The sequence below is a fragment of the Oncorhynchus keta genome, chromosome 20 (genome assembly GCF_023373465.1).
Source record: "Oncorhynchus keta strain PuntledgeMale-10-30-2019 chromosome 20, Oket_V2, whole genome shotgun sequence".
Lineage (NCBI taxonomy): Eukaryota > Metazoa > Chordata > Actinopteri > Salmoniformes > Salmonidae > Oncorhynchus > Oncorhynchus keta.
Window position 1 is genome coordinate 2,645,277 of NC_068440.1, and position 123,172 is coordinate 2,768,448.

Here is a 123,172-nt window from a genome sequence, read left to right on the forward strand (position 1 = left end):
CCAACGCTCTAGCCACTAGGCTACCTGCAACTATTCCTATATGGAAGATGTACTGTTTCTGTGTGTTTATACGTAAGTGTGTGTGTTTTTTTTTTTTTTCAAAACGTTCCCTTGAGACATAAAAAAAAAAGATGGGGAGGAAATTGTGTTGGGGAGAGTTGAGATATTAGACTGGTGGGGGTCTGGCGTGCAGGCGGCTCGGGCTGGCTGGGCAGGCTGGCTGAAATTTGATATAGAGGATGTCTTAATAAAGACAATCAAGAAATTTGATATAGAGGATGTCTTAATAAAGACAATCAAAAGTTATGTCTTTGAATTTTATTTGTAGGAGTTGTTCATTTGTTATGCTACTGGTTAAAGGTGCAACACAATATTGATTATTGAATTATCATTGATCTAGTTCAGTCTTATCAATCACGTAAACCAACACAATCTCACACTAAATTTGTGCAAATATGTACAAAATGTATTTTCAGCAGATTTTGTCCAGCTTAATTTACGTGAAAATACAAACATTTTTGTGCAACTTCATTCGTAGGAAAAAACTTCTGAACAATCTGTTGGGCAATGGTGTTCTACACTGCCTTTTTTTGTGTCCCACCTTTATACAAAAAAATAAAAAATATTGTTAATCTACCAGGTTGTCACCGAAATACTAATAATAGTAGCCTTACATTGTTTTTTTATTTGTATTAATGCCAATGCTGTTTTCTATGCTTGTTTTCGCTTAATACTTTGGGATACTGGTGCTATGCTCGGATGTTATAAGGGTTGCCAGATTGGAGTAAAAATCTGTATTTGTCTTTTTTTGTGGTATTGATGACGGTATTTGATTGGCGAATGGGGATACATTTTCATGATGGAAAATTCATTCACCAATAAATGTGCGGAAACAGAAGACCTGCAAAAAAATATATGTTTGGTTTAAATTCCCCTGGTACAGTTGCATGGTATTTGCAACTATAATGCGTCTGGACCATGATGAACTAAGCCATATCAATGCAGTTGAACAGGTTCATGTAAAATAATGAATTATGCCCCCCCCCCGAGTGGCGCAGTGATCTAAGGCCCTGCAGCACAGTGCTAGCTGTACCACTAGAGATTCTGGGTTTGAGGGTTTGGCTGGCAGTGATGCCCTTGCCCCATCACGCCCTAGCGAATCCTGTGGCGGACCGGGCGCAGTGCACGGTCACCAGGTGCATGCGTTTCCTCCGACACATTGGTGCGGCTTGCTTCCGGGTTAAGTGTGGCATTGTGTCAAGAAGCTGTGCGGCTTGGTTGGGTTGTGTTTCGGAGGATGTACGACTCTTGACCTTTGCCTCTCCTGAGTCTGTATGGGAGTTGCAGCAATGAGACAAAACTGTAACTTCAAATTGGATACCATGAAATTGGGGAGAAAAAGGTGTTTTAAAAACAATTATACTAATAATGATGAATTTAGTTGGCTTACATTTATGGCACTTCCAATGCTGCTTCATGATGATTATTACGGCCGTGTCAATCATGTAATATACTTAGGCTATTGTAACAAGGTATATGCCAGCATTTTAGGCCTACTGCCTCTGCACAGAGGCCTACTAGGCTTTCATGACAACGGCTGTTAGAGCTCACTCACTTCGCCGCATATGAGCCCTGGTTAGAGTTCCTGTTGCAGCTTTCACTTTCTTCCACAACATTGGTGGCAGAGTTGGAATCGCGTCCAGCTCACGTCTCGTTATGTGATCTAGTGGTGGGAATCATTCTGTTTTTGTGTTGGGTGTAATTACGTTGCTATATCTAGTGAACAATGGATAAGCAACAGTGGGTGTGACTGATAGAAGTAGTCACTACAGGTGTGATCAAGCCTTACATCAAAGTTGCCTGAAGCTGAATGGAAAGTATTATGAAGCTTATATATCTAATAACCTGACAGTGATCCACATCATATGGGTAGACAAATGATGTGTGTTATGCAGAAAAACACAACTATCCTTTTTTTAGGATGCAAACCAGTAATATGAATCACTGTTGATCCGTCCTGTTCTGATCTAATGAGATGGATGTAGGATTTTCTACTTTGTCGGGTTCACCTAGGGGTCATGAAAAGGGTTGTACCCAAATGTTTAATGTATTAGAAAAAAAGTATGATGCTTATGTTTTATTAATCGAAGGGGAGGGGTTAAAATGACCCCTCCCTCCTTACATTTATAGGGCTTTAGACTACTAATCAGTAGATATATTCATTGTAGAAGTTTAGTATTGTTCTACATTTTTATCTTAGTTTAATCTCTCTCTTTTTCTGACTCATTAATAAAGAGGCCCTTAGACAGAACTGCAGGGGAGTGAAGGTGATAAGACTAGGTAAACATTCCACAATAAATCTACTTTGTGGGAAGGGGACATTTACTGCTAAGTGTTTAGCTAACAATCCAGGTGCGCAAAGCTCTTAGGGACTTACCCAGACAGACTCACAGCTGTAATCACTGCCAAGGGTGAATATAACATGTATTGACTCAGGGGTGTGAATATTTTTGTAAAAAAATATGTATTTATGTGTTTAATTTTCAATATATATTCTAAAATGTATTAAAACATGTTTCCACTGTTATTATTGGGTATTATGAGTAGATACAGTACATAAGATTATTATTATTTTTTAACCCATTTTGAATTCAGGCTGTAACACAACAAAATGTGGAATAAGTCAAGGGGTATGAAAACTTTCTGAAGGCACTGAATGTTTTCATAGCCTGCTGGTGACCGGTCTTCTCTGTCTAAAGGCATGTCGTCGCAATCATCATTCTCAGTCACTACAAAAGTAGCACGTGGTTCTATGACGCATCCCAGCAGTATACAATGTGACCAATGTGTCCACCATGTAAAACTTTAAAGGTCATACACATTCCCTTGAGCCAGTAGATTCCAGGATCTTCACATGGTTTTGTGCTACATGTTTCCCTCAGGCGATACTCCTTCCCCACTAACATAACGCCAATCCATTCGATTAAGCCCAGTGTCGGTTCAGATTTATTGCATCCCAAAGCTATGCACTTACTGTCAGAGGCCACAGTACATCGGTCTGGAGAGCAGATGTATCACAAGTAATGAGGGCAGGGGCTCTCCTAAATATCCTCCTGAAAGCCTGCTGTTTATGCCCTAAACTAGTCTGAAAATATCACTAGCTGTTCAAATCCTTGCTTCCTCCGTCCTAGTTTCTCCAATACCTGTCAAAGCACTTTGGAGGAGAGGATCTAAGGTCCCTCTTAAGATCCTTAGGACAGAGGATGCAAGGATTTGGCAGCAAGTCACATTATCAGATACAACCTATACAGTACATTAAACATTTGACATTTTAGTAAGTTAGCAGACGCTCTAATCCACAGCGACTTGCAGTTAGTGCATTCATCTTAAGATAGCTAGGTGTGACAACCACATATCATAGGCATAGTAAGCACATTTTCCTCAAAATAGTTATCAGTAATATCAAAGCTACTCGGGAAGTGGGGAATCACTAGCTCAGTGCTTCCCCCTCTGATTGAGTAACTCAACTTGAAGGCCGACCATGGTACCATTAGCATCTAAATGATCCTTATAACTTCTTCTGTGTGCGATTCAAAAATAGTACATCTGTTGTATTGGAAGCAATTATTGGTACGATGATTTTCTTCAAGTGTTTTATTTATTTACACAAAGATTGGCCAAGAAGAGAAGGAGTGGAGAGGAGCTTTTCATTTCATTTGCCACCTCTCCTCGATTACCTTTGACCTTTTTCAAAAGGAGGCGAGAAAAGATGGAGTTGGGAGGACGCAGGAGTTGAGCAAATCTAATTGAGAAACGGCCCTAGTCTCTTCATGGAAGAAAAAGAGATCTGAATACCTTCCTTAGCAACCCATTTTACATGTGAATTATTTATTCATAGCTCTAATGGCCAACTAAGCATTTACCGAATGATACATATAGTGAATCCTTACGTATATGTAAACTGTATATGAAAAACATAATTTTATATGCAAAGTCTAATATGCTACTTCCGATATGACATTTTGGAGGCAGTACATCTGAAGTTCTCTCAGAGAAATTGGCCATCGATCAGAGGTAGAGAGGTAGAGAGAGAGAGAATTCATCAGAGTCCTCTCTTCTACTGTCTACTCCTCTCAGAGTATCAGTAAACACAAACAGTAAGCTCCAAAAGTATTGGGACAGGGAATTGTGTTTGTTTGTTTCGGCCCTGTAGTCCAGCGCTTTGGATTTGAATTGATACAAAGAGTTTAACAGTGCAGACTGTCAGCCTTATTTGAAGGCTATTTAAGGGTATCATCCATATTGAGTGAACCGTTAAGAAATGACAGCACTTTTTGTACATAGTTCACCATTTTAGGGGACAAAAATTATTGAGACAAATTCACTTATTATGTGTATTAAAGTCGTCAAAAGTTTAGTATTCGGTCCCATATTTCCTAGCACATAATGATTACATGAAGATTGTGACACTACAAACTTGTTGGATGCATTTGCTTTTAGTTTTGGTTGTGTTTCAGATTATTTTGTGTCCAATGGAAATGAATGGTAAATAATGTATTGTGTCATATTGGAATCACTTTTATTGTAAATAAGAATATAATGTGTTTTTAAACACTTAATGTGGATTCTACCATGATTACGGATAGTCCTGAATGAATCGTGAATAATAATGAGTGAGAAAGTTACAGACGCACAAATATCATACCCTCAAAAAATGCTAACATCTCACCATTACAATAACAAACGGCAAATGCATCCAACAAATTTGCAGTCACAAGCTTGATGCATCCTATGAATATGGGACCAAATACTTTACTTTTTACTACTTTAATACACGTACAAACCCACAGTTTCATCAGCTGCCCGGTGGCTGGTCTCAGACGATTCAGTAGGTGAAGAAGCCAGATGTGGAGGTGGCTGGGCTGGCGTGGCTACACGTGGTCTGAGCTTGTGAGGCCGGTTGGACGTACTGCAGAATTCTCTAAAATGACTTTGGAGGCGGCTTATGGTAGAGAAATTAACATTCAATTCTCTGGCAACGGCTCTGGTGGACATTTCTGCAGTCAGCATGCAAATTGCATGCTCCTGCAAAACTTGAGACATCTGTGGCATCGTGTTGTGACAAAACTGCACTTTTTGTGGCCTTTTATTGTCCCCAGAACAAGGTGCACCTGTGTAATGATCATGCTGTTCAATCAGCTTTTTGATATGCCACACCTGTCAGGTGGATGGGTTATCTTGGCAAAGGAGAAATACTCACTAACAGGAATGTAAAGAAATTTGTGCACAAGCTTTTTTTTTGCTAAGTATGCATATTTGTTTCATGGAAATTAGTCATACTGGGAAATAAAGTCCAAGAGATCCAAACATGGTAACTGGATTTATAGTTGCCACCTGTAACATTGTCTATTGTATAGTAATACTCAACATGCTAAGATGAAAGGAGTTATCTGCCATTAGTTGAGTTACAAACACTTAGGTAGACACAAATTATCTCTAAAAAGGAACATTGGTGTATAAAAGGTCTTCTGTCTCTGAAAAACATGATCATAAAATGATGATCTCTAACCTTCAACCTTACAATTTATTTAATTAAATATGTTACCGTATCATTTTGTAGCCATTAGTTCAGTGTCTGGTTTACAAATGATGTAATGGGTGATTAGAAAAAAATCCAGCCTTTTAGCAATTGGACCAGTGCTGAAACCCCTCAACAGCCATCAACCAATGTATAGTTCAATAGGCCAATATACTTCAATATACTATTTTTCCATAACTTATTCTTCCATAACCTAATGCTTTAATACTTCACCAGCTATGTACATCGGTGCCCTCATCATCAGGCAGTTTGTTTGAATGTTATGTTGGAATGAAGTGTTGACAGGATTCAATCAGCCTGGTCTCCTGACGAGCTGTAACATTATACATGTAAAACCGGAACACTAAAATTAGTATGATATGTTACGTTTGGTATGGTTACATACGACAGAAGGTTACTTAACAAGGCAATAACAAAAGTAAGATGGTTGGTCGGGGTGGATTATTAGGCGTATAAGCGAACATCTAGCAACACAAAGGTTGAGTGTACGAATCTCATCACGTGAAAACTTTAGCATTTTAGTTCATTAGCAACTTTGCACCTACATACTCCTTTTTAGCTACTTTGCAATACTAGCATGTTATAGCTGACCCATGTTAGCTGACCCTAACATATTGTATGAATTGCAATTTGTAACATATCATACGAATTGTTATTCATAACATAGGATACGAAATGGATGATGTACATCCACAAATTAATACATTCCATATGAAATGTATCATACTAATTGGAGTGTCCTGGATTTACATTTACTATGTTAGGTCTAACCTTGATTCCAGGTTGATTCTAAACATAGATTTAATATTTAACAATATGGCATAATATTGTATATCATTATAATCACTATTAACCAGTGAAAAATCCCTTTCGGAATATTATAGGTCTTTTATTTATTTGTAATTTTGTGATATCCAATTGCGATCTTGTCTCATCGCTGCAACTCCCCAGCGTGCTCGGGAGAGGCGAGGGTCGAGTCATGCGTCTTCCAAAACATGACCCGCTAAGCTGTGCTGCTTCTTAACACCCACTCGTTTAACCCGGAAGCCAGCCGCACCACTGTGTGTCAGAGGAAACACCATTCAACTGATGACTGAAGTCAGCTTGCAGGTGCCCTGCCCGCTACAAGGAGTTGCTAGAGCACGATGAGCCAAGGAAAGCACCCCGGGCCAAACCATCCCCTAACCCGGACGGCACTGGTCCAATTGAGCGCCGCCCTATGGGACTCCCAGTCAAGGCCGGTTGTGACACAGCCCGGGATCGAACCCCAGGCTGTAGTGACGCTTCAACACTGCGATGCAGTGCCTTAGAGTGCTGTCCACACTCGCGAGGCCCTAGTTCAATTTTATTGTTTGAAAATCAAATGTAGCAATTAGAGATACAAATAGCCTACTGAACATAAACAATTAAATGAAATTGAGTTTTTGGTTAAAAAAAAACAATTATGCTAATATTTTACAAAGATGATATATTTTGCAAACCAGGCTAAATTGCTAGTGATATCTCCACAACTATAATCAATTTTGAGTTATCATTAGGCATATTGTAACGTCTGTCCTTAAATGAAGACCAAGGTGCAGCGTGGTAGGCATATATTTTCTTTAATATTGAATGTTCCACCAAAAAACAATAAACAACTCAACGAAGGTAAAGCTAGGAGTGCACCACATGCAACACACAAAGACAAGATCCCACAACAGAAGGTGGGAAAAAGGGCTGCCTAAGTATGATCCCCAATCAGAGACAACGATAGACAGCTGCCTCTGATTGGGAACCAATCAACAAAGAAATATAAACATAGATTTCCCACCCTAGTCACACCCTGACCTACCAAATAGAGAATTTAAAGGATCTCTATGGTCAGGGCGTGCCACATATTCCACCTATTATTGAAAGAGTTGTGCCCATGTCAGACCAATCCCATTTAAACCAAAGTAGCTGGTTGGCGTCCATACTGGAAAATGGTTAAATCATTAATAGCTAGGCATCATTGTTTAGACTTTCCCTACCTTTTTGCATTACGATGGCATTTTGCGATAATGGGTATGTACGTCTTTGTTGGACGCAATCATTCCTATGGGATTTAATTTAGGGTGAAATGTACGGAACAGGTTTCACGTCACATTTATTAATGTTCACGCAATTTATAGAATCATATTGCATGTCATTTTAATCAATAGACATCAGTGAATGCTTCTCTGACATTTCCTAAGTGTTTTAATGTAATATATTTGAAACGGCTACAAAACTCAACAATTCGGACAGCATGTTTGGCTAAATACATATATATAAATATATATATATATATATATATATATAATACATCTCATTAGTTTTAGAAGATTGTTTCCTGACAAGAAAAAATAAATTTTATACCCTTAATCCTTTTGGCCCAACTAACCACATAGGGGTCATATTAATGCCAGAGATAACTACATTTAGCTACCTCTTATACCTAAATATAACCCACAGACATGGACCTTAATTAAAATCATAATAGACTTTGCCACCCCAAAGTGGACAAATATGTTACATTTGGCCCTCTGCCCATGGAATATATGGGCCATTCTGGAGTGGCATCTACTGTCTGAACATTTCATTTCAGTGACTGGAAGGTCTCTTGTTTGTTGGCAAGGTCTGTTCTAATAAAGAAGTTATATGGTGTCCTGACACTGGCAGCAACTGAGACAACCTCAAGGTCTCTGCTGGTTTGCAAACCTGCAAAAGTGCCATGTAAGTACTCTTCATTGTATTTCCATTTCTTAACAACATCAATATATTTTCTGTATATACAACAGCCAAATAGAAAAGGAACAAGGATAACATTTATAAGGCTCAGCAAGTGTTCCGCACATATCCAGGAATGTAGCTTCATGAAGTTTATATGAACTCCTGTGAGAGTCATTTAACAGAATCCCAGTCAATGTGATCACATTTCAGACACCTTGCTGATGCTGTCCCTGTCCTTGTCTGCCTGATAGGTATGTTCGCTGCTTGAGAAATCTCTCTCTCGCTCTCTCTCTCTCTGACTAGTGGGAACAGACAGATGGTCGGAACACAGTGCCAGTTCATGAAACAAAAAGACAACTAACCGTGTCCTCTGCTCGGTGCCTATGACATTGCATTTGCAGAGAACAGTAGGATCAGATTAGCATGTCACCTGATCTAATTGCTTTTGGCATTGATGTCAGAGATAATCTACAGTTTGTTTTTTTGGGGGTACATTTTTATCCGTCTGTTTTGCTGCAAAAAATGTCTATAATTTGAATAATGACTTTTCCTAAGCAGGGTAAGAGGTTCCTCTATCAATATTCCCAATTTTTGGGGGTAAATAGAACAAGAAATCCAGACCACAGTTAATGTAATACTGTGATTTAATCATTGCTAATCATTTTAATGTGGCAAATGGAAGCATGGTTGTTCATTTGTTATTATTAGAAAGACATGACATCTGGTCATCAGAGGCCTGCCAGAGCTTATGGATGTTTGCACTCAATAGGCTAGAGGGGGCTGTTGACCATGCATACTCACAAGGTGTATGTGTATTGTGTGCATGTGTGTGCATATTATCGTGGAGAAATTATAAGATTATGTTAATAATACTGTTATTGCATCAAGTGGTTGTTTTATGTAACATAGTAGGGTTCTTAGAACTCTACTGTGTCTGCGTGAACTGAGAGGAGCTTCTGAGATTTAACTCTAGCAACTGATTTATGATGGTCTTGTCCTCTCCCAGAGACCGCATTCCATAGATGAGTTGGTGTTAGTGTACTGGGAGGTACCAGGGTGGAGATGGCTCCGGTATGGATAATGATGAGGGGAACTTTGTTTTGGGGGCCAGACCCTGGTTTCTACACAATGAGAACAGTCTTTACAGCAGATACTGTCTGCTGTGAATTGTTAGTATCTTTCATACAAATCCTAACCTTGTGACCCATTCCATACATCTGTTGTTTATCATGAACATTCAGGGGGATGTACTTTGCTATAAAATTCTGTGGCTCAAATCCCTCGTTGGGCTCTCAACTAATCACCTACGGGTGGGTCATCGACCAGCTTCATTATTGCAATAATTAATCGATGTTATTAATACATTTTGAATAAAGTAATATCCTGATTGGTGATTGAACTTGTCTGTCCTCATTATTGATTAGAATTTCCACGACAATATGTGTGTGTGCCTGATGTGTGTGTACTTCCTGCCTCCATGTATGCATGCCTATACGGGTGAAGGGTGGAACCATGCATATAGATTACAACTGCTAGAAGACGAATTAAGGGTTTCATGAATGTAGGGTATGGACAGGGAGACAGAGCAATTCATGTACCCAGTCCTCTTGTACCCATGTACCCACGGTAAATCAAAGGTCTGAAGGCCAGCATGCCATTGCATCTTCCACAGGGAGACAGGATCTGTGTCCCAAATGGCACCCTATTCCCTATATAGTGCACTACTTTTGACCAGGGCCCATGGGGCTCTGGTCAAAAGTAGTGCACCATATAGGGAATAGGTGCCACACCCTGATCTGTTTCCCCTGTCTTTGTGTTTGTCTCCACCCCCCTCCAAGTGTCGCCCATCTTCCCCATTATCCCCAGTGTATTTATACCTGTGTTCTCTGTTTGTCTGTTGCCAGTTTGTTTTGTTCGTCAAGCCTACCGGCGTTTTTCCCTTCGCTCCTGTCTGTTTCTAGTTCCTGTTTTCTATTTTTCCCAGTTTTGACCATTCTGCTCGCCCTGAGCCTGCCTGCCGTTCTGTACCTTATGGACTCTGATCTGAATTACTGACCTCTGCCTGCTCTTGACCTGTCATTTTTCCTGTCATTTTTTAAAGTGATTTAACATTAATTTAACTGGGCAAGTCAGTTAAGAACAAATTCTTATTTACAATGACGGCCTGCCAGGAGGCAAATGGTGGTCCTGTAGCTCAGTTGGTAGAGCATGGCGCTTGTAACGCCAGGGTAGTGGGTTCGATCCCCGGGACCACCCATACGTAGAATGTATGCACACATGACTGTAAGTCGCTTTGGATAAAAGCGTCTGCTAAATGGCATATATTATATTATTATTATATTATGATCCAACTCATCAGTATGGTGAAGGGGACATTTATTCTGAGGGCCCGGGCCCCAATCTGAGGGACCCACTGTCTGGATCAGGATTGGGGCTAGTGTGAGAGTAGTCCTGCCTTGACCCACTCAAAGACATCACATTAGCATCCAGGATATGAAATTAACACCCGCCACCCACCAAATGCTGGTTGATTTAGGCATTGGCAGGTAAGAATGTCTATTTCACCCGCCACGTTGGCGTTTGCAGGACTCTACAGTGTGAGCATTACATGTGCGAATAAAAGTAGTCTAAATTCAAGTATGAGAATGTGTGATTTTGTGTTAGAAAAATACACCAGTAAGCTGTTTTCAAAGTATTTATGCTGTTTTGTTTCATAGCTGCTAATTGAACAAAGAAATACAAATCCTATATCCCATTGTTGTATTTACATTGTTTTGTTCACAAGCTTGGTTATTTTTCAACATTAATTTGAGTCTGCTGCTTCAACTGATAAGAGAAGAGATGCCCTAGTCCAGTGGTCACCAACCTTTTCTGATTCAAGATCACCTTCGAAGTCAAAATGCAAGCCAAGATCTACCACTCCGATTGTTTTCAAAACATGACTTAAAAATTAAACCTATGCAACATAAACCAATTAAAAACAGTTATGTAGCGATGAGGTTTGTGCAGTAGACTATAGGCCCAATATTATCACTACATATTGGCTATGCTTGAATTGCCCTGCAAATGTTGTTCTTCTCAGAGCAGTTAGAAATTATATTTAAAAAAGGTAGGTATATGATCATACTGGCAACAGATTTGTTGTATTACTTGTGAGGCACAGCTGAGTGAGCATAATAATTAGCTTTTTTAAATTATTTTTATTATGGACTGATGGCCTGCATCTGATGGTGAGTCTGATGGGAGGGAGGGTAGCAGTGGAGGCTCCTCAGAGGAGGAAGGGGAGGACCATCCTCCTCAGTGAATTTCAGAAGAAAGAAAAATATTGAAACATTAAAAAAAATGTTTTAGATAAAACTATACTAAATATATTAATGTCACGTCACCAAATAATTGATTAAAACACAATGTTTTGCAATGAAGGTCTACAGTAGCTTCAACAGCACTCTATAGGGTAGCTGCTTTACTGCTTCTTAGACTTGCTTTCGATGAGAATGACATTTCTATGTATATTTGGTCAGGTTTCTCAAAAAGTTACATATTGCAACTTTAATATAGAGCAGATTAACAAAGTAGTAGGCTATAAGACTAACCTCGCCCATTGCCTAATGTATGATTATTTTTTGTGATTAAAATAGAACGTCTGGCTATTAATTTAATATAAAAAAATATGAATCAGACTAATTAAAGGCCTATTATGATTCATTAATTGGGTCTTGCCTTTGAGAGACTAGAACTCACTCATAAACCTATTGATTCCTGAAAGAAATTCTTATCCAATATCCACATAATTCCTGAACACGTGATGCCGCTGAAGAAACTACTCATCCCACAATGCTCCACAGCCGTGGAGTTCGAATCACTTTCTGCACCTACCCGCTGAGCAAGTATTTTGATTGGTGTGGCTATTTCCGGGCGGTTATTGTTAGGAAGTAGCCTGTAGATTAGATTTTACTCACACATTCAACTCAATACCGCCGTAGGAATGTGATGGATTAGAAAAATATGTGCCTTGGTTGTCAACATGTTTCCCGGCGTTTTCTATGCGCTCCTGGCGGGGTTTCTCGGGGCTGTCGCATCTTCATCTGCAAAGCTGTCACTTGGAGCCGATTACCTTAAAGGTGTATGTGAAACGGGGCTACGAACATGGGGAGAGCAGCGGAAATTTAGACAACCGGATGAAACTACCGCGTGTGACTGGGTGAGGAATCGCCCCCGTTTAAGTGCCTGAATTATTAACGCGATGGGATTCGGGTGGCTTTGAATAATGTAAATGTCAATGTGTTAGCATAGCAATACGTCCGCGAGAAGGGAAATTGTGGTTTTCCAGTGATGAGTTTAAGGCTCCCGATTCCAGCTCGTGCGCTCAGCATCAGCACCATCGGCGGCTCGCTCAGCTGGACAGGCGATGCTGTGTATCAAGCTCCTGTCGTACCCGCGTGCTTGAACGACATTGCAGCTCGTGCGACCTACAGTAGTGCAGTATTACATCGTTTATTTTTGTGTTAAAGCAATATATTTGCTTATGTTGAGTATCATTTTATTCTAGTGGCCCAATGTGATCCTAGTTTAACATATGGGCAATTGTCCATTCAATGTCAATACCATATTGAAATTGGGCTGCTTGAAACGACCTTCATAATGTGGTGTTATGATTTTACGTTTGAGTTATTATCTATATTATTTATTTATAAAGCCGTCAGATATTTTTTTTTTTTACATACATTTACATATCAAGACACATAACTAAAATAGGCTCCAAATCCCTGAAATGGAGCTAAACTATTTGATGTGATTCAATTGCCACATAACATTGTATTCCTTCATATAGACCACATTCCAGTACACGACACACTGACGTCACGTACAAGTGCGTGCTACTATTGGCAGCAGTAAAAAGCCATCACCATCTAATTCCCTTTCAACATAGCCTAGATTTACGTTTTTATTACTTATAAACAAAGTCACTTTTTGGGGGGGTTCTCCTATGCTTACAATGATGTTTAGACTCTTGCTTGAATAGTCACAAAGATTATATTTGGTTATCTTTGCAAAATAACTATTTTGGATTCAGCCGTTGTTAGCTAGAATTCTACCGCTCATTGAAATAGACTGTTTAAAAAAAAAAAAGTATAATGCAGTTGATTTGCGATGATGACACAAACATTATATTAAACAGGACATACATACTAGCCTTAAAATATGATTATAATCCAAAAGTAGTGTGCAATGCACTTATAAGCAACGTGTAAATAGAGGCTTTTTTTACCCTTGTTCTCCCACCAACTTGTGTACAGTCGCCCTAGCAATGTTTGCAAACACAGAAAGGGGTCTATTGTGTTTGTGTGTGTTTGTTTCAGTTACACATCCCCCTGAGGCTGCTTTGTGGGGGGCTGCTCTTCACTTGTAATGCTGTGATGTGGACATTCCTCGCTAAGGCTCTCAGGTACTCTTCCTCCTCCACCCGAACCACTGTGACCACCACCGCTTCCAACTTCATATCTTCCGTAAGTACATGTTTCCCTGTGGAAAAGACACACTTATTTATAAATAATGTATAAGACTAAAAGTGCGTGGTTTGAATTAATACATGACACAGATTTTCCGTTTTGAGTGCTGTCAGAGAAAAAAGTGTAATGACTGGTGCACTAAATTTAAATACCTGTATTTTGCCACAGGCCTTTTTGGGGCAGCTTATTTTCGGGGAGGCCCAGATTGCATTGTGGTGGGTGGGAATCTCCCTCACGTTCTCTGGCCTCCTGGTACTTCAGAGGGCAGCCCCCAACGACCGAGCCAGGAAGGACGAATGACAATGACAACCTGTCGAAAGGCACAACTAATTAACTGATATAGAAAGAAACCAGTAATGCAACGTATAGCCTACTATCTGTGACAAAAAATTGCATTTCTTGGGTGAAAGGCAACTTTGGAAGGTAAAGAACTGTCAAAACATACCATGTAAGGAATATACAGTGATTTTTGTTTTGTTTTAAACACTTTGACATCATCAGCAATGTGTGCATGACATCAATACTTGAGAACACAAAAGCTGTTTTGCTCACATATCCTAAGATGACACTCACTGTAAACTTCCACACCAACATTGCATTATTGCATGTTCAAGGTGATGTGTGAATGAATCATGTATATAGCCTCATATCTTGAGGACTTGACCCTTAAGAGTTTTGACATGTTTTGTGAATTCTGAGGAGGTTTGGCCTTGCCTGCCTTTATAGCAAATGTCTAATAGAAAGTTCCTCACAAGGTCTAAACCCAATTAAGTCATACCAAAGTACCCAAATATGTTGATCCTGCCTTTTACCCACTAACCACAGCAGTGGCTCTGTCAATGCATTGTGAAGTCAAACTGCTAAGTGGCCCAAAAAAAAAAAAAATCGTAGTGACCTCAACTGCCTGTAAAGTGATAGTGTCTAGTTCACTCAAAAATCAAAGTTTGTCAGACATATTCAAACCTCAAAAGTGGCCTAATGTCGAGATGAGACAAACTCCAATGAATGGAAAGGATAGGCAAAGTCTAATTTAATCTTCTTTAGAGGGTGCCTGTCTTTCCAATTCATTTGGAGTTGAGGCACAGAGCTGGATCTACACAGCAGACAGTCTGGACCTCTTGACATTAGCCCACATCTGACCTCAACTACAATTTTGGAGTGAACTATCCCTTATTCCCTTTGGAAGAAGAGACTCATTTAATTCTGACCTAACGGGGTGTCTATACAACAGTTACTCCAATGTCTGGCCTTTTAATTGAGTGTCACCAGCTGTTTGTCTTCCAGCTATAGGCCTGTCTCATCAACAATGTATATCTTAGTTTTCCAATGCAATTCAAATCAGTTTGAGGTTATCCTTGGGGTAAGAGAGGCATTCGGTAGCACAGTCCCTCCCTCTGCATCTTCCAAGACTCCCAAAAGGTCAAATGTTGCTGTGGGGTTTCTAACCCAACTACTGAAAGTAGTGTTTATTACTAGCATGCTTGTCCTCCAACGGTGTACTTCTCTGATATTCCTTAACACTGTGATGTGCTATTGTGGAAATGGGCTTTTTGCGTAATACTGACAACGTTACCATACACTGGAGTTTGACTTGACAACTTTACTATACGATCACACTTTGCTGTTTTTTTTTTTAAATATACGTATCATATGCATGCAACAACCAACGGTAGCTACCTGTATTCTGACTGTATCTATTAGACAATGATATGTCTGTATAAATGCAGAGGAATACACACTATGAAATCGGTTCTCCATCCAGTTGCAGTACATTACAGGCTGCAGGTTTTGTATGTAATGTTATCTACTTCCCTGGCAATGTGACTATCTATGCTATTGAATCAGGATGGGAGACATTGGTGCTGACATTTCTCCTGTGTTCTTCAGTCTAAACTGAGGATAAACATTTACCTGTGAAGCCAGTGTCACTAAGGGCAAGAGAAATCAATGCATTAGTGCAGTGGTTTCATGAAATGTTTGATTTATAGCCAGCACCTGAATGGGACATATTTGTTGTAACCATTATACTGTAGATATGGATATCATGTTATAAACTGTAGATATTAGTTTGGGAGGTGCATATGACTGACCTGTTAAGATGTGTGTTCCAGATTAGTGCAGCACTGGGGCCCTACTAGGGGGATAAAGAAAGGCAATGTATTATATACAAAAATGCATTATTAAAAGAGTCCTTACTTGGACAAGACACCTCCCCATCCTTTGAATATGTTGCTTGGCTCTTAGTAAATGGTGTATGATAAGGGAGGAAGTCTCAGAAAATGTCTGTTAGCCAATAGAATCTGATTGCACATACTGATGCTGTGTCTGTCAAACTGTTAGTCATCACTTCTTGGAAAACGGGGAGAGAAAAAAGGTGTTTGGGCAGCCTGCAAACTGTCTGCACTGGTAAGAAATATGAACCATTCATATCTAGTCTAATATAACTTATATTAAACTAACATTTAAGTGTAAATATTTCCTATTTACAGAAAATATTACGGACATGTTTAACCACTCATCCAAATATGAGATGGTGCACAATGTGAAATAAACCTCATCTAGGAAAGTGAACTGTTATTTGTTCATTCTATCACGTTAAGGTATGACCCAGGTGCAGACAGTGTAAAAGGAACAAATGTTTATTCTTTAAAACGGGCAGTCAAACGACAGGTTAAGGCAGGCAGGGGTCAAAAATCCAAGACACCGGAAGACACCGGAACAGCAGGCGGAGTCAGGTCAGGCAGAGGTCGGAAATCCAGAGAGGGTGTAAGACACCGGAACAGCAGGCGGAGTCAGGTCAGGCAGAGGTCGGAAATCCAGAGAGGGTGTAAGACACCGGAACAGCAGGCGGAGTCAGGTCAGGCAGAGGTCGGAAATCCAGAGAGGGTGTAAGACACCGGAACAGCAGGCGGAGTCAGGTCAGGCAGAGGTCGGAAATCCAGAGAGGGTGTAAGACACCGGAACAGCAGGTGGAGTCAGGTCAGTCAGGTCAGGCAGCAGGTGGAGTCAGGTCAAATCCAGAGAGGGTGTAAGACACCGGAACAGCAGGCAGCAGGTGGAGTCAGGTCAGTCAGGCACCGGAACAGCAGGCGGAGTCAGGTCAGGCAGAGGTCGGAAATCCAGAGAGGGTGTAAGACACCGGAACAGCAGGCGGAGTCAGGTCAGGCAGAGGTCGGAAATCCAGAGAGGGTGTAAGACACCGGAACAGCAGGCGGAGTCAGGTCAGGCAGAGGTCGGAAATCCAGAGAGGGTGTAAGACACCGGAACAGCAGGCGGAGTCAGGTCAGGCAGAGGTCGGAAATCCAGAGAGGGTGTAAGACACCGGAACAGCAGGCGGAGTCAGGTCAGGCAGAGGTCAAATCCAGAGAGGGTGTAAGACACCGGAACAGCAGAGGTCAGGTCAAATCCAGAGAGGGTGTAAGACACCGGAACAGCAGGCGGACAGGTCAGGCAGAGGTCGGAAATCCAGAGAGGGTGTAAGACAGGTCAGGCAGAGGGGTCGGAAAACAGCAGGCGGAGTCAGGTCAGAGAGGTCGTGTAAGACACCGGAACAGCAGGGTGGCAGTCAGGTCAGGCAGAGGTCAGGCAGAGGTCGGAAATCCAGAAGACAGTCAGGTCAGGCAGAAAATCCAGAGAGGGTAAGACACCGGCAGGCGGAGTCAGGTCAGGCAGAGGTCTGAAATCCAGGGGGTGTAAGACACCGGAATGGTCAAAACCCGAACAGCAGGTGGAGTCAGGTCAAGAGGTAGAAAACAGGGACTATAGCAAAGACACCGGAACAGCAGGTGGAGTCAGGTCAGGCAGAGGTTGGCAGAGGTCTGAAACAGAGAGGTGTAAGACAAACAGCGAACACAAGGATAAATAAACGGGATAATGGGGAAGATGGGTGACACCTGGAGGGGGTGGAGACAATCACAAAGACAGGTGAAACAGATCAGTGTGTGACACATTCATTCTAAATGACTCATCTAAAACTCCAAGAGACAAATTAACTATAGTCAATGGAATGAGATGCACATACAGGCAGAATTTACAAGGTTACAAGTCCAGTAAAATTGCTCAGATTACCTAATTAAATGATTGTCAAATCAAATTGTATTTGTCAAATCCAGAGAGGGTGTGACACCGGAATACCAGGCAGGTGTAGAGCAGTGTAAAAGTCAGGACGACAGGCAGGCTGGAAATGGTCAAAACTTACTATACAAGCCCTTAACCAAACAAACATGCAAACAGTTCAATAATGGGGAAGATGGGGGACACCTAGAGTCAAAAGAAAATATTTAAATGACTAAATAAACTAAAGGAAAAGGGGGTTAAAAAAAATTGTAACAATTAAATGATTGTCAAATAAAATAACAATAATGAAATACTATGTTCATAATAGAGTCAGGGGGGGAAAAAGTAACACAATAAAATAACAATAATGAGGCTATACAGGGGGTAGTCAATGTGTGGGGGTACAGGTTAGTCTAGGTGATTTGTACATGTAGGTAGGGGTAAAGTGACTATGCATAGATAATAAACAGCGAGTAGCAGCAGTGTAAAAACAAGAGGGGGGTCAATATAAATTGTCCGGGTGGCCATTTGATTAATTGTTCAGCAGTGTTATGTCTTGGGGTTAGAAGCTGTTAAGGAGCCTTTTGGACCTATGCGGTAGCAGGGAGAACAGTCTATGACTTGGGTGACTGGAGTCTTTGACAATTTTTGGGCCTTCCTCTGACACCGCCTACAATATAGGTCCTGGATGGCAGGAAGCTTGGCCCCAGTGATGTACTGGGCCGTACGCACTACCCTTTATAGCTCCTTACGGTTGCCGTACCAGGCATTGATGCAACTGGTCAGGATGTCCTCGATGGTGCAGCTGTAGAACTTTTTGAGGATCTCGGGACCCATGCCCAATCTTTTCAGTCTCCTGAGGGGAAAAGGTGTTGTCGAGCCCTCTTCACGACTGTCTTGGTGTGTTTGGACCATGATAGTTTGTTGGTGATGTGGACACCAAGGAATTTGAAACTCTCGACCCGCTCCTCTACAGCCCTATCGATGTGAATGGGGGCGTGTTCGGCCCTCCTTTCAGACAAAGTCCAGTGTGCTATTAACATAACAAGTAAGGCATATGATAAATTGAAACTGTATATGAAAACATGATGGTCATTCACGGGTACAGTATATTGTCTACCTGGAAATAATCTTAAAGGGATAGTTAATTGAAAACTAACTATCTATTTAAATACGTTTTTGAGTGAACAATCCCTTTAATAAGACAAAAATGTTGACAGACGGACGACCAATTAAAAAAAACAATACATTTATTGTCATTAATTTCCATATAACTCCAGTAACTTAAACTTTTGCATTCGGATAAACATTGAAAGAGAAGCACTTCGTGAAACATTTATTTATAGCGGTGTGTTTGAAAAATGTATAAAGAGACAGATATGAAAGATTACTAGTCCCTTTGTCCAGTGGCATAAAAAGCGTAAGTAAAAATGCTTTAAAGTACTACTTAAGTAGTTATTTGGGGTATCTTTACTTTACTATTTTAATTCACTACATTTCTCAAGAAAAATAAAAAACTTTTTACTCCATACATTTTCCCTAACACCCAAAAGTACTCGTTACATTTTGAATGCTTAGCAGGTCAGGAAAATGGTCTAATTCATACACACAAAGAGAACATCCCTGGTCATCCCTACTGCCTCTGATCTGGCCAACCCACTTCCAGAGGTAGTTTGGATCTCAGTAGTGAGTTTTGCAATTGAGGACAGACAATTTTTACACGTTACGTGCTTTAGCACTCGGTGGTCCCGTTCTGTGAGTTTGTGTGGCCTACCACTTTGCAGCTGAGCCGTTGTTGCTCCTAGATGTTTTCACTTCACCATATGAGCAAGTACAGTTGACCGGGGCAGCTCTATCAGGACAAAACTTTGACTAACTGACTTGTTGGAAGCTAACTGACAATGGAGATTGCATGGCAGTGTGCTCGATTTTATACACCTGTCAGCAAAGGGTGTGGCCGAAATAACCAAATCCACAAATTTGAAGGGGTGTCCACATCCGTTTGCATATAGCGTGCATTCGGAAAGTATTCAGACCCCTTGACTTTTCTCCACATTTTGTCATGTTACAGCCTTATTCTAAAATGTATTTAAAATGTAAAAAAAAAATTATTTCATCAATTGACACACAATACCCCATAATGACAAAGCAAAAACAGGTTGTTGTTTTTTTGGTGCAAAAACCTCCAGAAATATCACATTAACATAAGACCCTTTAACTTGGTATTTTGTTGAAGCGCCTTTGGGAACGATTACAGCCCCGAGTCTAATTGGGCATGATGCTACAAGCTTGGCACACCTGTATTTGGGGAGTTTCTCCCATTCTTCTCTGCAGATCATTTCAAGCTCTGTCAGGTTGGATAGTGAGCATCGCTGCACAGCTATTTTCAGGTCTCTGTTTGATCGGGTTCAAGTCCAGGCTCTGGCTGGGCCACTAAAGGACATTCATAGACTTGTCCCGAAGCCACTCTTGCGTTATCTTGGCTGTGTGCTTAGGGTCGTTGTCCTGTTGGAAGGTGAACCTTCTCCCCAGTCTGAGGTCCAGAGCGCTCTGGAGCAGGTTTTCATCAAGGATCTCTCTGTACTTTGGAAGGTGAACCTTCTCCCCAGTCTGAGGTCCAGAGCGCTCTGGAGCAGGTTTTCATCAAGGATCTCTCTGTACTTTGCTCCTTTCATCTTTCCTTCGAACCTGACTTAGTCTTCCACTCTCTTCCGCTGAAAAACATCCCACAGCATGATGCTGCCACAACCATGCTTCACCGTAGGGATGGTGCCAGGTTTCCTCCAGATGTGACGCTTGGCATTCAGGCCAAAGAGAGAGTCCTTTTGGTGCCTTTTGGCAAACTCCTAGCGGGCTGTCATGTATCTTTTACAAAGGAGTGGCTTCCGTCTGGCCACTCTACCATAAAGGTCTGATTGGCGGAGAGCTGCAGAGATGGTTGTCCTTCTGAAAGGCCCTCCCATCTCCACAGATGAACTCTGGAACTCTGTCAGAGTGACCATCTGATTCTTGGTTTGTTGGGCAGCCAGCTCTAGGAAAAGTCTTGGTGGTTCCAAACTTCTTCCATTTAAGAGTGATGGAGGCCCCTGTGTTCTTGCGGATCTTCAATGCTGCAGACATGTTTTGGTACCATTCCCCAGATCTGTGCCTCGACACAATGCTGTCTCGGAGCTCTACGTTCAAATCCTATGACCTCCTGGCTTGTTTTTTGTCTCTAACATGTCCAAACAATTGAATTTACCACAGGTGAACTCCAATCAAGGTAGAGAAACTTCTCAAGGATGATCAATTGAAACAGGATGCACCTGAGCTCAATGTTGATTCTCATAGCAAAGGGTCTGAATACTTACAGTACCAGTCAAAAGTTTAGACACACCTACTCATTCAAGGGTTTGTCTTTATTTTGACTATTTTCTACATTGTAGAATAATAGTGAAGACATCAACACTATGAAATAACACATGGAATCATGTAGTAACTAAAAAAGTGTTAAAGAAATGTGAGATTCTTCTAAGTAGCCACACTTTGTCTTGACGACAGCTTTGCACACTCTCTCAACCAGCATTCTGGCATTCTCTCAACCATCTTCATGAGGTAGTCACCTGAAGCACATTTTATTTAAGAAGTGTACCTTGTTAAAAGTTAATTTGTGGAATTCCTTTCCTTCTTAATTCGTTTTAGCCAATAAGTTGTGTTGTGACAAGGTTGGGGTGGTATACAGAAGATAGCACTATTTGACAAAAGTCCAGGTCCATATAATGGCAAGAACAGCTCAAATAAGCAAGGAGAAATGACAGTCCATCATTGTTTTAAGACATTATGGTAAGTCAATGCAGAACATTTCAAGAACTTTGTATGTTTCTTCAAGTGCAGTCGCAAAAACCATCAAGTGTTATGATGAAACTGGCTCACATGAGGACCGCCACAGGAAAGGAAGACCCAGAGTTACCTCTGCTGCAGAGGATAAGTTCATTAGAGTTACCAGCCTCAGAAATTGCAGCCCAAATAAATGCTTCACAGAGTTCAAGTAACAGACACATCTCAACACCAACTGTTCAGAGGAGACTGCGTGAATCAGGCCTTTATGTTCAAATAGCTGCAAAGAAACCACTACTAAAGGACACCAATAATAAGAAGAGACTTGCTCGGGCCAAGAAACACGAGCAATGGACGTTAGACCGGTAGAAATCTGTCGGATGGTCTCCGCATGTGTGGTTCCTACAGTGAAGCATGGAGGAGGAGGTATGATAGTGTGGGGGTTCTTTGCTGTTGACATGGTCTGTGATTTATTTAGAATTCAAGGCACACTTTACCAGTATGGCTACCACAGCATTCTGCAGTGATTCGCCATCCCATCTGGTTTGCGCTCAGTGGGACTATCATTTGTTTTTCAACTCGACAATGACCCAACTCACCTCCAGGCTGTGTAAGGGCTATTTGACCAAGAAGGAGAGATGGAGTGCTGCATCAGATGACCTGGCCTCCACAATCACCCGACCTCAACCCAATTAAGATGGTTTGGGATGAGTTGGACCTTCAAGACTGTTGGAAAAGCATTCCAGGTGAAGCTGGTTGAGAGAATGCCAAGAGTGTGCAAAGCTGTCATCAAGGCAAAGGGTGGCTACTTTAAAATATAACAAATATTTTGATTTGTTTAATACTTTTTTGATTACTACATGATTCCATATGTGTTATTTCATAACAAAATAGTAAAAAATAAAGGAAAACCCTTGAATGAGTAGGTGTGTCCAAACATTTGACTGGTACTGTATGTAAATAAGGTATTCTGTTTTTTTTTTTTTTTAACAATTTTTGCTTTGTCATTATGGGGTATTTTTATTTATTTAACTAGGCAAATCAGTTAAGAACAAATTCTTATTTACAATGACGGCCTACACTGGCCAAACCCGGACGACGCTGGGCCAATTGAGCTCTGCCCTATGGGACTCCCAATCACGGCCTAATGTGATGCAGCCTGGATTTGAACCAGGGACTGCAGTGATGCCTCTTGCATTGAGATGCAGTGCCTTAGACTGCTGCGCCACTCGGGAGATTGATGAGAAAAATTTAGAATAAGGCTGTAGCGTAACATGTTCAAACAGTAAAAGGGTCTGAATATTTTCCAAATGCACTGTATAGTTTATTTTGAGTAGATACATATTCAACCTCCTGTTAGAAACACTGTTGGCGATTACAACTGTGAGTTTTTCTGGGTAAGTCTAAGAGCTTTCCACACCTGGATTGTGTAACATTTGTACATTATTTATTTTTTTAATTCAAACTCTGTCAAATTGGTTGTTGGTCATCACTAGACAACCATTTTCAGGTCTGCCACAGATTTTCAAGACGATTTAAGTCCAAACTTGAACTGGGCCACTCTGGAACACTCACGGTCTTCTTGGAAAGCAACTCCAGTGTAGATTTGGCCTTGTGTTTTAGCTTACTGTCCTGCTGAAAATGTATTCATCTCCCAGTGTCTGGTGGAAAGCAGACTGACTGAACCAGGTTTCCCTCTAGGATTTTGCTTAGCTCCATTACTTTAATTTTTTATCCAGAAAAACTCCCCAGTCCAAATATGCCCATAACATGATGCAGCCACCACTATGCTTGAAAATATGGAGTGCTACTTCAGTATTGTGTTGTATTGAATATGCCCCAAACATAACACTTTGTATTCAGGACAAAAAGTGAATTGCTTTGCCAAACTGTTTTTGCAGTATTGTTTGTTCCTTGTTGTAAACTGGATGCATGTTTTGGAATATTTGTTATACTGTACAGGCTTCTTTCTTTTCAAGTTAGAAATGTGGAGTTACTACAATGTTGTTGATCCATTCTCAATTTTCTACTATCACAGCCATTAAACTCTGGCCTCATGGCAACTGAGTTAGGAAGGATGCCCGTACTGTATCTTTGTAGTAATTGGCTATATTGATACACCATCCATAGTGTAATTAATAGCTTCAACATGCTCAAAGGGATATTCAATGTATGCTTTTTTTAAAATCCATTTACCAATAGGTGCCCTTCTTTGCAAGGCATTGGAAAACCTCCCTGGTGTTTGTGGTTGAAATTCACTGGTCAACTGAGGGCCCTAACAGATAATTGTATGTGTGGTGTACAGAGATAAGGTTGTCATTCAAAAATCATTGCACACCGAGTGAGTCCATGCAACTTATTATCTGACTCGTTTAGCACACTTTTACTCCTGAACTTATGTAGGCTTGCCATAACAAAAATGGGTTGAATACTTATTGACTTAAGATATTTCAGCTTTTCATTTTGAATTAATTTGTAAACATTTTCCACTTTAATTTTGTGGTATTGTGTGAAGACCAGTGATTAAAAAATCTATATTGAATCCATTTTAAATGCAGGCTGTAACACGATAAAATGTGGAAAAAGTCAAGGGGTGTGAATACTTTCTGGTGTCACTGTACGTCATGTAGCTGAGTCAACCATTAATGTACTGAAAGGGAGTAACATGAGCCTTGAACCAGCCTCTTTCTAAGGAACCTCATACCCCATTACTTCTGATGTCTCTCCTCTAAGTGACTCTGACACAGACAGACATTAATCAGATTCAGGAACTTCTACATCTACAAAGAATGAATACATGCCTGTGAGGCATGTACATGATGAGCAGATAATTAGTTGAAGTTATTTGGTTAAAGATCAAACTGGAATGAGCTGGAACAGGAAGCACCTTTTAAAGATAAAATAAAGAATGTATTTTTGGAGAGCATTTAGTCTGATATGATAGTCAACTTTAGTCACAGTATTTGATAGTTGGGTCATTCTACGAAAATGGTGGGTTTCCTGTCCCGGCCTTATTCACCAGGAAAAACACTTAAAGTGTGAGATAATGACACAAAAATATTGTTTCAGGAGTCATGGTTTAGTGACATATTTTTAGTTTTTCTCCCTATTTAAATGCCATAATACAAAGACAAGTATTATAGTTATTTAGTGTACTACTTAAGAACTAAAATATCAAATAAATATTACAAATAATTTACAAGTAATAGCTGCTCCTCAATTTTATGTCACTGGTGTGAAAATGTATAAAAACCACCACTTTGAAAAAAATGCAACATCGTTGCCAACTTTTTCCTGAGTCAAAAGGTTCATTGGAGACGGGACTGTTTTGAAAAGCACATGGTGAGTGTGCACTCTCTTCAATTTGATTATTAACTTGGTAATTTCATGCGAGGACTTAAGATTTCACATAGTTTATAGTAAGGGGAAAGGAAATTGGATTAAAATGATTAAAATTCCACAATTAAGTGATTTATTTACAATTTAAGAAGTGTGGTTTGAGCTACAGTGGCTGCAGTCTTAGATATTCCATCTTGTCTGCAGATGTCACTGGTGTTACTGTTCTTGCTGGTAACGCCAGTGACAATCAATAACACTTTTTTCTCAACCTAATGTTTTATAAAACCCTCAACAATTATATATATAAAAAAATTACTTATTAGCATTTTATTACCGTTTCAATATTGTAATCACATAATTAAAGACTGAAATTACGTTCTAGAAAGCCTGAATTGTCATCTAAAATATAGGTAATACCAGTGACAAAAAGGCAGCACAAGCATTTTTGTTTATGTAAAGTAGTAAAAATATAGAAAATATGTTAAGCTGTCATTTATCTTGATTTATAACATTAAGGGGTTAACGATTATCTGACTATGTTTTGATAAAAAATAAAAATAATTAACATTTGTAAAAGTTTGCTGTTCAAAAAGCCACCATTTTCATAGAATGACCCAGTTCTATGAGTCACTACAGAGCTTAAAAAGGTCGATCAGTTCAAGTAAGAGTTAGCAGTATTGAGATTTAGGTAGTTGTGCGTTCTGCTTTAAAATAAAAAAGGTGCACCAAATCAGAAAGATATGGTAACGTAAACTCACGTGAACTCGTACATCGCCTTGGTCCGTACAATTGCCCTTATTTTAGCGCCCCAAAAACGTAATACTTCCAGATCAACTGTAATGTCAATACCATTGTAAAGCACAATTTCTCCCCTTTCCAACAAAATCAATTACATGACCTAAACGCTGCCCGTTTCTGCATAATTCAGCAAGGCGATGAGCCCCGTCGGGTCTTTTTAAAAATGGCGGGTGGGGAAGCTAAACTCATGCGTGGTAGTGAGATCTGTCCAACTTATCGCCTCTAGAATGTAAATAAAACACTATAAAGAGTTTATATAATGTGTCAATACTTATTTGAAGGTTTGTGTCGAATTAGAGTCGGGTTTTTAGGGCGGTGCTAAAGTGATCTTAGAAGTAAACAGAGGCTTTGGGAATGATGATCGCATGCAATGATGACGCAAAAAATTACTAGGTATCCCTCCGCCTTACCCCCGTCACTGTCCATTTCTTGTTTCTAAAGGATGAGAGAAGTGCTACACCTGGTTACACCTGGTGAAGAGAGATTGTAAGACAGAAATAGTTGCTTTAACGCGTGCTGTACGTAACGCGTGACACTTCACGATGTAAAGGAGGGTCCGTTTTTTCTCCAATACTATAGATCCATTACCATGTCGATCAACGCTTGAATAGAAACCTCGTTCACACCTCCGATTGACGTCAACACAGTCCCATTAGCTTTCTTTGTAGCCTCGTTTGAATGTTGTGGTTGCGCACATTTGTACGGAATGGGGTGAGGTTACGTTAGTAGATTTGATTGAAGCATCTTTAACTTTAAAGTCACCTATTCAATAAAAAAATTAACTGCTTAGAAAAAGTGACTGTCCGGCCTCTCGAGTGGAGCATCGCAGTACTTGAGGCATCACTACAGATCCGGGTTCGATCCCGGGCTGTGAAACAGCCGTCTGGGAGATCCATGAGGCGGCGCACAATTGGCCCAGCATTGTCTGGGTTGGGGGAGGGTTTGGCCGGCCAGAATTTCCTTGTCCCATCGCGCTCCAGCGATTCCTGTGGCGGGCCGGGCGCCTGCACACTGACTTCGGTCGCCAATTGTATGGCGTTTCCTCCGCCACATTGGTGTGGCTGGCTTCCGAGTTTAGCGTGCAGTGTGTCAAGAAGCAGTGCTGCTTGGCAGGGTCGTGTTTTGGAGGTCGTGTCGCGCTCTCCCTTCTCCTCTCCCGAGTCAGTACGGGAGTTGCAGCGATGGGACAAGACTAACTACCAATTGGGGAGAAAAAGGGGTCAAAACCAACAGAAAAAAGTTGACTGTCGTGATAGTGTCATGCTGCTTTAGTGACTTCAAAGTTGATTTTATTCTTCATAATACATTTTTTAAATCTATAAAATGTGGTCCATACACATTTCAAATTACACCCATGCTGTGCAAATGCACTCTGCATTCTCAATTAAGAGAGAAACATTTTTGTTTGATGAATACATAACCATTGTGTTCATTCAGCATGGCTTTGACAGTCTGTAAAATGCATTTTCATAAAAGGAATATGTTTCTGAAAGTTTCCCTGTGGCCTCAATGGTACATTCCACCATAAGCTGTACAAAATGATATGCAGGGAGGGTGAAAGAGTTCAGAGATTCCTCATTCATAAACCAGAAAATATGGCACCAAATATATTCTACAAGAGTTCGGTGGTGCCCCAAATGGCACTCTATTCCCTACACAGTACACAACTTTTGACTAGAGCCCCGTGGGAATAGAGCCCCATTTGGGATGTAGCCATTCTGTTCATCACCAACAGCAAATACTCTTTCTATAGTAAGGCTTCTGAACACACAATTGATTGTGTGATCATTTTCTCCTCACAGACAAAGGCATTTTCACTGAAGTATCTGCTTTGAATGAAGCTTGTTTGTTTGCAATTGGCCTAGAGCCAATCTAGACTGTCTCTGGGAGACCGGTCTGTGCCTTTACATAATGTGTGAACTAGTTAGTATGGTCCACAACGTTCTTTCGGGTTTCAGTGCACGTTTCACTGGCCTAAATGTCATCACCAATGTTTGTTCCTCAAAGCTTAGCTCGGTCAGATTCGTAACCACAAATGTCAAGCCAATAGCCTGTTTTGATATGACATTTAACAAATTCCATTTAGTGAACACAGGGGAATTACACATAGCTGCAGGCTTCTGTTCCAGTTGTATAGTTATTCAGTGATCAAATGAAAAATCTCAGAGGGCATTACAGTACTTTTTCTATAGAAACAGTTGCCACATACACCAGCCAGTAAGACATCCTGCTACAACAGACAACCATCCACCACTGTCACCAGCCGCTGCCGCAGTTGCACTTTCAATCATCCTGTCATGACCTTAGGACGGGACCCATCCTGCACATGGACATGACTGACAGCCTGTGAGAGGAAGCAGATACCCTATTCAACTGAAACTCAAGGTTACAGAGCTACAAAAATATCTTTACCCAACTGCCATTGTGTACTGTCCTATAAGTAAACATTTGGGGGGCTGAGCAAATTTGAGGTGTTGTGAGCGGAAACTTGAACATTGTGAGAATTCTGTGCAAGTTCCGACACGCGATTACAGGGAATACTGAGGTGGAACCCTTAGTTTTAGACCGTAACCAATAGGCTATTGTGGCTATTTGAGCATAATGTAGTCCTACCAACAAAACCAATGAAGCAAATCCCATAACATTTTCAGATAGAAATCAAAAGCAATTTCTATGATATAGCCTACAGTAGTCTATATGTGGTGTTCAATGCAGGCCTACATTGCCTGATACCTTTAAACATGTTTACATTATGAAGGGTTTGACATTAATTAATGACTTTTTACTTGGTCTGTAACACCATGGGCCAAATAGGTACATTGCATTGTATGATGCAAGAAACCACTTTTCAAATAATTAATTATTATCATTCAGAGAATTAGACAATGAAGACTACCCCTCTGCCTATTGGCTCATTTCCATATTCAAGACCGTCTCAAAATACAACCTGCCCCTTTAATTAAAACACACACGCTTTTTACCTGACTAGTTTTTCAAAAACAGCTTAAAGGGGCTGATATAATTAAGCAATAAGGCGCGAGGGGGTGTGGTATATGGCCAATATACCACGGCTACGGGCTGTTTTTATGCACGACGCAACGTGGAGTGCCTGGATACAGCCCTTAGCGGTGGTGTATTGGTCATATACCACAAACCCCTGTGGTGCCCCATTTCTATTATAAACTGGTTACCAACGTAATTAGAGCAGTAAAAATACATGTTTTGTCAATCCCGTGGTATACGGTCTGATATAGCTGTCAGCTAATCAGCATTCAGGGCTCGAACATCCCAGTTTATAATGTTGATTCGATCACAGAAAAAACGTCGATCTATGTAGTGCAACCTAATGGGGTGAACTCGGTGAAGTTCAATCTCTGGAGTCTGCGCGGCCTGGCATTTCTCCTGTGCGGCAGTCCTGCGGGAGGTGAGCAGCCGCGCATGCCTATAAGGCAAAGACTCTGCAGCTTGCAGCAACAGATTTGGCTGTTCGAAACAGCAAATTGTAATGCCTTGTGGGTCGGTAGCACATCAACAGCGTGGCCTGGCACCAAAGGCTATAGCTTATACCATAAAGCATACTTTATGGAAAGGCTGAGGTACTGCAACATTGGAAGAGAAAATATGCCTATTGGAACTGATCTGAATTCAGGTCATGCGTTTGCTTTGTTTAGGCCTAGTCCTCAAACGGGACATGAACAAATACAGGAAATACTGTACGTTGGGATTAAGAGTGTCTAACCTTTCTATCCCAAAGGTAGAGCCTAGTTTATAGCCACGTCAGATTCAGTCTCTGGCTAGGTTACATCAGTAAGTGCTCTCTTTCATGTTAAACGTGAGAGAAGCAAGAGACTCATTTTACAGTTGATGGTTTTGCAGGGCCTTGGCTGTGATTGTGAACAGAAGGGAAAAGAACTTGTTTTTCATACAGGTATCAAAATCAGCACCAGGCAAAGAAAACTAAAATAAGTGACAAGTATTAAAAACAGGCAGAGAGATGTTTTTCACAAAGAAGACCCTGATATTTTAAAAAAATGATCAAAAACAGAAAAGGAGAAGAAGTGTCAAGAGTTAATGCTCAGTGAAGTCCGGCGGTGGGAACACCTTCGCCTGTACGCATCATCAGTCCGCACCCTGAAAGACAGGCTGGTAGCACGGGTGCTGGAGCTTGGCTTCTTCTTCTCAGACAACGTACTGGTAATAGTCTGCCTTCCCGTGGTCGGGGGTTGCAAAGGGACTTAGCCAGGCTATGGAGAACGGATGGCCAAATACCACCCTCATGTTCATCCACTTTGTCCTTTTAACCCATCTTCTCTCCTCCTTTTTCAACTGCTCTATGCCCTGTAGATAAGATCCAACGGGCAAAACATCAGCAGGAGACCAAAATAATCCTGGCTACTTATACATCTTGGGGACGGTTCCATCAAGAGCCTGAATAAAGCTATGTGCAATCTGGATCTAGTAACTAAGCAGCATGGTTGGGGCCAATTCCATTTCAATTCAGGAAGCAAACTGGAATTCTAATTCCAATTGTCCTCAATGCTTTTCTATGACAAAAAAAAATGGAATTGGAATTCCAGTTGACTTCCTAAATGTTAAAATGGAATCAACCCCAAACCTGCTGAGCAGCGATGGTTAAGAAGGAAGAGAGGCGCATTGGGTGGGGGAGTAAATGGGAGCTGGTGGCGTGTTCTGTTCACTTACCGTCTCATCGGTACAGATGGAATGGACCTGGGTCCCAAACATCACTGAGGTGAAAATGAGGAAGAGGAGTCCCTCAAAGCAGAGGAAGATGAGGAGGATGACGGTCGCAGGAGGAGAGAATGTACTGCACTCTGGGGAGGGGCCGAGGGAAGAGAGGAGAAGGGAGAGAAGAGGTTTAAACTGGAGGGCACTGATAGTCTGGAAGCTGAGGAGAGGGGTGCTGGGTTCCTTCTCATCAGGTAAGTATTATCTTAGGGGGCAGGAAAGGAGAGACAAAAGGTTGATATCCTGTATGTGGCATTGACCAATTAAGTCATGCTTTAACAAAGAGAGAGTCAAGGGAGAACAATCAGGGTACTGGAAAGGAAAACAACATGATACTTATGAAGTAGTGGAAATAAATCATTGCAAAATATAAACCACAACACCAAATCCATTAAATGTGTTTCTCTGTTGCGGAAGAACCACGCAAAGTTAAAAACAGTATGGTGGATTTGACAGAGAAGGCTAACATAGCCGAACAGCATGGTACTCACTCGTCCAGTCTGACTCGAAGCAGAAGATAAAATGGAAGGCAACCATGACCAGGGCATGGAGGGATATCAGTGCAATGTACATCTGAAGGGAGACAAAAATGACATCGCATCAGCTAACACAGTAGTAACACTACATCAGTTAACCACGCAGTGCTCTTATTTTGAAAAAGTACTTATCAGAATTCTGTCAAGATTGTGTACATTGTTATGGATACACGTATCCTATGTGCATTTGTTTTCTCTCCTTCAGCCCTAATCACAGGTTTCACTCATCAGTCGCCAATCAGAAGACACACCTGCTCCTTTCCCCTTACCCAATCACATCCCCCTTGGTTTAAAAACCCACTCGGTTGTTTTCCCAAACACTCTCTGTCCGTCTCTCCCTCCAGATAGAGATCATCTCGCTTTTGTTTTTGCACCTACATGTCACATTTGCCCGTTATTATGTATTGTAATATTGTGTATGACTGTTTGTTTGTTGGTGGGAAAAGGGGATACCAAGACAAGTCGCCCATGGGCATACATTACCCGTAGGAAAACATTGTCTAAGAACCATAGTTAGAACTGGGCGGACCACCTACTGTATTTCATTGGTCAGTTAGCTAGCTGTGCTTGAGGAAGGTAAGACTAGATTAGTTTTTTTTGGGGATATTTATTAGTTCTTTCCTTGGGTCCTTGTGTTTGACGGTAGATTTAGGTTGTCTGTTGTTATTAGTTCTCACTGTTATGATTTGCATGACATTTGTTACGGGTCTCTTTTCTCCCCCTAGACTGCAGGGCCAAAGGGGTTCGTAACATCCATAATGGAATAACGTGTTGTCTTCATGAATGTGGGCGAGAGTTTGCAGGTCTGTAGGAGGACATTAGTCAGCATTAACTGTAAGGTAGGAGGAACACATTAGTCAGCAATAACTGAAAGGTATGATTGCTGAGACAAGTAGCAACATCGCATGTGAGGGAGTCAATAACAGCTTGTTGTGAATTTATGTTTGCGTAATAGCCGAGTAGCTCGAGGCTAAAAAAAAACACTCACTGTGAAAAGCACAAAGAATTTCTGGTTCTTCTCTCCTACGCAGTTGTTTACCCATGGGCAATGGTGGTCCATCTTCTTGATACAGCGTTTACACACACTGAGAGGGGCACACACAAGGACATGACAGCATGGAACAGCCACATAGAGAAAGAGGCCTGGAAATATGAGCCAAACCGTGACCTACACAAGCTGCTCCTTCTGGAAGCATGAAGACCAGCCACAACGCCTAGTTAATTAAATCCGGCAATTCAGAACACGCACACCAACACAGCAGAGTGAGTGGAGAGATACTCCACTCCTTCTAGCCACCTTCAGCTGCATGTCTGCGCCCCAAAGGGCACTCTACTCCCTATAAATGGTGCACTATATAGGGAATAAGGTTACATTTGAAACAAACATGTTGACATTTATGGAGGTGAGAGATGGGAATAACCAGCTGAACTGGACTCTCCCATCACACAGGGGAGTCACAGCGGAGACATATTACTTAAGGTAGCAGACTGACAACTCAACTCTCTGCCATATGGAGCTGCAATATGCTCAGAGGTGTTCTGATACCATGGTATTCTCTGAAGGTGGAACCAGTGTTACAGTATGGGGTCATGATATTTATACTATATGCTTGAGAGGGGTTGTTGCTTTGTACTTTTTTCCAATTCCTACTTCAACTAATCCCTTTTTGTTTTAGCCATTTCCGTCCCCTTGAAACTATGTTAAAGCACTTCAAAGTCTGGGGAACAACTCCTTAGCCATCCAGTAAGTACCAGTGGGTATAAGTAATGCAGCCAGGCTGAGGCTAAACAACATTGTCAGGAGAGAACATTAGAAGAAAATAAGTGGAACGGGACAGACTAGACTGCAGCAGTCCTGTACTGTACCTGCAGTGGTGAGCTCTGTCAGGCTTTAGACTGCAGCAGTCCTGTACAGTACCTGCAGTGGTGAGCTCTGTCAGGCTTTATACTGCAGCAGTCCTGTACTGTACCTGCAGTGGTGAGCTCTGTCAGGCTTTATACTGCAGCAGTCCTGTACAGTACCTGCAGTGGTGAGCTCTGTCAGGCTTTATACTGCAGCAGTCCTGTACTGTACCTGCAGTGGTGAGCTCTGTCAGGCGTTATACTGCAGCAGTCCTGTACTGTACTGTACCTGCAGTGGTGAGCTCTGTCAGGCTTTAGACTGCCGCAGTCCTGTACTGTACCTGCAGTGGGGAGCTCTGTCAGGCTTTATACTGCAGCAGTCCTGTACAGTACCTGCAGTGGTGAGCTCTGTCAGGCTTTAGACTGCAGCAGTCCTGTACTGTACCTGCAGTGGTGAGCTCTGTCAGGCTTTAGACTGCAGCAGTCCTGTACAGTACCTGCAGTGGTGAGCTCTGTCAGGCTTTAGACTGCAGCAGTCCTGTACTGTACCTGCAGTGGTGAGCTCTGTCAGGCTTTATACTGCAGCAGTCCTGTACAGTACCTGCAGTGGTGAGCTCTGTCAGGCTTTATACTGCAGCAGTCCTGTACAGTACCTGCAGTGGTGAGCTCTGTCAGGCTTTATACTGCAGCAGTCCTGTACTGTACCTGCAGTGGTGAGCTCTGTCAGGCTTTAGACTGCAGCAGTCCTGTACAGTACCTGCAGTGGTGAGCTCTGTCAGGCTTTATACTGCAGCAGTCCTGTACTGTACCTGCAGTGGTGAGCTCTGTCAGGCTTTATACTGCAGCAGTCCTGTACAGTACCTGCAGTGGTGAGCTCTGTCAGGCTTTATACTGCAGCAGTCCTGTACTGTACCTGCAGTGGTGAGCTCTGTCAGGCTTTAGACTGCAGCAGTCCTGTACTGTACCTGCAGTGGTGAGCTCTGTCAGGCTTTATACTGCAGCAGTCCTGTACTGTACCTGCAGTGGTGAGCTCTGTCAGGCTTTAGACTGCAGCAGTCCTGTACTGTACCTGCAGTGGTGAGCTCTGTCAGGCTTTATACTGCAGCACTTGGGACATTTGTAGACCATCTGACCGGGCTTGAGCTGCAGGCTCTCGATAAACTCCTTGGTCGCGTTCCCTTTAGGCACCGCACCCTGGGAGAGAGGCACGGGTTAGGACAGGAGCATTCATTCATATCCGAAACCTATCTGAAAACAAGAGTTCTCTACAAGCAGGTTTTCTAGTGAAGACAACTTATTTCTAGACTGAAAGCACTGCATTCGACAGTTTCGCCTGAGAGTCCAGTCACTGACTCACTGGGTGCGTCCCAATAGTATCTCCTTTCTCCTGAAGTGTGTACTCATTCACCACTGCCCACAAATCAAATAGCATTAGATTGGTGGAGGCATGGGCTAGTAAGAATATCCACCATATTTTTGATTCCAGTCATTTCCTTTAAAATCAGTGAAGGAAAATGATCATGTGCATGCTGGGGGGGCTAATTGGAACAAAGCCACAGAATCACTGAGAGAGACAGACAAAGCCAGCCAGACTAACCGGGTCTGTGCACATGGCCCGGGCGTGCGAAGCCAGAGCGAGGAAGGCGAGGGTACTGAACAGTGCCCCGTTGACTAGACTATAGAGCAGGTTCTTGGCGGGCAGCAGCATGACGAAGAGCACCACGAACTCGGCGTAGAACACCAGGCACCAGGTGATGACGCCGCACGCGATGCCGCAGCAGTCGCGGATGAACCACATGGCGTCGGAACTGGGGCGGGTCGGGGGAGGGGCGCAGTGCTCGGGCTGCAGGTAACCGGCTTGCCTCTCGATGTCCCTGCAGCGGTGCGCCGGGCTCTTCTTCATTCTAGAGCGGATGCAGCTCTCTCCGCATGCTGCTGAGAGAAGGGTTTGGATGGTTAGGAATAGGCTACAGATGTAGGTGTCAATGTTGCAATGCATTTTCTATGTTGTTGGAATGCGCGGTTGTTGTAGTGTAAATGAGAAACTGCAGGTGTATACAGAAGTGATTAGGAAGTGAAGTGTCAATGTTGCATTGACTGTACAGACACTATTGTTGGAATGTGGTCCGTTTCTGTTATTTGTTGGAACGTGGCGTTGTAGCCTGAAAACAAATGTTTGACTGAAAAGGCTAGAGACCTGTGTGTTGCATAATCTAAACTTATCTGAACTACGGTGATGGAGCAACGTTGACATGCAATTCAATCATCTGTGCAAACAGACAGTAACGGACAAAGGGAGTGAGAGGAGACGGCGCAGGAGCGTTTCAAGTTCCTGTTAGTCTGTTTAACGATTCTAAAGCAAGTCAATTAACCTGGTCAAAATGTCTCTGTGGTCAGTTTTGGCCCACGTTTAGTAGAAACAGAATGTCAGGGTACTAAATATAGGCATATATGTCAAAACATACGAAGAAAAGTTCACAAAAGCTGAGTATTCACTGCCTTTTCAAATGTACTTATCAAATCAAACGTATTTTATAAAGCCATTTTTACAAAAGCAGTTGCTACAAGGTGCTTATACAGATACCCAACATAAATCCCCAATGAGCAAGCGATGCAGATGTAGAAGCACAGTGGCTAGGAAAAACTTCCCCCTCTGAAATCTGGCCTACACGAGATCAGAATTACATCCATTGATGTGGCCAATTCAATCTCACTTTTATGATTAGCCACACAAGCTTAATTGAGCTTTAGCCTATCAGCTTTGAGGGGAACCCTGGTCCAACTGACATTCCTGCCAAAACTGTTTTCATATCATGTTTTTAAAAGCCCACTATTCAAGCATCCCTAACAGCCAGGGATATAGGCCAGTGAATAAGTAGCCTCATAGTGTCAATCAACCTGAGATAAACACATTACTGCACACACAAATGCACAAGCCTACACAGTGCCCTCCCCCATCCTCTGGTTGTCTCCAATATGCACTACAGACGACAGTATTGTAGCCTGGGTAGTGCCTAGCGACAGACTCTGGACAGTCTGCCTACAGACAACAGGATTAGAGCCCACCTGCTGTGTTAGTGGGCATGATGTCCAGTCTGGCCATGGCTATCACTTTCCCCACTCAGCCCAGACATTACCATCTGCTGCTGATAGCCTGAATGTGCTAGCATAGCAGTAACGGCATCTAGCCAATTCACTGGGTCAGTGTGTCACTCTCTCTCTCACAGACACACACGCACAAATTACAACACTCCCATCCTGCAAATTGGGCGTAGCTAATAGCCAGAATGCAAGGATCCCTCTGTGGATTTGATAAGCGCAGGTGTAGAATGTTTGTGTTAGCCTAGTTAATCATAAAATCATGATGCATATAATTTGTTTTGTCAAACAGCCAACAAATGGAAGGCCTTTGCTGTTATCCATCAAATGAAATATTCAGTTTGAGTCATTTCTGGTAGAACTTGCTTTAGACAAAGGAAGTGGAATGCTAATATCTCCCAGGGGTTGTTCCACGTCATTTCAGCAAGCCGTGACACCCACCATCTCATTGTTCTGAAATCATTTCTATAGTCAGAAACATGTAAGGTTAGCATTCCTGAAACATTATTTTGCTGAAATATAATGATTAAGTAGATTGAATTAAGTAGATTGATTGCCCCCAAATTGGCCATTTTAACTTATAGGATTCATAACAGTCAATAAATATAGTACCTAACATCTGATTTAGACCAAAACATTTTTTAACAATGAGTAAAACATGAGGAATCCAAATAAAGTCAACATCCACCCACCACTCCAATCCCACCCCAACGAGTATACAGTATCAGTTCTCCATGTCTGACAAGTAGTATGGAGCTGTGGCTCTGAGTATTGTTTCCTCGTCTTATTTTATGTATTCTCAGTTAATTTGGTGATGTTTCCCCCATGTTCAAAGAAACGAGTCATTGAAGTGGTTAGGTTTATGTTCCGTCATACATACTGATATTACAAGGTTCTGACCACTAGATGGAGGAGGACCAGCTAGTGGTCAGAACCGGGTAATATCAGGACGCAGGATGGGGCACAAACCTAACAACTTTAACGACTCATTTCTCTGAACAGGGGGGAATGAGTATTTCCTAAATATTGGTGCATTACGGTAAATGATAAGCAGGTTTCGGTAATGAGTGTTTCAGTTTGCCATTGAAAAACTGTACTGAGATCTATTAGAGATTGAGTAACCCAATACATCATCAAACTGTGTCACTTGTTAATCCCAAATTATTTGCATAAAACAAAATCTGATCTTAATGCAATTGACTAAAAATATCCCTTATTTTATCATAAGTACTGTAATTGTGCATGTATTATCAAATGTCAAAAGTGGAAAAAAAGCCTATTTTTAGACAAAGTAATTTCTCAAGTCTTTCAAATGTATGTAAAATGAGACTGTGCCATAAACTAGGCATCTTAGTATTCAGAATAATAGTTGATTGTTGCCGATGCATAATGGTTTTCTAATTCAATTTACTACTGCTATGGTTAACTGGTTTCTGAGAATCACCCGGTGGGTGTTGAAATCCTCTTTCTTGTGCTTTTTGAGGTGGAACAACCCACAAGTGAATCCATGTTGAGAGATGACTGAGCGTCACTCTCGTAGAGTGAACAAAGCTAACAGTATCTCTTGTACAACATCATAAATACTGTTTCATAGAAACCCAATAAGTCAGGAACGTCACAGAAACGTTGCACTATATCATCTCTTAATGCTTCATAAATCCAGTGACACAATCTGTTACCAAGGACAATGGTACTAATGAAGTCACTATAGCTACTATGGCATTTGTACACATAAGCCAAAGCACTGTCAAGAAAAACACTTCCAAGCAAAAGCGTCGATGATCTATTATCTGCTAAATCAATGCTCTTTTGTGGTTGACTGGAAGGGGGAGTGAATAAACTACCGTTTCACTGAATGACACGCTGCTGTTACTCTGAATGAACTGATTTGACTTTAGTATCATCTTTGTCTTACAGCAGAAAGTACTTTTACAAAACTGCCATTCTATTCTGCCGTTCGAGGCAGCAATAGTTTTTTTATTTGTATTTTATTTAACTAGGCAAGTCAGTTAAGAACAAATTATTATTTACAATGAGGGACTACCCCGGCCAAACCCAGACGACGCTGGGCCAATTGTTCACCGCCCTATGGAACTCAACCATTAATAAACATAATGGCACATAATGTCTAACAGATGACTTCACTGGACCATTTACAGAAAACTGGAGGGTGATCACTGTATGAGCGCTATACCGCTGAATGAGACATCCGTTTTAATACATTATTTCTAGGGATGCAGGACGAGCTGCTGCTGGGATGCCTCCAAACAGTACAACTGAGGAATGATGGTAGACACCGAGGAAGAGACCACGGGAGGATGGGAGTGGAGATGTGTCTCAATAGGTCGAAACAGCAGTTAACAGGCTGATGAGACTTCCGTTTATAACCTCTGCTGGCAGTCGCTGTCTGTGACATGAGATACTGCTGGCAGCTGAAAAGATACTGCTAACCTAGCCGAAAGGCCGGCAGATGGCGATATTGATCTGGTATTGATAGTCCTAACTATCTATTTATTTTGACATTTCATAACAAACACCTTACACCGAGTGTAATAGTAAGATGACAAATGGAATGAAACTGGGATTTTGATCAGTTGACCCTCTAAGTCACAATCACTGTTATTGAGCTAGAATAATATGGTTCATTAGCTAATGCAACAAATCTCGATTCTTCTGTCAGATTCAGAATATAATGCGAGCTAGCTTGGTAGCTCCAATGATTAGCATGGTTTCACCGGTTTTATGACTTTACTTACTTAGTTAGTTAGCCAATTTGGTTAGTTTAGCTAGGCAACGGTAGAAACAACCATGCTGATTTCAACTCACCTCTTTCCTGGTTGAGGAAATACCTTTCAGAGAAGAGAAACGTTACTCGGTTTGACAGTCTGGCACGCAAACGTCAGCTTGGTAACGTTTCACCATTCACAACAGTAAATCGTAGCTGATTGTACCAAGTTAGCTAGCGTACGTTCACTAGCTGGTTATCCTTGCTAGCGTGGAGGTAGTTAGCAGTACCCCTTGTTGGGTCTCACTATTCACGCTTGACGTATCGAGTCCATCGTTAAACTACAAAACCACTTAGTTTCAATATTTCCTGTGATTCATTTGTCCATAAGTGCAGACCTAACGTTACTAGTTCGGTGGGTGGATGCCTGGGGAACCATTACTCAATATAGAAAGCGCTCTCTGGTAAGCAAGAAAAGATCTGAGGAAAAACAGGAAGTGCGCTGCCTTCCATGCGCAAGACTTCAGTGCGCTCCAAAGGTTATCTGGCGTTCCAAGCACCTGAAGATGCCCCAGTATATTTGTTGCCTCTGCAAGCAGATCTAGGAACAGATTTGCCTACCCGATCCCAAACTCAATCCCAAAGAACTGCATCTGAAAACCGATGTAGGATATTAGTGTAGCTAATGGCCCAAAAGCCGGCAGATGGTGATATTGAGTCATTTTAGTGTACTGCTGGCCTTAGGGCTATTCATCTAACTCAATTTAAACTCCAACTGCACTACAAAGTAGTCTTTTGCTAAATATCATCCCTCGCCTACTTTTATGTAATAACTATAGCTATTTGTTAAAACAGCAGTAATCAAAGAAATATCGATCTTAAAATAGTCTGAGTTTGAATGCATAACAAGCTAAATCATTGACATGTTATCTCAAAGGCTATAAAGTACAAATTCAAACAGTCCAAAAACACACACAATTCCGTGCATTTGAATCGAATGGTAGCGCTGTGTTGATTTGTACACTGATCCAGCAACAATCTGGATAGTTTCTGCCACTGAGGTACAATAAGAAGCTGAGTTTTATCTGTGCCTTTTTGCCGCTCTTTGATGACGTACACAGCGGAAGAACACATGCGGTATTTTAGTGCAACGCATCATGGCTACTGTACAAGTCAGTGAGGCTGAAAAGGTGTATATTTTGCATGGTGTACGGGTAGGTGGTATTCTGAAAGATATTGCTACATGCTCTTGTTCAGTTGACCTTTTTGCGTGAATTCATTGTTTTATGGCTAGCTGTCTTTCTTTACCACAGCGAAAGGCATCCTCTTGGCATAGCAAGCTAACAAGCTAACGTTAATGCCAGAATGTGACAAGATGTTGTCCTTCTGTTCTATGGTAATTTTTTTCACCAGGATGATTTACGGGTTGATGGACGAGGATGCGAGGACTACAGACACATGGAGATTGAGACAGACATGGTGTCAAATACAGATGGCTCAGCCAAAGTGACACTGGTAATTTCAATGCTCCTTGCAAAACAACCCACATCAAAAAGCTAACACCGTGGGATCTGACATGTCAAGACAGTGAGATACATGTATCATATCCCTGCATTCAATATATGTCTTGTCTCTTGCAGGGGCATACAGACGTGCTAGTGGGAGTCAAAGCTGAAATGGGAAAGCCAAGGCCCATGGTCCCAGATGAAGGCTACCTGGAGTTTTTTGTTGATTGGTGAGTGCATTGTTGTTTTGCTTGGAGTACAGTATAATTCTAATATGTCGGACACTGGTGGTAGTGTTGTAACAAGTCATTTATGATGAATCGCCCTCTTCTTGTACCGCTCCTAGCTCTGCCAATGCCACACCAGAATTTGAGGGTCGGGGTGGTGATGACCTGGGCATGGAGTTGAGCAACACCCTGTACAAAGTGTTCAACAATAGATACAGTGTGGACCTGAAAAGCCTCTGCATCAGCCCAGGGGAACACTGCTGGGTGCTCTATGTGGACGTGCTGGTGAGTGACTGACACGGCTACCATCCTCAAAGTAGAGGTCTTAACAGGTTCTCAAATGGATCTGTGGCTTTCCCACCCGACGTGATGTGCATCGATTTAATTATAAAACAAAACGTTCTGAATGGACCCAAGGACAGTCAGACCCGTTCCGAAAAGGCCTGTGTACAAAACACACCCGTGCCCGTTCAGATCTGAGTAGAAAGAGAGAGAAAGAAACCTCCGACCTGGTGCTACCATCACCCTCAACAAAAGAACGGTATTGGCCAAATGATCCACAGTTACATGTCCTTAACTGCCTATAACAAATGACCAAAAAACAATTTGTTTTGACGTGTAGCATATTCTTAACTTCATAGCCTGTTTTATTGGTTTTTACTTTCCTAAAACAATAATTGTCGACCTCACGGTTCAGATGTTGGAGATTTGAGCGCTTATGCTTTAGGGCATTGCTTGCATTTAGGATATTGATATATATATATTTTTTTTAAATATGAAAGAAGAGAAGCTTAGGCCTCAGAGACCGATAGAGAGAAATTGGCTCCGTTTTCCCAACACCACTGCATTCTTTATCCTTGTCAGACAGGCTACTACTGCTATACAGATAAAGGTGTACAGGAGGCAAATTAGTTAATTTTCAATCAGATTTTTATGTATTTTTTTTATAAAGATAAACATTACATTGTTTGATGAATAAAGGGGGAACTCAGGCAAGCCTAAAATATTCTTCCTCACTGCAAGTTCAACAGCAGGTGTCAATTGAAGCTCTGGTGCCAGGGGCGGACTTAGTGATTTGGAGGCCCCATGCGAGGGCCAGTCTGATTGTCCAACAAATCACTTAAAAAAAATAGGTCACCTTTACATGTTCATCCAAAATAATTCCAGCATCCGAACAGTGCACTGTGCACCTGCCAGCTTCTCTTCAAATCGCAAGTGGCTGAAACTACTGTATCTCACCGGAGAAAGCACCTGAGCGAGCGAAACGGCGCCAATCTCTCTGTCTTACTATATGTAGCCCATCGATACATGGGCTACACATGCTTATCATTTGCCTTGACGATGGTGGCAGTATTATCAGCAGCACCTGTCTTTTTACAAAAGAAAGGCTGGGTTTCTCCTAAGCTAGCCTCTTTGACAACCAGGCTTCCTTAATACGGGTACGCCTGGGGAGCTTTATGGCAGAAAAATTGCTAAAAAGGGTGGAGATGCAGTGTAAATCAGAGACCCCCCGCTACATGTCAAACCAATGCAATGCTTGCTTGGGCGGAGCTCCAATAGTGCTCACTAGATTAGTGTCGTAGGTGCAACAGTGTGTGCAGATTATTTTTTACAGTCTATGACGGGAAATCGATGATTTAAAACCTCAGCAAATGTTGGCGCATGTCGGTTTTGTGTATAGAGCACACTTCTGACAAGACAGATTCATATTTTCCCTCCGGGTGTTCTTTCATTTTCTACAATGTTGCAAACCAGCGTACTGAATAACTCCGCAAAATGTCCCTCCCGGTCTGAAAACAGTGTCGAACCTAACACGTAGCACAAACAGGCATGTGTTTGTGGGAGGGGGGGGGTTAAAATGTAACATCCAATCAAAATCTTGCTGCTGGGAGCCAACGGACCATTCAAACCGTTTTTGCAATTCTACAGACCTCCCAACGGAGGTGTGACAGCGATGTGATTGGAGGTATTGCAATGCAACGCTTCTACTAAGCTAAAATATGGAATTGTTTTAAGATGTCCATATCAAGGATAAGTTGGCTATCTGACTTAGAATTTTAGGACTCTTGTAGGTATACTTTTTTTTAAAGGAAACATTGAATTTGGCCTAACTGCCATTAGCCCATAGAAGTACATTGAATAACAGATTCATACATGGGGGGGGGGCAATCACAAATTTAATCAAAAGGAAGAATGTTTTGAAGTGTCTGTCCTATATCTGAGAGAGATATGGGGCAAAAATGTAACCAGTTTATAATAGCAGTAAGGCACCTCGGGGGTTTGTGGTATATGGCCGCTGTATCCAGGCACTCCACGTTGCGTTGTGCTTAAGAACAGCCCTTAGCCGTGGTATATTGGCCATATACCATAGCCCCTCAGAGGCCTTATTGCTTAAGTAGTAGACCTTAAGTAGACCGTTCGGACACTACAGACGATTTCATGACGACTGAATTTCGAGATGTCGCCTGGTCTGACAAACACAGCTGTAGTTCTGCCACCTTCCGCTGCAGATGTGGAATGCCGACATCAGCAGATGCGGTGGATTGAAGTGCAACCATGTAAAAATAAAACAAACTCCCTAGCTTTAACAGACAGATTTTGAGTGTGATTGTTTTGGTCATTTATTGTCTCGAGGAGCATGGGGGTCCACCAAGCGGATAAATTATATATAAAGCAGCAGTCCAGTTTGGACACCTACTCATTTAAGGGTTTCTCTTTTGTTTTGACTATTTTCTACATTATAGATTAATAGTGAAGACTTTAACTATGAAATAACACATGGAATCATGTAGTAACCAAAAAAGTGTTACACAAGGTTTTTCCTAGTCATGGTTTGAGTGTGAGTAGCCCCTATAACAGGCCTACCAGTAATTCTATTTTTATTGCTACAAATACAGCATTACAGTTGGAACTTAATTAGGCTGAAGAAAATGTCTTCTCAGAATGAAATAAAAACACTTATTGCATAGTTAAAGACCTGGTTTAAACCTTCACAAAAGTTTTGAACATGCTAGGCCTATATTGCAGCAATTACCAACAAAGGCGAGTTCCCACTGTAGGCCTACAAATGACAGCAAAAGGCTAATGATATTTATTTTACAACAGGTCTACTTGAGTAGCGATGCGTGGGTAAAGTCGAGCCAGAAAATGTAAAGGCATATTACAATATGTGTTATGATAATTGCATTGTTTGCTCTATAACCTGTTAGTTCATATACTGTACCTTGCGACCGTGATATATAGGCCTAAAAAGACAGTGGCAGAATACATTCAACCATACCTTTGATTTATCACACAACCTGGAGAGCGACCTCTGTCTAGTGAAGTCCACAAAACAGGAAAGAGTTGACTGAGCTGAGCGGGAGCTGCCCTCCGTAGGGCTGGGTGGGCCAAGAGACCAGAGGTGGCAGGAGTGTTCGGGTTGGGATGTAGGGTTTGCGCATAGCCTGAAGGTAGGGAGGGACAGTTCCCCTTGCAAAGTGTAATTGGTCTCTTTTATTTGTGTGTGAAGTCATCACTTTTTATTTTGTTTCTCAGCTCCTGCAGTGTGATGGAAATCTTTTTGATGCCATCTCTGTTGCAATTAAAGCAGCTCTCTTCAATACAAAGTAAGGTGCTAAGCTTCAGTTACCACTTTGCTCATTAAATTGCAATAAATAGATGCTGTCATTTCATAGTCTGTCCTACAGAGCTCAAACAATAGAACATCTAGTCCTGAGTCAAACACTTTCTTCACCTTCCCTCTCTCCCAACAGAATTCCCAAAGTGCACATCTCTGAGGATGAGGAAGGAGGGAAGGAAATAGAGCTGTCAGACGACCCCTACGACTGCATGCGACTCAATGTGGAGAACGTTCCCTGCGTCGTGACCTTGTGCAAGGTGGGTTCTGTCATTCACATGGCAACACCTGCTGAGATGGTATTAGTGTATCAAATCACATCATTTACATGGGTTTAGTTTAGACAAAGGATAGTAAAGCTGGACGGTTTTGTCCACAAATGATGCTTATTCACATATTATTTGTGTGTCCTCGTCTCACTCCAGGTGGGCCATAGGCACGTGGTGGACGCCACGCTGCAGGAGAAGGCGTGTTCAGTGGCCAGCCTGATCATCTCCGTCACACACAAGGGGGCGGTCACCTGTGTCAGGAAGGTGGGGGGGGGCAGCCTGGACCCAGAGAGCATCTTTGAGATGACCGAGGTGAAATGGGATGCCTGTGCTCTTTTTCATACCATCTGTCCTCACCCAGGCAAACTTATTAGCATAGAATGTTCAGTTGTATCAAATTTTAACCTTATCGGCACATCACAAAGTTGGTTACACAATTATACCTTTTGTGTAGAGGAAATTCATTAAGTGTGTGAATGTACAGTTTATTTTGTTTGTGAATGCATTGTGCAATTTTTTTTTTGCAATTGCAATGCAGAGTGCATTCGCAAAGTATTCAGACCCCTTCCGTTTTTCCACATTTTGTTACGTTACAGCCTTATTCTAAAATAGATTTTTTTTTAAATCAGCAATCTACACACAGCACTCCATAATGACAAAGCGAAAACAGGTTTTTAGACATTCTTGCAAAAAATTAAAATAAGACAAGTATTCAGCCCCTTGCTTGTTCACATAATTATTAAGATCCTTTGCTTTGAGCACTGAAATTGAGCCCAGGTGCATCCATTGATCATCCTTGAGATGTTTCAACAACTTGATTGGACATGATTTGGAAAGGCACACACTTGTCTATATAAGGTCCCACAGTTGACAGTGCATGTCAGAGCAAAAACCAAGCCATGATGTCAAAGGATTTGTCAGTAGATCTCAAGAGACAGGATTGTGTTGATGCACAGATCTGGGGAACGGTACCAAAACATTTCTGCAGCATTGAAGGTCGCCAAGAACACAGTGGCCTCCATCATTCTTAAATGGAGGAAGTTTGGAACCACCAAGACTCTTCCTAAACGTGGGCACCTGGCCAAACTGAGCAATCGGGGGAGAAGGGCCTTGGTCAGGGAGGTGGCCAAGAACCCAATGGTCACTCTGACAGAGCTCCAGAGTTCCTCTGTGGAGATGGGAGAACCTTCCAGAAAGACAACCATTTCTGTAGCACTCCACCAATCAGGCCTTTATGTTAGTGGCCAGATGGAACTTCTCCTCAGTAAAAGGTACATGACAGCCCACTTGGAGTTTGATAAAAGGCACATAAAGACTCTCAGACCATGAGAAATTAGATTCTCTGGTCTGATGAAACCAAGATTGAACTTTTTGGCCTGAATGCCAAGCGTCACATCTGGAGGAAACCTGGCACCATCCCTATGGTGAAGCGTGGTTGCAGCATCATGCCGTGGGGTTGTTTTTCAGCGGCAGGGACTCTGGGACTAGTCAGGATTGAGGGAAAGATTAACGTAGCAAAGTACAGAGATCCTTGATGAAAACCTGCTCCAGAGTGCTTAGGACCTCAGACTGGGGCAACAGTTCACTTTCCAACAGGACAATGACCATAAGCACACAGCCAAGACAACGAAGGAGTGGCTTCCGGACAAGTCTCTGAATGTCCTTGAGTGGCCTAGTCATAACCCGGATTTGAACTTGATCTAACATCTCTGGAGAGATGTGAAAATAGCGGTGCAGCGACGTTCCCCATCCAACCTGACAGAGCTTGAGAGGATCTGAAGATAAGAATGGGAGAAACTCCCCAAATACTGGTGTGCCAAGCTTGTAGCGTCATACGCAAGAAGACTTGAAGCTGTAATCGCTGCTAAAGGTGCTTCAACAAAGTACTGAGTAAATGGTCTGAATACTTATGTAAATATGATATTTAATTGTTTTAAAGTTTCATGTACTAAAGATTTATGCGTGCATACACACACACACACACTACCATTCAAAAGTTTGGGGTCACTTTGAAATGTCCTTGTTTTTGGAAGGAAATTACTTTTTTTGTCCGTTTTAAAATAACATCAAATTGATCCGAAATACAGTGTAGACATTGTTAATGTTGTAAATGACCATTGCAGCTGGAAACAGCTTTTTTTTTTATACATAAAAAAAAAATATATATATATATATACGGACAGAAGCCCATTATCATCCATCACTCCCGTGTTCCAATGGCACGTTGTTGGCTAATCCAAGTTTATCATTTTAAAAAATCATTCGCATAAGGCTTTTCCGATTTTATGTTAGCACAGCTGAAAACTGATTAAAGAAGCAATTAAACTGGCCTTCTTTAGACTAGTTCAGTATCCGGATCATCAGCATTTGTGCGTTCGATTATAGGCTAAAAATGGCCAGAAACGAATAACTTTCTTCTGAAACTCGTCAGTCTATTTCTTGTTCTGAGAAAGGCTATTCCATGCGGGAAATTGCCAAAAACTGTAGATCTCATACAACGCTGTGTACTACTCCCTTCACAAAACAGTGCAAACTGGCTCGAAACAGAATATAAAGAGTGGGAGGCCCCGGTGCACAACTGAGCAAGAGGACAAGTACATTAGTGTCTAGTTTGAGAAACAGATGCCTCCCAAGTCAACTGGCAGCTTCATTAAATTGTACCCGCAAAACACCAGTCTCAACATCCACAGTGAAGAGGCGACTCCGGGATGCTGGCCTTCTAGGCATATCTCAGACTAGCCAATAAAAGAGGCAAATGAACACAAACACTGGACTGAGGAACTCTGCCTAGAAGGCCAGCATCCCGGAGTCGCCTCTTCACTGTTGATGTTGAGACTGGTGTTTTGCGGGTACTATTTAATGAAGCCTCCAGTCATTTACAACATGAACAATGTCTACACTATTTCTGATCAATTTTATGTTATTTTAATGGACAAAAACAAGAATTTCTAAGTGACCGCAAACTTTTGAACAAACAGTACCAGTCAAAGGTTTGGACACATCAACTCATTCTAGGGTTTTTCTTTATTTTTCCTAATTTTTGTAGAGTAGTGTTGAAGACATCAAAACTTTGAAATAACACGTATAGAATCATGTAGTAACCAAAAAAGTGTTAAACAAATCAAAATATATTTTGTATTTGAGTTTTGTCAAAGTAGCCACCCTTTGCATTCTCTCAACCAGCTTTACCTGGAATGTTTTTCCAACTGTCTTGAAGGAGTTCTCCAACTCATCCCAAACCATCTCAATTGGGTTGAGGTCAGGTGATTGTGGAGGCCAGGACATCTGATGCAGCAATCATCACTCTCCTTGTTCAAATAGCCATTACACAGCCTGGAGGTGTGTTGGGTCATTGTCCTGTTGAAAAACAAATGATAACGCAAATCAGATGGGATGGCATATTGCCGCAGAATGCTGTGGTAGCCATGCTGGTTAAGTCTGCCTTGAATTCTAAATTAATCACTGACAGTGTCAACAGCAAAGCACCATCACACCTCCTCCTCCTTGCTTTACGGTGGATGTCCTCTCACCTACTCTGCCTCCACAAAGACACAGCGGTTGGCACCAAAAATCTCAAATTTGGACTTCTCAGACCAAAGGATAGATTTCCACTGGTTTAATGTCAATTGCTTGTGTTTCTTGGCCCAAGCAAGTCTCTTCTTATTGGTGACGTTTAGTGGTGGTTTCTTTGCAGCAGTTTGACCATGAAGGCCTGATTTCACGCAGTCTCCTCTGAAGAGTTGATGTTGAGATGTCTGTTACTTGAACTCTGAGGCATTTTTATGGGCTGCAATTTTTGAGGCTGATAACTCCTAATGAACTTGTCCTCTGCAGTAGAGTTAACTCTGGGTCTTCCATTCCTGTGGCGGTCCTCATGAGAGCCAGTTTCATCATAGCGCTTTATGGTTTTTGTGGTTTTCTGGTTTGACTGACCTTCATGTCTTAAAGTAATGGACTGTCGTTTCTCTTTGCTTATTATGGTTATTCTTGCCATAATATGGACTTGGTCTTTTACCAAATAGGGCTATCTTCCGTATTCCCCCTACCTGGTCACAACACAACTGATTGGCTCAAACGCATTAAGGAAGTTAATGTAGTTAAGAAGGAGCACATGTTCATTGAAATGCATTCCAGGTGACTACCTCAAAGCTGGTTGAGGGAATGCCAAGAGTGTGCAAAGTTGTCATCAAGGCAAAGGGTGGCTGCTTTGAAGAATCTAATTCAAAATACATTTTGATATTTTTAACACTTTGGTTACTACATGATTCTATATGTGTAATTTCATAGTTTTGATGTTTTCACTATTCTACAATGTGTTTTTTTTTTATGAAGAAAAACCCTTGTGTGTGTATATCTATCCAACACTAACATATTCTGATGCTCTGTTGTGTATCTCTACAGACAGGGAAACGGGTAGGGAAAGCCCTCCACGCCCCCCTCATGGAGCTTCTGCAGGAGGAGGAGAGTCTGGGAAAGAAGAGACAGAAAGTGGGCTTTCTTGGTTAGCATCACTGTTTTTATAAATGTTTACTATTCTAATAAAGCATTTTATTTGTACAGTCTTTTTCCTTGTCTGTTTTCAGAGAAAAGTATGAAAGGTATTTATTTAGACTCATGTAAGGAAGACATTGCGTGTCAAAGCAGGGAAATTCTGAATCACCAATACAAATGAGTATTTTGAACAGGGTCTTCTTGGCATTCAAATGGCTCCAATAAAAACTAAAGCCCCTTACCTTTTGAGTCTTCTAGGTTGGCCAGGATTTCAAATGTTCAGCATTAAGTGAAGTTAATATATTTTCTGTAATTGAGTAGATACAACTCTGAAAGTCCTGTTGTCCTTGCCATGTGTTAGTGTCATCAGAAAAGCACAAAGTGCACAGCTGAAAGAGATGTGAGACTTGACCATTTCCACTGCGTAAGAACCATGGCCTGGGGCGTCTGCGCTGCCTGAACCTCTGTGGAAGAGCTACCACACAGCCTCTTGGGTGTAATCAGTACCCCCTTCTCCAAGGACTAGAACAACCATCTCAGCGACTACATCCACCAGCACATTGGCCCATATGAGCTGATCTGGCTGGACATCAGCGACATTGTGACTGAAGGCAAATGGATGGACCGGGCAGGCAACAGCATCCTCTACAAGAACTGGAACTCTGATTCCAGATCCCCAAAGTTAAATAGTTCCCAGAACTGTGCCATCCTCTGAGACCATTGGTGGGAAATGGTTGGACAAGACCTGTCATGAGGAGAAGGCCTCTGTCTACGAGTATAATTTATTTTATCTGCATTTCCCCTGCTTGAGTTATATTTTTTGCCTACCAGAAAAAACACATTGCTTTAAACACCTGAATTTTGGACCTTTTCTAGAGCCAGACAAAAAGAACAGGTGAAACACTGGTACATGGAGAATTCTTTGTAAAGTATAATGGAGTGGTTTCCTGGACACAGATTAAGGATGATCCAGGACTAGGATTAATCTGCATCCAGGAAACTGCCTCAATGACACATTTTCATGTGAATTTGCATATTGTTTTGTACATGTATGAAATCCTTTTTGTAAATTCCTATCTAATTTACAATTGTTATTTCAGAGAGCCAGAGAGCTAGCCTTTGAATACTTATTTGTTTTATCACAATGTCTACTGATATTAACTGAAAAATATATGAAAACCGAACTACACTACTGAACAAAAAGTGTTTTAGGGAATGTTCATTGAATAGTGGTTAATATACACTGCTCAAAAAAAAGGGAACACTAAAATAACACATCCTAGATCTGAATGAATGAAATATTCTTATTAAATACTTTTTTCTTTACATAGTTGAATGTGCTGACAAAATCACAAAAGTTATTAATGGAAGTCAAATTGATCAACCCATGGAGGTCTGGATTTAGAGTCACACTCAAAATTAAAAAGTGGAAAACCACTCTACAGGCTGATCCAACTTTGATGTAATGTCCTAAAACAAGTCAAAATTAGGCTCAGTAGTGTGTGTGGCCTCCACGTGCCTGTATGACCTCCCTACAACGCCTGGGCATGCTCCTGATGAGGTGGCGGATGGGCTCCTGAGGGATCTCCTCCCAGACCTGGACTAAAGCATCCACCAACTCCTGGACAGTCTGTGGTGCAACGTGGCATGGTGGATGGAGTGAGACATGATGTCCCAGATGTGCTCAATTAGATTCAGGTCTGGGGAACGGGCGGGCCAGTCCATAGCATCAATGCCTTCCTCTTGCAGGAACTGCTGACACACTCCAGCCACATGCGGTCTAGCATTGTCTTGCATTAGGAGGAACCCAGGGCCAACCGCACCAGCATATGGTCTCACAAGGGGTCTGAGGATCTCATCTCGGTACCTAATGGCAGTCAGGCTACCTCTGGCGAGCACATGGAGGGCTGTGCGGCCCCCCAAAGAAATGCCACCCCACACCATGACTGCCCCACCGCCAAACCGGTCATCCTGGATGATGTTGCAGGCAGCAGAACTTTCTCCACGGCATCTCCAGACTCTGTCACGTCTGTCACATGTGCTCAGTGTGAACCTGCTTTCATCTGTGAAGAGCACAGGGCGTCAGTGGCGAATTTGCCAATCTTGGTGTTCTCTGGCAAATGCCAAACGTCCTGCACGGTGTTGGGCTGTAAGCACAACACCCACCTGTGGACGTCGGGCCCTCATACCACCCTCATGGAGTCTTTTTCTGACCATTTGAGCAGACACATGCACATTTGTGGACTGCTGGAGGTCATTTTGCAGGGCTCTGGCAGTGCTCCTCCTGCTCCTTCTTGCACAAAGGCAGAGGTAGCGGTCCTGCTGCTGGGTTGTTGCCCTCCTACGGCCTCCTCCACATCTCCTGATGTACTGGCCTGTCTCCTGGTAGCGCCTCCATGCTCTGGACACTATGCTGACAGACACAGCAAACCTTGCCACAGCTCACATTGATGTGCCATCCTGGATGAGCTGCACTAACTGAGCCACTTGTGTGGGTTGTAGACTCCGTCTCATGCTACCACTAGAGTGAAAGCACCACCAGCATTCAAAAGTTACCAAAACATCAGCCAGGAAGCATAAGAACCCAGAAGTGGTCTGTGGTCACCACCTGCAGAACCACTCCTTTATTGGGGGTGTCTTGCTAATTGCCTATAATTTCCACCTGTTGTCTATTCCTTTTGCACAACAGCATGTGAAATTTATTGTCAATCAGTGTTGCTTCCTAAGTGGACAGTTTGATTTCACAGAAGTGTGATTGACTTGGAGTTACATTGTGTTGTTTAAGTGTTCCCTTTATTTTTTTGAGCAGTGTATATTAAAAAAAAAAAAAAAAAAAGTGATTATAATATTTTCTTACTGAGGACAAGATTTTAAACCAAAGTTTATTGCCACAATCTGATGACCCTTGGCTTCTGGCTAAAGGTTTGGTTGTTTCCTGTAAAAGTCCTTCAACAAATACTCAATGGTAACCACTCCAACCTTCCAAACAATCGGTCTTCCGTGGTTCAAGGTTATAACAAGCTACAAGATGGGATTTAAAAAGGTCACAGGTTTTAGCCAAAGGATTAATAATGTCACTTTTCCCCATAACAACAAGGAAGCCTTTTGTCTTTTCTTTGTAAGTGTTAGTGTTTTGGATTGATTACCTTGTCTATCCTAAAAAAAAAATATTACTCACAATATCACACTGTACACTTTCACAGACCACTCAAAATGTCTAATTAATTAATTAAAATAATTGGCAGAGAAAAAGTTTGGTAATGTCTAAAAATACATTTACAGAGAAAAACCTTTGGCAAACAGCATCAACAATGCAAAAAAGCTCAACTCAAGGTTACTCATTAGATGCAACCCTGCTCCTAAATCCATGGCACACCAGTGGCCCAGGGCAACATTCATTCTATTAAGTACATACTAGCATATAAAACAAAGATAAAATACAATCAAGAAATATACACAAAAACCAAGTCCACTAGTATTGTAAAATCAGAAGAGCAGCACCATGTGCTGTAAGGAAGCGTAGACTCAGAGGCTGGAATGAAATGTAGTACCAGTGTTGTCTGATGGTCTTATGCAGTAGACAACACACCACTAATACAGATGCCCGGATTGTTATGCAAAGGCACATTTCCGCTCCATTTCTACACTGCAGTGAACTTGCAACAATGTGAAATAATTAACAGTAGTCCATCTCACAGTACGCTAAATGGATTCTTCCCCATCCGAGCCGATGAAGATCTCCGGTTCTAGGATTTGGTCTGCACCCGACAGTCGAATCGTATTTATATCCCCAGTGCTCTTGAACGTGCACAGCTCATTGTCCACCATCCTGCGGTCCATGAAGCCCATGCTGTTGTGACGGTTTATGGGCGTGCGAGGTCTTGATGGCATGAAGGATTCCGACGGGTCCAGGAAAGGTCTGTGCATGTCTTTCTCAGGCACCAGTTCAGGCTCGTGGTCTGCAGCAGTCTCTGTGATCTCTGGCACTCCGTCCTGGAGCGGCATGAATGTCCGGTAGGTGTCGACCGGCTGTCCTTGGAAGTGGGCCTGGACGGTACCCACATAGCTGGGTTCGCGGAGCAGGTGGCCATACACCATGGTGTCTTCGATGGAGGCGTAGACATGAGACTCATTGTCCGACCGGGTTTTGGGGAACATGCCGTCGCCTGGGATGAAGATATTCCCTTTCCTTACGAAGATGGAAGCCTCATTGACCATCGTTCTTTTCTTCTTCCTGTAAAGCACGAAAGAGGAATACAAATGGTTTTGAGTCAGACAAACTACAGCAGGGGAAACAGCCAAGTCATGAATTGACCTTAACATCAAAGCTATACAGATTGTTTTGGTGAGGCAGGTGTTCTCACCTGATCACCAAGCAGACGACTGCCAGCACAATGAGCATAAGGAGCAGCACTGCTCCCACAGCCCACAGAATGGAGCTCTGGAGCAGCACTATAGAGACACACACAAGAAGATAATCATGATTAGATATGGTAAGAATTAGACAAATATAGCAGCATGTACTGTAGCAATGAAATGGGGTGCTGGTTTATGAGCAGGCTGAAAGACAGTTGCATGGAAGCATTAAACTGTACATCCTCCCTTGTAACAAATCTACTCCCATGTAACAATTCAAAACACTATGGCAAGTTTCAAGTTGATTGAGCAAAGAGAAGTGAAGTTACAAGGGTTTCATTTAGGATGTAAATAATGTTTTACAAAGGTTCCATTTTCTCATCTTTTGACGGATTGCTTAGATTTTCTCAAATCGTAGAGACAGTATGTTAAGAGTTAAGGTTCACAACTGAATTGCATGCTGTTAATTTATACTTTATTTTTTTTATCAACACCTGCTTTGGCATGCACCTTTCTATCCTCAAGAACATCAATCAGTTTCAAGTTGATAGAGCAAAGAAAAGTTGAATTAGGGTTTGAATGAGAGCGCAATATTATTTTGTAGAAAGTTGCGGTTCTCTTCCATCTTTTGACATATCGCTGAGCTTTTTTCATACTTAGTAGAGGGATGAACATATATTCTGAGTTGAGTCAAGCTTCACTGCCAGCACGCCTAAATACAGTGTTGATGATTATGAGACCACCATGTATCCCTAATAAGTGCCCTACGTGTATTGATGTCATTTAAGAAATATAAATTAAAATTGAAATATAAATTGTTTTCATTTTCCCTCTAATTTAAGATCTCTTAAAGAGTTATTGAAATAACCAGAAAAATTATAGAATTATGCAGATATCTTATCACAACCATAATTCAGTCACAACTCCATAATAACATTACAAACAGGTCCTTACTGCTAGTATTCTGTAGGGTGACCTTGCTGAGCACACTGAAGTGTCTGTCCTCCGGCAAACAGTTGGACATGTTGAGGTAGAAGCTCTCAGGGACCATCAGCTTGTCCTCTGCCACTTCATCCTCCCTTTGACTCAATAGCTCCTCCGGAGAGCCCAGGGTCTGCACCTTGATACACGTGTGCCCCTGGCCACACTTGGGCTGGCTGATGTTAGTGAACAGCAGGTTGGCCTGGAGGTGGCCCGGCAGATTGACGATCCAGGACACGGTGGAGTACGGCTTCATACCGTTGGGCCAGTTTGGGGTGGCCAGGAGGGCAGGGGAACCCATTCTGGGCTGGACAGTATATATGATGCTCTCTGATAGAGAAAAAGTAAGTGATGAGGAACAATCATTTTCAATACAGTTTGAACACAGTGGTTGAAGAGAGGGAGAATGGAATTTTCCACTGAATCCATTGTTAAAACAAATTCCCTTGCTATTGCTGTATTTCAGTGCTCTCTTGTAGATGTTACACAAGGAATCATAAAAAGGTACGTGAAGAAGGTATTAAAGTAACTGTCCAGTGTTTCCAGATTTCTATGAAATGTGACCTAGAATTCATTAAAATACGAGTGAAATACTAAGTACGACAAAAATAAGCTTTGTGTTTGAATGGTATAGGCGTACCTAGGGCTGTGGTGGACAACATTTTGTCAGCCGATGATTGTCAAGCAAATAACTGCTAGTCTCACGGTAATTGACCGTTAATTAACAAAACACATTTAGCATCTCCTGGCTTCCACACACAGCCTACAAGCCACTGGTGCAGACCTTTGGAACATCTACATTTTAAATAGTCTAATAAATCCATGTAATGTGGCCTACACCTTCACAATAAATCCATGTAATATAGCCTACACCGTCACAATAAATCCATGTAATATAGCCTACACCGTCACAATAAATCCATGTAATATAGCCTACACCATCACAATAAATCCAATATTTATTTTAGGACAGGTCTAAAGAAACATGATATGAAGAAAATGTGGTCTATTTCAGAAGAACAGAATAACATACTCTGAGTTGTCTTTATGTTAGGTCCTGATCTGGCTATGCCATATGGCAGTGGGCTACACTAGTTCATTAAGCAGACAAGATTTGCTTAGAATTTCGTAGCATCATTTTATATTATTTTATAGTATGAAGAATACAATTGAACAAAGCTGAATAAAAATAATATATATTTTCCCCAAACAATTTGAGGGAGTGCACATATGTGGCTGTGTTGATCAGTTAACAAAGAAATAGGTACTTCTATATGCTTAATTTAGAGTTATTCATGTAACTTCAGTTCTACCAACGTTGCTCTTTATGTTTAGATTTTTTATACATTGTAAGGCTGCATGACGCGACTAATGATGATTTGAAAAAAGTTGCTTGAAATGCATGAGCTCTACTTTGTTTGTTGCGCAGGCTGTACACACTTCATCAGTCTCTCACTCACAATTTGACAAGCACTTGATAATGCCTCGATTTCCCGGCGGCATCCCCTTTGTGTGGCCGTAATGCTCCTTAAAAGAAATCCATGCCTTTTGCGGCCAGTGGCCGTTGAGCCCTCGGGCTAAATATTATAATTCTCCTCTCCCTGATTGCTACGAAGCACCGCTCACTCAGATGGCTCTCCATTACGTGATCGGGTCTTTCTTACAGGCTACAAGTGAAGACTGACATTGGGGACGCAACTGTGCGCACCCTTATCCAATTCCAAGGTGCATATTACAGATATTGGAAGAGCGGTCCACATTTACTTTTTGTCAGCCAACAAGATGAGTAGGCTAAATGAACAGCAAAAGCACTAGCCTATGTCAATCTACTATTCCTCATAGTACAAAAGTTTACATATTCTATTCTGTGTGAGAAATAAATATTCCAAACATAGTCTGGGACAGTTGTGGGATGCGATAGATCCCAAATTAATACAATCACTAGCAACACATTTTTTTTTTTATGCTGGGCATCATTCACAAGTGGTAATACATACAGTGCATTGCGAAAGTATTCGGCCCCCTTGAACTTTGCGACCTTTTGCCACATTTCAGGCTTCAAACATAAAGATATAAAACTGTATTTTTTTGTGAAGAATCAACAACAAGTGGGACACAATCATGAAGTGGAACGACATTTATTGGATATTTCAAACTTTTTTAACAAAATTGGCGTGCAAAATTATTCAGCCCCCTTAAGTTAATACTTTGTAGCGTCACCTTTTGCTGTGATTACAGCTGTAAGTCGCTTGGGGTATGTCTCTATCAGTTTTGCACATCGAGAGACTGACATTTTTTCCCATTCCTCCTTGCAAAACAGCTCGAGCTCAGTGAGGTTGGATAGAGAGCATTTGTGAACAGCAGTTTTCAGTTCTTTCCACAGATTCTCGATTGGATTCAGGTCTGGACTTTGACATTCTAACACCTGGATATGTTTATTTTTGAACCATTCCATTGTAGATTTTGCTTTATGTTTTGGATCATTGTCTTGTTGGAAGACAAATCTCCGTCCCAATCTCAGGTCTTTTGCAGACTCCATCAGGTTTTCTTCAAGAATGGTCCTGTATTTGGCTCCATCCATCTTCCCACCAATTTTAACCATCTTCCCTGTCCCTGCTGAAGAAAAGCAGGCCCAAACCATGATGCTGCCACCACCATGTTTGACAGTGGGGATGGTGTGTTCAGGGTGATGAGCTGTGTTGCTTTTACGCCAAACATAACATTTTGCATTGTTGTCAAAAAGTTCCATTTTGGTTTCATCTGACCAGAGCACCTTCTTCCACATGTTTGGTGTGTCTCCCAGGTGGCTTGTGGCAAACTTTAAACAACACTTTTTATGGATATCTTTAAGAAATGGCTTTCTTCTTGCCACTCTTCCATAAAGGCCAGATTTGTGCAATATATGACTGATTGTTGTCCTATGGACAGAGTCTCCCACCTCAGCTGTAGATCTCTGCAGTTCATCCAGAGTGATCATGGGCCTCTTGGCTGCATCTCTGATCAGTCTTCTCCTTGTATGAGCTGAAAGTTTAGAGGGACGGCCAGGTCTTGGTAGATTTGCAGTGGTCTGATACTCCTTCCATTTCAATATTATCGCTTGCACAGTGCTCCTTGGGATGTTTAAATTTTGGGAAATCTTTTTGTATCCAAATCTGGCTTTAAACTTCTTCACAACAGTATCTCGGACCTGCCTGGTGTGTTCCTTGTTCTTCATGATGCTCTCTGCGCTTTTAACGGACCTCTGAGACTATCACAGTGCAGGTGCATTTATACGGAGACTTGATTACACACAGGTGGATTGTATTTATCATCATTAGTCATTTAGGTCAACATTGGATCATTCAGAGATCCTCTGAACTTCTGAACTTCTGGAGAGAGTTTGCTGCACTGAAAGTAAAGGGGCTGAATAATTTTGCACGCCCAATTTTTCAGTTTTTGATTTGTTAAAAAAGTTTTAAATATCCAATAAATGTTGTTCCACTTCATGATTGTGTCCCACTTGTTGTTGATTCTTCACAAAAAAATACTGTTTTATATCTTTATGTTTGAAGCCTGAAATGTGGCAAAAGGTCGCAAAGTTCAAGGGGGCCGAATACTTTCGCAAGGCACTGTAATTCACAAGTGATAGGCTAATATTGTCACCCATCTGACTATTCTTGATTTAATGCTGTATTTACATATACTAAATAATGTGTGTGTGAAATTAGTTCTGATTTAGAACAGACCATTATCATGCACCTGTCTCAAATCAGGGGCAGGGGAAAAAATACACGTAATCTATGCACTTAAATAGCGAATGTAGGACGCTTTTCCTGTGGTTAATTTTCATGTTGTAAAGATAAACAATGTGCTTACTGTTAGGAAGGTTGATAAATAAATATAGTAGATCTAGCCTATAGAAAGCTGATGGGATCCTCATCTTTTTAATAAAGGCCATCACTCAGTTCTCGCACGCAATTGCATATCATATAGAACTGTTGCCCAACATGAGATCATGGGCTCTCATCAAGTATTTGATTAGATCTTAGATGACATTTGCATTGATGTCAGAGTGATTATATGGACAATAGAGTGCTGAGTACCAGGCAGTTAGCAAGTTTGGCAGGCAGCAGCATAAGCTTGGAGAAGCCTAATTACCATGACTAAACTGCCACGTGGAATTTGACTGCCTTCATGACTCGCGACCGCATGCCGGTAATATGGTCACTGTAACAGTTCTAGGCATACCCCAAAAACAGAATGGTGTGAGCGTATACTGGTCATTAAAAATAGACTGCTGATTGGCCAGCTCCTCCTCCTCAGAAGTATGACATCATACTCTATGAAGAAATAGAAAATATTTTTTAAACGGTCTGTTTGAGATACACGTTTTTTAAAGTGAATTTATGCTTTGGCCACATATAGGAGGAGTCAATTTGGGTATGAGTTAAAATGAGATTTTCACTGGACAGTTACTTTAAAAGATTTAAAACGTGAAAAAAAAGACTGCAAATCCAGTTCGTTAGCATACCTGAGATTTCATCACTGAAGGACACATTGAGGAAAGGCCCTTGATTCAGGCTAAGGTCCTTGGCTGTGGCAGTGACAGAGATGTTGGAGTGCACTTGGACTTTGCGAATGATGCCTTCGGAGCAGAAGTAGCCAATGGAGGACCCATCACCCTCAGCTATGTGAAGGGAGACACTCCCATTGCATTCCTGTCCTGGCAGGGACTGCCTGAGGTTTCCTGTGGGGGACAGTAGATCCACAGTGCCATATACTGGGATGTTGAGGTGCCAGGTGAAGCTTTGTAGTAGCGTAGGGAGGCACATCGGAATTTTGGGGACCTTGAGAAGAGTCCCGCTCACAGAGCATGAGTCCAAACTCTGGCATCCTGGAATAGATCCACAGAGGCTTGAGAGATTATAATGGTTTACACACAGTGCTTTCAGAGTATTCACACCCCTCTACTTTTTCCACATCTTGTCGTGTTACAAATAAAATGGATTCGGCATTTTTTGTAAATGATCTACACAAAATACTCCAATGTCAAAGTGGGAAAAAAATTCTAACATGTCAAAACAATCAAGAAAAATCAAACACTAATATATGCAACCCCCGGAGTCAATACATGTTAGAATCACCTTCGGCAGCGATTACAGCTGTGAGTCTTTCTGGGTAAGTCTCTAAGAGCTTTCCACACCTGGAACCTGTGCAACATTTGCCCATTATTCTTTAAAAAATGTCAAGCTCTGTCAAATTCATTGTTGATCATTGTTAGAGAACCATTTTTCAGGTCACCATTGATTTTCAAGCAGATTTAAGTCAAAACTCTCGACATTCACAGTCTTCTTGGTAAGCAACTCCAATGTAGATTTGGCTTTGTGTTTTAGGTTATCGTCCTGCTGAAAGGTGAATTAATCTCCCAGGGTCTGGTGGAAAGCAGACTGAACCAGGTTTTCCTCTAGGATTTTGCCAGTGCTTAGCTCTATTCCATTTATTTTTTATCCTAAAAAACTGTCCTTAACGATTACAAGCATGCCCATAACATGATACAGCCATCACTGTGTTTGAAAATAAATATAGAGAGTGGTACTTGGTAATGTGTTGTATTTGGCCCAAACATAACAGGCTATTCAGGCCAAATTTTGTACAGTATTACTTTTGTGCCCTGTTGCAAACATGATGCAACTTTAAAAAATATTTTATGCTTCCTTTTCACTCTGGCAATTAGGTTAGTAAAAGTCTAAAATGATTTAGTTTTAAATATACTTCAGTATGAAAAGAAAACATAATTGCTAAAATATACTTGAGTATCAAAAGTAAAAGTATGAATAATTTCAAATTCCTTATATTAAGCAAACCAGAAAGCAAAATGTTTTTATCTTTTTCATTTACGGATAGCCAGGGGCACGCTTCAACACTCAGACATGATTTACAAATGAAGCATGTGTTTAGTGAGTTTGTCTGATCAGAGGCAGTAGCGTTGACCAGGGATGTTCTCTTGATAAGTGTGTGAATTACACCATTTTCCTGTCCTGCTAAGTATTCAAAATGTTATTTTGGGTGGCAGAGACAATGTATGGAGTAAAAAGTACATTAGTTTTTTTTGGAATGGAGTGAATTAAAAGTCAAACATATAAATGGTCAAGTAAAGTAGACACCCCCCCCCCCCAAAAAAATACTTTCAAGTATTTTTTTAGTACTTTCAAGGACTTTACACCACTGGAAATTAATAACTTCACCATGCTCAAAGGGATATTAAGCTACATCTAACAACAGACGCCCTTCTTTTCATTGGAAAACCTCCTTTGTTGTTGAATCTGTGTTTGAAATTCACTGCTTGACTGAGGGACCTTACAATTATCTGCAAGTATTGGGTACAGAGATGAGGCAATCATTCAAAAATCATGTTAAACACCATTATTGCACACAGAGTGAGTTCATGGAACTTATTATGTGACCTGTTAAGCAAATCTTTACTCCTGAATTTATTTAGGCTTGCCATAACAAATGGGTTGAATACTTATTGTCTAATGACATTTCAACTATTCATTTGTAAAAATTTACACATTTAAAAAAAAAATAATAATCATTCCACTTTGACATTATGGGTTATTGTGTGTAGGCCAGTGAAAATAAAATCTCAATTGAGTCCATTTTAAATTCAGGCTGTAACAACATGTGAAAAAGTCTAGGAATGTGAATAATTTCTGAAGGCACTGTACATGAATATTATTGGTGCACATCCTTAGATTTGGATAATACAAAGACCATCTGTTCTAGCTTTGTCACGAAGATACTCTAACAAGCTTAAATGAGAATGGTATAGATACTGTCCATAGTACTATAGTTCCTATGTTCAAGTGTAGTTATTTTGGAGGCAATTACATGCAATCCTACTGTATGTATTGTTACAGTACCTATGGTTTTCGTGGCTGTCAGACGTAGGTCTTCACTTGGACAGTCCAGGAAAGAAAGACTTGCTTTGGTCCCTGAGGGAACTGTGATCTTCTCCTGGACCACAGAGTCCTTCCTCATCTCACAGTGGGAGTCAGAGCCCATCTTCTCAATGTGGAGGAATGGCCCTTCCTCCTCTGACAGATTTACAGTGCAGAGAACTGACCAGGGAATACAAGACAAACAGGCACAATCATCCTGAGAAATAGGTCACTGATCACCACTCAATTAATTTGATTGAATGATCAGGCTAATTTTAGGCCACAAGTTTATAATGGAAATATTAGTGGTGTATTGGTTTTGAAAAGTCTAGTGTTGGTTTAACAGATTGCATGCACAGAATAAATAAGCATCTTTGGATCTTATTTGTGATTGCTTACAGCACAATCATGTCATATAACAATTTATGATCGTCAATAGTCTTTGTACCTGGATGGCCGCTCCTCATTACCGAGAGCCTGAAATGTAGGGACAGGCCCTGTTTGGTCTTGTCAGTCTCACAGTTAAACATAGTCATGGTGAAGCTGCCCTGCCTGTGTGTTGGCTGGGGGTCCACCAGGGTCTTCTGGATGCCCACCTCTCCCTCCTTGTCATAAATCACCATCACTTTCTTCTTCCGGCAGAGAGGCGTCGTGTAATTCAGGAAGTTAACTGTGTAGTTATGCATGCCGGGCACCATGAAGTCCCACCTCATCAGGTCATTGTCAGAGAAACCTCTAGGGTAGTTGGCTGAGAGAAAGTTTGTATCGGACACCCCACGAGGTAGGTTGACTTTTACCACAGCCAGCACTGGAAGGAAGAGGGTTAAATAAGGTACAATGACATGAGTAATTCTGTCATTAGAGGGATACCGAATATATATAGGCTAATAGGGATGACCTCAGCAGGCATTGATTTCCTGTGGCTCCTCCAATAGCTGCCAGACACTCACTTTTAATCTCCGGCCCAACAGTGACCTTGAAGTCCAGCGGCTCCAGCTTCCTGTCCCCAGGGACCTGCAGGGACACTCGGCCCTTGTACAGCACCTGGACCGTGGTGATGGTGCCATCTGGGCAGAACATGCCGATGGTGGCGGGCCCGGTGCGCTGGTAAGTGATGAGGGTGTAGGTATGCTCGTCAGGACAGGACTCAGAGGGTGGGATCTGTCTCATTCCCGGTGATGGGAAGTCCAGCTGGAAGGAAAGGCCAGGTGGAACTTTCAGGTCCCAGGTGAAGGTTCTGTTGAAGTCTGGGAAGAGGGAGGACTCCGCCTGGACAATGTTCCCACTGCAGGCGATCTCTGTGCAATCTGGAGGAGGAAAAACATCTAATTAGCGACAGATTTTCATGCGAATATTCTAAAAATCGGAAAATATGCGCATTTTCCCACCAGTGGTGTTTCCACCAAACTAACTTGTTTCAGTGCGTGATGACATAGTGCTCACAAAATGTACTTTTTCACCTACATTTTAATGTACTGAATAAAAATCTAAAAGCTCAATGTGTCTCCATCGCATTTTCAACTCTGCCAAAGGTTTGGTCACAAAAACTGTTAAATAGCAAATGTGCCCACTCTGGTCTTGGCACATGTGCTCTAGCCTACCGCTCAGATACAATGTGGGTAGGCTGTGCGGGTAGGCTGTGCGGGTAGGCTACTCTACATGATTAGACTATTATGGATGAGAGAATATTTTTATCTGTCAAACAGCAGTCAAGCATCGACCACTATGCCCCCAGAAGACCCTCAATATCTATTGGAAAGGAGCATCAAGCTCATCACCGTGTATCATGCTGTGAAGTTCATCATCATTTATTTAATCTGTATCCTAATAACCTGCATGGTTTCCCAAGTCGTAGTGGGAGGACCACACACCATATCATAACCTAACTCCAAGTTTAATTCGATATGATTATTTTTTTTTAAATATTTGCGCATAATTAATTTTACAGACAAAAAGATCCCAACATGTCTAATGAACAAATTATCTGTGAGCATTTATAAAATTGTAACGAAGCCTCCTGTAGTTTTCATCCCAGCATTAGAGATTTAGTTTTTATGGGGTATAACTATGTGGATGGAATCATGGTTAGTGAAGCTAACCGATGAGCAAGGGTTTACACTTTTAAGATTCCTATTGGGTCACTCCTATTGGGTCAGGTTTGGTCAGTGCCCTGGTGAGGCGAGGAAAATGGGTCAGAGGCGTCTTACCAATTTCCCTGTTGATCTGCACACTGAAGACATATTGTGGCTGTGGGCAGGTGAACGTCACAGAGATGTTGTGGGCGTCTTTCAGGATGAGTTCTTTGGAGTTACAGGTAGGCCCCTCCCCAACACACACACTGCACTCTTTGGCTTTGGCGTCTCTGCTGATGGTGACGATAGTGTCTGGCTCTGGCGTCACTGACATCATTCGGCTCTCTGAGGAAGATTTTAAACATAAGCACTCAAACTACACTGAACAAAAATATAAATGCAACAAGTGCTGGTCTCATGTTTCAGGAGATTAAATAAAAAGGTCCCAGAAATGTTCCATACGCACAAAAAGCTTATTTCTCTCAAATGTGTTTACCACCCTGTTAGTGAGCATTTCTTCTTTGCCAAGATAATCCATCCACCTGACAGGTACGGCATACCAAGAAGCTGATTAAACAGTATGATCATTACACAAGTGCACCTTGTGCTGGGGACCATAAAAGGCCACTTAAAATGTGCAGTTTTGTCACACAACACAATGTCACAGATATCTCAAATTTTGAGGGAGCGTGCAATTGGCATGCTGACTGCAACAATGTCCACCAGAGCTGTTGCCAGAGAATTGAATGTTAATTTCTCTACCATAAGCCGCCTCCAAAGTCATTTTTGAGAATTTGGCAGTACGTCCAACCGACCTCACAACCGCAGACGCATTGTGAGGCCCATTTTTTTAAGGTACACTTTCAAATTGGTGGATTCAGCAATTTCAGCCACACCCATTGCTGACGGGTGTATAAAATCGAGCACACAGCCATACAATCTCCAAAGACAAACAATGGCAGTAGAATGGGCTGTACTGAAGAACTCAGTGACTTTCAACGAGGCACCGTCATAGGATGCCACCTTTCAAACAAGTCTGTTTGTCAAAGTTCTGACCTGTTAGTACTGCCCCCGTCAACTGTGCTGTTATGGTGAAGTGGAAACGTCTAGGAGCAACAACAGCTCAGCCGAGAAGTAGTAGACCACACAAGCTCCAAGAACGGGACCGGCGAGTGCTGAAGCGCGTAGCACGTAAAAATCGTCTGTCCCCGGTTGCAACACTCACTACACTAACTTCTCTAGAGTGATGAATCACGCTTCACAATCTGGCGGTCCGACAGACAAATCAGGGTTTGGCGGATGCCAGGAGAACGCTACCTACCCCAATGCATAGTGTCAACTGTAAACTTTGGTGGAGGAGGAATTATGGTCTGGGGCAGTTTTTCATGGTTCGGGCTAGGCCCCTTAGTTCCAGTGAAGGGAAATCTTAATGCTACAGCACACAATGACATTCTAGACGATTCTGTGCTTCCAACTTTGTGGCAACAGTTTGGGGAAGGCCTTTCCTGTTTCAGAATGACAATGCCCCAGGGCACAAAGTGAGGTCCATACAGAAACGGTTTGTCAAGATCAGTGTGGAAGAACTTGACTGGCCTGCACAGAGCCCTCACCTCAACCACATCGAAGGCCTTTGGGATGAACTTGGAACGCTGACTGCAGGTGTCCACATACTTTGTAGTGCATATCTGCATTCCCAGTCATGTGAAATCCATAGATTAGGGCCTGATTTCCTTATATGAATTGTAACATCTTTGAAATTGTTGCATGTTGGGTTTATATTTTAATTCAGTATAATTCATTGTTCTGTCTTCAACTAAATATAATTTAGTGTACATAAACTACATTACCAAAAGTATGTGGACCGGTTGGAAAGGAGACATAATATGACGGTGCCACGTTGAAAGTCACTGAGCTCTTCAGTAAGGCCATTCTACTGCCAATGTTTGTCTAAGGAGATTGAATATACACCTGTCAGCAATGGGTGTGGCTTAAATAGCCGAATCCACTAATATGAAGGGGTCTCCACATAGACACTATATATATATAAAACTATGGTTCACATTATTGTGAGGCATGAACAGAAGAGTTGAAAGAGCTTACGTTTCTTCATTGGTTTGGCAGTGGCCGTGAATATAGAGGAATTCACCTCCCCGCCGTTCTGAACTTGCAAAGACACCGTGGCGTTGCTCAGTATATCTAAGTGAGCCACAGGGCCATTCCTGCAGTATGTCTGAGTTTTGACCTCTCCTTCAGTGCTGGTCCTGGTTACAGCGTACTGGTAGCCATCTTGACATATCTCTGCTTCAGTCATCTCCTTCAGCCCGTCACTAGGGAAGTCCAAACTCAAAACGGTCATCTCTGGCACATTTAGGTGCCAGACAAGGGTTCTAATGAACTCTGGGAAGAGGGAAGGCTGAGCTGCACCTGTGGCAGGGCTGCAAGAGTCCTTGGTGCAATCTGGGTAAAATAAAATTACATAACAGGTAAGAGGAGAAGAAACACAAACAAAACCTGCTTAACAGTTCACCCGTAGTGCTAGATTTGAAAGGTGGCCTTAGCTGTTTTTATTAGAGGTCGACCGATTATGATTTTTCAACGCCGATACCGATTATTGGAGTCCGATTTAAAAAAAATGTATTTGTAATAATGACAATTACAACAATACTGAATTAACATTATTTTAACTTAATATAATACATCAATAAAAATCCATTTAGCCTCAAGTAGATAATGAAACATGTTCAATTTGGTTTAAATAATGCAAAAACAAAGTAAAAGTGCAATATGTGCTATGTAAGAAAGCTAACATTTCAGTTCCTTGCTCAGAACATGAGAACATATGAAAGCTGGTAGTTCCTTTTAACATGACTCTTCAATATTCCCAGGTAAGAAGTTTTAGGTTGTAGTTATTATAGGACTATTTCCCTCTATACCATTTGTATTTCATTAACCTTGGACTATTGGATGTTTTTATAGGCACTTTAGTATTGCCAGTGTAACAGTATAGCTTCCGTCCCTCTCCTCGCTCCTCCCTGGGCTCGAACCAGGAACACAACGACAACAGCCACCATCGAAGCAGCGTTACCCATGCAGAGCAAGGGAAACAACCACCCCAAGGCTCAGAGCAGTGAAGTTTGAAACGCTATTAGCGCGCGCTAACTAGCCAGCCATTTCACTTAGGTCACACCAGCCTCATCTCGGGAGTTGATAGGTTTGAAGTCATAAACAGCGCAATGCTTGGACGCACAACGAAGAGCTGCTGGCAAAAAACACGAAAGTGCTGTTTGAATGAATGTTTACATGCCTGCTTCTGCCTACCACCGCTCAGTCAGATACTTAGATACTTGTATGCTCAGTCAGATTATATGCAACGCAGGACACGCTAGATAATATCTAGTAATATCATCAACCATGTGTTGTTAACTAGTGATTATGATTGATTGTTTTTTTATAAGATAAGTTTAATGCTAGCTAGCAACTTACCTTGGCTTACTGCATTTGCGTAACAGGCAGTCTCCTTGTGGAGTGCAACGAGAGAGAGGCAGGTCGTTAATTGCGTTGGACTAGTTAACTGTAAAGTTGCAAGTTTGGATCCCCCGAGCTGACAAGGTGAAAATTCTTTCTGCCCCTGAACGAGGCAGTTAACTAGGCCGTCATTGAAAATAAGAATGTGTTCTTAACTGACTTGCCTAGTTAAGACTAAATAAAAGGTGTAAAAAATAATAACAATAAATAAAAACAGGCAACCGGCGCCCAAAAATACCGATTTACGATTGTTATGAAAACTTGAAAATCGGCCCTAATTAATCGGCCATTCCGATTAATCGGTCGACCTCTAGTTTTTATGCAGTATCCTTGTTGACACAACTACCACCCACGGCATGCATATCAAATTCTGAAGCAGCTGTCTGTGGGGTACGTCTTTTTGACTGGTTTGATCGAATTAAGGTGGCAGCCTAAAGGGAAACCCAATACAACAACGTTTCTCTAGACTCACCGATTTTCCTGTGGATCTGGATGGCAAAGGCCGTCTGTGGCAGTTCAGTGCAGTTGAAGAGCAAGGTGATGTCCTCATCTGGGACCAGGGCCAGAGATGAGTGACAGGCCGTCTGGGTGTCATTCTCACCTCCACGGACTGTGCACACGGAACACTGTTCCAATGGAAGGAACAGTGAGGACGACACAGTCACAGCGGCATCTTTGTCAGGGTGGACATTCATGTGCAGACATTCTGAGGGAACAGAACAAAGGTTGTTTATCATATTTTGCAGTCCACACAGAAAAGGCTAATCTACTACTATATCGTTGTATTGAGGGGTAAAACTGTTGTTTGAATCAATGAACAGGCTAAGATTTGAGGTGAAGGTAATAACAGATACATGAGAGAAAAAGATTATAAAACAGTGACATAGCATTTCAGTTTCACTGAACATTGGGAGTAGGCTAGATAGGCTACCTATTTGCATGTCTGGACTCGAGGCTGCACTGGTTATTGCACAAATACACATCCTTCCAGAACACTCGGTTACATTTTCTCTCAGAGGAAAATATGAATTTAGGTTCTCTGTGACATTCAAATGGACAGAAAGTAGCCTGTATCAAGTCCAGTGTCAGATGACTGGTCTGTTTCTAAACCTACCACGGCGGAAGCTCTTTTGTCTTTGAATAGCATATCAACATAAAATTCTACTTTAATAACAATTAAAAAATGTGACTAGTGTTGATGCTTCTGCAAACAGCGTGGTACCAAGCACACCGGCCACTGTGTACTCGACTAAAAAGTACTGTACTCTCATATTGTTTGAGAAACTCATCCTTTCTTTGAAAACCTAAATATTTTGAGTAAAGTCTAATGGTTACATGGTGTACATCTTATGGTGTTAAGATGGAAGTTTGGTATGGTTAACTCAATACTTTCCATAGGCTGTTCTCTGTGAGAAAAATACTATGCAGGAAATGTTCATCACCTAAACTTGCAGAGACTTGAAGCAAGCCCAGAACAACAGTATGGTAAAAAGTGTTGCCAAAGGGTGATTCCTCACAAAACTAGAATTTGGGGGGGATTTTTATGACATTTCATCTAAAAAAAAAAAAAAGGGTCCTTTGGGGGAAGGGTTGTTGACATATATTTGACATGATTTTGCTAGCCCACCACCACCCCCAGCCTCCATCTCTTTGGCTGTGCTTCCGTTTCATTTCAGGGTGATTAATATAGCATATTGAGCACACTGTCTGTAGTTATTTTATTATCTTAAATGATAGAGGCTTGCCCTGGCAGTGAGATGCCCTGGAAGAGCAGAGCCTAAACCCAAGACCTAATGAAATGTATTTTCTAATAAATGGTTTTCTGTCTGACGGCATATCAAAGTTCCAAAGTAGGATCTCTGCTACTTTTAGAGTTAGAATCCAATTTAAGCATTCCCAGAGTAGCCTCTGCCAGGCTTTCACCTTAACTTCAGTATGAAAGCCTGTAGAAGACCTGGTCAGAAATATGCTTAAAGGAGGTGGAATGTATAGAGACTGAAGAGAAAGCGAGACATCCGGCTCCCTCATTTTTTCCTGATAAGGGTAGGGCCGCTCTGGTTTGCTTATTGCCCCCACCCCGTGGAGCTGCTGATTTTGTACGTTTGCCCACTGACAAAGAAATTATCCGTCTATAATTGTAATTTTAATGGTAGGTTTATTTGAACAGTGAGAGACAGAATAACAAACAAACAAATCCAGAAAAATGCATGTCAAAAATGTTAGAAATTGATTTGCATTTTAAATGAGGGAAATAGGTATTTGACCCCTCTGCAAAACATGACTTAGTACTTGGTGGCAAAACCCTTGCAATCACAGAGGTCAGATGTTTCTTGTAGTTGTTGCTTCTGTGGACACGTGTCTTTTATACAGGTAATAAACTGAGATTAGGAGCACTCCCTTTAAGAGTGTGCTCCTAATCTCAGCTCGTTACCTGTATAAAAGACACCTGGGAGACACCATAAATCTTTCTGATTGAGAGGGGGTCAAATACTTATTTCCCTCATTAAAATGCAAATCAACTTATAACATTTTTGACATGCGTTTTTCTGGATTTTTGTTGTTGTTATTATTATGTCTCTCACTGTTCAAATAAACCTACCATTAAAATTAGACTGATCATTTCTTTGTCAGTGGGCAAACGTACAAAGTCAGCAGGGGATCAAATACTTTTCCCCTCCTCACTGTACCTTCGCCAGGCTCTAGAGAACACGGTGAGCAAGACATGGGATTCAGTTCACTTGCTACATTGTGGAATGGTTTGTACTGAACATCACGTTACCCCAAAACGTACGTCCCTTAAAAACCGTCTTTGAGATATGTTTGCTCAGTTCTGTGGGTGTGCCAGGGTGTTGCTTGACAAAAATGAGTGGTATATTTAAAGGGCAGCGATGCATTTTGAACCCACAACCCAAACCCACCCAGGTCGTTCACTACAGCACCATTTTGGTTTAATTGAACGTTACACTACATTTTTTCATACTGAACACAGGACTGGAAGCCGAGGCCACCAACAGAGTGAATGTGAAAATTGATTCAAAATGGTCACCCCCTGCTGGTGATTTGCAGGCTGTCCAATGATACAAGTAAACAGAGGGCTGGATTTCATACCAATGAAAGTATATCAAACTTTTTTGATATACTCAGAAGACCATTATTAGCATGTTTTAATCACTCCTATATAAAATGGCAGATTATCAAACACGCAAGAAGAAGGTCTGATTTCATTACTCCTGAAACAGGATCCAAGTGGTATATGTACAGATAACTGTCAAGAGGAGTAAAACAAGGTTGTCCACTATTGGCATATCTATCTATCATTGCCAAGGAAATGTTAGCTGTTAAAATTAGACCCAACAATAATATTACGGGATCCATGGCTTAAAAACATAGGTGTCATTGTAGGCTGATGATTTATGTTATTTTAAAACCACAAAGAATCCCTTCAGTCTCAGAGGATCTACATACATTTTCTAACCTCTCTGGATTAAAACCAAATTTTGATAGTGTATTATATTATGTATTGGATCACAAAAAAAATGCAACTTTTACATTACAGTGTAGGTGACCAATAAAATGGTTTGATGGGGATGTGGACATACTCGGTATACATATCCCAAAATAAAGAAATTCTCACTCCAATACATGTTATTATAAAGTTAACAAAAATAGATACGATCTTGCTACCATGGGAAGGAAAATACCCGTCTGTCTATTTGTGTAAAAACCACCCTGGTTAACTCTTTAGTCATATCACAGTTGACCTATTTGCTTATGGTTTTGCCTACACCTAGTGACCTACTTTTTAAATTATATGAACAAAAAAAAGAATACATTTTGTTTGGAATGGCAAGCCAGACAAAATTAAATGGGCCTATTTATATAATGAATATGAACTCAGAGGGCAGAAATGATTAAATATTAAAAGAATTAGACCTCTCACAAAAGGCATCAGTCATACAAAAGTTATACTTAAATCAGAAATGGTTCTCTCGTAAAATAGTAAGAATGTCTCAACCAATGTTCAAGAATGGTCTTTTCCCCTTTATACAGATTACAATGGCTCACAATAATCTCAAAAATATCATTATTTTTTAAACACGCCTTAGAAAGTTGGTAGGCAATTTCAATTTAATCTACCTGAAAAGACAGAACAAATAACACAAAAAATTGTGGTTAAACTCAAATATACTAAATTGATAAAAAATGTTGATAAAATGATAAAAAAATGTATAATCTCTGTAAATGATATCATAAATAGGACTGGTGGAGTTGTGTCACACATGCAGCTAACACAAACGTACAGTTGAAGTCGGAAGCTGCAAGGCACCCGCACAACATGATGCTGCCACCTCCGTGCTTCACTGTTGGGATGGCGTTCTTCAGCTTGCAAGCATCCTCCTTTTTCCTCCAAACATAACGATGGTCATTATGGTCAAACAGTTCTATTTTTGTTTCATCAGACCAGAGGACATTTCTCTAAAAAGTATGATCTTTGTCCCCATGTGCAGTTGCAAACCGTAGTCTGGCTTTTTTATGGTGGTTTTGGAGCAGTGGGTTCTACCTTGCTGAGCAGCCTTTCAGGTTGTCAATATAGGACTCGTTTTACTGTGGATATAGACACTTTTGTACCAGTTTCCTCCAGCATCTTCACAAGGTCCTTTGCGGTTGTTCTGGGATTGATTTTCACTTTTCACACCAAAGTACGTTCATCTCTAGGAGACAGAATGCATCTCCTTCCTGAGGGGTATGGCGGTTGCGTGGTCCCATGGTGTTTATACTTGCGTACTATTGTTTGTACAGATGAACGTGGTACCGTCAGGCCTTTGGAAATTGCTCCCAAGTATGAACCCAGCTTGTGGAGGTCTACCATTTTTTTCTGAGGTCATGGCTGATTTAATTGGATTTTCCCATAATGTCAAGCAAAGAGGCACCAAGCATACTTCCAAAGTTGTGGCAAAATGGCTTAATAAATAAAAGTATTGAAGTGGCCATCACGAAAGCCTTAACCTCAATTCTATAGACAATTTGTGGGCAGAACTGAAAAAGCATGTGCGAGCAGGGAGGTCTACAAACCTGACTCAGTTACACCAGCTCTGTCAGGAGGAATGGGTCAACATTCACCGAACTTATTGTGGGAAGCTTGGAAAAGGCTACCCAAAATGTTTGGCCCAAGTTAAACAATTTAAAGGCAATGCTACCAAATACTAATTGAGTGTATGTAAACTTCTGACGCACTGAGAATGTAAAGAAAGAAATAAGTCAGTCATTCTCTCTACTATTATTCTGACATTTCACATTCTTAAAATAAAGTGGGGATCCTAACTGACCTAAGGCAGGGAATTGTTATTTGGATTAAATGTCAGGAATTGTGAAAAATGTTGTTTAAATGTATTTGTCTAAGGTGTATGTAAACTTCCGACTACAACTGTACATACATACATACACACATACACTCAGCAAAAAAATAAACGTCCCTTTTTCAGGACCCTGTTTTTCAAAGATAATTCATAAATAATCCAAATAACTTCACAGAATTTAAACACTGTTTCCCATGCTTGTTCAATGATCCATAAACAATTAATGAACATGCACCTGTGGAACGGTCGTTAAGACACTAATCGTTTACAGACGGTAGGCAATTAAGGTCACAGTTATGAAAACTTAGGACACTATAAAGAGGCCTTTCTACTGACTCTGAAAAACACCAAAAGAAAGATGCCCAGGGTCCCAGCGTGAACGTGCCTTAGGCAACCTGCAAGGAGGCATGAGGACTGCATATGTGGCCACGGCAATAAATTGCAATGTCCGTACTGTGAGACGCCTAAGACAGCGCTACAGAGAGACAGGGCGGACAGCTGATCATCCTCACAGTGGCAGACAACGTGTAACAACACCTGCACAGGATTGGTATAGCCAAACATCACACCTGCAGGACATGTACGGGAGATGGCAACAACAACTCAAATCAAATCAAATTTATTTATATAGCCCTTCGTACATCAGCTGATATCTCAAAGTGCTGTACAGAAACCCAGCCTAAAACCCCAAACAATGCAGGTGTAAAAGCACGGTGGCTAGGAAAAACTCCCTAGAAAGGCCAAAACCTAGGAAGAAACTGCCCAAGTTACACCAGGAACACACAATCCCTCCATCAGTGCTCAGACTGTCCGCAATAGGCTGAGAGAGGCTGGACTGAGGGCTTGTAGGCCTGATGCCGACAAGTCCTCAGTCCAGCCTCTCTCAGCCTATTGCAGACCGCCTGAGCACTGATGGAGGGATTGTGTGTTCCTGGTGTAACTTGGGCTGTTGTTGTTGCCATCCCGTAAGGCAGGTCCTCACCAGACATCACCGGTAACAACATTGCCTTTGGGCACAAACCCACCGTCGCTGGACCAGACAGGACTGTCAAAAAGTGCTCTTCACTAATGAGTGTTGCGGTGTTGTCTCGGTCGGATTCGTGTTTATCGCCGAAGGAATGAGCGTTACACACTTCTAACTTCCGCGACGCATATAAGGCCCTGCCATGCTCTCCTTTCGGAAAAGCTGACCACGACTCCAATTTGTTGCTCCCTGCCTACAGACAGAAACTAAAACAAGAAGCTCAATGCTGGTCCGACCAATCTGATTTCACACTTCAAGACTGCTTCGATCACGTGGATTGGGATATGTTCTGCATTTCTTCCAACAACAACATACGCTGATTCGGTGAGCGAGTTCATTAGAAAGTGCATTAATGAGGTCGTTCCCATAGCAATGATTAAAACATTCCCAGACCAGAAACCGTGGATTGATGGCAGCATTCGCGTGAAACTGAAAGCACAAACCACTGCTTTTAACCAGTGCAAGGTGACCGGACACTTGACCGAATACAAACAGTGTAGCTATTCCCTCCGCAAGGCAATCAAATAAGCTAAGCATCAGTATAGAGACAAAGTAGAGTCGCAATTCAACGGCTCAGACACAAGAGGTATGTGGCTGGGTCTACAGTCAATCATGGATTACAAAAAGAAAACCAGCCCCGTCGCGGACCAGGATGTCTTTCTCCCAGACAGACTAAATAACTTTTTTGCCCGACAATACAGTGCCACTGACACGGCCCGCAACCAAAACCTGCGGACTCTCCTTCACTGCAGCCGACATGAGTAAAACATTCAAACGTTGATCCATTTAAACGCTGATCCTCAACACTGGGGCCCCAAAAGAGTGCGTTTTGAGCCCTCTCCTGTACTCTCTGTTCACCCACGAATGCGTGGCCATGCACGCCTCCAACTCCATCATCAAGTTTGCAGATGACACTACAGTGGTAGACTTGATTACCAACAACGACGAGACGGCCTACAGGGAGGAGGTGAGGGCCCTCGGAGTGTGGTGTCAGGAAAATAACCTCACACTCAACGTAAACAAAACAAAGGAGATGATTGTGGACTTCAGGAAACAGCAGAGGGAACACCCCCCTATCCACATCGATGGGACAGTAGTGGAGAGGGTAGAAAGTTATGTTCCTCGGCGTATACATCACGGACTAAATTAATTGGTCCAACCACACAGACAGCGTTGAAGGCGCAGCAGCGCCTCTTCAACCTCAGGAGGCTGAAGAAATTCAGCTTGTCACCAAAAGCACTCACAAACTTCTACAGATGCACAATCGAGAGCATCCTGTCGGGCTGTATCACCGCCTGGTACGGCAACTGCTCCGCCCACAACCGTAAGGCTCTCCAGAGGGTAGTGAGGTCTGCACAACGCATCACCGGGGGAAAACTACCTGCCCTCCAGGACACATACACCACCCGATGTCACAGGAAGGCCATAAAGATCATCAAGGACAACAACCACCCGAGCCACTGCCTATTCGCCCCGCTATCATCTAGAAGGCGAGGTCAGTACAGGTGCATCAAAGCAGGGACCGAGAGACTGAAAAACAGCTTCTATCTCAAGGCCATCAGACTGCCACTAACGTTGGCAGCAGCCACTCAATATACTGACTCAACTCCAGCCACATTAATAATGGGAACTGATGGAAATCGATATAAAATATATCACTAGCCACTTTAAACAATGCTACTTTATATAATGTTTACATACCCTACATTACTCATCTCATATGTACAGTGGGGAGAACAAGTATTTGATAACCTGCAAAATCGTCAGTGTTTCCTACTTACAAAGCATGTAGAGGTCTGTCATTTTTATCATAGGTACACTTCAACTGTGAGAGACGGAATCTAAAATAAAAATCCAGAAAATCACTTTGTATGATTTGTAAGTAATTAATTTGCAATTTATTTTTATTTTACTTGTCAGCATCGATAGAAAGATGAATGGAGCAAAGTACAGAGAAATCCTTGATGAAAACCTGCTCCAGAGTGCTCAGGACCTCAGACTGTGGCGAAGGATCACCTTCCAACAGGACAAAGACCCTGCATATAACATAGGTAGATGACGTAATGACGCCACGAAAAACACAGAATCCCTAACCTAGCCCAATGTCTGCTGTGTGGATCTATTTTGATGTTTCAAGGAAGATAACAAAAAGGCCAAATGCAACATTTGTGCTGCAATATTTCCCAAGGGGAGAAAGTGAAATCTTTCAATACCACAAACCTAATTACTCATTTGAAAGTGCATCACCCCCAGACGTTCAGCCCCTACTTAGAACAAAGGCAGAAAAAACTAAGCGCTTCCAACAACTACACAAGGTTCAAGTCGAGCAGTCATTTGAAAGAGTAAGAACATTTCAGCGAGACAACTCAAAGGTGAAATTGTTGGAGGAAATTATAGTTGAAATGATTAATTATGTATACATTTAAATTAGAACCATTTATTTTAATACTATTATGTTATGGTATGAAATGTATGGGTTCTTGGTTAAACTAGGACTGAAAATGTAAGTAAAACGAATTAATTGTCTGTATCTTGCGGGTTTAAGGGAGAGGGATGGCATATCTCTTTAGAAAGATAAAAATGTTTGTTTGATGATCCATTAGTGGAGAAGAGTATATATTTTAGACAGATTGGAATGTTTGTTTTACGAGGGGAGTAGAAAACAATCTTCAGACCTGAAGACACTGCGCTATTGTGTGGATCGGAGAGAGTGTGAGAAACTGATGACGTCATTTTATGTTCTCTCTTTAAAATGTAATGTTATTTGTATTTTGGGTCAGTACTCTCTTGAATTAAACGCTGTTACCTGACTTTTAAGACTGGTCTCGATCTATTTCATGCAAAAATTGTAAACTTACAACTTATTATGAAATAGATAGAGTGTGAATTTGGTTTTGGCTACAAAACATAAAGGAATTTAGAATTCCTCTAACAGAAATCCATTAAACGCCAAGATAATGGAATTCAATGCCCTTGACAATCAATCGTTCTCTGTCGTTGATGATGTTGGCTTTCCCCGACTGGTTCAGCACCTCGAGCCCCGGTACACATTACCAAGCAGGTGATTTATCAGATGTTGCCCTATCGGAGTTACACAGCATTGTTGAAACGCACATCCATGAGATACTTGCTATGGGCGTCACTGCTATTAGCTTCACGGCTGACATTTGGACCAGCGATGTCAGCCCCTTGCGCATGTGAAGTCTGACAGCACAGTGGGTGGATGAGGATTTCGTACTGAGGAAAGCCGTATTGTGCGGCTTTCCTCAGAATGTGCTGGTCCTCATACCGCTGCGGACATTTCAATGGCAGTTGAGAACATGTTTGAAACTTGGAAACATAAACACACTAGCATTCAAACAACTGACTGGAGAAATAAGCTCATCAACTGTGTCTGCAGCAGACGTGATACCCTCTGTCATGGCATTAAAACTCTACTAGCAAAAGTACTCTACTAGAGATTGTGAACAAGCGATTCGTGGCATTCTCTCTGAGCCTCTTTACTGTGGTCGCCACCGTGCTTCGTGGCAGACAAACAGGGTTTACGTGAAATGTTACAGACACAGATGGACAAGATGGAAACGGACAGAGTGACAGTGCGCACCGAGGAAGAGGTCCAACAACAGAAGAGGCCACGGACAGACAGAGCTGAAACTTTACAGCTTGACATATATGATGAAATTCTGGTTGAGAATGAAACGACTGAACAACGAAACAGCATAGCAAGTAAGTGAAAGAAATTGTTTTTGATGATGTTTTACTGGTAATGGGGACATATGTAAATGCCAAGAAAATAACTTTTTGGTCAGTGTGTGTGTGTGGAATGCAGTCAGCATTCCAATTGCACGCTCCCTCTAAACTTGAGACATCTGTGGCATTGTGTTCTGTGACAAAACAGCACATTTTAGAGTAACCTTTTATTGTCCTGTATAATGATCATGTTGTTTAACCAGCTTCTTGATATGCCACACCTGCCAGGTGGATAGATTAACTTTGCAAAGGAGAAATGCTCACTAACACGGATTTAAACAAATTTGTGGACAAAATTTTAGAGTAATACACTTTTTGTGGATATGGACATTTCTGGGATCTTATATTTCAGCTCATAAAACATGGGACCAACACTTTACGTTGCATTTATATTTTTGTGTAGTTTCGGTATAGTTGAGAGGCAATTATCAGGGTCACTATCAGATGGGCACTGCACTCTCAACTGTCTGAAGAAGGAGCGGAGCAGGCCCTACTTTTGGGAGAACGAGGGGCAACGGGGGAAAACCCCTTTTAAAAAATGACACGCCCTCCTAAAACTGGTTAAAACTCCAGTTCTGTTTGTGACATTAAGATTCTAACAACGGCAGTGTGTTATATAAACTTATTTAGGAAAAGTCAAGGACGGAGCGGGGCAAGACTTAAAATGTAGGAGTAAATAAAAAATGTTTTTATCAGGAACAGTCAGATGAGATGAGAAAAAAGGAACCCGCACGCACACTGCTCTTGATAGAATCACTGATCTCTAATAAGCTTTACATATTGTCCTCGCGGCAAGTTCCCACAGCAATGTTCCAACATCTAGTGGAAAGCCTTCCCAGAAGAGTGGAGGCTGTTATAGCAGCAAAAGGGGGACCAACTCCATATTAATGCCCATGATTTTGGAATAAGACGTTCGACAAGCAGTGTCCACATACTTTTTTCTGAAAGTATACTTTCCAAATGCACTGTATACAGTACCAGAAGTTGACACACCTACTCATTCCAGGGTTTTTCTTTATTTAGACTATTTTCTACATTGTAGAATAATACGGAAGACATCAAAACTATTAAATAACGCATATGAAATCAAGTAGAAACTCGAAAAGTTAACAAATATATATTTTCTATTTGAGATTCTTCAAAGTAGCGACTCTTTGCCTTGATGACAGCTTTTTTTCTCGTAGTTTCGTGAGGAATCACCCATATGTCCTGTGGAGGCTCAGCTCACAATGACCTCAGACTGTGAGAACATGAATGTAAATAAGAGGTGTGTCAGGAACAAGATAGTAAATAGTAGTAAACAGTAAATCCATGTTCTGTATCAAGTGAGATATGCGTCTTACATGTGTGTAGATCTTTGTTATCTACTTCTACTTAATCTGTCGTTCTGCCCCCGAACAGGCAGTTAACCCACTGTTCCTAGGCCGTCATTGAAAATAAGAATTTGTTCTTTTTAAAAATTGTACCTTTATTTTACTAGGCAAGTCAGTTAAGAACAAATTCTTATTTTCAATGATGTCCTAGGAACAATGGGTTAACTGCCTGTTCAGGGGCAGAACAACAGATTTTGTACCTTGTCAGCTCGGGGATTTGAACTTGCAACCTTTCGGTTACTAGTCCAATGCTCTAACCACTAGGCTACCCTGCCGCCTCTTAACTGACTTGCCTGGTTAAATAAAGGTAAAATAAACATATAAATGACTAGTTCAGGTAAAGATTCTAGGAAATGCTAGATGTGCAGCAGCTAAGATGGCGAGGACTCCTCAAGTGGTGCAAAACATGGATTTTCTCTGGTGTTTCCAGAATCAAGAACGAAGAGAGTATCGCCAATACCGACTTAGTTGAAGAATCTATGGTGGCAGTCTGTATGGGCAAACCTGTAACGTCCACTAACAGACACCAACAAGCTTTGATTATATCACATTATCTGGCGTAAAAACTGTAGCGACAACCTAACCTCAGCTCAGTATAACCCTGGCCTGTCTGCTATATCTTTTACCCTTTATCTTTAGGTCCCCTCAATATCAAATTATTCTACATCCTTTTGTTTATATGGATGGCTCTGACTTAGAATATGTGGACAACTACAAATACCTAGGTGTCTGGTTAGACTGTAAACTCTCCTTCCAGACTCACATTAACCATCTCCAATCGGCTTCCTTTTCCACAACAAAGCCTCCTTGACATGCTGTCAAACATACACTCGTAAAACTGACCATTCTACCGATCCTTGACTTCGGCGATGCCATTTACAAAATAGCCTCCAACACTCTACTCAGCAAATTGGATGCAGTCTATCACAGTGACATCTGTTTTGTCACCAAATCCCCATGTACTACCAACCACTGCAACCAGTATGCTCTCGTTGGCTGGCCCTCGTTACATATTTGTCGCCAAACTCCATTGGCTCCAGGTCATCTATAAGTCTTTGCTAGGTAAAGCCCCGCCTTTTCAGCTCCCTAGTCACCATAGCAACACCCACCCGTAGCACACGCTCCAGCAGGTATATATCACTGGTCATCCCCAAAGCCAAGACTTTCTTTGGCCGCCTTTCCTTCCAGTTCTCTGCTGCCAATGACTGGAACGAATTGCAAAAATCACTGAAGCTGGAGACTCATATCTCCCTCACTAGCTTTAAGCATCAGCTGTCAGAGAAGCTTACCGATCACTGTACCTGTACACACCCAACTACCTCATCCCCATATTGTTATTTATCTTCTTGCTCTTTTGCACCCCAGTATCTCTACTTGCACATCATCATTTACACATCTATCACTCCAGTGTTACTGCTAAATTGTAATTATTTTGCCTCTATGGCCTATTTATTGCCTTACCTCTCTAATCTTCTACATTTGCACACACTGTACATAGATTTTTCTATTGTGTTATTGACTATATGTTTGTTTATGTGTAACTCTGTTGTTGTTTTTGTCGCACTGCTTTGCTTTATCTTGGCCAGGTCGCCGTTGTAAATGAGAACTTGTTCTCAACTGGCCTACCTGGTTAAATAAAGGTGAAATAAAGCAATACAATAAATACACACATATTTTACACATCTGGGAAATGCCATCGACTTCACGATTCGATATTATCATGATATTTAGGTGCCGATACAATATGTATAAACGATTCTATATGTACTGTGATTCGATACTGTGATTTTATTGGGATTTCATGTTTCAAACATATTGCTCACCATATGTCTGCTGCAGAGGGACAAGAGAGCCATGAGAGGACGAGTTTTGATCAGTTATGGGAAGAAAATTGTGCTGAAAACAAATTGGCTCCCTATTTTAAAAAGTAGATATAGAAGAAGCTATGAATGAAAAATACTGGTGTTTTGGTGCAGGTACAATCAACTATCACAACAATTATTTTGCGATAGTTAAAATAAAACAAAACTATATAACGTTCCAAAATAATATACCGATATGTAACTGTATCAATCCCCCCATCACTAATTTATAAGATTTCCAGAATTGAGAACAAAGAGAGTATCGCCAATCCCAGGCTAGTTGAAAAATCTATAATGCCGTTTTGTATAGGCGAACATGTAACGTCCATTAATGGACAGCACAAACCTTTGGTTATTCACATCACATTATCTGGTGTGGAAACTGTAGCAAGGTATGTTGCTTGCGTGTTATGTGTTAGGCCGCTCATTTCACAGTGTCAACTCAATCAACATGATATATCTGACACAAATTGGAGAAAGGTGTCTGACTATTTTAGTACAAATTGTGCCTAAATGCAGTTTAAATTCAACCTTGTGTGTTCTATTGAAATTAACTTCCGTATAAAGACGTCGTTTTCAGCTTTTCAGTCTGTCCTACCTGTCTAACGTTAAAATGTCATGTGGGCAAAATGTCATACCCATTTGGAAACTATTTCCAATTGCAGTGGATCAAGAATATGCAGAACGCTGTTAAGGATTAACGTTACATGATTGTGAAACAATTTAATGTTTTTTTTATTTTTTTTTTTATGCTCGCAAATATACAAAACTATAAACTTGTAACACTGAAGTAGAATACAATTCTTACGTTTATCGACAACATCATATTCTGCAACATTGAGAATATGTAAAGGCCACACTCAGTACATGATTTATAACTTATTGTTAACGTCTGCTTGCTTTGTTTGAAAGGTTGTTTTGAATGTTCTCTCACCTGACAGGTTGAGGCGTAACAAAATCACAATTCCCAGGAGCACTCCAGCGCAAATTGTAGTGAGCCGCATGTCCCCTGATAAAACGACAAAAAGATGTGCCTTAAATATTTCTGGATAAATGTTGTTACCAAAACCACGATATTTGCCTTTTTTTAAATCCCAGGTTAAAATATTTTTAATGGCGGTGACCAACCAGTAGCTTCCTGATTTACATTACCTGTTTCACTCAGGGCGACGTGTAGGCTAACGTAAATTGGTCTGTCGAAACTTGACGGAAGAATTTAGCCGTTGACAGGCTGGTCTCTTGGACAAAACGTAACATAGTAAACGAAAATCCGGGCCACTCAAATTAGTATGTTATGTTTGCTATGGTTACATAAGACAGAAAGTTAATAAAGCCCATCATTTAAGGAAGGTGGTTGGTCATGTGTAACCCAAAAGTTGCTAGTTTGAAACTCAACACGGACAACATGAGCATTTTAGCTAATTAGCAACTTTGCAACTAACTTGTTACTTACTACATTTTAGCCACTTTGCAACTATTTAGCATGTTAGTGTAGCCGATGCGAAATGGCTAGCTAGTTAGCGGTGGTGCGCGCTGGTACCGTTTCAATCGGTGACGTCACTCGCTCTTAGACCTTGAAGTAGTGATTCCCCTTCATCTGTGGCTTTTGTGGAGCGATGGGTAACGATGCTTCAAGGGTGACTGTTGACGTGTGCAGAGCGTTTCTGGTTCGTGCCCAGGTTGGGGCGAGGGGATTTCCACCTAGCTAACTTTAGCATTAGCCACCTAGCTAACATTAGCTAACATTAGCCACAACAAATTGGAATTTGTAACGTATCATACGTACTGCAAATCCGTAACATTGTACAAATTGCAGTTTGTAATGTATCATATGAATTGTAATTGTTAACATATCATACGAATTGTAATTCGTAACATATACGAAATGGATGACGGACATCCACAAATGAATACATATCATACAAATTTTTGTGTTCCCGGACTTTTGTCTACTATAGATGTGATAAAGAGGTCAATGGAACTGGACCAAAACAATGGAACTGCCATGGAAATACATGGAGGGAAGGGCTTGAGGGACAGATCCCGAGGCTCTCCCAGCAAGATTAGCCCACATTTAGGCTATTGTTTATATGTGTATTTCACACTATGTTGAGGTAGAAATCGGAGTATAATGCTTGTGTGGATGTCAACCACTGCCAGTTAGTGCCTTTTAAGATGAGGGAGGACAAAAACAAAATTCATCAGCATGGCCTTATTTCTATTGAAGCATATTGGATGTCTCTTATGCATATTCCATTCACCCAGTTCAATATAACAATGATAGGTTTAGGCTACTACATGATACTTACTTTTTCCTTATACCCATCATGAGGTTGCTACAACTTAGCCTATGAATGAAAGTTTACAACATATGTGCACACAGGTCGAGAGACAAATTTGAGGTGACAGACAGTCACATTCAATACCGCCTTGCACACTCCTGCCTGCATTTAGCTGATACAGGGTGTAATAAATTGTCCAACAGTTGTCCATCATTTGTCCAATGAGAGTTTCTATTGGACAAAATCAGGTATGTTTATCCTCGTTTTGTTCTGTTTGCTTCGTTTAAGAACTGTTTTTCAACAGAATCCACCCCGATCACACATAAACACAGTTCTCTTTCAGAGCAGCCACTATGTATTCCTTCTCGCATCTCCTCTCCTCTCACATCTTCCCTTCGCCTGTCGACTTCAATGCACAACACTTCAGCTGAATGTGACCAGGCGAAAAAACCTTTCCAAGCTAAACCACTACACACACCCTACATCGTTGTCACCACATTAGCTAAAGTAACGTCATAGTCAGCATAGCTAATAGAACTAATTCGTTAGTAAACCCGCTAAAATCATGCAGTAACGTTACAGTGTACAGTAAGCAAATACACCGGTATGCCCCGGTGGCAATAAATTAGTCAAATCAAAAGCTTACCTTGGCTTGGAAGAGTTCCAGTGTTGTGTTGGAATGTCATAGCCAGCTAGCTAACATAGCATTTGTCTGTTTGAGCAGGGTGTTTCAGAAGGCTAAACTAGCTAGCTGCATTTGCAAGCCACGTAAGTTAAAGTGATTTTTCTTTAACGAAATATCATCTCTATTTCTTTCTTGCTTCTCCTTCATTTTTGAACTACTCACTACATGTTATACACTGCAGTGCTAGTTAGCTGTAGCTTATGCTTTCAGTACTAGATTCATTCTCTGATCCTTTGATTTGGTGAACAACATGTCAGTTCATGCTGCAAGAGGTCTGATACATTGAAGAACGTCCTTCAGAAGGTGTCATAATTACTGTGTAAGTCTATGGAAGGGGGTTAGAACCATGAGCCTCCTAGGTTTTGTATTGAAGTCAATGTACCCAGAGGAGGACAGAAGCTAGCTGTTCTCCAGCTACACCATGGTGCCACCCTACAGAGTGCTGTTGAGGCTACTGAAGACCTTCTTTGCAAAATAGTGTTTTAATCAATTATTTGATGACATGATTATATTCAGTATAGTTTTATTGAAAAAGGATAACTTTTTTCATGTTTTACTATTTTTATTTTGTATGAAATTCACTGAGAAAGATGGTCCTTCCCTTCCTCCTCAGAGGAACCTCCACTGATGTCAACCCCAACATATTCATGTCATCGTTACCAATCAACTGCATTACAGTTAGAAATTAATTTGACTACCACCACCGATTTCTGTATGCTAGCCATGCTAACCAGTTTATACGAACGGGAGTTAGTAGTTAGAAAGAACTTCTTCTAAACCTGAAAAGGGACAACTTATTCAGTGAAAAGCCAAATATATCCAAATCAGTAACCACATTGTGGGCCAGTTAAAATACACAAATCATGACAGATTTGACAAATATTAACTTTGTTTGATCAGATTTGTCGGAGGAGTGCTAATCTGTTTTTTTTTTATTATTTTATTTTACTAGGCAAGTCAGTTAAAGAACAAATTCTTATTTTCAATGACGGCCTAGGAACAGTGGGTTAACTGCCTGTTACAGGGGCAGAACGACAGCTCGGGGATTTGAACTTGCAACCTTCCGGTTACTAGTCCAACGCTCTAACCACTAGGCTACCCTGCCGCCCCCATGGATATATATATACGCTATATAATGGAACGTCTGTGTTACATTGACTCCTTGCAGATGTTCCATTGACTCCTTTACCGCATCTATGTTACATCTACCCCTGAGTCCAGGTTGCCGTTGAAGCCTTGACACCCTCCCTCTCTGTTTTTGCTTTATTGATGCCCTACAATGAATAACAATATTTAATTAATTGTTAGAAGACTACGTTTTATAAGTGTGCAGCATTGTGTGTTGTGTTGATTATAATGCAGAGGGCATTTATTTTCTATAACATCAATATTTTAGTACACTAGGAAAGGGAGATTGGTGTTGTCCAAAGACAATTAAGAAGGTGTAGTTTAGGCTATAGTTTTTTATTTGACAGAATGCTTATGACATATTTCAATATAGGCTAACCTGTGTTATTTGTTTATGAAAGACCTCATAAACAACCGTATCTGCCACAGTGTCATCATGTATCAGTTTTTTTTGTGTGGACCCATGCAGATGTCAACTTTTGGGCTTTTCTCTCACTGCAGTATTGAGACATCCTCCTGCCTCCACATGCCTAATGCCATATGGCTAGCATTCCTGAGATGGAGCCCGGGGCACAAGATAGGAACCCTAGGAAGACCACATGAGGGCAGCAACACAGAACTAATGGTCACTGATTAAAGTGACTGCCCAGTGTTTCCAGATTTCTATTAAATATTACCTTTAATTACTTTTTGGGTATGAGTTAACAAAATATGAACTTTTAAAAGTGAGATTTTTACTGGACAGTGACTTTTAAACTGACTTGCACAGTTAAATAATGGTTAAATCAACACGTGGGAACACCAGTTAGAGAGCCGTTCAAGTGGATTTTCCCCAGTTGTGCATGGTTCATTTCCACTTCCCACTAGGTTATGAACACAGCATCATTTATATCCTAAAATTAGAAGCTCACATAGAGAGGCTTCTGGATGTGGAGATGGACTCCCAGACCAGTACTGACATCTACTTTGGTAAGGCAGATATCAAGACCACAGCTTTGGTCGAACGTTAGGTTCTCTTCTATACTGTAGCAAGATAGTAAAAAAAATGTAAATGTAAATGTAAGATAGCAGCATACCTGTTTTGTGTTGGGGTACTGTACTCTGGTATTCAACAGATCTAAATAGCTCTGCAGTGAGTGATTGTGTGCTAGGCTGCTTGCATTTGTGATTGGGGAAAGGATCAGATGTCAGAGTATTTCAGTTGACCGTGCAGCTCATGCTGGATGATCGAGGGATACTGAAAGAAACGTAGTTACAGTGTGTAGTTTGTGTGTATTGTGTGTGTGTGTGGTCTGACAATTTCAGGGAGCTGTGTAAGATGCAGTGAAGTAGTATACGGTATTGGCCGGGCTTGCCAGGCAATGGGAAAGCTATACCATGACACCTGTTTCACCTGCAGTGCTTGCAGTACATGTCATGCATCTATTCTACACACAAACATGCACACAAAAAAAACAAATGTAATTTCATTAGCAGCCTTCCCTGTTTTAATTCAGCTGTGTTTTGGTTATAGTTGTGACTATTCCGACTGGAATAGTTTTTATCCCACCCCACACTCTCTCACTATCCCTCATTTGAACTCTCTTTCGTGTTTAGGTCAAACGCTAAAAGGCAGGCCATTTTACTACATGTCAAAAATAATATTTTGTGAAGATGACTTCCTGGTAAGCATCTCAATGTCTTTAAATCAGATATCAGTTAAGGGTGTGGTTCTGCTTCTTAATTGTTATGCAAAGGACATTCAGTATATTAAAACGTATTCAATTAGTTAATCAGGTACTGTCTCTTGTTATGAGAATTTGATTAAATATACGCTATTTTTCAATTACTTTGAAAGTACTCCGGAATTCTGTAATGCCTGTGGATATTTAATAAAAGAAATGTTTACTGTGTCAGAGACTACCACAGGTGAGTTTGATTGCATTACAACTCCAACACAATGAGCAAGACCATCACACACCCTTAAATCAACATCAACACCCTGTTACAGACACACCTTTATACAGCATAGCAATGATGATTAAACTATTACCACAATTGAGTCAATCACATTTCTCTATTTCATTTACATCTTGTCCTTTTATTCTCAGGCTTGTGGCACCTTGCTGTGCAACTTGTGGCCAGACAATTCTGCCATCTGAGGTTAGCTATGATATCTTGCTTTTGAATGTTTGAGCAGGTTCTAACTAAAAGCATGGCATTATAGCCTGGGTGCCAGTTGTTTCTGAGCAGATCCAAACAGACTGAGACACAGGCTATGATATAAGGCTATTTTGCTAAATGGTGCATGTGTTAATAATGAGTTGTCTGTCCAGAGAAGGATCTGGACCTCTGTCTGTATATCTGTCTTCCCTTAGGGGTCAAGAGAGTCCGTTCAGGTAGTGGCCTTGGAGTGCTATCACTGTGATGTTGATTTGAGGTTTGATTGGGAGATTAACCTACACATGATAATCAGAGCGGTGTACCACGAGATGCTGAGCTGGGCTTCCTTTTATATACATTTGATATTGTGATGTGCAAAATCAATCATGTGTTGATTTTTCTGTCCAATTTGTGAGGCTTTAATGTGTATAATAATATATATTTAAAAAACTCAAAGTAAGAAGGTGTCTCATTTATTGGACAGTTAGGTACTATATCAGCATTGAGTAAGTCAAATTAAAGTTCTTTACATCCTCGTGGGATTCCGAACCCAGGTCTCTACTCTTCAAGTCTCACTCAGGTTAACAGCGACATCGAGCGTTAATATTTGTCCCCACCGCTCACCTCCCGGAAGAAACTACCGACAGTAGAGAACATTTTTGCTAAAGCAGCAGGGTCAGTGCTATCTGGGATCCTTGGGACGGACAGGTAAACGCTATGGTTTCGGTTAAACTACGTCCCAAGGATCCCACACAGCACTGATCTGAGAGGAAGAGGCGACGCCTCTCGTTCTTTCTGCCTAAAATCAGGAAAAAGTCCATATTGAAATGGCGTCAGTCACTGCTCGTGGTATGACCCTTTGCATCTTGGCGCTGTTAAACTTTGTCTTCGTTTTTATAACCGGTGCAGACTTTGTTCGTTTCATCTCATTTCGAGCGATATATCATAACATCACTGGAGAGTCGCCACTGTGTCAAGGTATGTTTCCTGGCTCTTTGGCAAAGGGTTTGTGTGTTCATCAGGAAAAGTAGCACATTCTAGTCTCAAACTATACAAACGGTTCACAGCTGTTGCAACTACCGGATGTATTGTTTCAGTAGCAAGTTAGAATGTTTTTATTTGAATGGTTCATTCATCTCAATAAATAGTGTAACGAACCTGGGTTTATAAGCGCAACGAGCATGCTTTTGCGGCACAATCGATAGCGCGCCGGACCTCGGGCTCGAAGGTCGAGGGTTCGAGACCTGCTCCCTGCAGTTTCATTACATTGGTGTCAGAAGTGATCGGACCTTGCATCCACGACGGTGCGCGTTCCTGTAAGACGTAGAGTCGCAAGCTTGCGCTCTTTGAAAGGAGGGAGTAGTGTAAAAGGATCCTGCGTTTATATGCGCGGAAATCGACCCTGCTGCACGAGCATGCTTTTGCGGCACAGTCGATAGCGCGCTGGACCTCGGGCTAGAAGGTCGAGGATTCGAGACCTGCTCCCTGCCTGCTTCATGACAATACTTTTGGACCTGGAACCGAGACCGTAGAAATCGAACGCTGTGATGTAACGTTAATGTGCCTGTGCAAAACAATGTTACCTGAACATGGCCCGGTTTCCCAAAAGCATCTTACCTTAAGGATCAAACTTTTTTTTTTTGTCTTCAATTTTCACCTAAAATGACATACCCAAATTTAACTGGCTGTAGCTCAGGACCTGAAGCAAGGATATGCATATTATTGATCCCATTTGAAAGGAAACACTTAGAAGTTTTTAGAAATATGAAATGAATGTAGGCGAATATAAAACATTTAGATCTGGTAAAAGATAATGCAAACAATAAAACATGCTGATAATATAATATTGGAGTCTAGGCACAATTTAGATTTTGGCCACTAGATGGCATCAGTGTGTGTGCAAAGTTTCAGATTGATTCAGTGAAGCATTGCAATACTGCACAATATTTTCTATGAAGTCTGCCCGACTGTGCCGAATTGGTCAATTGATACATTTTCAAGTACATAACTATAGAGAACATACATTTTGTATTACCATATCATTTTTGTAAGTTTGCACACTACCAGGAATGTTATACATGGTGGATCATTAGCTCATACACTAACTTTCACACATCTAGATGGCCGGGCGGGGTGGGTGTGGAGCAAGAGACAACAGGGGTTCGAACTGTAGAACCCAGTTCCGACATTTGACTATAACAATAGATTTTATCAAACAAAACTATGCTACATTTTATACCTGGGACCCTCGGGATGACAAATCAGAGCAAGATTACTGAATGTAAAGTACATAATTTACCTTCGGAGGTGAATGTATCAAACCAGTTGCTGTGACAAACGTTTTGTTTTTGTGAACTCTCCTCAAAAAATAGCATGGTATTTTCTCACTGTAATAAATACTTGGATAGTTTAATTGGATAGTGCGGTTAGCTTAAATTCTTGTTAAACTTTCTGCCCATATAAGATATGTCTATGTCCTGGGAAGTTTGCTGTTACTTACAACGTCATTCTAGTCACATTAGCGCACGTTAGCAAAAAGCATCCCGGTATCTCAATAAATAAATGGGGCGGCAGGGTAGTCTAGTGGTTAAGAGTGTTGGACTAGTAACCGAAAGGTGACAAGGTACAAATCTGTCGTTCTGCCCATGAACAAGGCAGTTAACCCACTGTTCCCAGGCCGTCATTGAAAATAAGAATTTGTTCTTAACTGACTTGCCTAGTTAAATAACGGTAAAATAAAAATATAAGGACACTGATCTCTTAGAGGTTAAGGCTATGTTCATCGTTAGAACCAATGCTTTTGGGAAACAGGGCCAAGACTGGTACCCTCTGACTAACAAGATCACTTAAACAATGGGAATTCATCATTATACTTTGCTCCAAGACTTTGTCGTTGTCTTGTACTGATAATCACCAACACCTAACCTACCACACCATATACTTATCGTATCCCTCTGTCCATATTTCTGTACTTTATATAGACTCTGTACCATGGTCTGTAGCTTTGCGGGACAGATCTGTTCTCAAGTCTGTGGTTGTGGATCTGGGGCTTCTGGCTCTTTTTATTGTCCAGCACAGCCTATTGGCCTGGGCTCCAGTCAAGCAGGCATGTCAGTCTGTCCTGGGGGTACTGAACCGGGCCATGTACTGCTCCACCACTGCTATGGCTCTCCAGGTAACACACACACACACACTTTCATTTATAAAATCTTATGGTCTTAAAAAAATGAGACAATTCAACATTTAAATACCCCTTTTGCTGTCCTACTTCACTGTCTTGTCCCTGTTGTAGATATTGATGCATTACTGGCAGCCTGTGACGGAGGCTCCCTGTCTGTGGTCAGTACGTAATGCCCCATGGAATACCTGGTTCCCCCTGCTCTGTTTCACCCTGCACTTCCTCTGCTGGTCCATCATCTGCAGTATACTGCTGATCTTTGACTATCCTGAACTACTGGGCATCAAGCAGGTGAAGTAAACCCATGCAGCTGTAACAGAGTAAGATTGCAGTCATGTGATTGCGATCAGAGGACCACTAGTTTGAGGCCAGTAAGGGGACAGGGACAGTGGAGGAAGTGATACTGTTCACTTACACACTGGTTACACCAAAGCATTTCCATGCATCACATTTGATCATTGATCATTGATGTGATGCCAAAGCTGTAATTAGTCAGCAATAGAATGATTAAGAATATCCTTCTGATGAAATGTAAATAACTGGTATAATATCTGCAATAAGTAATTTATCCCTTTCTCCCGGTCTCCCTCCATCCTCCCTCTTCCATCCCTCTCAGGTTTATTATGAGTGCCTTGGTTTGGGAGATCCTCTGGCTCTCAAGTCCCCCCGGGCTCAGCGTCTCTTCGCCCACCTGCGTCACCCCGTGTGTGTGGAGCTGGCTGTGGTGCTGTGGCTCCTCCCTGCCCTGCCCCTGGACAGGCTGCTGCTGGCGGGGAGTTTGTCGGCCTACCTGGCCCTGGCTCACTCCCTGGATACACAGGACTGTGCCTACCTCAGTGTCCAGCTGCATAGCAAACTGCGGCTCTTCTCTTTGCCACAGGATGGCACTGCTCAGAACAATGACAACCACAAGCAAGAGTGAATTGAAGTCATGGGTGTTGTAAGCTAGGTTTCCATCCAATTGCCAAAACACAAGAATATTCTAATATGCACATTTTCCCGCCAAAGATGTTTCCGTTAAATTGACTTGTTGGGGATTAAATTACTTTTGCGGTTAAATACCGATGTACAGAATATTTTTAATTATAAAAAAGGAAGTTAAATGGGTTTCCATCGCATATTAAACTCTACTGATGGTATTCTCACACAAAAAATTGCGTTATATGGCGTGGACTTTACTCGCATGAAAAGGATGGATGGAAACCTGGTTACTATTGAGAGCAATAGTAATGGCATCTGTTTGATATCACTAACTCCACCATAGCTCGTTGGTCAAAGCCTATGGGGAAATTAATGTTTTTTTTGTCTCAACTCCGAAAATAAGGTCTGTGGTAAACACAGGTTTAGGAGTTCTTATAGGTTTTGTTCTATTAGATCGTCTTCATCAGCTGATGTCAATTTTGGTTAATTTGAAGCATTAATGTAATCAAAACAAGCACATAAATTCCAATTTCCACTCAACTTTTTCCGAATTGAAAAGCATTGGAAGAGAATTGGCGTGAGGATTTCATTGTACTTTTTGAGTTGACTGGAATTGAAATGGAATTGACCCCAACTCTGGTTATCTCATAGAACAAAATGTGTAAGATCTTCTAAGCCTGTGTTAACCTCAGACTTTATTTCTGGTGTTTATCCCAAAACCCCATTCTTCTTTCCCCATTAATTTCCCTTTTAGGAATGGCTGAATGAACTAAAGGTAACTCATTTCTGTTTTTTGGGGACTACAAGCTGGTGAGCTTTATTACTACACATACATGAATGGGATCAGATGGGATGTTTGTGTGGCTGCACACAGCAATTGACAAAAGTACACACTGCAGTTGTTTGTTAAGATTCAGAACGTCTGTAAATATGCCACCAAGCATTTAGGCATAGCTTTTAACATCAATGTATTTGTAAGTAATTACTCAGAATATATATATATATATATATATATATATATTTTTTTTTTATCTAAAAGAGTATATTTTTATATAGCCTATGAACATAACGTTACATTTTACATTCCACCACCAAGTGCTAACTCATAGCCCTTCTAGTAATTGAATAGGATCTCTGTCATAAACTGTCAAACTTCCAGAAATGGCAGCCATATTGGTCAGGGAGAAATCCAACCCAGTCTAACTGGAATGAATGGCAGTAGAGGTACAATCCTAAAAGTAAGGCATATGACATAAGAAATTGTGTGATAGAATTATTGTCAACCTAAAATATTGTCATAATTATAAATTCTGTTTATACAGGTTTCCTACACATTTTCTGTATAAATAGCCTCTAAAATATATGTAAACAGACCATAAATGCCTCCTTGGGAAGCTGTGAGTTCTAGTATATGATACAATATCAGTAGGCTACTTGTTGCATTTACAACTTGTCTAAGGCCTATCATCAACTGATTTCAGCCAGTGTATGGCTGTGGGATGTTGGCATATTGGCAGTTAATTTGAGGGGGAAAATCATTCTGCTAAAACTGTCTGGCTAGCTAGCTAACAAACACAGTGCAGATAAATTATTCTTTTTTTTTTTCTTTTTTTTTTACACTGTCTTATCACTTCACTGGCAAACCATGGTTGACCAACTTCCTGACAAAAATGGCTGACCTATATCCCATCATAAGGTTCATGGCTATTCTAGTATTCTAATTATATGTGCCAACTGCTGTTCCACACTGTATTATTTTCAAAATGGGATTATGTCAGTGCTACATTTTGCTGTTGTCTTTAATTTTGTTGTATTTGTCCTGTTCCTTTCCTATTTCCCCACACACATTCTGTCACATTTTGAGGGTGTCTTTGTCTTATCCTTTTCTCTCCATCATCATTGTTTTTATATCCTTTGTGTTGCAGTAAATCAATGTATAATTACTTGAATAGCTGAATTCACTTCTAATTCCAACTGTGAGCATGGATTATAGGAGAGGATAAGATATTCATTGTTTAATTATTTTATATGGGTTTAATTACAGTATTTTTAACTACATTAATTATTATAATAAGATAATATATAGGTGAAACTACCTTAGAGCAAACTGTTCATGTGATGCCATATTTTCATCAGTTTTGTACCAACACAAGTTCTTTGTTACACTGGAACAAATTATAAGCAACTAAAACAAAATGTCTCAATAAATACAAGTCATAATGCATTTTTTTTCTATTGTCATTTTTTCTCATTATTTTTTAGCGTTAATTTAAGTTTGATTTAGGCTCTTACCATTGATGTTGGCCAGGACTATTCAACTCTTACCCTACGAAGTTCAGAGCCTGCTGGTTGTCTGTTCTACCTGATAGTGAATTACACCCATCTGGTGTCCCAGGTCTCAATCAGTCCCTGATTTAGAGGGGAACAATTAAAAAAGCAGTGGAACTGACTTCAAGGTTAAGAGTTGAGTTTGTGAGATGTAGGCTATTCTCTCATGCATGATTCCTCCACTGTCTAAACTGGGAAAGTTTTTTAAAAATCCAAGAGAAAATACTATCAGATTTTGGAACCTATCGTATAGGATTCCAATACAAGAATCCAGTAGAAAAAACCATATCAGATTTTGGACACGGTTCTATTGGACTGTTATTCCCAGATTCCGTGTGGTTAGTTTGAACAGGACGTGTAATCCGACTCTCCCATCTCATTCTACTGATTTCAACCAGCTACATTTTGGAGTGATGCATTTTGATTTGGTGGTCGTCGAAACAGAAAGAAAAATGCAACACTTACAGTACCAGTCAAAAGTTTGGACACACCTACTTATTCAAGGGTTTTTATTGATTTGACTATTTTTGACATTGAAGAATAATAATAGTGAAGACGTCAAATCTATGAAACAGCACTATCTTGACTTGACTATCATTAATCTGGTGACTTATTTATTTTATCAACTATGTTTAATTGTTACTCAATTTAATGAATCATATAACAATTAACTCATTAGGAATTTGGGGTACCACGGGAAAATGTTGTTTAATGAGTTACTCTCTCCTGACTTAAACTCTAAAGATATATAGATATCTCTTACATCAGTAACAGTCACTTATTAAATCATTACTTCATATCAGTCTCATTCTGAACGTCACATACTCCTTGATATCTGCAAGAACCCTAACCTTATTGATGAATCAGCAATACACCAATTGGCTTAATTATTTATATACTAACTACCTAAATAATAACACAGAATACACACACAAACACATGCGATAAAAGTCCCTAGTGGACTGACAAGATATGATGGCTTGTTACAAAAGGGAGGGGTCAATAGAACCTTTGAGGAGGGGGGTACTGTCACGCCCTGACCATAGAGAGCCCTTGGGGTTCTCTATGGTGCAATAGGTCAGAGAGTGACTAGGGGGTGTTCTAGTCTTGAATTTCTATATTGGTGTGAGTATGGTTCCCAATTGGAGGCAGCTGATGATCGCTGCCTCTAATTGGGGATCATACTTAGTGTGGTCCTTTTCCCACCTGCGTTTGTGGGGTTTTGTTTTGGTTTAGTGCTATGTGCGCTACGAACTGCACGTTAGTTTATTCTTTGTTGTTTTTTAAAGGTTCACTTTAATAAATATGTGGAACTCTACTCACACCTTGGTCTGCTCATTATGTATACGACGAAAGTGACACAGTTGTGTTGTGACAATGAAGGGGTGGTATACAGAAGATAGCCCTATTAGGTAAAAGACCAAGTCCATAGTATGGCCAGAACAGCTCAAATAAGCAAAGAGAAACGATAGTCCATCATTACTTTAAGACATGAAGGTCAGTCAATCAGTCAATCCGAAAGTTTCTTAAAGTGCAGTCGCAAAAACCATCAAGCGCTATGATGAAACTGGCTCTCATGAGGAAAGGAATACCCAGAGTTACCTCTGCTGCAGAGGATAAGTTCATTAGAGTTAACTGCACCTCAGATTGCAGCTCAAATAAATGCTTCACAGAGTTCAAGTAACAGACACATCTCAACATCAACTGTTCAAAGGAGACTGCGTGAATCAGGCCTTCATGGTCGAATTGCTACAAAGAAACCACAACTAAAGGACACCAATAATAAGAAGAGACTTGCTTGGTCCAAGAAACACGAGCAATTGACATTAGACCGGTGGAAATCTGTCCTTTGGTCTGATGAGTCCAAATTTGAGATTTTTGGTATCAACCGCCATGTCTTTGTGAGACGCAGAGTAGATGAATGAATGATATCTGCATGTGTGGTTCCCACCGTGAAGCATGGAGGAGGAGGTGTGGGGGTGATTTGATGGTGACACTGTCAGTGATATATTTAGAATTCAAAGCACACTTAACCAGCATGGCTACCACAGCATTCTGCAGCGATACGCCATGGTCCTTCTGTAGCACAGTTGGTAGAGCATGGTGCTTGTAACGCCAGGGTAGTGGGTTCGATTCCCGGGACCATCCATACGTAGAATGTATGCACACATGACTGTAAGTCACTTTGGATAAAAGCGTCTGCTAAATGGCATATATATATCCCATCTGGTTTGAGCTTAGTTGGACAATAATTTGTTTTTCAACAGGACAATGACCCAAAACACACCTCCAGGCTGTGTAAGGGCTATTTGACCAAGGAGAGTGATGAAGTGCTGCATTAGATGGCCTGGCCTCCACAATCACCCAACCTCAACTCAATTGAGATGATTGAGTGAAAGAATAGCAGCCAACAAGTGTTCAGCATATATGGGAACTCCTTCAAGACTGTTGAAAAAGCATTCCTCGTGAATCTGGTTGAGAGAATGCCAAGAGTGTGTAAAGCTGTCATCAAGGCAAAGGGTGGCTACTTTGGAGAATCTCAAATAGAAAATACATTTTGATTTGTTTAACACTTTTCTTGGTTTCTACATGATTCCATATGTGTTATTTCATAGATTGATGTCTTCACTGTTATTCTTCAATGTAGAAAATAGTCAAATCAATAAAAACCCTTGAATAAGTAGGTGTGTCCAAACTTTTGACTGGTACTGTAAGTGTTGCATTTTTCTTTCTGTTTTGGCGACCACCAAATCAAAATGCATCACTCCAAAATGTAGCTGGTTGTCTTTAGCAGGTTGTCCTCTAACACGTGATGCAAATCATATTTCCAGTTTCCATGTGGGTTTTGAGTTGTGTTAGTTTCAACAGCCTGATCAATATGAGTGATTCAATGCCACTTGTCAACAGGGTTTTGGTGCATATGCAGGTGCTCGTTTAAAAAAAGACTCAATTGTGGCACATGAACAGTATGTGTAAGAAGTACATTTTCTGTTTATGATTTCAATATATCATAAACTGTTTTGATTTGGACATTTCAAAATGGTGTTTTGATATTGGGCTATTTAACAAAGGTTATTGTAAACAGGAAGCAGCAGCAGCATCATTTTCAACTTATGTTTTAGAAATGTTATTGGAACTTTCAACATTAATTTCCAATAGTATTCTACTTATTAGGTAAAAACTGCTGAATGAGTCCAAAAACCTGATGTGATGTGACTTATTTTGATGACCTGAAATCATGAAAATGGGGTTGACTTGCCTGTAATAAGACACATATTGTATATTTATCAATAACAAACAAGAAAAATTACAACTGCTATAAAACATATAACAGCTATAACAATACAGTGACTCAAAAACAACAAACAAATGGCTATAACTTAGCTAGCTATCTAGCTAGTCAGCTGACAGGCAAAATATGGCTAACAGTCGTTTTTTAGCTAGCATAAAAAAGCATAATATGATGTACAATGACGAAAATATGACAAAAACATTGACAACTTTGTCAGGAACATAAGGAAACCAATACTGTACTCATGGTTCTTGCATTTATGCACAGCACAGTGAAGGATAAATAGAACGATAATGTTAGAAAACCCAAGGTTCTCTGCACAGTCACAGCTGGCAAGCTGAATTTGGGAGTTAGGCTAACACTTACGAGCTCGTGCTTGCTGTGACATCATCAGTCACTCTTAAAGGTACCTGGCATAGGCCCATCCACTTGGGAGCCAGGCCGGCCCACTGGGGAGCCAGGCCCAGCCAATCAGAATGTGTTTTCAACACAAAAGGGCTTAATTACAGACAAAAATTCTCCTCCATATCCCTGCAGTTGAAGAAGCCGGATGTGGAGGTCTTGGGCTGGCATGGTTACATGTGGTCTGCGGTTGTGAGGCAGGTTGGACATACTGCCAAATTCTCTAAAATAATGTTGGATGCGGCTTATGGTAGAGAAATTAACATTTCATTATCTGGCAAAAGCTCTGGTGGACATTCCTGCAGTCAGAATGCCAATTGCACGCTCCTTCAAAACTTGAGACATCTGTGGCAGTTTATAGTGGCCTTTTATTTTCCCCAGCACAAAGTGTGTAATGATCATGCTGTTTAATCAGCTTCTTGATATTGCACACCTGTCAGGTGGATTATTTTGACAAGGATAAAATGCTCACTAAACAGGGATGTTAACACATTTGTGCACAGAATTTGAAAGAAATAAGCTTTTGTGCATATGGAAGATTTCTGGGATCTTTTACTTCAGGCCATGAAACATGGGACCAGTAATTTTACTGTGGCATTTATATTTTTGTTCAGTGTATAATTTTATGGGTTTGGTTAAGAAAAATATGTTCTAATAGGATTCTGATTGGGATGACAAAATCCTACAAGATTTATCAAAAACCTATTGGATCCAATCAGATTACTTTTGATTTACAATAGGATTCCAATATGATTCTGATAGAGGTAATAGAAAATCCTATAGGATTGCCAGAATTATATAGGGTCAAATAGGATTACTTTTGATTCCCAATAGGAAAACACATAATCCAATATAATTCCAATAGGATTCTATAGGAAATCGAGAACCCTATAGGACCCAATATGATTACTTTCAAATAGGAAAAAAGTTGTCCAATAGGATACCAATAGGATTCTGATAGAGGTAACACAAAATCCTATAAGATTGTGAGAATCTTATGGGATTCTATCGGATAAATCACAATTTTTGACTTGGGAATCCACCAGGGAAGACCGGTTGAAGCTTTTCACATCACCTAGGATAATTTGCATTATCTCAACCCTCATGTTCTGGCTGAGGTGACTCCTTCTCTCTTTCTTTCTTTCATTCATTCATTCTTTCTTTCTTTCTTTCTTTCTTTCTTTCTTTCTTTCTTTCTTTCTTTCTCTCTCTCTCTCTCTCTCTCTCTCTCTCTCTCTCTTTCTCTCTCTCTCTCTCTCTCTCTCTCTCTCTCTCTCTCTCTCTCTCTCTCTCTCTCTCTCTCTCTCTCCCTCCCTCCCTCCCTCCCTCCCTCCCTCCCAATTAGAGGGCTGAGGGGGTGACCGGCAGACGGGAGTCTTCTTTAAACGCCTTTTCTTGGGTCGGCCATTATGGTGTGTGGCACTAACTCCCCTGATGGAATTAAATGTAATTAGTGGATTACAGTAGTCGGACAGCACTGCAGTTGCTGAATATTTACTACCAATGGAGGTGTTTCAAATTGACATGCTCTAATTCACAGTGTAGTCGTCATTAAGATAATCGAGCTACGTAAACATTATTAATCCTGACTTTTTGACAACATCGATTAATCAACTATAAAAAGCTTTAGATAGAGACCAATCTTCCAGTTGGTGCTTTGAACGCATTAAGAACAACGGGCGGCGCACAGTCACCCGTCATTCAGAAGCTGACTCCTCTTAAACCAACACAGAGGGGGATATAAAGCATTACTGCGGAATACCCAGGATTTGGTAAGTTTGGAAAATGATTTTTGAAAATGTTTTGCCTGCATGCTTAAAACGAGGAGTGCGTAATTGTGGTGAACGCTTGGCTTGCAAATTTATAGCTACATGCGGATCAGAGGCATAGTTGGTATGTATGTTCACTTTTTATGATTAGAGAAAGTAACCATCATGGGAGGAAGAAGCCTGTGTAAAATGTCACCCAGTAAATAGGCTACGTAGGTGAGTTACATAGCCTCTACACATGATATAAAGTACAAAGTAGGCCTATTAATAGGCAACATTTCAACACAAAGTCTATTCTGATTTGAAGGCAAAGGGACGCACTCATTTTTCTCCAGTTTTCTATGATCAGTTTGAAAGGGAATATGCTATACAATTTAAATCACAACATATGTTTATTATAATTATTACATATGTGTCCTTTTTGACAGACCTGTTGCCAGAGCGTTAAAAGAAAGGAAGATTAGGCAACTTGCCAAAAGCAAGACCTCTCTTCTCTGTTATGTCTGCCTCCTCTTTACCGGAATGGAAACAACTCCTACTGGAGCGAAAGAGGAGGGAGGAGGAGGAGCGAGAGAAGAGAGAAAAAGAGGAGGAGGACAAACTCGCCAGCATGCCTGCCTGGAAGCGAGGGATCATCCAGAGGAGGAGAATGAAACAGGAGAGTTTTGGGGACAAGGAGAGGGAGGGCCCCCTCCAAGTCAAGGAGGGCAGGTCCCCCTCTGATCCTGCGAGTGACCTGGACAGCTCTACACTAGTGCAGCTGGGAAGTGAACCACCACTCAGCCCAGACATCACAGGGCCTTGGCTGGATGAAGAGGCTAAACCGCAGAGTCTGGTGTTAAAGGAGACCATCATCCCTGTCGGACAAAACTCATTCATTCGCACACATGGCGGATGGAGGAGGGGAAGAGAAGCAGAGAGGGCTGGGGAGATGGGCCACGAGAAAGGGAATGAGCAGGAAATAGAAGTAGGGAGAGAGAGGCAAAAGGAGAAAGAAAGAGGCCACGTCAAAGGTCATGATGGAGAGTCTGGGAAGGGAAGAGATATAGAAATACAAATAGAGCGATACAGGGACAGGAGTGGGGGCAGAGAAAGGGACAGGAGTGGGGGCAGAGAAAGGGACAGGAGTAGAGGCAGAGAAAGGGACAGGAGTGCCGGGAGAGAGACGAGCCGGGATACGGTGAGAGACAGGGAAAGGGACTGCCCGAGAGGGAGAAAAGAGGAGGAGAGGGAGGAGGGAGACTCAAATTCTCCAACCCCCAAGTACTCCTATCCACTAGTCCCAGGCCTTCGTACCATCAGAGCAGACAACATCATCATTATTGAACAGGACAGAAAGGGAAGTGATGAAAGGAGGGGTAGAAGGAGAGAGTCAGAGAGGGAGAGGGAGGTGATGGAAGAGGAGCAGGAAAATAGAGATGTAAAGATGGACCTCCAGGAGTTTCTGGCTGGTGGAGGGAGTGTCACAGAGATCCGGGCATCAGAAATATTGATCATTAAACCCTTAGCTGGCAATGAGGACTCAAGAAGTGGAGGTCTCAAAGGGACAGGCAGGGAAGGAGACGGAGAAAGAGGGAGAGATGCCAAGTGCAGTAAAGATGGAGGGAAAGACTGTGAGAGGCAGCTGGAGAGAGAGGTGGCATGGCTGATGATGAAAGATAAAGAGAGGGAAAACTTGAGGGAGAAAGACCGACCACGGACACAAGTAGCTTCTTCAGAAAAAGAGGATCGGCGATATGGTGTCGCAGATGACAGTATCCACAACGAGAGAGGAGTTAGGGTGAGTGAGCTGCTGAGTAAATTTGGGGAGCACACAAAGAAATTCAGAGAACATCCAAAACCCCCATCCCGGTCTAAAAGCTCAGAGTGTTTCATCCGGCCTGACAGGGGCAGAGAACCGTTTTGTCTGGATGATGGAGACAGGAGAGGGGAGGAGGAACATGCAGGATTCAGGGGTGTGCCCAAGCGGTCATTCAGCTTCTCTGACCGCATGATATACACAAAGGAGAATGGCATGCAGGACGAGGGGAACCATGATAGGAAGGTTGTGGAGAGGACATGTTCAGACAGGAGGGTGGCAGCAAAGGGAGATGTAGTGGAAGGGGAATGGTCAGAGAGGGGAGGCAAGCAGGGTTGCTGGACCTGGCTTTCAGATAAAGTGCCTGTGGGAAAGCATAGAGAGGGATGCATAAAAGCAGACAGGGCGGTAGGGGGACAGCACGAGAGACGGCCTGCTTTGGAAAGTAACGCCGGAAAAGAGATTGACCGTCGGGTCGAGAGAGTAACAGGAGTGGAGTTAGATTTTAGCAACAAGGGGACAGAGGGACTCACAGAGAATATGTATGGGGAGGTAGGGTTTACAATGGCCTCAGTTAGAAACACAGAGGCCTCGTTTGCGCGAAGAGTGCCCATCAGACAGGATGGTCGAGAGAGAGCAGTGGAAAAAGAGGTAGAGCAAATGAGAGAAGAAAGCGAGAGAGGGTTGGACAAGGCGAGGAGCAAATGGAGAGAGGGGGTGGGTGGAAGAGAGGCGGAACCTCAAGTGCGGGAGAGAAGGGAGTCAGACTTTAGGAGAGGATCAGAGGTAAGGGACATGAAGAGGGTATCAGAGGTAAGGGACTGCACAATTTCAGTTGAAACAACTCAGCAAAACTGTGTGATCACCCTCTCCATAGACAGAGCCAGTCCTCCTCAGTCTGTCGATAGTCATTACAACCACGTATCAGCGTTTACAGAGTGCTCATCAACCTTGCTCAGTACCGTGGCACATAAAGGAACAGATTGGCATAGTAGTCAAGGAGCACCGGGACACCATTCAACCCAGTCACCACTGTCACAGCACACAGAGGATCTTATCAACAAGATAGAGAGATTGGGGGGGACAGTGAATGAACGTGACAATCACAAAGGGACCCAAACATTGATGCAGGATGGCAAAGGCGTGATGAGGGAGGACAGAGAGACTGAGAGAGGGAGCAAAGCTTATAGGGAGCCAGGTGAGGTAAGCAAGGACACTATACATTCACCTGGCGCACACGTGCACAGTCATGTTTACCCCAAAAAGTCAGTTCATCAAGTGACCCCTAAGTGTCCTAAGTCTCCAAAGTGCTTTGCCTCAGTTGGAACCCCTCTAATGCCACTTGAGATACACATACCAAGGACCGTGTTCTATGGTGTCGGGGAGGCAAGCTTCCAAAGTGAATACGACCAGAGCTGCGAAGGAGAGGGAGGAAAAGGTGTGGAGAGGAAGGACAGTTGGAGGATCGGCAAGCCCTCGTCTCACATCGAATCCTTGCGAGAGAAAATCCAACAGAGAGAGAAGGAGAGGCTGAGGAACACGGAGGGAGTGGCAACGACGGAGGACGGTGGAGATGCGACTGAGGGGACAGAAAAGGCTGGGACTGGAAGGACTAGAAAAGCTTCACGTTCAGACTGGTGTGAGGAAGGAGAGATGGGGAACGAAACAGAGCGAGAGAGACAGAGACAGGAAGGCTCCCCACCGCAGACAACATCCACTCAGTTTGACGTCACACAGGAAGTGAGCGTGTCAAAAGCCGTCTCCCAGCTTCCTGTTCCTCTCTCGTTCTCGCAAGCTGTCAAAGGAGAGAAAGAAACCAGAGGGATCTCCATCGCAGCCTGTGAAGTAGCCTTGTTCAGCTCTCACACAACTGAGAGAGGGGAAGATCCAACCAAACATGTACTAGCAGAGTTACGGTGCGACAGGGGTCGGCAGAGGAAACAGAACACCGGAGGCAGAGGAGAAGAAGGAGAGGATAAACTCTCGGAGGAAGAGTACAGGCTGCATTATCTGCCTCCTTCACACTCTCCCGCGCCCTTAGACTCTCTCTCCCCCTCTCTGCTTCACCCTCCCCCTCTTGCTGAAATGAGCCGGATCTATAACTTGAAAACGGTGGGGTCCAGGGCGGCGGTGTGCATGAGTGACAGGACCGTGGATAGGCCTATCCCATCACACACTCCTAAGGTACAGTCCGACATATCCGCAGAACAGCAGGAGCCATGCAGTCCAGAGAGATCAGTTGGGAGGCTGACACAGAAGCAGCTGTGGTGTGGTGGTGGGGCTCCTGGGAATAAAGCCTCTTCCAGCGATGAGAAGTCCGGACTTCAGACTGTACAGCGTCAGGTGGAACAGCTTCAGTTGCGAGAACAACAGGAAGTACAGAGACTATCACATGACGACAACGCAGCACAGTCGTCTTTTGGACAAAATATTAATTTGAAAGATAAAGAGTCTAAAGCTCAGCAAAGCCCTAGGATATCACACAATCAGCCTAATAAGGAACCTCAGCATCCGAGGCAAAAGGACCAGCAAACAATCCTAAATCCCAGAAAATCTCAGTCCAATCTGCAATCCAACCAACCCAAACAGGCCCGATCCATTACCATCAACTCCAGATCTGTCCTGACCCCCTCTCCTGAGAACTCATTACACCCAGACCAGGGAGTACCAACCACCCCATCAGCTTCCCCATCCCAGTCCCCCTCCGTCTCTCCCTCCCCTTCCCCTTCTCCGGCCCATTTCACCATCAGAAGCCTCTCTGGAGGCCAGCAGGTCAAGAGGGGCACCACCATCACCATCACCCCCAGGAAGCGTGTTGGAGGGGCAGTCGTGGAAGCTGTTTCAGTATCCTCTAGACCCCTGGCCAATACGTCTGCCCAGTCCCAGATGCCTGTCCTAACCGAGGAAGGAGAGAGAGGCAAGAAGAGGTACCCCACTGCGGAGGAGATCGAAGTGATCGGCGGGTATCAGAACCTGGACAAGTCCTGCCTGGTCAAGACTTCCAAAGCATCTCCCAAAGGGGTGAGTGTAGACTGCCGTTTGGCATATTGCAGACTACGCACTATAAATTGTATTGATGAAGTATCGCATCTTGTAGTGATGATCATGGGATCCCATCATCTAAGGTTGTGTTTAATAAAGACCCAATTGGTAAAACAAAACGAAAATAGCAGAAAATGGCTTGAATAGATGATCAGTGTGTTATGGGATAAGATCGATGATAGTGTTTTGAGTTGTCACACGTACTGTGACTGTCAGAAAGCATCACCTCTTTCCTACTTGCTTCCATTTGAACCTTTTTATCACCAGTCCCCAGAATGCACCCCCCCACACACACACACACACTATCATGTAGAATCCCCTTTCACTCGCATTAGAACATCCTGTTTGATTGAACTGAGGAGTTAGAACACGTCAACTGAGCTAAGCCTGTTAATGCCTTATCAGGCACGACATCATGATTCTCAGCTGTAAAGTAGCCTACTAGTAGCAGTGGCTGTGTGGTCTCATTTAATAATAAACTAATTATAAACCCGTTATAAATAATTTGTTAGGGTGACCGTAATGTATAGAATTTACCAGTCACTTTCAAATGAGCCTTCATGTAACACTTGAGGAAATCACACCGACAACTAGAGCCACCCTTCCTCCTCCCGCCTATCTAATTCTGTCTGTCTGACCGGAGGTTTTGGAGAGACGAGGTATGTGGGTTGTGAATCAGTCATCACTTTTTTCTGTTTCATATAGAAAGACAAGTTATCTCACAAAAGTTCAAAATGCTTTTAACATTGCGTCCCCTTTTCGTGAAAACAATTGGAGCCATAGCCTGTTAGAGACAGGATGCTTCCGGGTACCATTTCAGACACAGAAGAGTCTTTTAGAGTACTGTAATTAGGACGCCTACATAACAAAGTGGCTCATCAGGGCAGAACTAAAGACAAGGCTGGCAGTCTCCCCACACAAATAGAGCAAGAGCTTTAGAATGGGAGGAGTCTGGTACAGTCTGTTTATATAGTAAGTTAGACCAGAATGTGCATATTTAGAGCAATTACTGTATACAGTATACCTATTGTTATATACTTAAACATGTATGGTTCATGTACTGTACTTTACTCAGGCAGCATGACCTTTAGTATAAAGCACGTTGCTATTGTACTTTGCCTATCAGCATCTTGTTTCCTTTAGTTTTCTGTAAGATGCTACACAGTTCACGGACTGCGTCACACCATTATGTTGCAGGTTACTTCCTCTGCCAGATCCTGTCTTTCAATGAGTCTGTCGTTGTTGCCTTTCCGACAAGTCTTCCTTTGTATTTTCCTGTTTCTGCTGAGTTTGTTCTGCTGCATTGGAATTTTGGCAAGCGTTGACCTATTTATTGGCATATAACAACAGGGTAGGAAAGAAATGAATAGTCTCGCGATGCCAATGACATCCTTTCAAGACTTGTTCAAATATGGGAATGAATGATAACACCTAAAAAAAATTACTAACTTGTTAATTTAGCAATGGCACTTGAGGAAGCTCTCGCCATGTTTAATGAATAGTTTTTGCAACATTTGACTAATGATGCTATCCTACTGTAACCTCATTTCCAATTTATACTTCTTCAAATGGGGTCATCAGGCCCAATTTTGGTGCGACTGAGGAGGAACAGCCTCTCATTTGTCAGTGAAAGAGGAGGGTGGGGTTAAACAGAAGTGTAGTGAGGGGAAGCTCAACAACCTTGTGATTCCCTAGCTGACACTGCCTGTCTGAGTCCCTGGTCAAAACTAGTGCACTTTACAGAGAAAAGGGTGACATTTTGGATGCATTCACTGGGTATTTGCTCTCATTTCCTCTTTCAGGCCTGCTCACTTCCTCTGAATGATAGAGACAGAGAAATAGCAAATATAGGGGAGAGTGGGGTAAGTTGAGCCAAACAATTAGTTGGGCCACCCCTCGTTTCTAAGAAACCATACACAAGATGAATCATGTGACCAAATATTTAGGAAGAGGTCATCATTTCATGTAGTCTATGAAGGAAGAAACCACATGGAAAATGTGGTAAGGAAGTTAGTTAAATTTTTAAAAAGATTTTCACAAACTCAAATGAACATATTGTGTTGTAGGTTTCATGATGCTTGTATCTAAACCAAATGTTAGAGTTTTAAGATTGTTTTATACATCAGTTTGGGTCTCTATAAGCTACAATATGAGGTCCTAAACCTAGCATGAAAGTTCCTCCTAGCTGTGTGGGCTAATATATAGTAGTCAAAATGTTTGCCTTGGGATAAGTTGAGCCCATGTCCATGGGGTAAGTCAGGGTTTCCTAAACTCAGTCCTCTGGAACCAAAGGGTTTCATGTTTTGGTTTTACCCCTAGCATTACAAATCGGATTAAATTCATCAAAGCTTGATGATGAGTTCATTATTTGAATCAGAACCGAGTTTGGGAAACGCTGGGGTAAGTTGAGCCAACGGCCACCAAACCCCATTCAAATTATGATTACATTTGGTCAGTTTTATGTATTATATGCATAGTATTTTTGCCACGTGTCATGCATATGAACTAAAGATCATGCATTTTTATTGTGACAGAGCAGACATCATCATGCCCCGTGTTTCCAAACGTAAACAAGCAGGGGTGTAGCCCCCCCCTCAAGGTTCTTGAGAGTTCAGACATGGAAGTGAGAGAAGGAAAAAAAGTCAATTTGAGCAGCAACAAGGGATGATTATTTTTGTTTGACTGAATGACACTGAAGAGGTACATTGGCAAAAAAAAGAACTGTACCTGTTCGAAAGAGAGGCTATGAAAGAGTAACAGAGGCACACAAGGTCTTATCTGATGACATGGAGTCTGAGATGATAAACATATCAAGAGTCTTGCGGACCAATTTCATTGGGCTTAGTAGCCTCAAATGCAGAGAATTTGCCTACAAATTGGCACATCGAAACAACATCCCTGTCCCAGACAAGTGGTCAAGAAATGGGAGGATAAGTGGTATTGAACAGAGAGATCTATATCTGAATGTAGGTATACATTTAGGATATACAATATACCACTCCCCCATTTCATTAATTCAACATTGACCTACCAGCACCATCACTCATTGTCACAGGACTCCATCACCCACTTACCCCAAGGCTGCTCAACTTACCTGTCACTATGCTCAAGAGACCACTATTTGGACAAGCTATGTTTTCAAAACTGTTATGTTTACATTCATTCTGATTATTTCCAGGGATACACAACATCCTTTGTTAGAAAGAATACTATATTTCCCTTGACGTAGTGACGCTGAATGTAAAAAAAAACGTCTCAACATACCCCGATCTCCCCTACAGACTGGTTTTCAGTGAATAAATTATGCAGGGTTGTTTATTAATCAACTATGATACAGGATGTGGATAATGACTGGATAATGACTGGATAATGACTGTAACTGAATGGACATACTCTGACTGAAATCATCCAAATATATCCAGACCTAATTGGATGCATTATTCACCTGAATGAATCTCACCCACTCAGTCCACACTGAGTAATGAGAAAACCCCCAAGAATTGTTTGTTTGGTATCTGTTCGGCACCAAATCCTGTAATGTACTCCTAGCTGTTAAGCACAGCTCTCCTTTACTATAGTCGTCCTGCTGTAACTCTTCCGTAGCCTATTGGTGCCTCCTGGCCACCTGTTGCTCACGTTGCTGTCCTTGAGACTGTTTGCCGTCAGCTCCCCCGAGCAGCAGCATCATCTCACAGAGGGGGGTGACTTCCTCCTCATCCTCGGTCAGATCTTTTGTCTCGCCCTTCCTCAATCCCTAGGTTCCCTCGGCACATCTATTTCTCTCAAACTAGACCAAGGTACCATTCTCGTCCCACATCCTGTGTAAGACATTTTTTTGAGTATTCGTAAAGGTTCCCGATGTGACTATTTTATTTTATTTAACCAGGCAAGTTAGTTAAGAACAAATTCTTATTTACAATGACGGCCTACCCCGGCGACGCTGGGACAATTGTGCACCGCCCTATGGGACTCCCAATCATGGCCGGATGTGATACAGCCTGGATTCGAACCAGGGACTGTAGTGACATCTCTTGCACTGAGATGCAGTGCCTTAGACCACTGTGCCACTCGGGCTCAGCGTTTGACACAGTGCGCCTCCTTTCTTCCTCATTCTCTCTCTCTGGTTCTCTGTCTGTCCTCCCTGTTCTCCCCTGCTGTGTTAGCCTGGGTTAATCAGTTCAGTAAGGGATTAGCCTCCTGGGCCTGAGCTTGATTCGTCTAACTTCTCTCACACCAGTTTATTATCAGGAGTGTGTGGACAGTCAGTCTGTTGTGAATATAAATGTACTACACCGACCTATAATATAATGTACTATAACGACCTACACATACCTCCCAGGGGCCAGGTTTTACTTCCTTTTGGGTCCAGGCAGCAACTTTGTTTACACCACAGTGAACGCAGTTTCCGTGCTAAGTAAACAAACTGTAGGTTACACACATTTTTGTCAGGGAGGGTCCGACTCAGTACAACCTAAATATGTCGTTTTTATGGGTGCCTTTTCAAACGAAATAAGGGCAACACTGCAAGTACAGGTTATTTTTTGTTATGTTCTTGAAGCATGTCCATCCTTATTATGTAACACTGCAATGTTGTCAGGCTGTCTATAAGGGTGTGGCTCATTTGTGTGAACTGTACTAAGCCTCTCTCCTGTGTCTTGTTTGCCCCCTCCAGGTGAAGGTGTGCTTCGACGAGACCCAGCTGGAGCAGGTGTGTGAGTACCCATCAGAGACCTCCATGTTTGACTCCACCCACTACCCCTTACTTGGTCAGATGAAAGGGAGGGAGGAGGAGGTGAAGGAGGAAGACGAGGAGGAGAGAGGAGTGCTTGTGTCCAGGAGCAGCAGGAATGTGGGGGCAGCGGTTGGCCTGAGAGTGCTGAGAGTGGGTCAGTATATGTCACTTCCTTACAAATACACTACATGACCAAAATTATGGGCATTAATATGGAGTTGGTCCCCCCTTTGTTATTATAACAGCCTTCACTCTTCTGGGTAGACTTTCCACTAGATGTTGGAACATTGCTCCAGGGACTTGCTTCCATTTAGCCATAAGAGCATTAATGCAGTCGGGCACTGATTTTGAATGATTAGGCCTGGCTCGCAGATGGCATTCCAATTCATTCCAAAGGTTTTCGATGGGGTTGAGGTCAGGGCTCTGTGCAGGCCAGTCATGTTCTGCCACACCGATCTCAGCATTTCTGTATGAACCTTGCTTTATGCACAGGGGCATTGTCATGTTGAAACAGGAAAGGGCCTTCCCCAAACTGTTGCCACAAAGTTGTAAGCAAAGAATCGTTTAGAATGTCATTGTATGCTGTAGCGTTAAAAGTACCATTCACTGGAACTAAGGGGCCTAGCACGAACCATGAAAAACGGCCCCAAACCATTATTTTTCATCCACCAAACTTTACAGTTGGCTCTATGCTTTGGGTCAGGTAGCGTTCTTCTGGCATCTGCCAAGCCCAGATTCATCCATCGGAATGCCAGATGGTGAAGCATGATCATTCCAGAGAGCGCGTTTCCCATGCTCCAGTCTAATGGCTGCAAGCTCTACAGCACTCCAGCCAACGCTTGGCATTGCACATGGTGATCTTAGGCTTGTGTGTGGCTGCTCAGCCATTGATACCCATTTCATGAAGCTCCTGACGAAAAGACGTTGCTTCCAGTATCAGGAATAAGGTAAGATGCAGACACGTCGAATTGACAATGGTTTAATATTCCAACAGGGGCAGGCAATAGTCAGGTCAAGGCAGGGGTCAGTAAACCAGAGGTGGGGCAACAGTACCGGACGGCAGGCAGGGTCAGGGTAGGCAGAGGTCAACAATCCAGAGGTGGGGAAAAGGTACAGGTCAGCAGGCAGGCTCAGCGTCAGGTACAGGCAGTGTAGTCAGGCAGGCGGGCTCAGAGTCAGGACAGGCAAGGGTCAAAACCAGGAGTGTGAGAAAAAGGAGAGACTGGAAAAAACAGGAGCTGAGAAAAAACGCTGGTTGACTTGACAAACAAGACGAACTGGCAACGGACAAACAGAGAACACAGGAGACAAAGGGCTGTGAGACATACGTAGGTTTGACTCTGGACACATGAAAGGTGGGATGTATACGAAGAGTACTTGGCAACAGAAGACTAACAGCAGAGGGGATAATAAATTGGAAATTGGAAATGGACCGATAAACCGGGGAGAGAGTTTGCCGGATTCCACCCGGAGGGACAGATCCCGGGTGGATAACCATACCTCCTGCCCGAGATGATACCGGGGAGCCGGGGTCCGATGGCGATTCGCCTGTCGTTGATACCTGGAGGTGGTCTTGAGGAGGGCCGACCGGGATTTCCTCCAGGTACGACAACAGCCACGGACAAACATCTGGGCAGAAGGTACACGGCACTCTTCCTCCTGCTCGAGAAAGAGCGGGGGCTGATATCCCAGGGAACACTCAATCGGAGATAGGCCTGTGGCAGAGCAGGGAAGGCTGTTGTGGGCGTACTCGACCCACACCAGCTGCTGCCTACAGGAGGTGGGATTGGCGGAGACCAGGCAGCGCAGAGTAGTCTCAAGATCCTGCTTGGCTCGCTCTGACTGGCCATTGGACTAGGGATGGAACCCAGAAGACAGGCTGGCCAACAACCCAATGAGGGCACAGAACACCTTCCAGAACCGGGACAAGAACTGAGGCCCCCAGTCGGAGACCATGTCCGCGGGCAGTCCATGGATCCGGAAGAGGTGCTGCACCAGGAACTGAGCCATCTCCTTGGCCGAGGGTAGTTTAGGGAGAGTTATGTAGTGAGCGGCCTTGGAAAACCGGTCAACCACAGTCAGGATGGCGTTGTTGCCCTCAGACGGGGGAAGACCCATGACGAAATCCAGGGAAATGTGGGACCAGGATCGGTGAGGGGCAGGCAGTGGTTGCAGAAGACCAGCCGGCGCTTGCCGAGGAGTCTTATGTTGGGCACAGACCGTGCAGGCGTATACAAACGCAGAAACATCCAGAACCATCATAGGCCACCAAAAGCATTGTCGTACGAAGACCAGGGTCCGACGGGACCCCGGGTGGCAGGCAAGCCTGGAGGAATGGGCCCACTCCAGGACCGCGGAGAGGACAGAGTTAGGCACAAACATCCGATTATCAGGGCCCCCACCAGGGTTCGGCTGGGACCACTGCGCCTCCCGGACCTGGTTCCCTATACCCCAGTTGAGTGCCGTCACCAAGCATGAGGTGGGAAGGATGGTCTCGGGCTCCGGGGTGGTACCCATGGGGCTATAACAGCAGGACAGTGCATTCGGCTTGACATTCTTGGATACCAGCATTATGAGAGGGAGAAGTTGAACTGTATGAATAGCATGGCCCATCTGGCTTGCCTGGAGTTGAGGCTCTTGGCGGTGTGGAGATACTCCATGTTCTTGTGGTCGATCCACATGATGCATGTGTGTTCCGCCCCCTCCAGCCAGTTGTTCCATTCCTCCAACGTAATCTTCACCGCGAGAAGCTCACGATTCCCCACATCGTAGTTATTTTCCGTGGCGTTGATGCGATGGGAAAAGAAGGTGCAGGGATGTAGCTTGAGGTCCAGGGCAGAATGACAGGATCGCCCCCACTCCAACATCAGAAGCATCGGCCTCCACCACAAACTGGCGGGAAGTGTCCGGATGAACCAAGATGGGAGCTGTGGCGAAGCGATGTTTGAGGTCCCAGAATGCACGGTCAGCAGCTGGAGACTACATGAACAGAACCGTGGGAAAGGTGAGTGCAGACAGGGGGTAAGCCAGGGTGCCGTATCCCCAGGGTAAAGCGGCGATAGAAGTTGGTGAACCCCAGGAACCCCAAGCGTTGCAGCTGCACCCTGGAAGTTGGCTGGGGCCAATCCACCATCACTCTCACCTTCCCAGGATCCATTTTCACACTCCCTGCAACGAAGATGAAACCCAGAAAAGATATGGTGGAACGTTTGAACTCGCACTTCTCTGCTTTTACAAACAGCTGGTTCTCCGGGAGGCGTTGGAGAACCTGTCAGACGTGGAGCACATATTCTTGGGTGGAATGGGAGAAGATGAGGACAAAGACAAACCGGTTCAACATGTCCTGGAGAACGTCATTGACCAGACACTGGAACACAGCAGGGGCATTGGTAAGACCAAATGGCATGAACCGATACTCGTAATGACCACAGGCCGTGTTGAAAGTGTTCTTCCATTTGCAAGGTGGGATCCCTGGGCGTGCGAGCAAAATCCAATTTCCTCTCCCTCCGTTGTTCCCGTAATCGCCCATCTATACGGATGGTCAAGCTCTGTAGGTAACTACCGGGCTGCAAGTTTGTCCTTGACCTCCTCAGAGACGCCGTGCAGGAACATATCGAACATTGCCTCTTGATTTCAAGCACTCTCCGCTTGTTCCCACACAGCAGTAACCCAGGTGAGAGCCCTCCCGATCATCAGTGTGATGAGGTAGGCTATCTTGGAGCGATCCAAGAGGAAGGAGGAGGGCTGAAGCTTGAAGACGAGGATACATTGAGCTAGGAACGCCCGACAGGTGCTCGGCTCTCCATTGAAGCATTCCGGAGGAGGTAAGTAGGGCTCTCAAGAAGGTGGAGTGATCAATGAGACGGCGCTGCTTGTACTTCGCGGCTGAGCCGTTGTTGCTCCTAGACATTTCCACTTCACAATAAAAGCATTCACAGTTGACCAGGGCAGCTGTAGCAGGGCAGACATTTGAAGAACTGACTTGTTGGAAAACGTGACTGTACCATGTTGAAAGTCACTGAGCGCTTCAGTAAGGCCATTCTACTGCCAATATTTGTCTATGGAGATTGCATGGCTGTGTGCTCGATTGTATACACCTGTCAGCAACGGGTGTTGCTATAATAGCCCGAATCCACTCATTTGAAGGTGTGTCCACATACTTTTGTATTTATAGTGCAGCTGAATACCTGTGCAAACCATTGCAAAACATTCTGCAACTAAACCAAGTTTTTCTTATTGGACAAGTCCAGGTTAGTCCCTCTCAGTTTTCGCCCGTCTGCATCCGTTTGGTTTTTAGTGAATACACCCCTCAGTCATGAAATGTGGTTGTCCAGTCTGAAATGTGGTTGTCCAGTCATGAAATGTGGTTGTCCAGTCATGAAATGTGGTTGTCCAGTCTGAAATGTGGTTGTCCAGTCGGAATTGTGGTTGTCCAGTCTGAAATGTGGTTGTCCAGTCTGAAATGTGGTTATCCAGTTTGAAATGTGGTTGTCCAGTCTGAAATGTGGTTGTCCAGTCTGAAATGTGGTTGTTCAGTCTGAATTGTGGTTGTCCAGTCTGAAATGTGGTTGTCCAGTCTGAAATGTAGTTGTCCAGTCATGAAATGTGGTTGTCCAGTCTGAAATGTGGTTGTCCAGTCTGAAATGTGGTTGTCCAGTCTGAAATGTGGTTGTCCAGTCATGAAATGTGGTTGTCCAGTCTGAATGTGGTTGTCCAGTCATGAAATGTGGTTGTCCAGTCTGAAATGTGTTTGTCCAGTCTGAAATGTGGTTGTCCAGTCTGAAATGTGGTTGTCCAGTCTGAAATGTGGTTGTCCAGTCTGAAATGTGGTTGTCCAGTCTGAAATGTGGTTGTCCAGTCATGAAATGTGGTTGTCCAGTCTGAAATGTGTTTGTCCAGTCTGAAATGTAGTTGTCCAGTCTGAATTGTGGTTGTCCAGTCTGAATTGTGGTTGTCCAGTCTGAATTGTGGTTGTCCAGTCTGAATTGTGGTTGTCCAGTCTGAAATGTGGTTGTCCAGTCTGAATGTGGTTGTCCAGTCTGAATTGTGTCTCATAACTCCTCTTTATCTCTCTATTTTACAGATGAGTCTTGCCATCGGTAGACATCAGTCGGCTCGCCAAATTGCTCAAGTTATGTGGTTAAGATTAGATTTTATCTTGCAATATGACTTTTGTTTTCCTGTATTTTGTTTCTTTGAAACTATTCATTTAATGTTTGTGATCTTTTTTGATGTACAATATTTTATTTTACATAGGATCAGGGAATATTGGTTTTGAATAAAAGAAAACAACAGTTTTATGTAGTTGTTGAGATGAATGTGTAACGATGTGCGCTGAGAGTCGGGAAGCAAATTCAGGGAGTGAGTGTTTTAATAATTAAACGCAATATAATACAAACCACAAACAACGCATAGACAGGGAACTGAAACAGAAACAATGACACCTGGAAAAGGAACCAAAGGGAGTGACATATATAGGGAAGGTAATCAGGGAAGTGATGGAGTCCAGGTGTGTCTGATGATGCGCAGGTGCGCGTAACGATGGTAACACGTGTGCCCCATAACGAGCAGCCTGGTGACCAAGAGGCTGGAGAGGTAGCACACGTGACAGAATGGTGGATGGAGCCTCAACTCCTCTATTTCAGTGTAAAAGTGTAAAGACAATATGAAAACATGGTACATATTGTAGCCAATAAGTTTTACTATATACACTTGTTGTATTTTTACTATCAGTTGTGTACTTTTGGGTGATGATCACATCTATGCAAGTTAGTGGATTACAAATGTATGGTAAAAAGGGTCCGGTCAGTTTAGTTTTAGTTAGCTTAGATCAACAACACAACGTCTCTACTGTATATAAACTCTGCATCAGCACTGTAACGATTCCCTGTGCATTCCAAATGACACCTTATTCCCGACAGGGCTCTGGACAAAAGTAGTGCACTATAAACGGATTAGAATGTCATTTTGGAGACATCCTCAATGATGCTTACCGTATATCATCTGGTCCCTGTGCCTGCTGGATTTGCTCATACCGATGACATAAAGAACAGGTCATCTACAAGTCCAAGGTGAATTTTGAGCCTTGTGAACACCCCTCATGTGTAGTTTCTGGTAAACCATGGCTATATGTAACATCATGACAATTCTCTTTTGTTCAATTACTGTTTCTGTTTCAACCACAACATGGATATCAGCTAGCCTTAATGCACATGATTTCAAACACTGATGATACATTATGGAATAATCACCAATACACATTATTGTAATCTTCTTTTTTTTAGGTTTCACTGTTTGCCCTTTAGTGGAATTAATGTGGTAGAATGAAAAAGAGTAGTATATCCACTGTATCTATACTAATTTGACTGCATAATTTTGAATGGAAAAGGTATTATGTTTGTGTCTCTGGTGTTATCATGTGAGAGGATGTGGGTGAAAACATGATTTAAGGGATGTTTATAACATTTAATCCATAGAATGGTCCTTTGGAGGAGGGATTGTTGACATATATTTGGCATTTGTATCTAAAAGCATAATTGAGAAATAATTCATCAAAGTTGACATATTTATGAAATGTTGATCTTACACAGGTCTCTTTTAAGACTCCATTATGTTTATCTGTAGGTGCTACAAATCAAACATTGGTGGCATATGAAGCTTTACCGCTTGCTCTGTAATATGAGTAGTATTTTGTTTTCAATAACAATTTTCTTGCATTAATTTATGAATACGGAAGAATAAGTACATTTTTTGATTTAGCAATTTTTTCTATATATTGTTGAACATAATATACTCTATGGACATATCAAAGTTCTCTGTTGCTTTTAGTTATTATCCAATTTGTAAGCATTAAGAACAGAGTGAATGTGAAAATTGATTTTAAATGGTTGCCCTCTGCTGGTGATTTGCAGGAAGTACAATATGTTGAATATTCTATATTCTTGTTTGTGTTATATTCATTAATTCATGTAAGAAAATTGTTATTGAAATCAAAATACCACTCATGTTTCAAAGTAAGTGAAAAAGAGACACAGGTTTTTGTAGCACCTACATATGAAACATGGCGTCTTAAAGGAGGCCTGGGTAAGGCCAAAATGTAATAACTATGACAACTTCAATTAATTATTTCTCAATTCTGCTTTTAAATACAAATGTAAAATATATTTCAACAATCCTTCCTCCAAAGAAGCATTCTATGGATTAAATGTTGTGAAATCTCCCAACTCATGGTATTATGTCATCCTGGTTTTGTGAGGAATCACCGACATCCCAAATAAGGGCACAAACATTATAATGGCTCCATGGGATGCTGTAATCTCAATTTTAGGTGCTCTTTTTTGATGAGAAATAATCTAAATGAAGAATATCAGTTTGATGGTATATCTGATTTATGCTCCCACGTGTGCAATTTTAATACTACTTTTATTCTGTTTTCTATTGTGGTCGAAGAAGCTGGCTTCATGAGAGAAAAACATCAAATAAATGATTTGAAACTAATTGAAGTGTCATGATGGGTTGTGTAGATGTGACTATAGATACATTTATGTTTCAAGGATATTTAGAGAGTATGTGATATTATCATGTCCACCACGCCAAATACATTTTAACTCAGTTTTTCACAATTCCTGACATTTAATCCTAGTAAAGATTCCCTGTCTCAGGTCAGTTAGGATCATCACTTTATTTTAAGAATGTGAAATGTCAGAATAATAGTAGAAAGAATTATTTATTTCAGCTTTTATTTCTTTCATCACATTCCCAGTGGGTCAGAAGATTACATACACTCCATTAGTATTTGGTAGCATTGCCTTTAAATTGTTTAACCTGGGTCAAATGTTTCGGGAAGCCTTCCACAAGCTTCCCACAATAAATTGGGTGAATTTTGGCCCATTCCTCCTGACAGAGCTGGTGTAACTGAATCAGGTTTGTAGACCTTGCTCACACACGCTTTTTATGTTCTGCCCACAAATGTTCTATTTGAAGAGGGCAGGACTTTGTGATGGCCACTCCAATGCCTTGACTTTGTTGTCCTTAAGCCATTTTGTCACAACTTTGGAAGTATATGCTTGGGGTCATTGTCCATTTGGAAGACCCATTTGCAACCAAGCTTTGAATTCCTGACGGATGTCTTGAGATGTTGCTTCAATATATCCACATATTTTCTTTCCTCATGATGTGCACCAGAGGCCCTCCTGCAGCAAAGCACCACCACAACATGATGCTGTGACCCCCATGCTTCATGGTTGGGATGGTGTTCCGCAGACCACGTGTAACCACGCCAGCCCAGGAGTTCCACATCCGGCTCCTTCACTTGCGGGATCGTCTGAGACCAGCCACCTGATGAAACTGTGGGCACAACCCAACAATTTCTGCGCAAACTGTCAGAAACCATCTCAGGGAAGCTCATCTGCGTGCTTGTCATCCTCACCAGGGTCTTGACATGACTGTAGTTTGGCGTCGTAACTGACTTCAGTCGGTAAATGCTCACCTTCGATGACCACTGGCATGCTGGAGAAGTGTGCTCTTCCCTGATTAATCCCGGTTTCAACTGTACCGGGCAGATGGCAGACAACATGTATGGTACCGTGTGGGAGAGCGGTTTGCTGATGTCAACGTTGTGAACAGAGTGCCCCATGGTGGGGTTATGGTATGGGCAGACATAAGCTATGGACAACTAACACAATTGCATTTTATCAATGGCAATTTGAATACACAGAGATACCGTGACAAGATCCTGAGGCCCATTGTTGTCAGCCGCCATCACCTCCTGTTTCAGCATGATAAGCCCAACCCCATGTCGCAAGGATCTGTACACAATTTTTGGAAGCTGAAAATGTTCCAGCTGGCCTGCATACTCATTATACATGTCACCCATTGAGCATGTTTGGGATGCTCTGGATCGACGTGTATCACTTCCCGCCAGTATCCAGAAACTTTGCACAGCTATTGAATAGGAGTGGGACAACGTTTACAGGCCACAATTAACAGCCTGGTCAACTATATGCAAAGGAGATGTGTCGCGCTGCATAAGGCAAATGGTGGTCACACCAGATACTGACTGGTTTTCTGATCCACACCCCTACCTTTTTTAAAAAGTTATCTGTGACCAACAGATGCATGTCTATTCCCAGTCATGTGAAATCCATAGATTAGGGCCTAATTAATGTATTTCTGTTTACTGATTTCCTTATATGAACTGTAACTCAGTAAAATCTTTGAAATTGTTGGATGTTATATATTGTGAGCGTACCAAGTAATTAGGCGTCACTCTAAAGCGGGAAGGTGGAATAAACGAGTCAGGAGTAGGTTTTTTTCTGATTGAACACGGTTCTCTATTGAGGGTATTTTGTCAACCAAAAACATACTAACATAATCAATGAAAAATCTTCCAAGGAAAAACACGTCTTCTTCTCCAGATGAAACAAGAACACAATAGGATAATCTTTAAACTACAACAAACATAAATCACGGGTTTGTCACCATCTTCGTGGTTCTTTCAGCACAGCTTCTCTCTCTCGGTGGCCATCTTCCAGAGATAGTTCCCCCTCTCTGCTGGTTCCATTCTCTCTTTTATAGGGGAAGGAGAGTATCTCATTAGTACCGTCAGCTGTGCTTAATTGACTCTGGTTACCTTGTCTCCCATGCTTTGTTGGGCTACTATCCATGAGCCCAGCCTGCCCTCTAGTGGTCCTTCCACATACCTTCCCCCCCAGGACCGAACCGGAGGATCGGGCGCCAGACGCACCGTCTTGGTCGCGTCGGGACAGCGCGTCTGCATTCCCGTTCCTCGATCCGGCCCTGTGGATGACATGGAAAGAGAACGGTTGTAAAGACAAAAACCATCTGGCTATTCTGTTGTTATTGTTTCTCTTACCAGCCATCCACGTGAGGGGCGCATGGTCAGTAACTAATGCAAACCTCCGACCCAGTAGGTAGTACCGGAGATAATCGAGGGCCCACTTGATGGCTAAGGCCTCTTTCTCTACGGTCGCATACCTCTGTTCCCGATCGCTGAGTTTCCTACTAATGAAGAGAATCGGCTTCTCTGCTTCACCTTCACCCTGAGCTAGTACGGCCCCGAGCCCTGTATCCGAGGCGTCGACCTGCACAATGAACTCTTGTGAGAAGTCCGGAGCCTGTAGAACGGGATCGGAACACAGGCCATCTTTTAACAATTGAAAGGCCTCTTCCGTCTCGTCTTTCCACTCTACCTGGTTTGGCAGGTTTTTCCTGATGAGGTTTGTGAGGGGTTGGCAATGGTTGCATATCCCGGGATAAAACGGCGATAATATCCTGTTATCCCTAAGAAGGCCCGAACGTCTCGCTTGGTCCGGGGTCGAGGCCAGTCACGAATTGCCCTGGTCTTCTCTGCCTGCGGGCGTATTTTCCCATTCCCCACGGTATACCCCAGGTATTCCGCTTCGGACAGGCCCAGGCAGCATTTATTTGGATTGGCTGTCAACCCTGTGGCTTCCAAACTCACGAGCACCGCCCGTAATCGCAGGAGGTGACTATCCCAGTCCTCGCTGTGGATGACCACATCGTCTATGTACGCCGCTGCATACTCTTGATGGGGCCGTAGAATGGCATCCATGAGGCGTTGGAAGGTTGCAGCAGCTCCGTGCAGTCCGAAGGGCATCCTCACATACTGGAAAAGCCCCTCTGGGGTGGCGAAGGCAGTCTTTGGGCGATCCTCCGGAGCCACCGGCACTTGCCAATATCCCTTCGTCAAATCCAGGGTAGTGATGAACTTGGCCTTTCCTAAGCGCTCCAAGAGTTCATCCACGCGGGGCATGGGGTATGCATCGAATGTAGAGATGGCATTCACGCCCCTAAAGTCGTTGCAGAGTCTCATACTACCATCGGCTTTGGGGACCAGGACTATGGGACTGGACCACTCGCTCGTCGAGGGCTCGATCACGCCCATCCTCAACATCTCCCTCACCTCTTTCTTAGCGATGACTCGGCGAGCCTCAGGAATCCTGTAAGGGCGGATATGCACTTTCTTGCCGGGTTCAGTGTGGATATGGTGGAACAGGACATCTGTTTGTCCTGGGAATGGAGAGAATATTCGACCAAAGTTCATAATCAGCTTGTCTAGCTGTCTTGACTGCTCCGGTAGGAGAGTTTGGCCACGGCGCACCTGTGGTAGAGCCTCTTTTTTTTTTCTTTGCCCTCCAGGGCCATCAAAGCCACCTCCTCCTCTCGTCCATGATACGTCTTCAGCAGGTTTATGTGATAGAGTTGGACCTTCTTCCTCCTGTCAGGTTGCTTGATGAGGTAATTGACCGGTGAGACCCTTTTCATTACCTCGTAGGGCCCCCTCCACTGCGCCAGCAAGCGATGTTCGGCCGTGGGCACAAGCACCATCACTTTCTCTCCCACGGTGAACTCACGGGGGTCGCAGATTTATCATAGGCCCGACCTTGGGTCCTTTGGGCCTTCTCCATATGCTCCTTGACTATGGGCCACACTGCTGACAGGCGGTCTCTCATCAGGGTAACGTGTTCTATTGTAGATCGAAAGGGGCATGGTTGGGTCTCCCAGGTCTCCTTGGCTAAGTCGAGGATTCCTCGACAGGGTCTGCCATAGAGCAATTCAAACGGAGAGAATCCAGTGGATGCCTGGGGTACTTCTCGCAGGGCAAACATTAAGTGTGGGAGAAGCATGTCCCAGTTTTCCCGTCTCGGGACACCACTCTTCTCAACATGCTTTTAATTGTTTTGTTCAAGCGTTCACACAACCCATCTGTTTGAGGGTGGAATATGCTTGTACGTATCTGTTGAACCTGATATAACCGACACAAGTCCTTCATCAACCGGGACATGAACGGGGTTCCTTGATCGGTTAAGATAGTCTTGGGAAGGCCCACACGAGAGAACATCAGGAATAACTCCTTGGCAATTCCCTTTGACGACATGTTACGTAGGGGTATGGCCTCCGGGAACTTGGTAGCATAATCTATAACCACTAGGATGTACTCGTGTCCTCTGGCGGATTTTGGGAGGGGTCCTACGAGGTCCATAGCTATGCGTTCAAAGGGAGTCTCTATGATGGGGAGAGGAATCAAAGGGTTACGTAGGTGTGGCCGTGGGGCTGTACGTTGACATTGATCACACGTCTTACAATACCTGGCCACATCTCGGGTGACACGGGGCCAATAGAATCTCTGCATGATTCTGTCAATCGTCTTGTCTCGTGCCAGGTGTCCTCCTAGGACGTGGGAATGGGCTAACTGTAGAACTGTATCCCTGTATGGTCTAGGCACCATTAGTAATTCCTGGTTTTCCCCCCTTCGTCGTACGACCCAGTATAAGAGACCCCGCCTGATTGCATAGTAAGGAAGAGGGGGCTCACCTGATCCGTCGACGTTCCTTCCGTCGATCACCCTCACCTTCCTCATGGCCTCCCTTAGGTCTGGGTCTCTATGCTGCGAGGTGCCGAACTGTCCCTTTAATTCCTGGGGCAGGTCAACCTCAGTAGAGGGATGTGGAGGTTGTTCCACATCCCCATCAGGGGAGACCGAGGAGAATCCCTTCCAGGTTCCCTCCTCGGATGGAGCTTCAAATATATCCCTTAGTGCCTGGTTGCTCCTTCCTTCCTGCGTTGTGTATAACCCTTCACAGGTGTCTTCATCGGTGGTTTCCTGGAATATCTGTCGTAAACGTTGGTTCGCTATTTCTTCCTCTGCTGTAGAGGACGAGGACGCGGCTACGTCTCCTTGTAGTACTACTACCTCGGGCTTGGAGATTCTCTTCTTTCCTGTCCCCCTTCTTCCCGTGCATAACGTCATCTGCCGAAGCTCCTTATATAGGGGACAGTCTCTCCCGATCAATAATGGCACCTTCAGCTGGGGCACTTTCCCTGCCCTGACTGTACACCTTCCTTTTGGAGTGAGAATAGGCAGATTCACAGTGGGGTAATAGTGGGTGTCTCCATGGATACAGGATACGGCTACTTTGTCTGGTAGCAGTGTGGCGGAGGTCACCATCCGCTCCTCTACTAACGTAACCATACTTCCCGAGTCGAGAATAGCTACCACATCTTGTCCTTCAACTCGCACCGGAATCTCTGAGGCTGGGGCTATCTCTGCTAACCAACAGTGTTGATCCTGCCCCCTCAAAACGGGATGTGTGGGGGTAGGCAGTGACGACTCCGTGACCATGGGCTCATCCTTGCTAGGACATTGTGGGGCATAATGGTTGGGAGACTGACACTTATAACACCGACCCGGCTGTGTGGTGGCTGACTTCTCCCACCTCCTGGAGGGGCTTGGACGTTTCGGTGGCGGGCGCGCCGGGGTGAGTCGTGGTACGGGATTGGAAGACTCCTTCCGTTCCTCCTTGTCACTTTTTAACAACTCCCCTGTAGACCGATATGTTTCCACCGCCTGGGCTATGTCGTCGGCTGACAACGGGTTGGCTTGCCCCACAACCCTTTTAAGTCACTGGGTAATTCTCTCAATATCTTGTCCACTACGAGAGTCTCTATCACATGTCCTACTCCCTTTCCAGGTTCTAGCCACTGTTTCGTCAGTCGTATTAAGGCGAAGATCTGGGCACGGACGGGTTGATCAGCTGTATAGGTCCATTGATGGAACTTTACAGCCCTATCTCTGGCAGTCAGCTGGTACCGGGACAGGATCTCGGTTTTTAGTCGCCCATAGTCCGCCGCTTCGTGGGAATCCAGGTCAAAATAGGCTTCCTGAGCCACCCCGGTCAAAAGAGGAGCTAATGCGCTAGCCCATTCTGTGGGCGGCCACTCTTCCAAGGTGGCAGTCCTTTCGAAGGTCATGAGAAAGGCCTCAATATCATCCTCCTTGGAGAGACGAGGTAAGATGGCGTGAGCAGCCGCTCTTGGCCTAACTGTAGGTTCTTCTCGTCGACTCAGCTGTTGTTGCAGGAGTTCTATGGTTGTCTGCTGTGCCGTGATCAATTGTTGTAGTAGGGCGTTATCCATCGTTCTTGAATGGTTCCTCCGGGTCTTCTGGAAGAATATTAATTTACTCACTTATCCTTGTGTCACTCGTCCACCTAATGCCCGCATCCTCCACCAATGTGAGCGTACCAAGTAATTAGGCGTCACTCTAAAGCGGGAAGGTGGAATAAACGAGTCAGGAGTAGGTTTTTTCTGATTGAACACGGTTCTCTATTGAGGTATTTTGTCAACCAAAAACATACTAACATAATCAATGAAAAATCTTCCAAGGAAAACACGTCTTCTTCTCCAGATGAAACAAGAACACAATAGGATAATCTTTAAACTACAACAAACATAAATCACGGGTTTGTCACCATCTTCGTGGTTCTTTCAGCACAGCTTCTCTCTCTCGGTGGCCATCTTCCAGAGATAGTTCCCCCTCTCTGCTGGTTCCATTCTCTCTTTTATAGGGGAAGGAGAGTATCTCATTAGTACCGTCAGCTGTGCTTAATTGACTCTGGTTACCTTGTCTCCCATGCTTTGTTGGGCTACTATCCATGAGCCCAGCCTGCCCTCTAGTGGTCCTTCCACAATATATATGTCATAAGGTGAATGCACCAATTTGTAAGTCGCTCTGGATAAGAGCGTCTGCTAAATGACTTAAATGTAAATGTAAATGTATATATATATATATACAGTGCCGTGCGAAAGTATTCGGCCCCCTTGAACTTTTGCCCCTGCGACCTTTTGCCACATTTCAGACTTCAAACATAAAGATATAAAACTGTATTTTTTGTGAAGAATCAACAACAAGTGGGACACAATCATGAAGTGGAATGACATTTATTGGATATTTCAAACTTTTTTAACAAATCAAAAACTGAAAAATTGGGCGTGCAAAATTATTCAGCCCCCTTAAGTTAATACTTTGTAGTGCCACCTTTTGCTGCGATTACAGCTGTAAGTCCCTTGGGGTATGTCTCTATCAGTTTTGCACATCAAAAGACTGAAATTTTTTCCCATTCCTCCTTGCAAAACAGCTCGAGCTCAGTGAGGTTGGATGGAGAGCATTTGTGAACAGCAGTTTTCAGTTCTTTCCACAGATTCTCGATTGGATTCAGGTCTGGACTTTGACTTGGCCATTCTAACACCTGGATATGTTTATTTTTGAACCATTCCATTGTAGATTTTGCTTTATGTTTTGGATCATTGTCTTGTTGGAAGACAAATCTCCGTCCCAGTCTCAGGTCTTTTGCAGACTCCATCAGGTTTTCTTCCAGAATGGTCCTGTATTTGGCTCCATCCATCTTCCCATCAATTTTAACCATCTTCCCTGTCCCTGCTGAAGAAAAGCAGGCCCAAACCATGATGCTGCCACCACCATGTTTGACAGTGGGGATGGTGTGTTCAGGGTGATGAGCTGTGT

The 123,172-nt window shown here is 42.4% G+C and overlaps 6 protein-coding genes across 9 annotated transcripts; 4 read left to right on the forward strand and 2 right to left on the reverse strand.

The window, feature by feature from the left end:
* The first annotated feature begins 11,816 nt into the window (after positions 1-11,816).
* On the forward strand, positions 11,817-16,403 carry LOC118399143 (transmembrane protein 42-like). The gene is made up of 3 exons (XM_052471895.1): positions 11,817-12,530; positions 13,690-13,836; positions 14,008-16,403. The coding sequence occupies exons 1-3, from the start codon at positions 12,354-12,356 to the stop codon at positions 14,137-14,139; spliced, it is 456 nt and encodes a 151-aa protein (XP_052327855.1). The 5' UTR covers positions 11,817-12,353; the 3' UTR covers positions 14,140-16,403.
* A 10,709-nt stretch (positions 16,404-27,112) lies between these two features.
* Positions 27,113-39,469, reverse strand: LOC118399144 (palmitoyltransferase ZDHHC3-like). Its single transcript, XM_052471896.1, has 7 exons — positions 38,898-39,469; positions 34,570-34,904; positions 34,042-34,166; positions 32,119-32,215; positions 31,086-31,167; positions 30,550-30,680; positions 27,113-30,186 (listed from the first exon to the last, which is right to left on the reverse strand). Exons 2-7 carry the CDS (start codon positions 34,873-34,875, stop codon positions 30,028-30,030), a joined length of 900 nt encoding a protein of 299 aa, XP_052327856.1. The 5' UTR covers positions 34,876-34,904; positions 38,898-39,469; the 3' UTR covers positions 27,113-30,027.
* A 376-nt stretch (positions 39,470-39,845) lies between these two features.
* On the forward strand, positions 39,846-48,978 carry exosc7 (exosome component 7). Its single transcript, XM_035794968.2, has 8 exons — positions 39,846-40,010; positions 40,210-40,311; positions 40,437-40,531; positions 40,648-40,813; positions 44,066-44,136; positions 44,284-44,407; positions 44,573-44,728; positions 48,818-48,978. The coding sequence occupies exons 1-8, from the start codon at positions 39,954-39,956 to the stop codon at positions 48,920-48,922; spliced, it is 876 nt and encodes a 291-aa protein (XP_035650861.1). The 5' UTR covers positions 39,846-39,953; the 3' UTR covers positions 48,923-48,978.
* A 2,793-nt stretch (positions 48,979-51,771) lies between these two features.
* On the reverse strand, positions 51,772-81,275 carry cdcp1b (CUB domain containing protein 1b). Its single transcript, XM_035794969.2, has 12 exons — positions 81,256-81,275; positions 81,062-81,136; positions 67,234-67,467; positions 65,337-65,693; positions 63,372-63,581; positions 62,115-62,471; positions 61,613-61,972; positions 61,147-61,344; positions 58,755-59,117; positions 54,218-54,574; positions 53,272-53,359; positions 51,772-53,141 (listed from the first exon to the last, which is right to left on the reverse strand). Exons 2-12 carry the CDS (start codon positions 81,129-81,131, stop codon positions 52,610-52,612), a joined length of 3,126 nt encoding a protein of 1,041 aa, XP_035650862.1. The 5' UTR covers positions 81,132-81,136; positions 81,256-81,275; the 3' UTR covers positions 51,772-52,609.
* Positions 81,276-87,017: 5,742 nt separating this feature from the next.
* On the forward strand, positions 87,018-92,687 carry nrm (nurim). 2 transcript variants are annotated; one of them, XM_035794971.2, is made up of 4 exons: positions 87,018-87,342; positions 89,367-89,539; positions 89,657-89,833; positions 90,159-92,687. In XM_035794971.2, exons 1-4 carry the CDS (start codon positions 87,192-87,194, stop codon positions 90,462-90,464), a joined length of 807 nt encoding a protein of 268 aa, XP_035650864.1. In that variant the 5' UTR covers positions 87,018-87,191; the 3' UTR covers positions 90,465-92,687. The 2 variants fall into 2 exon arrangements, with proteins under 2 accessions (XP_035650864.1, XP_035650863.1); XM_035794970.2 differs by having other exon boundaries at positions 87,027-87,342; positions 89,346-89,539.
* Positions 92,688-100,847: 8,160 nt separating this feature from the next.
* Positions 100,848-115,323, forward strand: LOC118399148 (uncharacterized). Of its 3 annotated transcripts, XR_008072393.1 has the most exons (4): positions 100,848-103,073; positions 107,767-107,980; positions 111,492-111,650; positions 112,910-115,323. XR_008072393.1 is itself a non-coding variant. In XM_052471889.1 (3 exons), the coding sequence occupies exons 1-3, from the start codon at positions 100,848-100,850 to the stop codon at positions 111,533-111,535; spliced, it is 2,484 nt and encodes an 827-aa protein (XP_052327849.1). In that variant the 3' UTR covers positions 111,536-115,323. The 3 variants fall into 3 exon arrangements, 2 of the variants coding, with proteins under 2 accessions (XP_052327849.1, XP_035650866.2); XM_052471889.1 differs by having other exon boundaries at positions 111,492-115,323; XM_035794973.2 differs by lacking the exon at positions 111,492-111,650.
* The last annotated feature ends 7,849 nt before the right edge of the window (positions 115,324-123,172 follow it).

Bases quoted from the DNA above. Each gene is read 5' to 3' on its own strand.
- cdcp1b (XM_035794969.2), bottom strand. From the start codon at position 81,131: ATGCGGCTCACTACAATTTGCGCTGGAGTGCTCCTGGGAATTGTGATT. The intron at 67,468-81,061 runs GTGAGAGAACAT...CTGTTCCCTCAG, and splicing joins GTTACGCCTCAACCTGTCAG to AATGTCTGCACATGAATGTC. The intron at 65,694-67,233 runs GTGAGTCTAGAG...TATTTTACCCAG, and splicing joins CCAGATCCACAGGAAAATCG to ATTGCACCAAGGACTCTTGC.
- LOC118399148 (XM_052471889.1), top strand. From the start codon at position 100,848: ATGAAGAGGGTATCAGAGGTAAGGGACTGCACAATTTCAGTTGAAACA. The intron at 103,074-107,766 runs GTGAGTGTAGAC...TGCCCCCTCCAG, and splicing joins CCAAAGCATCTCCCAAAGGG to GTGAAGGTGTGCTTCGACGA. The intron at 107,981-111,491 runs GTCAGTATATGT...CCCACACAGCAG, and splicing joins CCTGAGAGTGCTGAGAGTGG to TAACCCAGGTGAGAGCCCTC.
- nrm (XM_035794970.2), top strand. From the start codon at position 87,192: ATGGCGTCAGTCACTGCTCGTGGTATGACCCTTTGCATCTTGGCGCTG. The intron at 89,540-89,656 runs GTAACACACACA...TCCCTGTTGTAG, and splicing joins CCACTGCTATGGCTCTCCAG to ATATTGATGCATTACTGGCA. The intron at 89,834-90,158 runs GTGAAGTAAACC...CATCCCTCTCAG, and splicing joins AACTACTGGGCATCAAGCAG to GTTTATTATGAGTGCCTTGG.
- exosc7 (XM_035794968.2), top strand. From the start codon at position 39,954: ATGGCTACTGTACAAGTCAGTGAGGCTGAAAAGGTGTATATTTTGCAT. The intron at 40,532-40,647 runs GTGAGTGCATTG...TACCGCTCCTAG, and splicing joins CTGGAGTTTTTTGTTGATTG to CTCTGCCAATGCCACACCAG. The intron at 44,408-44,572 runs GTGGGTTCTGTC...GTCTCACTCCAG, and splicing joins GCGTCGTGACCTTGTGCAAG to GTGGGCCATAGGCACGTGGT.
- LOC118399144 (XM_052471896.1), bottom strand. From the start codon at position 34,875: ATGAAGAAGAGCCCGGCGCACCGCTGCAGGGACATCGAGAGGCAAGCC. The intron at 34,167-34,569 runs GTTAGTCTGGCT...CCTCTCTCCCAG, and splicing joins GGGCCATGTGCACAGACCCG to GGTGCGGTGCCTAAAGGGAA. The intron at 30,681-31,085 runs GTGAGTACCATG...GCCCCTCCCCAG, and splicing joins CTTCGAGTCAGACTGGACGA to AGTGCAGTACATTCTCTCCT.
- LOC118399143 (XM_052471895.1), top strand. From the start codon at position 12,354: ATGTTTCCCGGCGTTTTCTATGCGCTCCTGGCGGGGTTTCTCGGGGCT. The intron at 12,531-13,689 runs GTGAGGAATCGC...TGTTTGTTTCAG, and splicing joins AAACTACCGCGTGTGACTGG to TTACACATCCCCCTGAGGCT. The intron at 13,837-14,007 runs GTAAGTACATGT...ATTTTGCCACAG, and splicing joins CTTCCAACTTCATATCTTCC to GCCTTTTTGGGGCAGCTTAT.